This window comes from Lissotriton vulgaris, chromosome 11 (assembly GCF_964263255.1).
Source record: "Lissotriton vulgaris chromosome 11, aLisVul1.2, whole genome shotgun sequence".
NCBI classification, from domain to species: domain Eukaryota; kingdom Metazoa; phylum Chordata; class Amphibia; order Caudata; family Salamandridae; genus Lissotriton; species Lissotriton vulgaris.
Window position 1 is genome coordinate 239358010 of NC_141699.1, and position 144179 is coordinate 239502188.

A 144179-nucleotide genomic window follows, 5' to 3' on the forward strand; every position below is an offset into this window, starting at 1 on the left:
GCTCCCCCGGGTCACGGAACCTGCGCATCTCCCCTTTTGCGACCCTTTTGTTCACTTTGCGTCACGCATCCAGGTACTTTGTTGAGAACTTTATCGCATTTACCAACAACTTGAACTAAGAGACTTTTATCATCTTTTAAGTAACCTTAAGTGTAGTATTGTGGATTTTTTGTCGTTTGTGGTCTTGTGTTTACGTCTATATAAAGAATACTTATTTTTATAAAACATGTGTTGTATCTGTAGTGTTATCACTGTATTGCTGTCTATATTCACAAATGCTTAACACACTGCCTCTGAGATAAGCCTGTCTGCTCGTGCCAAGCTACCAAGGGGGTGAGCAGGGGTTAATAAGGAGTGTAATCCCCTTATCCTGACTTAGAAGTAAGGGTCCCTATTTGGACAAAGGTGAATATCATTGCCAACTAGAGACCCCCAGATCTAACACTGAGTCACGCAGTCGGTACCTCTGGGCGTTGCTGCATCGTTGTTGAACCTCGCAGTCATGTCCATGCATTGTTGTCAAGCAGCGTAGGGATGTGCTCAGATCAGCACTGCATCAGAGAGAACTGCTTCAGTTCCGATCAGCACACTGGTGACGATTTGTCGATTTTTGCAGAAACACCTGCAGAGCCCACTTTGGAGGCCCAGGAGGGGGCACCTCAGGGGAGGGTAGGACTCACAGATAGCAGAGTCCAGCAGCACCAGCAGAGTTGCAAGATGTCTTTTCTGACCCTGAGACTTCAGAGAACAGAAGGCAACCCAACAAGCCTTTGGAGATACATAGAGGTCCAGGCCTTCTCCCTCGAGGTAAGAAGCAGCCGGCAAAAGACCAATGCAGGACAGCAGGTAGCAAAGTAGCAGTCCCTTCTACAGCACCACAATCAGCAGGCCAACACAGAAATGCAGTTAGCAAAGTGGCAGTCCTTCCTGCAGAACAGCAGCTGCACCTCCAGGCAGAATGTCCATGTTTCCAGAAAAGCTCTGATTTGAATTAAAAGGATATCGTTTCAGCATATGATGTGAAGACACATGTTCTTGATCAGCCCCATAACCTCCACCCAAAGCAGCAGAAGTGCCCTCCCATTGTGAGTGAGAACACTGCTCTAGTGGTGTCAGTGTTGATCTGACCACAGGAGCCTGATGTCTTGGCACAGTTTACTGGAGTCCCCCTAGTTCAGTAGCCACTGGCTAGCTGTAGGAGGGTAGTGGCTGGACAGAGTAACAGTTCACCCTGATACCCCCAGAGATCACAAAAAGAAAGGTGGGGGCCTGCTTCACTGGCCTCTATTCCCATGTACTGCTTGTACAGCTCCCACCGTGCAGGGGAGGCTAGAGGAAATGTGTCCACCTTCAAAGACTAGAAACAAGCTTCCATCTCTTTGCCTCCCTTGATCTGCTGCAAGCTTCCTTCCACCAGCTTCTTTGATGTGCTGCTATCTTCCTTTCTACACCAACTCCTTTGATGTACTGTAAGCTTCCTTCACACACCTTGGGCAGCTGTCTTTTATATCCTTGTTCAAAAGCGCACGCTCCACAAGTTTCACAGAAACAGTTGGTCTTCCCCCATGCTGCTGATACCTTAGTTCCAGACGCAGTGAACAGTGTCTTATCTCCTGCCTTCACACTGTGGGTCGCACCTGGCTATCTTCAGACGAACCTGGTGTGGCTGCCTCTTAAGTCATAGACCAGTCTTGAACAACAGCTGACCACTCAGGTCAGACTTTTATCACCTCTGATTGATAGGCTCATCCAAACAGATGGCCTGCTACTTTTGCATCCTGTATACACCTCCAATTACAAACTATTCATGGCATGTTCAATGCATGGCTAAAGCATGCACAATTTCCCCCCATGTTTTCTTGGTATCAGGCTGTGCAAATCCCTAAAGAGGAATTTTAATTAACTGCAACCCAGGAGGCCCTGACCAGTGGGGGAAGGTCCTCTTTGCAGAGTTAGTGCAGCTAAAACCGAGATAAGAGCTGAGTCTCTACCCCAGCCCACCAGGCCTTTCCAAGGAAATGGGGAGGGGCACGGGGGAGCTGGGATGTCCAGCAGAACAGCTTGCACTCCTCACATTGGTTCAAATCACCATTCTTCACCAGTACACCCACGGGCTCTCAAACGCACGTCAGGTAGACAAAGGCAACTGGCAGACTGCACAGACTTGGTCAGGAGGGTGCCTAGGGACGCACCCCTCCTGACTATGGATGTATTGATGCCACTGCTGTCAGTATACCACAGCCTTAATAGAGAGGGCAGTAGCCACTCTCTGAAAAATAGGGGTGCACTAGGCATGCCCCCTCGACCTCAGAGCCAAGCTCTAGGGTCTCAATCCATGTAAATAGGGAGAACCTTAGTGGAGGTGTATGATTGTCATGCTCCCTGAGGTAGGGACCTAGAAACCATACAGTAGCTTTTGAGAGACTTGCCTGGAGATTAGCATAAGGCAGGGGAAGCACTCTCTCCAGAGACATGCAGGAGACTTCCTGTCTCAACATACGCCCTCCCCAGATCAGAATGGCCGGTGCTTACTTCCCAGTGGGAGAAGACAGATTATCTGATTGGATAAACTGGCGGGAAAGTCCATCTGCATGACTGTGCTGTAAGCCTGCTTTATATTCCACTGTAAAATCTAGTCCCTGCATAGATATGGATCACCTGAGCAACTTTGGGTTCTCCCCCTTCATTGCCATGAGCCACTTGAGGGTCTTGTGACCTGCCTAACCACAAACCTTACACCAAACAACTAAGGCCTGAATCTTTGAAGGTCCCACACTATGGCAAAGCATTCTTTTTCAACAACAGACCAGTCCTGCTCCCTGGGGAGTAGTCGGTGGCTGATAAAGGCCACCGGATGCTCCCTTCCCTTCTCACTGAGCTGGGCAAGAACTGCCCCAACTCCCTTGTCTGAAGCATCTGTCTGCACAATGAAGGTCTGACTGTAATCAGGGGCCTTCAACACAGCTGCATTGCATAGTACAGTCTTCTCTTCATCAAATGCCTTCTGACACTCTTCAGTCCAGATCACCTTCCTGGGCTGCTTCGTAGCAGGCAGGGTGTCCCATGTGTCTATGTCAAGCACACAGACAGGCGTCAGCCCAGGGGTAAGTGAAAAGAGATGGGATAATCTCCCCAACAGCTCTTTACACTCCGCCTGCTGTTCAGGTGTCAGTTCAGAGGCAAGCTAAACGCCCTCAAATGAACCATCCTTCTCATCACCTTGCAATAAGTCAGGGAGGGACTCACTCTCCTCTTCCGACTCTTCAGACATTGCAAGTAAAGAAACCGTGTCATTCCTGGGAAGACACACCACCCTCTATGAGGGTACCTCCATGACTGGTAGGGGAACCAAGGGTGCCTTCGTCGTGCAACCAGACATGCTGCTGGCCTGACAGATCAGACAGGTATGGAAAAATTACACCACATGCTGACCAACTCCTGCCCAGTAAAACAGAGGTGCTAACCTGTCTTTTGTCTTTTTGATGCCCAAGTGACCAGCTAGGGTTACTTCATGGGCTGGCTGCAGCAGGTATTTCCTTTGCACCTGAGGAACCACCAACCTTTTCCTGGCTCCTGGCTCTTGGTCAGCGGGCTCCCTGTAAAGGAGTCCAACTTCCCAAGCGACCTTGAGCTTTCCGACTACTCCATTAGAGACATGTTCCTGAGCAGTCGTTCGCAGGTCAACAAGTGTAGGCCACTCAGCCTGTGCCTTACAAAACTCCTCACGGGACGATCCTCCCGACATAAGCAGCTCCTGAAGCTCTGGCAGGGACACAGACTCCAACACCTTATCCGCCTCTGGATGCTCACCCTCATCTCCAACTGGAGCAGGCGGTGCAGACACCAGGACAGGTGTCTTCTCATAATCTGACCTTAGTTCTTGTTCTGGCCTGTTCCCCTCTAGTGTCTCTTTCACTAGAGTGGGCCACACTTCACTAGGAAGAAGTTTTTCAGTCTGTGCACTAGTGAGCACAGCTGATGAATTCCAGGCCATATAGGCCTCAGGGCCTGATACTAACCAAGGATCAGCAAAATCATTCAATAAAATAGGAGCAAAGGGGGGAGAAAAAGGAGGAAAGAGGCCACCCCCAACTCAAACTAATGTATACAAAAAGTGGCCTCACCCTCAAGACACTAAATCTTTATCTTCTGTGACAAAAGACATATATAAAGGGGTTTGCTCAACTTTCACAATACCCTGCGTGTATGTAATCCAACTATTTATCTAGGTTTCAGTGTCGCTTTTGAAAGAATAAAAAAGGTCAAGGAATGTCGACTACCATCCAGACAGCCCACCTTTCATTCAGTGAAAATATGTGGGAGAAGAGAGAGAGTCTCTCACTGTAGAACCGCCAACTGGGTTGCTGGCTGACAATTGCCAGTGTACCCACTTCTCATCATAGGGACTCTCTCTCTTGTAGTGGAAAAGAAAATGGGAGAAAAGAAACGAAAAAGACAACACACTAGATAAATAGTTGGATTACATACACGCAGGGTATTTTGAAAGTTTGAGCAAACCCCTTTATATATGTCTTTTGTCACAGAAGATAAAGATTTAGGGGCATATTACAAAGCATAAGCGATAATTATCGCTATGCTTGGTTAGCGGCAATAATTTTACCGCCGTGCTTCGCCTATTTTTATCGCTTAGGAGCCTTGCTATTATCAAGGTTTATCGCGATAAAAATGGGCCGAAATGAATGAATGTCGCTGAAAGGTCAGCGATATTCATGCATTACCGAGCTTATGCTCTTAGCCATGTTATCCACCTACCATTGGATAACATGGCTAAGAACTGCTCAGGGCAGGCGTTAGCTTTTGGAGATATTCGCGCTTAGCGCGAATATTTCCAAAGTTGGTAATCGGAGATGGCGATGTTAGCGGCTGTTTTCAGTCGCTAACATCTTGGCACGCCCACTTTGCATGTCATTAGCGATAATTATCGCTGACATGCAAAGTGGGCCCCTAAATGCCTGCTATCACCTACAAGCTGTCGCTAACTGGTGTTAGCGACAGCTTGGTAATAGGGCGATGAAATTATCGCCGCATTAGCGTGCACAATTTCCCCCCATGATTTTCTGGTATCAGGCTGTGCAAATCCCTAAAGAGGAATTTTAATTACCTGCAGCCCAGGAGGCACTGACCAATGGGGGAGGGTCCTCTTTGCAGAGTTAGTGTAGCTAAACCCATATAAGAGCTGAGTCTCTACCCCAGCCCACCAGGCCTATCCAAGTAAATGGGGAGGAGCACGGGGGAGCTGGGATGTCCAGCGGAACAGCTCACATTCCTCACACTGGCTCAAATCACCATTCTTCCCCAGTACGCCCACGGGCTCTCAAACACACATCAGGTATACAAAGGCAACAGAACCACAAGCATAGCAGACTGCACAAACTTGGTCAGGAGGGTGCCTAGGGACTCACCCCTCCTGACTACATATTTATTGCTGCCACCAGTGTCAGTCTACCACAGCCTTAATAGAGAGGGCAGTAGCCACTCTGAAAAATAGGGGTGCACTAGGCATTCCCCTTCGACATCAGAGCCATGCTCTAGGGTCTCAATCCATGTAAACAGGGAAAACCTCAGTGGACATGTATGATTGTCATGCTCACTGAGGTAGGGATCTAGAAACCATACAGTAGCTTTTGAGTGACTTACCTGGAGATTAGCATAAGGCAGGGGAAGCACTCTCTCCAGAGACATGCAGGAGATTTCCTGTCCCAACAGTCTTCATAGTACTTTCATGCTTTGTCCTGTTACAGCATATAATAGACCCTCCTCCTATCTGTATAGCTTATTGCTAAAGCCCCTCCTCCCCTGCTCCTCACACTGCACGTGCAATGGAATTTCATCACCCTAGTTTTAAAAAGGTAATACTGTCTGCTATGTTTATGACAGATTATTCACAGATAAATACCGAAGCTATCTCTTTAAGAAACAAAAAAGTGCTAGATTATGTGCACAGATAGCACAAGCCAAATTGCAGAAAGGGGCATACAAGGGAGGTTTAGCCATTCCAGACCTTCAAAAGTATTATTGGGCATCACAACTCATGGTTATTAACGACTGGGCCTTTGCAGATCGGAGATCGGAATGATCCGGCCTACAGAGTCGATCATTGGATAATGGGGACGGACGGCTTTCTACGGGCATTATATGGCCGGGAGAGACAGGAGGGAATACCCCTAAATACTCTACTAATGCGGAAGGCATGGACTAAGGTTAATCGATTCCTGGGTTGGGAGGGACAGCTAACAGAACAGACACCTTTGTGGACCAGTGACATGCTCTGGGAGGTGGGTAGATTACAGGGCTTTTTGAAATGGAAACTAGTTGATATTGTACGCTTATGGGAAGTGAGGCGCAGACAGGCAGTGTTGTCCTTTTCGAAGCTACAGACAAAATTTCAGTTGTCACCCGCGGAACACTATAAATATCTGCAATTGAAACACACTTTGGACTGTAATATTAAGGATGGGGTCCAGATCACCAAGTAAAGTCCACTAGAAGATAGATTGTTGTTGGACTCAATTTCGGAGAAGGCATTGTCCTGCACATATAAAAAATAATAAACAATTGGCCAGATTTGCTAATTAAGGTGAAGATGCTTGGGAAACCGATGTGGGTCTATTAGAAGATGATGATTGGGTAGAGGCTGTGCAGAGTCCCATAGAGGTGGCAATACGGGCTTGATTCAGATTAGTTCAATTACCGATTCTGCATAGGTCCTACTACACCAGTACACTTATGTTTAAATAAGGGTGCACATTGACCGAGGATTGTCAGAAGGGGAGCACTCAGAAAGGAACATTTTTCCATTTTCTGTGGGACTGCCCAATCATTCAGAAATATTGGAAGAAGGTGCTTTGGTTATGTCAGAAGTGTTGGAGCAGGAAGTCCCCCTGTGTGCTAAATAACATATATTGTGTGTGTCTGGAGAACTGACCGGGCCCAAATATCATACAATCTGGCTACAGGTGGCTGCAATGGTTGTTAAGAGAAACATTGCAGGGGCTTGGGGCGATTCAACCACCTAAAGTCTCCTAGAGGAAAAAAGATATGGATTGGTGCTGCGCCACGGAAAAGACAATTTACAAAACCTGGGGATGCCCCAACAAATGGGGGGAAATCTGGCAGAGATTGGAAGATTATAAGGAGTTTGAGGTGTATGGACTAACTAGGTGGGGAGGGCGCCGGGGATGGGTGGACTTGGCGTTTGTACTCCGAAGGTACTATTAATATAATATCAGGATACTTGAATAGCTGAATGTGTATGCCATTGAAAAGTATGTAACCCATTGAAAGAGTATGATTATGTTTATTAAGGCTGACTATTGTTTAACAAAAAGAAGTTTAAGAAAAAAAAAAGTGCTAGACATCATGAGGACAGTTAAAGATTTTTTATGTAGCGTGACACACAATCCCACTCCAAATAATTCCCTGCCTGTGTTGAGAGTAATTGAAACTGGCATTAAAGTATAATTTATTGCGATGGATTTTAGCATAAGAACTTCACCCATGCTCCTCTCCTTCCTTAGCCCTTCCTAGAGTCGTTTTCAAAGGTTCCACCACAGCATTAATACACAATAACAAGATTTGGGTATGCATCCTATAGTGATAGGTCTTAGTGATAGTTCGCTTATATTAGGCTATAACAAATCAGCAAGAAGACACCGCAGAATGGATTACATAGAAGGCAACCGTGCGGTGCAATTTTGAATCAGCATTTCCTGATTATTGGCATTACAATTGTGCTAAAGACAAGTAGGTTAAAAACAAAAAAAAGACACATTTGCACCAAAAGCCTAGTGTAAAAACAACATTTACCACCGTTCGGTAAGGTCAAACATGAGTTCAAGTGTTAATGTTGGTCAATTTGTTTCCAGAACCACTGTTACTGATTAACTGGTATTATAACATCTTTGATAATAATGAGACAACTGTAATGTCAAAGTTGGAGGAGGCCATAGCCAAGGCACGCCACGAGCAACCCCTACTTTTTGTCATCTGGGTGGGAGACTTCAACTGTTCGTTATGCACCCATGGGGACTCGAATGTGTGTGGTTTGAGAGACTCCCATGATCTTCCCCTGACACACTTCAAACATACACCCCAGGGGGACGCTTTAAATAACATCATTATTCTAAATGATTTATGTATAGTAGAACCCTGGGTTGGCCCAAATTCGGCTCCGATACCAACTTTTCAGGGAAGTAGAGGTATGATGAGTTTCATTGACTTTGCAATTGTTTCTAGTGGGTATTTTCATTATGTTGATAAGTTGGAAGTAACCGCTAATGCTGCCAGTGACCACAACCCTCTAATCTTGTCCCTGCTTTGTCCTGTTAAACCCAAACATCCTGTCTGGGAGCAACCTATAAAGTATAACAGGAACCAAGGAATCACTCTTAAATGGGGTAAAATAGACGCAGCAGGTCTTGAGGCAGAGATCCTAAATGGATATAGCTCCGAATACGAGGCATGTCTAACACCTACAGCTAACCCCGAAAAGGTCATAGGGAATTTTGAATCATTATGTGGGCATGTAGCTGAACGCCTCACAAAACCAATTGGGAAAAATAAAAGGTTAGGTCCCAGATGGTTTGATGCTGCATGCTCGGCAACACACAGATCCCTGAAAGCGGCATTAAAACAAAAACCTAGGGACTTACCCCTAGATGCATCAACGTTGTCATTTGCGATTCCTTATTTGCGAAAAATAAGGAATCGCAAATAAGGAATCGCAAATGGCAATGCATCATTAATTTCGCTATTTTATTGAGATTCGGTAAAAATCGCAATTTTTACCGGATCGCAATAAAATTGCGAGTTTCAAATAGCGAATTCGCAATTCCCATTCATTCCTATGGGCTGAAATGCCCATAGGAATGAATGGGAATTGCGAATTCGCAATTTGAAATCGGAATTCAACAAAGCCTTTCAAGGGTGGAGAGGGGGGTCCAAAGGACCCCCACCTGCATCTCTGAAATGCACTTTTACATGTAAGTTACATACACACATGTCCTAAGGACATGTGTGTTTGTAACTTAACAGTTTAAAAAATTGATTTTTGTGCGTTTTTAAACAGTTTTGCAAATTACCACGAAGTTCAACTTCGTGGTAATTTGCATTTGCAATTTGGAAAATCGCAAATGTTTTGAGAATGATGCATTGCATTTAAGGAATCGCAAATTTGCGATTCCTTAAAAGCAATCGCATTTTTGGAACTCGCAAAATAAAGCGATTTTCCAAAAATGCTTGATGCATCCCAAAAACCATTTTAGGAAGTGCAAAAGGCCGATTTTTGCGAATCGCACCGTTTGCACTTCCTAAAAAGGTTCATGCATCTAGGCAATAGAGCTGGTTAGAGCATCCAGACTGGCCTATAAAGAAGCCATAAGAATAAGGAAGCTGGACTTAAAAAACCGAGCCTGGGAAGATCTAGAAAAGGCCTCGGAATTGAAGGACAGCAGGCTTTTTTGGGAAGTTATTAATCGCCCCCTTTTTACAAATAATGGCAAGGACAATATTGTGATGCAGATTGCATGCGAAACATGGGAATCACATTTCGGGAATATTTTTAACCCACATGGACTTTTAATAAATGAACCATCACTAGGAGACGCTAGGGAACCGGAGGTCTCTCAATCCTCTTTGTCCTTGAGCTCATCGCTTACCCTGCAAGCAGTGGAAGATGCTCTGTCGAAAGGCATACCATTAAAAGCACCCGGCCCTGATTTAGTGCCTCTGGACTTTTTTAAGCACAATGTTAAGGTTTGGGCCCCCCTGTTGTTAAATGTATTTAGAGCAGTTGTTATTGGCCGTATTCCGGCTTCATGAAAGGAGGCAGTAGTGGTCCCAATTTTCAAGAAGGGCAATAGATCTGATCCCCGATGCTATCGCCCAATCTCATTAATTGATGCATCGTGTAAGATACTGGGCAGGGTCATTTTAGCCAGACTGGAAACATGGGCAGATTCGGTGGGCCTTATTGTGAACTCCCAATATGGGTTCAGAAAAGGCAAAGGTACCGTCGAACAGTGCCTGAACCTGGCTCTGATCATAGGGAAATACATGAAGGCAAGGAATTCTAACATCCATCTTGCCTTCATAGATCTCTCAAGTGCATTCGACACTGTGTGTCGGAGCAAGCTGTGGGAAATGATGGAGGTTATGGGTTTCGAGGAACCCTTGGTGACCTTACTCCGTAGACTCCATGAATCAACCACTGTAGCCATAAGGTTCGGGCCAGGGGGAGAGAAAACTAAGCCCATTCTCTCAACTGAGGGCGTCCGACAAGGATGCATATTAGCCCCTTTTTTGTTTCTTGTGTACACCAATGGCCTGGAAAAATACCTGTTGGACCACTGCCATGATTTTCCAAAGGTCAACGGCAGGAGCATACCAATGCTTTCTTACGCCGACGACACGGTATTAATGACACTCACAGGAAACAGTATGCAGCACTGTCTTGATGCCTTCCACAACTTCATGTCGGACCTAGACCTGAAGGTAAATTTCACCAAATCCTTTGTTATGGTCTGTGGCCCAAAGGGTACCAAAACCAGAAAGTTTGTAGTAAATAACTCCACCATTGAAAAGGTTGAAAATTTTAACTATCTGGGAAACCTTTTCAATAACAAATTAAGCTGGGCCCCGTTAATGAAGACTCGAGTCCAGAGTGCTAGTCGCTCTATTGAAGGTCTGTTTCGTTTCTGTGGCAAACTAGGTCAAAAACCTGTTACACATCTAAAAACCCTGTACAAAGCAAAATGTTTGTCGGTAGCTACCTATGGGGCAGGGGTCTGGGGGTCCGAAAGCCCTGACACGATACAAATCATGGAGAACAAATTTTTAAAGCGTGTATTGGGTATTCCATCAAGTTCTTCAAATAGATTTGCCCACGACGAGATAGGTCTGAGTTACGTGAGTGACACCATTCGCCTTTCCCCCTTACTATTATGGGGCAAAATATGGCTATCAGAGGACTTACAGCTTTCTAGAGATATCCTTCGGGACTGTTTAAAACTGGCAAACATGAAACAGATCCCCTGGCTATCTTATGTCAATGAAATGCTCCATAAAATAGGTTTGGGTGACATTTTTGACAACCCCGAAAACATACAGGGAGATATTAAAGCTGTTATTAAATCAAATTATTGGAAATCCCCATTTGTGCATTCCCCGGTCAGCCCTTACGTCCCTAAGGTTACTTTACAGCACCAGTTTTATTTAACCTTTACAAATCATGTGCAATGGCGTTTCTATTTGACAAGGTTTAGGTTACACATCTTGCACTTTCTTTTTGCATTTCCTAAACAGGGGGGATGGTGTGAGAGACTGCCCCCCTGTCCTTGTAATAATAGAGATAGCCAGAGCACGATGCATGTTGTTCTCTTTTGTTCCCTATATAAGGATCCGAGAATTAGGTTTATTAAGCCGATCCTTAAGGAAAAGCAACCATGTCATTATAAAGAGGGTTATGACCATCTGTTATCCTTGTCTTCATCTGGTGTCTGTAGTGCGATGTTAAACTTTATACGAGTGTCACTGTTGATTAGAAAACGGTATGGTTAATATTGGCCCCAAGAACTTGTCTCTTTGCCCATGCATATTGCTGTATCGTGACTTCCCTTTCCCTGCCCTTTAATGTATACCCTGGTATGAAGAATTTATGAATTACCCTAATTTGATTGAAAGCAAAAGTTATGGGTTTTTACTGTGACCATATTAACCAATGTATTTTATTAGTTTAGCGTTATAATTATAAGATTGTCTTTTAAATGAATTCCAAACTATGTTTGTAAATGTAATTGTTTGACTTTTATGATTCTTCTTTTCTGAATTGAATAAAGTTTTGAAACGTGAAACGAGTTCAAATATATTTACAAAACTACTTTGACACCAGAGCAATCTCTGATGCACCGACCCTGCTCGCCACAATTTCCGAGTAACCTACAAAAAGAGGGGACCGTGGATCCAAGAAAATTTGCTTTCACATGCAAATTATGGCAAAAGTGGCATTGAAAAACAAATAGGGAGGCAAATGAACAAATTATACAGATAATTGCTTCAAAAATACATCAGAAATGATATCCTATAATACTACTTGCTTCTAATGAATGGGTGTGTAATAAAAATCAGTCTGCTTGGTCCATGGTTGGACCTGTACTTCATATCCCCAGATTAAAAATGGAACAGCTGTGATGATTTAATTTACATGTTAATAACAAACAGGCCTCCAGAAAGCAACGAATAAATGCCTTTTATTGCCAGCGTATCTTTTCCAGTGCAGCTTGAATGAAAACTCTGGTAATTAATTGTTTTAAGCGATTCTATTAAAAATTGTCTGGCAGTGATGTGTGCTGAATGTTTATGCGGGCACGATGGCGAGGGGAATACAAAAGAGATGCGGACTAATTATTTGCCTTTTTAAAATTCTGTGCTTTCCCTGCACGAATTCCAGCTCTGTAAAATTCAACCACATCAGGTTCTAAATCTGGTATTTCTGCTGGGGAGTGGTGGAAAAGTGGGGTGAAGTAAATTAAACCGGAGAGAGGACCGAGCTTGCTGCTTAAAAATGTAAGAATTGCGCATCAGAACTCCCTCGACGAGAAAGGAGTCCGCATTTTCAATGCCATCATGCAAATCATTACAAGCACACATACATTGCACGTAGGCTGTGCATTCAAGAATTCCTGACACACTGCTTTCTCTTAAACACATGAGATGCAATTATGATATATTTCACATAACCTATAGCGGTTGTGTATCTGGACGCTATCCTTGAGTGTGTATGCTATGCAGCCCATTTCAATGAGTGTCCTGTTGACATTTCTCTCGCTTTCAGCTGATGTGGCGGGTATTTCTTTCTTAAGAATATGCAGAACCTTATCATGTTGCATTATAATTGAGTAAGTGAACACTTTAGATTATTTCCCCTTCCAGTTACATTTTAATGATGCTTGTTAAAGGATATCAGTGAAGAATTGTTTGTGAAAGTCATTTGTAGCAGCAAGATTGTAATTGTAATTGCATTTTTATAGTGCTTACTATCTCCGACGAGGCGTCGAAGCGCTTTTTCTGAGAGTTACACGCTACTCATGAACCTAAAAAGGATTAGTGGTGAATCAGCACAGTGAAATATGAAATTAATACACACTAAGGTGATATCTGGGAAAAGTCAGCAAGGTGCCTGAACATAATATCGAAATTTTCTTCTTGGACCAATTCCTTGATGTTGTCACAACATACTGGGCCCGAATCACTAAGCCATTTTCGCAGGTAAATTCAATGTGTATGTCAAACTACTTAAAATACCATCACGAGCAATTCAGAAAGAGTGAATTTATACTGTTACTTTGATTCTGTCTTGAGTAATCCAGTGCAGGAATGCCTTTGAAATTTGAGGAAACCCCACTGGTTTATAAGACTGTTTGTTTTCACAAACTTCTTCAAGACAAATTCCATCCAAAAAACAATGACATTTGTACTCATGTCAAGGTCAGGAGTAAGTTGGAAAATTATTGGTGGAGTGCTCCGTCCCTCATTGCATTTTGTTTTCTTTGTTCACCCTATGTTGGCAGGGTATGCCTAGACATGGGTCCATTGCTCACTTTCCCACTGGCTTCAAGCTAGCCTGGCCGATGATGGGTGTTACCCCGAAACCAGTCCCAGGATTCTTGTTTCCGGTCCAGGGAAGACCTGGCTTGGCAGTCCGGCTGGACTGTTCCCATGAGGAACTGGGTCAAGGCTGATGTGCATATGGCTGGGTTTGAACAGGGGTGGCGGAGTGAGTTATAGAACAATTATGGATTCAACACAGATCTGTGACTGGGGTGAGTGCCATCTCCTTTTGTTTGCTATGATAAAATAGCAAAGCCTACTGTCAAGGTCGGCGATCTGGAGTCCCTGGTGGTGTGCCACCTGACTTGTCTCTGGATGCTACGTGTACTCAGGTTGGCATAGCATGCCCCGGGGATAATTAGTCTTTGGCTGGATCGCTGGATCACAATTAAGGAGTTTCGATTATCACTCTTTCCAAGTCTGGTTAACAGTGCACCTCAGGAATTAAACCCTTACAAGTGTGAGGTTATTTTGCCATTTCCACTGGAGGCCGAGGTTGTGCCACTTCACTGCCTTGCCTTTCAGTCAGTCATGTGCAATATTCGTCAATCACGCTCAACTCTCAGTCCTATGACTTTAAGTTAGTCATGCACAGATGCAAACATGCATTGAATCATGCGCAAGTGCATCGTGCATTCAGTCAAGTGCAATGGGCCCGATGTAGGTAGGCCGTTACCGATCGGTAACGGCCGAAAATACCGATCGGTATACAGCCATCGAGATGTAGGGCAAAGAAAATCGTCCAAATCGGTATATATACCGATTCGGAATGGCTACCGAATCGGAAATAATCCGAATCGGAAATACCCTGAATCGGAAAGATAACGATTCGGTAACATATCGAATCGGAAAAAATACCGATTCGGTACATGTACCGAATCGGTAGTGACACCGAATCGGAAAAAAAACCGATTCGGTCCATGTACCGAATCGGTAGTGACACCGATTCGGAAAAGAACCGATTCGGTCCATGTATCGAATCGGTAGAGACAGCGAATCGGAAAAATGCCGAATCGGATAACCTACCGATTCTGTAGAGTTACCGAATCGGAAAATCTCCGATTCGGACAGATAGAGAGATGTAGGGAAGCACAGAAATACCGATTTTGGCTCAAAATCGGTATTTCAAAATCGGTATTTACCATGGATTACAATCAGGTGGTAACCAACTTCAACCTATAAAAATAGACCCAAAATGCATTGCAACTTGCAGGATGGCTGCTTTTTATGTCATTGCAAGGCGGCTACGGCTACAGCAGGAAGGAGAGAGGGAATGGCAAAGAGAGGAACAGGTCTACAGACAGAGGATCACCCTGTTCATGCTCACAGAGGCAGAGATCCTACAGAGGTACAGGCTGGACTCAGACACCATTCTGGAGCTCATCAGGGACCTTAAACCACTGTTGGACCACCCCACCCCAAGGGCACACGCCATCCCAGCGCACGTGCAGGTGCTATGCAGCCTACACCTGCTTGCGTCTGGCAGCTATCAAAGTGGAGTAGCAGCGGTAGGAGGGGTGACCCAGAGCAGCCTGTCAAGGTTTTTCCACAACTTCCTTGACGCCATGATACACAGGATGGACCAATACATCTCTTTCCCTGCAACCCACACGGAACTGGTACAAACAAAAGCTGACTTTTACCAGATGGCACAATTTCCCCAAATCATTGGCTGCATAGATGGCACGCACATTCCGATTTGCGCCCCTGCTGACACAGAATACATATACCGCAATAGGAAGTCTACGCACACCATCAATGTTCAGGTGATCTGCAATGCGAAGTGCACCATCACAGACCTAGTTGCAAAATTCCCAGGGAGTACCCACGACTCCTACATTTTTCTACAGAGCGGCATCTATGCACGGCTGATGGCTGGCGAATTTGGTGAAGGATACCTCCTAGGTGAGACGCATCATCAGACCCCCATAACACAAAGTAGCTAAGTGAAATACATGTATGCATGTGAGTAATGCTACCCCTTTTCCTTCTAGGCGACAGTGCATATGCCCTCCGCTCATTCATACTCACCCCCTACCTCAACACCCAGCCAAAGGAGGTATAACCGGGCCTACAAAAGCACAAGGAATGTAGTTGAACGGACCTTTGGCATCTGGAAAAGCAGATTCAGATGCCTGCACAAGAGTGGAGGTGCAAGGCAGTATACCCCATCACCTGCTGCAAGATCATAGCTGTCTGTGCAATGTTGCACAACCTTGCGGTGAAGAAGGGCACTGAGGTGGAGTTGTCAGACTACGAGGACCATGACAACGACCTTGCTGTGCCACAATCACAACCAGCTGGGGTGTCTACGCCAAGTGATGGCAGATACAGACGTGAGGAGATTACAGAAAACTATTTCTTAGTGAGTACAGATGCACAGACAGGTAAATGGTTGTAAGGAAATGAAATTTTTAATAAGGTTGCAACACCGTTACTGCACTGATGTGCAACAAAAGAAAATGTTAACGAAAAGTAGTTCAATGTCAATGGTCCGGGTTGCCTCACCCGCCCTGGCAAGCCTATTTTTTGCTGCGCTTAGCAGCCCCACTGGGGTGTGCCTCTCCCCCTTCTGCATGTCGGGCAGCTTCAGCAGAGCGCCTGGTGCTCCGGCGCGGCTCCAACACTGCGCTGGCCGGGCTGCTGCGGCTGCTGCTGTCCCCAGCCTCGCCCAGGTCCAGGGCTGGATTGCCCACAGTGTTTGAAATAATAAGTGCCTCCATGGCGGTCGTTATGCGGGCCATGCCCCTGGTGACCTCTGCGGTGTTCTGGGTCAGGCTGGCCTCCATATTTGCCCCACGTTGGCATAGCTGTGCGGTAGCAGCAGCAAGGCGGCTTATTGATCTATTGTGCATGCGGGCATCCCGGCGGCGAGAGTGCTCGTGCTCGTCCAGTTTGGTACATAGCTGCGTGATGGCTGTGGTCACACGGCCAAGACCTGTAGCAATTTCCTTATTGCTTTCTACGAAAGTCTTAAACCCCTGCGCCATCTCTCCCATTTGCAGGTTATGCTGCCGCAGCTGGCGCTGGCAGGCCATGATGGATTTCGCCTGCATGCGCTGTATCTTCACCATGCTGCCCTCCAGCCCTTGAAAGACGCTGCCCTCCCATGCTGGAAGTGCAGTGCTGGAAGTTGTACGCCTCTGGGGATTGCTGCTGCCCTGCTGTGTGGGCTGGGGTGCCACTGGTGTTACTGTGTTGGTAGCTGGGGCCTGACCCGCTGCTCCCTCGATGGGGTTCAATGGAGCCACAACAATACTCCTGGCAGGAGATGTGGCAGGTGCAGGGTGGCTCGTTGTTGGTGAGTTCTCTGGGGAGAACAGCAATGGGGGTGTGCCAGATATTCGGGGGGAGTGAAGAAATGTCAAGGAAAGTCCTAGGTCTTCCTCATTTCCCTGGGCACTGGTGTTCTCATCCTCCTCCTCCTCCAGGGCTGCTTGACTAGTGCTCGGCCCTGCCACCGCACTGGAAGATGTTGCTGGTGCTGGTGCCTCAGTTGCTCCTGCTCCTCCGCCTGATGGTGCCCCTAGGTATGAAGAAGCATTTGTGAATTGAGTGCTGATGTATTACAGTCACTACAATTAAAGCATTGCACATATCATTTCAAATACTTTGATTCAGTTCCACAGTTCTTTTAATTATGCTGCTGCACTGGCATTTTTGCCTATTTCTACTGACTACATTTACCATGATGCATTTCTCATGTCTGTTGGTAGCAGTACTGGGCTGGGGTTGGGCTGTGCATTTTGTCTAAAGGGGAGGTGTCTGGTAGGGTGTGTCATGATGCGCATGCTTCTTACCTTTAGCTGTAGCTCTGGCTGAGCTATCCAGGTTCCCAACTCCAACCACACTCTCCTTCTCGATGGTAGTCGCCACCAGTTCCTCCAGATCAGTGAGGGGTGGCGCCGGGTTCCTGCCTCCACCAGTAAGTCCAGCTTGCCTCTGCAGCTCTGCCAGCTTCTGCTTTGTTAGGCTGCGGATATCATAGAACCTCTTTTTGAGGTCGTCAAGGCTCCTGGGGGTAACACCAACAGAGTTTACTTTTTCCCCAATATCGCTCCACAGCCTCCTCTTTGTGCTCTCAGGTACAGTGAGGGACAGCCTCCCAAACAGCTGCCTGTGTACCCTCACCACCTCCTCCACCAACACTTGCAGCTCCATGGTGCTGAATTTGGGTTTCCTCTTCTGCCCAGCCTTCTGGCTCTCACTGCTGCTAGCCATCTTCCACAGTGCTCTGGATCCTGCTTCCACTGCTGCTCACTGTGAATGCTCAGCTCAGGCTGCCTCTCCAGAAAGTTCTTAATGAGCTGCACCTGCCTGGGTAGCCACTCCCTGCTAGGGTGGGGGAGGGTGGATCCACCTCATTGGCTGTTGTCTCTGGTTTCAGTTTGACTAGCTTGCCGATTTGGTAAAATCCGATTCGGTTTTTACCGAATCGGATTTTACTGAATCGGATTTTACCGAATCGGAAATTCCCGATTCGGTATTTACAATGCGTCTTATGGGACTTTTGGCCATGGGGGTGTATTGCGATCACCGATTCGGTATTTGCCGAATCGGTTGTAGCCGAATCGGTAAATTCCGATTCGGTGGATGCCGATTCGGTACGTATCGAATCACAATACCGATTACGACCGAATCAGTATTTTTCCGATTTTTTTTTCCTACATCTCATTTTCCGATTTCAAAATACCGATTCGGTGCGATTCGGTATTTTCAAATCGGAAAAAGCGTTTTACCTACATCGGGCCCATAATCTCTAAAGCGCACACTATGTAATGGCCCATAAGAGGCCCAAAGAGTAATGTCACTCAAATGCTTGACAGTGCTGCGAGTGCATATATGCTGAGAGGTATTACGCCCAAAGTGTAATGTCTCTTAAATGCTGGACATCGCGTAATGTCTCTTCAACTACTGGCTGCACAGTGGGTACTTTGGTAACAACTTCTCGAACACTAGAACAAGCGCTTACAGCAAGCTGGCCCTAGTGGCAATATGGAGCAGAGAAGGCAGTCTGAATGTGCACAGCACATCAAGCACGTGAGCACGCCGAATGTCTGTGATGCACTTAGCTGTATGATGCTCAATAACAAAGCTGCAGCAGGGACCCCAAATTGGTTGCTGTCATGACTTCAGGTCTCTTTCCTGTGCTTGTGATCTCTCATGAGGTTTCTAGGTGGGTGGCCTGATCGAGATCGGTTAATGGAGTCTTGTGGACTGTCCTCCCCCAAGGCTAGGTTGGCAAGCAGGGGCATGGTCGCTGGGGTATGCGACGTTTACAACGCAAGCGTTACAACGCCGTACCATTACGAGGCGGTCATAACAACAAACGTTGTTACAACGAATTGCGCTGGGGGGCGCTCAAGGATAGTAAATCATTTAATTTACTATCCCAACACCTTCCCTACTATCCACGGGGACTGGTGTTGGAATAGTAAAGTAAATTTTTTTAATTTGCGCCCCCCCCCAACGCAAGTCGTTGTAACGACTTGCGTGGAACGCGTTGTAAAAGTGTGCGTGGTAATAACGTACATCCGTTGGCTGGGTGTGGTTAATGAGCCTTCTGAATTCAAGATGGCTGTTGGTCAACTGCTCAACCCAGACTTACTGTGCTGGCTGGGGGCACATTGTGAGATGTATTCTTGGTGTTTAAGACAGCCTTACATTGACAATGCTTCAACAATACAGATCATGAACACACGAAGACGTGTTTGCTGCAAAGTCATCCTGTGTGCCCTGTGCACCCCCATTTTCTACTTGGCTGGTACTTGTGGTAACTGACTCTGACTGTCCCTGGGATCTGCCTAACCAGGCCCAGGGCCAGTGCTATTTAGAAAATACAATGAAAACACCCACATACATGAGGGTACACTATATATTAGGGTACACTTATAATTGGTATGCCCTATCCTATAAGTCCCTAGTAGATAATTGGGAAGGAGGATTAAACTACTCATAAGTCCCTAGTATATAATAGGACATTGCAGTTTAGAGGCCAGCAGCCCTTTCCACACTTACATGTGTGCATTGCTGGGAACCAAAGGTAATTTTAATAGCAGTCCTGTGTTGCAGCATTGTTTTCAAATGTAAATTGTGCCCAACCTCGACTTTGGTGGTTGCGGTACTTAAAAAGTGCCAAACTAAAACATTTTGGCAATTTAAGGTACCCTCCCATGGTCTCCCCTAGGTGTCCCAGGGGTGGGGGTCATGTCTTTATAAGGAAGGCCCTTCTAATAGATTATATGCCCTGGGGATAGAGAATTGCACATTTCACTTTTCCCATTGTAGTAAAGTGCCTCCCAAAATCGTCTTTGGTACTAGGAGCACTGTGGAGGGAGGATCTACACTATATTTGCATATTCAGGACCCCTAAAGTCTCCCCTGGATGTCCCAGAAGTGAGGGTCATGTAACTATAAGCAGGGCCTTTATGAAAGATGTTTTATACACACTGTTGATGAAGAAATTGCCCTTTGCAATTTCCCCATTGTAGATGCCCAGTCCCATAGGATAACATATCAATAGTGTATGAATGCATAACTATCGATAGGAATTAATGAAAAAATATCATTCAATGACTTAGGAAAATAGTATTGATAAATCCGGTAATATGTCATTGTTGTATTTATTGTAAAAGATACAGAAAATAAGTTACAAGACTTTCTTGTCTGTAAACCAAAATTCAGCCTTCCTGTAATCTTCCCTGATTAGTCAGAGTTAACAGGATTAGCCAGGCTGCTTTGATGAAGTGATAAGTGGTTCACCCACACAAATAAGATAGCCATTGTGTTACTAGTTTAACTTAAGTATTTTCTGGCCAACAAAGAGGTTTGATTTCCATAGAAATCTCTGCACAAAGTCACACTGTGTTTTTTCATACATCATATTAATAAACTGACTGTTTATTACATAATGGTCATACTCAGAGGCAACAGAAGTAGGTTTTCCTTTCATTAGGACCCAGATTTACTAACTTTTTAAACAATGTGGTGCAGTGCAGCAATGCAACTTGCTGTGTCACTTTGCGTGAAAGGGAGAGAGAGGAAATGCACCATTTATGCAAAGATATAGGGTATTTCTCCTCTCTCCTATTGGTAGCGCACTTCTAGTGCCAAATCTGGCACCATTTCACTAAGGGTGACTGCATTAGACTGACTGTGGGCAGATAGTAATGCCTCACAACACAAAACAATCCGTACAGGCATATTGCTGTTTCTATGTGTGGCATAATGTAAATAGGAAGTAACGAGGAGAAATTATTATGTTTCCAATGTTACTCCTTTCTTTTGGTTGTGCACCAATTTAATGAAGAAACAGATTTACTGACTCTAGTAAGTCTGGGTTTCTGTCAAAACAAAAGGGTGGATTCATGGGAATGCCCATGCTCCACCCGTATGTCTCCCTGACGCAGTGTAATGCAATGCAGGACAAGGAGCTGAGTTGATTTATTTTTCTTAACAAAGCCATGCAAGGCAATCCAAATTGGCCCTTTGGTGGCTTTCTAAATCTCGACTACCGTATTGTATCATGGTTGCACCCAAAAAAAGCGCATGCACAACAATGTTAATAAATATAGGCCTATATTAGCATGGCTAAGATTTCAAGGCTGTCTTTAATGCTTGGATAAAGTGACAGATGATTAATTAGTAAGGAACAAAGGGGTAGATGTGTTAAAATTTCATGCATTGTATCTCAGCAAAGCACGTGTGCACAAGTGGAAGAGAGCTAAACAGCAACATATTTACAAAGATGTGACGCTGCTCAGCTCTCTCCCTGTGCTGGTGCACTTGTGGCTTCCTCTCACAAATCCAGACACCTTTGAGCTATATGTCAAATGTGCCTGCATTGTTGTCAGGATTGTTAAACAATCCTCAGAGGCACACATGGAAAGAGGAAATAAAGGGGAGAAATAAAGATATTTCTCCTCATTACACTTCTCTAGGGTAAGCTTAAACTCCACCAATGCATCGCCTACCTGACACAATGTAACACAATGCAGAGCAAGGCACTGCATGTTATTACTTTTGTTTAATGAAAACATGCAGGATCATGCCTTGTTTCACTGTGTTGCATAACATTTTAATTTGGGCCTAAAGTTAATAAAATCAATCACTTGCTATGAGCGCAACTCAAAAGTGAAAATTTATAAAAATGTGGTCTAAAGCTTCCTTGAACATTGAAATTTCGGAAGCTAGTATTAGAGATTGAGGACCAGACTTATTTTAATTGTTGGTAGACAGAGCAATCTCCGTTGTCCTGGTGGAGGACCTAATTTCTACCAGGTAAAGGCTACTCTGCTCACCAAGTTTCAAAATGACCTGCAAGCCATTTCTAAAGCATTGGCAGGAACCGCCGGCACTTTGGTGCAGGACTCCTTCAACCTGACAGAGCCCTGCACCAAACTATTTTCTTTCTTTTTTTTAAAGAAAATCCGTTAGTGGGATTTTCTTTTTGAAGCTAGAAAAGAAATAATAGTGAAGCTCTAATTCCGCCCATCTATGTTGGTGGGTGGAATTAGAGACCTGAGGATCCACTCACACAACGCTTTTTCTTCTAATCATGTCCCTGTCCTCACCGTAATAAAGTTTTCTTAATACAGGATAGGAGATTGTAATCAATAGTTACAAGACTGCGAACCACACAGACAGTCTACCTACTGGTGGAGTTTGGTTAACCACATGGAGAACCGAACAATCAGGTGATTACGACCTGATGATGACACTGTCCACTTGACCACACTAGGAGAATAAACATATACAGCGCAGTGTGTTAATGTGGTTGAGGGTCTCTGTTACAACACATGTGAGACTCTGGTTCTTTGTCACTTGTGATCCATTCCCCCATGATTATTAACTCATCAATACTGGAAGCTCAATGAATGACTGCTTCTCTTTCCCTGGTATTGATTTTGCTTTTTTATGTAGTTGTGTGTCCGTCCTGAGTAGGCGATGTGGGCACAGCCATGCCTTGTGCATAGCATGCAACACTGGAAGTGTGGTGTCAGAGTGGCAGGTCCAGGCTCTGTATAGCATTGAGAGGCCTGAGTCAGCAGAGAGTTAGTTCTCCTCAATGTGGACCCAGTGCGGTGGGTAGAAGACCCCAGGCAGCATTTATGCCAGTTGGGTAAGCTGTAGAGCAAGGGCATAATATTCCACTGACGGGACACCCAGGCCTCCACTGGAACGGCATGCCATCAACTTGGTTGCGGCCAGTCTGGGTTTCGAATATCCCCACACAAAGGATGGAATCCAGTGGTGGCCACCATATACGAATGGTAGTAGGGTGGGTTGGGTCACGGGGGAGACTTCACACGGGGGGAATTGTATATAAAAAAAGAACACTTACCTTTTGCCACCAGCCACTCTTGCATCGTGTCTCCTCATGCTACCTCTCCTCTTCCTGCCCGCTCGTCCCAGCAGCCCCTTGGACAGACTCCCTGTCAAATCCCTGCACTGCAGAGCAGCGTAGGGATTGGTCTTAGCAGGCAGAAAAGACACCATGCTCACACCAGGGAGTGCGCATGAGTGTTTTGTTCAGCCTGAGACAGACGGCCAAAAGACATATGCACACTTAAGAAGTGGAGTGCACTAGCACTCCTCCTCCCCCTTCCATGCCTCAGCCCCATCCCTCCCAACAGCGTTGGCTAAGAGCAGGCAAATGTAAATTAAAATGATGCAAGAACATCGTTTTAATTTACATTTGATGGCTCTGAGTCAGGCAGTGGGTTGACACTCCTCCTCCATTGCCGAGAAGCCGCCACTGACCAAATCTGAAAATCAGTGAGGCATAGTGTAGAGAGAGGTACCTGTATGGATAGACTCCTAAGCATGTATGTGAAGTGTGGTAATTTTACCATCTGTACTGCCGGCACTGTGCCCCACATGGAGAACCCCAATACAGACCACTTCTCGAGGTATCATTTCATCTAAATTAGTAGTGGGTCTAAATTGTCCGGGACAATCCCCACCATGTTTCTGTTCACCAGTATCCCCAGGTATTTGAGACGAGAAGGTGGCCAGCGGAAAGGGTAGGTGTTTATGGGTGCTTTTGTAATGCTAGCCGATATGGGAAGGGCTTCACTCCTGTCCCTGTTTATTTTATAGCCAGAAAATGTTGAGAAGTCGCTCCATTCAAGGAGATCAAACTCATTTTCTAAATTGAGGAAGAGGGCCAACGCATCAGTATAGAGATCTTTGGCTGTCCAAAGAGTGTGTGCCAAGGTGTGACTGTGGTTACTGGAATAACGGCCTGGTATGAAGCCTACATGCGTGTGGTGCAACAGAGAGGGGAGAACTTTGCCAGGCAGGATGCTGAAAGACTGGCCAGCATTTCAATGTTGCAGTTTAGCAGGGACATGGACCTGTAGCTGTCACATAGTAGAGGGTCACTCCCAGGTTTGGTCAAGATAGCAATCACCGTCTTGTTAGATAGGGGTCCCAGGAAGAATGTCTGTTTCTCCTCCTGAAAGGCGGCCTGCATGGTATCGCCCATCTCCTCTCTAGACCGCCTTTAAAATAATGCTGGGAAGCCATATTCGGGCTTTATGGTTGGGTAGCTTGGATATTGCGAGTCCTATCTCCTCTTTGCTGAATTCCCCTTCTAGGAGCTCTCCACCCTTGTCTGGTCGGCCTCTCTCAGGAAAGTAATCAGTCGGTCCCTTGCAGCCTGTTCTCCAAAAGAGTAAAGGGATTTGAACAACAAGCAAACTCGTTTCCAATGTCTTGGGGGTGTGTAAGGGTCTCACCCCCTGACGACTTTATGGCATGGATGGCCACGGCGGCTTCCCATTGGTGGAGCTGTGCCGCCAGTAGACAGCCACCTTTTCCCCCTTGTTCATAGTGTCGCCATTTCATTCATTGTAAAGCGTACTCGGTTTTGGAGATGAAAAGGCTGTTTAGGGCCATCTGGGCCTTTATCTAGGGATCTGGGGTGCTGCAAGGTGGGGTGGGCAGAATGGGATGAAATGTCTATCTCTATATCCTTCTGGTGGGCAGCGCCTGTTTATTGCCCACTGCAGCATCTCTCATGAGTTGGCCCCTGATGGTGGCTTTCGTGGCAGCCAAGAGTATTCTGTGTGAAGTCACTGAGTTATGGTTGTCGGAGAGATACGCAGAGAGGTGGGCCTTCAGTTGGGGTTTACCCTGAGGGGCACTGTGCTGCTGTATGTTCATAGGCCATGGTGTACATCATGGGAAGGTCAGCCCTACCTCCAGGGATAGGAGAACCAGAGAGTGACCAAAGCGTGCCGCCTCAAGTATTAGAGATTACTGTGGATCCCGAATGCTCTGTGAGAGATGAGGAAATATTCCAGCTTGTACTCTGTCTCTGTTAAGTGACTAAGGCACGAGTGGTCTACCAATCCATTGTCCGACAGCACGTCACGCATCAGGGCCTTATCTGCAACATTGCATCTCGCAAAAGGTCCTGTTCTGTCCTGGACTGGGTCTCGTGTGATTTTCTAATCTCCACCACTAATGTATTTCGAGGCACCTATCTCTACTATTAGGTGGTTCAAGTGAAGAAGGAATGACCATTTCACCTCAGTCGGGGCATAGACTGACCCCACACATTAGGAATTGTCCCCCAGGTGCAACTTGGCAAAGGCTTATCTGCCATCTGGGTCAGACCATGTCTTTGTTACTGTGACAGGCAGGGATTTGAGGAGAAGGATTGCCACTCCACATTTGGTGGGGGGTTCCCCATTTATGGGTTGCCCATGTGTGTGCACTGCTGTTAATCACCTTGCCCACCCAGTCTTGACACAATTTGTCTGACTCCAGAGCATCTAGGTGCGTTTCACATCTACCCTTTTTGACTGGAGATAAGAGAGTATTTTTTTCCATTTAATGAAATGTGTGAGGCCATTAACATAAAAGGACATAGCGTGCAGAGGATGAGAGGCGCACATAGTACGGTGTGGTAAGTGAAGAGGTGGTGCCAGAGGGCACAGGCAGAGGCAAGATATGGGAGAAAGAAAGGGATGAGATTGAGTAGTAGCACCTGGGAGAAGCATAAGTAGGCTCGAGCGGCTAATACCAAAATAATAAGGGAGAGGGTAAGGTTAGAAGGGCGATGGGAAGGTACATAAGGGTGGAGGCTGAGGGGATATCCCCAGCCACACAGAGAGGGGGGACGCTTTAATGTATTGTAATGTAATGTAATGATGTCTTGTAAAGCGCATGAATCACCCCACATGGGGTATCTCCGCGCTGTAGACCGCTGGGGAACCCATCCTGGCTTTCCCTGTGAGATGGACCCCACTGGGTATCTCCAGGGTGAAACCAGGCATCCCCGGCGTATGTGGGGGGCCATTGTGAAGATGAGGCAAGCTAATGCCCAGAGTTGCCGAGTGTGATCCCTGGTTAGAGTAGGCACTGAGGCGAGAATTATCGAGTCCGCTGACCCTGGTCCACGACCCTGCCGCATCGGGAATTGAACCCTGGTCCCGGGCCGTCCTCTGTTCCCGGGTCTGCTGCCTCTAACCAGTGAACCACACCACTCCACTTTGAGGGGCCAACCGGTGTCAAAGGTAAGCGGGCATTAGTAGCTGGGGTGCAGATGTCAGGGGAGATGGGTGGACATATAGAGGGAAAACAGAGGAGCAGGTAGGAATAGGAAGGGAGGAGAACAGTGGTATCTGCTGCCTAGTCTGCAGCACTGGGGACACTGATCTGTGTAGCACAGGTCTAAACCTGTGGAGGTGCCACAGCGAGGGAGCCACATCTGGGAGACAGTGCACTGATATCGGTGGAGCTATAGGCTCATATGGGTGGACAGGGTGGGCCCTAGAAAATTGTGCCTTGGCCATTGGTGTGGATTCAAAGCTTATTAGGTCTCAACGATTATCTGGGGGGAGGGTGACAGTGCTCCCAAGAGTGTGTTAGCGCAAGGGCAGGTGGTCTCATTTCCCTCCTCTGTTGTATGCTGTCTGGAGGAAGGGTATAGCTTAGTGGCTCTAGATTAACAGCTAAAAAAGGGAGAGGCAACAGGGGATACTCAGCTGGCCGTCGACCGTCATGGTCCTCAGCCTTGTACTGGCGTATTTGATCATACCCATTGCGGGCAGTAGCGATCAATCTGTTGCGGAATTGGGCTTCAGAGGGGAGTGGAATTTGTATCTATCCTGGTCTTGGATGAAAACAGCTACTGATTGAAAGCCCTTTGCCTTGTCTTCTTGGGCACGGGCTGCCCTATCTAGGTCTTTAACTCAGTGCCGAGATCCACTGTTGGTTCGCCGCCTTCCACCATACCTACCTCACATACATGCACATGAAATGTCAGTATAAGGATCTGGGGGTTAAACAGAATTCCTTTTTGGGCAGTGTGTGATGATGTATCTGGAGCCTCAACCATACTCTCTTCTGCCCATCAGAACCTTCTTATGATTCTGAGCTTCCTTCTGCTGATTGCCATATCACTTTGATCCCTTTGTTACACATTTGCCATTTTTCCTGACTTCAGCCATCTGAGTTTCTCGAACCCTTTTTTCCATCCTTCACAGAATACACACATTTTCACCCATCCACATTTAAACTCCACTGCCAAGTTTCAGTCCCTATGCCCCAGATCCACCCACAAACAACTGTGCCAGCACCAGACCACATCTTCCACACTCAGAGATCAGAGTGTAATAGTCCCGACTTTTGTTCATTTTGAATACTCTTATTTTTCAGCAAATACTTACCAGTTCTATACATGGGCTGAAGAGGGGGGTTTCCTAGGGGTTGGCAGTATAGGAAGCATGAATAATAACTATTTACAAAAGTGATATCCTAAAACACATTGTCTAGACTCACATGGGTGTCCTCCTGTCTTCTTTAAAGCACTGTTCCAAATTTTTGTTTTCAGGGTTGATTTGGTTCTTCTGTTCCTCATCCTGTCCCCGGTCTTAATAGCTCTAGTCACCCTGGTTTGCTAAATTTGAGAGTCTTGGTTGTAGTCCTTCCTGACCCTGGTCTTCCTGATACTGTGCTTGGGTCATTTTTGCTTTAGCCCTTCATGGGCTTCCTGATCCAGGTATTAATGATACTCAGCCTGCTGATCTGCTGGATCTTATCTACCTGGCCCTAGTACTCCTAGGGCTGGCATTCCTAGTATTCCTGGTTTGGGTCAACCTCACACTTGCCTGATCCTTGTCCTTGTGGTCCACCAGGTACTGCTTCGCCTGGTCCCGGTTCTTTTTATTAGGTCTTCTTGGGCTGGATATTTTGGCCCTTGTCTGAACCCATTGGTCCTTGTGGTTTTCCTGGTTCCCTGATCCTTACCAGCCTGGTCCAAATATCTTTGGTTGTAGTCCTTTCTGACCCTGGTCTTCCTGATACTGTGATTGGGTCATTTTTGCTTTAGCCCTTCATGGGCTTCCTGATCCAGGTACTAATGATACTCAGCCTGCTGATCTGCTGGATCTTATCTACCTGGCCCTAGTACTCATAGGGCTGGCATTCCTAGTCTTCATGGTTTGGGTCAACCTCACACTTGCCTGATCCTTGTCCTTGTGGTCCACCAGGTACTGCTTCGCCTGGTCCCGGTTCTTTTTATTAGGTCTTCTTGGGCTGGTTATTTTGGCCCTTGTCTGAACCCATTGGTCCTTGTGGTTTTCCTGGTTCCCTGATCCTTACCAGCCTGGTCAAAATATCTTAGGTCCTAGTTCTCCTTCCACTTGGAAAACCAAGTGCTGGTCCCTTGGTTCTACCCTCCTTGGTCCCCCAAGCCCTGTTCCTGGTCCTTCTTATTCTGATCCCTCTAGTCCACCTAATACTCCTCCATCTGGTCCCTGGTATTATTGGCCTAACTCCACCTACTTCTGTTCTGACTACTTTTCCAGATCTTCTTCCAAACGTAAAAATCCCTGCCCCTTCCCCCTGCCTACGACCTCCTCTACACCGAAGACCAAATAAAATGCAAGCGTGACTAACCGGTGAAATACCCCCAAGCAGGTGTCCCGGGATCGCACTGTGGACGATACTCTGTCAAGAATCGAAAGCAAGCTGCCCCTGCATCAAAGAGGATCGGGCAGCCACGAAGGACTCCTCAGAAGATGATCCCAAACAGCCACGCTTGGATCCAAAGGAAGTCATAACTGCATTATTTTAAAAAACAAACTCCGGACAGCAATCATGCAGGACTCTGGATGGTCAAATGCCTACAGATTGTTATAAATTAACAGCAATTAAGTTAAGCATTAGCAGAAGACATGCTATATTTGACCATTATCGTAGCAAATGAACCGACTCCATTTTGTATTCGTAGCGGCCATTTTGTATGCCATACATCGCCATGTGCTCATCATGTGCTTTGTCCTACCTACTTGTTAACTGCGCCTGAAGTCTGCCCAGCAACAGGCTATATTTAGCATCCCCCACTTTCAGCATGTCCAGACATGCCCAGTAGGGTCTGCAGCAGTTACTAATTAGTTCCAGATAGGAATGTGTTTACTAGTTTTTGGAAACTGTTAACTCCGCCCACTCATCGATTGTGCCTTCCAATATGCCCTTATATGTACATAAAACTGCTCTTGTATTCTGCACCGCCTTCTTTTGAGCCCCCTCCTTGTGTATAAAAGGGGCCATGTGCTTTAGTTTGGTGTGCTACTCTATACAATACTGAAGGGAGTTGTGTGGACTGTAGTACCACCTTTAAAGGTTTAATAAACTATGCTTTTGTATTTTCCAGTTTCTGTGCCAACTTCTTCCTATGGTCTGAGGACTCTGTGCAGAGAAGGGCGATCCCCTTGCACTGGTAGGCCTAGCTGGGGCTTCCTTACTTCAAGCTGACAACGGAAGAATCGGATGCTCCCTGACGCCTTTGGGACAAATTAAAAAAAGACTGCAGCGAGAAAACAAAGAATCAAGTGCAGAAGGGTCCGCTCTACGGGACCGGTAAGGCGCAAAGAGGAACCCCATCTGGTTACAACAATGGGAGGCTCGGGACTCGCTCCCTTTTGCCTGACCCTAAGATGGTGTCAATGTAAAAGCTAATCAGATGCCCACTGATAGTGCAAGTACCCTTAGCTCCCCAACCTCTTTCACCAGCCGCATATTTCTGGACCGCTGTCCTGGTCTATGAATCGGCTGCCCAGTTACACAAACATTAGGGTCTGGAGGCACAGAATACACAGCCTCACAAGCACAACCGGCCTGTCCCCAAGATGGCAGCCATTCGCCCCTAACTCACAATGCCCTCATCTGGCCATCACTCACTGTGAGCAGAGGAGTAAGATTAGTCACTATTAATTATTTTTCTGCCTGCAGTAAAGGTGAAGGAGAGGTTAACATTCCTAAACCAACCTGGAAAATACCTGCTGAAAGCTAGTGCAGAGTAAGGGTTCTGTTGGAGAAGTCTTTTTTTTCCAATCAGCTGATCAATCGTTCTGGGCTAGTAAGGACTGCTCCTTGAACAGGGTCACTTCATGGGTCTTCCCCAAACCAGAAAGGAGCCTGTCTATTCCTGGCGACGCTTTGGCCACGGTTTCTGAAAAGCCCCTGGTCTACTCACAACACCGATCTCTCCTACACGCGGGCGAACACCCTAGCCAATCCACTGAGGTCAGACACAATATTCACTAAAATCATGTGGGCTAATAGCTAACACCCTAGCTAACCACTGAGGTTACACACAATATTCACAAAAATTATCTTACTGTCTGCAAGGCACCCAACCAGCGTTTTGCCACGGTAGTTTAGATCATTTCTCCCCAGACTTCTGTGCTGAATTGCACCTCAATCCCCTCACAAGCACATCCCCTCTGTCCACATAATTAGGGACAGTATGGCAACCACCACCCCATCCCGCCCCTCCCTTTCCAAAGGACTAAAACCACATGGCCTGAACTCCTTCTCCATCATTTTCCCCCCAACCTCACCCCTAAAGCAAAAAGAAACCTTAAACACCGGCTAATCAAATTACCCCAGAAATCCTAATTGCGGACACATACTATTTCTCTTCCAAAGGACAGATAAAAATTTACCTCATTTTCTACAGCATGAGACCTGCTAATTGGAACAACACCCTCAAGACACATCTGCACATATCTAAAATTACCAACACCAACCACAGCTGCAAGCGTACAATCACACTCCCTGATGGCCTCAAACTTAGCGGCAATACCTCCGTAACCATATGCAGCAACGGCACAGTCTTGATCATCTAAGTCAGTAACGACAACCCAGAAGCCTTCGACTCCCTCTTCCCCTCACTCTGTGATGCCACTCCACTTTCTCATAGCTCCTGACCATCCCTCCTCTTAATCCCTAATAGATGGCCCCCCATGCGACTGCACAAGAAATTTACAAGACCCCCACCATGCCAGTCCATCCCCCCTCCAGAGACCATCCGATACTCTGTTCACCCCTCCCAGAGAGGATTCAACTCTCTCACACCCCCCTATCAAATCAGAGCCCCAACATAGATGTGGCTTCCCAAGCCCATTCCAACCAACACCCACCTCCCCCTTCCATAACCCACCACCCCCACAATACCATCACAGATCAGGCTCTACAAACCCCAGAGCAACACCCACCCCGCCTTCCTTAATCACCCACTCCAAACAAGAAACCTGCGATCTCAGGGCACTACCCTTTAAGCTTATCCCTTTCCCTCCACTACCACACAAGGGATGGCAGCGGGATCCCGCTGAGAGCGCCCACTCTCAATATCTAGGACTTTCCATATAGGAAATTGGGGCAACTCCAACACCAAAAGTCAATGCTGAGAGTCCCGCCCACACCCATACCTGACACCCCCATTCACTGACACCACTCTCACAAATCTGCCCAATATCCAACTGCCTAGATCATTCACAACCCCCAACTCGACCCAGTCTCACAGACCCAGAAACAAAAGAGCCGCAACATCCGCCCGAGACGCCTCTTCCTTTCCCTACTTAAAGACGAACCAGCGACTGGCCCTGCTGGAGAGCCAGCTAGAAACTGTAATTCTGGGCCTCTCAAAAATAGCACAGAACCGCCCCACATACCGAAAACCCACCCAACACCCACTTTCGATTCCCCTATGCGCCACCACGAATCACTCACGGCCTCTTGAGAGTCAACGGCTCAGCTGGAACACATCCCCCCTCCCAAACCAGGCTCAAATACCCATAAGAACAAGAAACAGCTTGCCCACTAAAGAAGCGATAGATCTTGCCTCCACATTTGACACAACCACTACTGTCACGTCCAGATCCAAGATTCAGGTGATCACTGGTATGGGAAGAGATTGCACCCACACCAGAGCCCTCCTCATTAATATCCCCAGGGCTCCCTTAACAAAGAACCCCAATAAAGAGAGTTCCAACACCAACTGCATGCTCATTAACTGCAGGTTGGCATCCAAACATGCAACTGAATTGGCAGAGACCATCATCACACATGACATTGACATCAGGTTCATCACCGAAACTTGGATAAACGAGTTGTCTCCCCCAATTATGGACATGCTTGTGCCCCTGGGATTTGGTATCTTACACAAAGACAGAAAGAAACAGAGAGGCGGGGGCATAGCAATCATACATAAGAAAAGCATCTCTGTAATGGAAACTGACGCCCTCAAATATAACTCTTTTGAATGTCTTACTACAGCCATTAAGATGAATGACAACAACTCACTAATCTGTCATCTCCTCTACCATCTGCCAAGAAACATCTTCTCCTTCGTAGACCACCTCTCCTACCTATTAACTCATTCCTCACTCCATGGCCCAAACAATATACTTCTAGGCAACCTCTACTTAAACTGGAAAGATGGAAACATTGCGCTAATCAAAACCCTCAATGATCTTATAAGCAACCTCAATCTGACCCAACACTGCACAGAGCAAACCCACAACAAAGGTTCTATCCTCGACACCATTATCGCCCATGCAGACACAGTCTCCAATACACACACCTTGCCTGTGGACTGATCGTATCACCATATCATTTTGTTCCACCTAAACCAAAAGATCCAAGACAAACCCGGGACTCGGAACTAACTGCGCTGGGTTGACAAATATAAGCCAAATTCCTCTTGTTGACCTGGAGGAAAGGGTAAGCTCCCTCCTCCCTTTACACACGGATGAACCAATCAATCAATCAATCATTGACACTTATAAAGCGCGCTACATACCCGTAGGGTCTCAAGGCGCTGGGGGGGGGGGGGTGCCGCTACTGCTCGAACAGCCAGGTCTTCAGCTTCTTCCTGAAGGAGAGGTGGTCTTGGGTCAGGCGCAGGTCGGTCGGGAGGGAGTTCCAGGTCTTGGCGGCCAGGTAGGAGAAGGACCTTCCTCCTGTCGTCGCTCTTCGGATGCGGGGGACGGCGGCGAGGGCGTGGTTGGCTGATCGGAGGTGGCGTTTGGGAGCGTAGAAGTTGACTCGGCTGTTGAGGTAGCTCGGGCCTTGGTCGTGTAGGGCTTTGTGTGCGTGGGTGAGGAGGCGGAAGGTGATTCTTTTGTTGACTGGGAGCCAGTGAAGGTCTTTCAGATGTCCGGAGATGTGACTGGTTCGTGGGATGTCGAGGATGAGTCTGGCTGAGGCGTTCTGGATCCGCTGGAGTCTCTTCTGGAGCTTGGCGGTGGTACCGGCGTAGAGGGCGTTGCCGTAGTCCAGTCGGCTGGTGACGAGGGCCTGGGTGACGGTCTGGGTGAACTATCAGCGACTGAACTCACTTCTCAGTGCAACTCCACCATGACCTCCAATATGGACCAAATAGCCCCCCTGATACTAAAAAGAGTCAGGAACATTCCTTCCAGATCATGGCTCAATTCAGACTTAAACTCAGAAAGAAGAGAACTAAGAGCTGCAAAAAGACTGTGGCAAAACAACCCGTCCACAATCCTACGAGCTAGACTCAAAGCAGTAAGAGGGAGATACAACAAACACATAAAAAAATGAAAAAACATCCTTCTTTTGCAACGTCCTGGGCAAAGCTAAGAACAGACCCAAGGAACTATTCAACCTCATCAAGCAACAAACCTCCAAATCTCCTATGACACAAGTTATAGCCTCCAAAGACATGTGTGACAATTTTGCCAATTTCTTTAATGACAAAATCTCCAAGATAGAACTCTCCTTGGTCGTACAGAAAAGCCCACACGACAGTAAATCGCCCACTGAGTCAGAAGATTTCACACCTAAACACCCCCCCAACGTATGGAATTCCTTCAACCCTATCTCCGAAGCAGAGGTCATCAAAAGGATCTCTCACACCAAACCCTCAGCACACGCCATGGATCCCTTGGTACACAGTCTAAATATTGATTCCCGATTGTCGACCTACACAAATATCGAGTTGGAAATATCGAAGGTACAGAATTTCGATGTCAAGAATATCGTTGGACAGAATATCGACCCTTAGGTAAGTAATATCGAAATTATTTATATCAATGTAAGTAATATCGAAGTTAGTAATATAGATAGCATATATATCGATGTAACTAATTTCGATGTTACTAATATCGATATTTGTATTATTTTTATGTATTTAATTATGTATGTGTAATATGTTTTTGTTAAGTATTTACATTTTTTTCAAAAATATATGTGTATTATTTTTATATATTAATAAAGTTATTTTTAAGTAAATTTTATCTTTTAGTACGGGGGTTGTGGGTTTATAGGGGAATAGGGTGGGAAGTACTTAAAATATACTTAATTAATTATTAATTTTTAAGAATTATAAATTAATTTTATTTAATTTTTGTTTTTATTTCTGTAGCAGGTTGTGGGTTTATAGGGTAATAGGGTGGGAAGTAATTAAAATATACTTAATTTATTAATAATTTTTAAGAATTATAAATACATTTTAATTAATTGTTGTTTTTATTTCTGTAGCGGGTTGTGGGTTTATAGGGGAATTGGGTGGGAATTAATTTAATTGTAATTAATTAATGATTTATAATTTTTTGTTTATGGATAAATATTTTATTTATAATTGATTATTAATTGGCAATTAATTATTTAAATTGATAATTTGTTTTATTAATGTTTTTAATTGTTATTTATTTTTTTTAATTGGTAATTCATGTTTGTAATTGGGAAATAATTTCTGTAATTGGTAATTAATTATTTAATTTGTAAATAATTTTGTTAATTGGCAATTAATATTTTTAATTGGTAATTATTTCTTATTAATTGGAAAATATTTGTAATTAATTGGTAATCAATGATTTATAAAAAGTATTATTTGGTTTAAAAATGAATTTTATTGTTTAATAATTTTTAATTGTGAATTAATTTTAAATAATATTTTTTGTAATGAAAAATATTTTATTGTTCAATATTTATTATTTGGTGAGTAATATTTATTAATTAATATGTATTGGTATTTGTTGTTAATTTATTGTTACTTAATTATTCAAATGTAATTGCTTTTAATAATTAATAATTCTTTGTAAATAATGTAGATTTATTTAAAAAATGTAATTATACATTATTTTAAATATAAAAATTAATTATAAGTATGTTATATTTAAATTCTATGCTATCCAACGCTTTCCCTACTGTTGCACCCTCTGGAGTTGGAATAGTAATTTTTACCCCTACGCTATCCAACGCTTTCCCTACTGTTGCACCCTTTGGAGTTGGAATAGTAATTTTTACCCCTACCTTATCCAACGCTTTCCCTATTGTTGCACCCTTTGGAGTTGGAATTGTAAGTTTTTACCCCTACGCTATCCAATGTTTTCCTTACTGTTACACACTCTGGAGTTGGAATAGTAATTTTTATCCCTACGCTATCCAATGTTTTCCCTACTGTTACACCCTCTGGAGTTGGAATAGTAATTTTTACCCCTATGCTATCCAACGCTTTCCCTACTGTTGCACCCTCTGGAGCTGGATTAGTAATTTTTACCCCTACGCTATCCAACGCTTTCCTTACTGTTACACCCTCTGGAGTTGGAATAGTATTTTTTTTCCCTACGCTATCCAATGTTTTCCCTACTGTTACACCCTCTGGAGTTGGAATAGTAATTTTTACCCCTACGCTATCCAATGTTTTCCCTACTGTTACACTCTCTGGAGACAGTAACAAATACATCAAAAACACTGCAAAAAGCACATTCCTCAACCTTAAACCACTCAAGAAAAAAAAAAACGTCATTCCTCTTAGTGACCTCAAAGAAGCTGCACAATCCATGGGACTGTCCAGACTGGACTACGGAATTGCCGCCCTCACAGGAGCCGAAAAATCCCATCTAGCTCCACTCATATCAACTCTGAATGCAGCAGCTAGAATGGTCACCGGAGTAAAGAAATATGATTACACCTCGCCTGCACTCAAAGAGCTAAAATGTCTCCCTGTCGAAATCTGTGCCAGCTTCAGGACCGCTTGCTTCACGCACAAAGTGTCGCACACAGGGGAACCCCCTACCTGGCTGCCAAACTCCAGAAGGCCGGGCAGTCAAGAACCCTGAGGAGCACAAACACTCTGCGCCTTATCCCCCCGAAATCTCGCAGACAAAAAACGCATCTCTATCTTTTGCAGGAAATGAGCCGAAAATATGGAACTCCCTTCCAGACCAAATGAGGACTAATCCCTCCTACATAAAATTCAAAGGGCAACTCAAGGACTTCCTCCTCAAGCGATCTCCCCCAAATAGATAGCTACAAGCCAGTGGCTAAAGACAAACCATAGTCGCACATGGACACTTTGGCTACAATGACCTCTACCTCACTCTCTGCATTGACTACCTCCCACCCCCCACTCACCGGTCGAACCCATCCGTGAGTCATGGGGTTCCGTACGACTACCTCAGCGGGGCGTCATATGTTCCCTTTACATTCTACTACGATAACATTCATATGGTCCCTGTACAGTCTACTACGATATCTTACTTACAAGTGACATTTTCTTTTATATATTAAATTGCTTAATGTATCCTATGAGTGATTCTTGTTGTAAAGCGCTCCAACACATTCGGGTCTGGTTAGCGCTATATACAACTCATAGTAAATAAATAAATAAAAGATATCTTGGACTAATTTGCCCACTTTATCAAGATACACCTTGTTTAGGTCATCCTGTTCTTGCCTGTTCTCAGCCACCAAGTGTAGTCATCATGGCTCCTGTCGTCATGGCTTCCTTTGTCATGGAATGAAATGAAATGAAATGAAATTTGATTTGTAGAGCGCATGGCTGCCCGAAAGCGTCCCAGCGCTTGCTTAGGGAACCCGCCTTGGTATTCCCCTGCGAGATAACCCATTACTGGGCATCCCCAAGGTGAAAGCCAGGCATCCCGCTGCGAGGGGCCGTTGTGGAGATTAAGCAAGCTATTGCCCAGAGTTACAGAGTGGGACTCCATGATTGGAATAGGCACGGAGGCGATAATTGTCAGGTCCGGGGAAATTTGAGCCCAAGACCCGCCAAGGACCCCTAACACTGGTTCTGCTTATCTTGGTATACAAGGTACTGATACTCTTGGCCTCTGTCAATTAAGCTACCTTCCCCCCTTGGTAGTGCTTCCACTGGTGCTCATTGCTCTAGTCTTCCTAGCTCTTGTCCTGCTGGCTCTGGTTGCTTGATCATCTCTTCTTTATTCTTCACTCCTGTTCCCCTACCCTTCCCTATTCTCAGTCGAATTTGCCTAGCAATTACTTTTTTTTAATATCTGGTCCTACAGTATGTGTTCACTTCCTGGGTTTGACTTAGTTTCCTTGCATCTGTCTTTGTATGGTAAATCCTCTTGTTTTGCTCCATCGAGATATCCTGCCCTTTCAGGCCAACTTCTCCTAGCTCTTTTTTTCCTGATCCTCTTAACCCATGTCCATTTAACCTGGTCCTTCTGATGTCCTTTTAGGCCATGCCCGCCTATATTTTGTCTTCCTGCTATAGATCAGCCTTCTCATCCTGGTCCTCGGCCTTGCCCTCATGGGCCTTCTAGGATTGCACTGAATGGTCTGGGCCCTCTTAGTCCTGGTTCACTTTGTTTGGATCCTTCTGAGCCTCGGCATTTTGGTCCTGTCTTCTTGAATATCCAGGTCCACCACCCCTTAGTCTTATTTGCTCCACTGCTCTGGGCTTTCTGATTTTCCTCTTCCTCACCCTAGTCCTGCTATCCCTAGGTCCTGTTTCTGCTTCTCTTGATACTCTAGGCTCTGGTCTTTTGGTTATGGTCTCCCTAGGGATCCTAATCCTTCTCCTGGTCCTATAGGTGCTGTTCTTTTAATCTTCCATGCTCTTGTTATGATCCTTCTGCTTCTGGTTCGCCTGGTATTCTTGGTACTGACCCCCTTTGCTTACTTGTTCATTCTGACCTAGTTCTTCTTGTCCTGGTCCTTGTGTCTCTGGTCATCCTAGCCCTCGTAGTGGTTCACCTCTTGACCCTTATTCTCCTACTTTTTCTCCTCCTCCACCTAATGATACTTTATCCCGCACCAGTTCACAATGACTTTGGTCAGATACACCTTCCAAGTCTGTGACACTGATTCTTTATTTTTTGGCTACCAGATTTCTTAATGTGAGACCGCACTTTAAGTGAAATGATATGAGGGCCTTACACTGCTTAACATGTTATAAATCCTTACACTGCTTAACATGTTAAAAAAAAAACTACCATTCGCAAGATGCATTGTGCAGGTGACTAAAATGTCAATGTGGCTGAAGGGCATCTCGTGACATGGGATCAATAAGAATCAATGCAATAAACCTACTCTGCTGGGGGATCAGTGTGAAAAGGTGTGTTTATTCACAGGCAGCAGAATTAACTCCTACCCAGAAGCAATACTTACCAATATCCTGCTTTCACTTCCCCTTTCCACAGAAGCCCTATTACAATGTCTCCATCCATTTACCTCCTGCAAGCACTGTGTAGCATACCTCAATTACCTATTGTCCATGTCCCTATGCATGGGGCCCTGCATTTCCTGTTTGCTGCAGTTGGTGACTGCTGCTGTGTTGCCAAATTTGAAATGCCAAGTAAGCACAATCCCCCTTAAACAGAAACCTAAATCTAGCACTATGTCTTCCATAAGAACCCCAAAACAGCTTAGCCCTAAAATATCATCAAGACAAGCATCATAAACACTAAAAAAGCAATGTATTATCATGATTTAATAAAACATTTATGTAACATGGTTTAAAACAATACTGATCATTCTTTGCTAACAGTCAAATACTCTCTGACTGAAGTGCAAAATATTGCATGCCATCTGTTTAATTTCTCCATATCTTATTTGAATATTAAAAGTGTGTAACTGTTTTCATTCAAAATTAATTTTACATCTTAGATTTATTCATGCACATACCTTATTACAAACTATTGTGAATTTGTTTATGCACTTACTTTTAAATGCTTCACACATGCTGCATCCCCATTACAAGATGGATGCCACACTACCATTGCCTGGATTCCCTTTTTTAGGTCGAGCCTAGGCAGCATGCATACGTTGTCTGCAAGACCTGTTGTATTCACCAAAACCACTTTATTCCCGCCTGCTACTTACCATTGGTACAATGCTATGTTGCTCTTTTTTGCTGCCATCATAGGGGCCAGTTCCGAATCGGGTCAGAAGGGCGACTGAATCAGTATGTTTCGGATGGATTCCTTTCCGACCGAGCCATTCCGATGGGCTCGGTTGGAAAGGAATCCGACTCGGATTTCCGGATGGCCTACGACGGGCTTGGAGAGTACTCCCCCAGTTGCCTCTTTACAACCGAGGGAGTACGATGGGAGTTTTTCACTGCCTTTTCGTGCCAGAGTGTCCAGCACGAAAAGGCAGTCAGAAACTGTCTCTGGGGGCCCCCAGCAGGGCCCCCATGGGTGTGAGGATGCCGTATGGTGGCCTGGGGCGCCTATGGTGCCCCTCCGTTGATCCCTGCACCCAGTGGCAGGCCCCTTGGGGTGCCGGCCACAGGGTGCAGGGATGAACTGCATCCCTGCATTTCACAATGCAAACATGCTTTCCGGTTGGAATGCTTGCTTGCATTGTGAACCATACCAATGCGACTGCACAGTGTTCGGTCGCATCGTACTAGCAGGGCCGTAACCGATCACAGCAGGTCGGTCGGTTACAGCTACTGACTGATGATAGGCCCCTAATTTGTTCACTGAGCCGAAACTTCACTTCTGGTCAAAACGAAGGAGGACCGGCCAAACAATGTCATCTTTTTCAAAGTTGCTCAATAACCATCGCTGTTTCTATCCTCCCACCACCCTCCAACACAAACGTGGCATTTTCCTTAACCAGATGGTGAATGGGCATGTACTTTGCACATAGTCTCTCGTCTTTGGATGTGGCAGTTTAGACCTTTATGTAAACGCAAACTCAACCAGAAGGTATGAGAGAGCTTTACATGAGCACCCATTGCATTATAGATACAAATTCATATTCCCTGCACAGGGAGGGGAGATTAAGAGATTTGCCCTGTATCACAGCATGCTTGAGCCTCCCGCTGTTAAGTTACATCCGAATGATGGTCAGGGACGAAGAAGGATCCATGAACTTCAACGGGCGTAAGTAAAGCAGTCTCCAAAATAATGACTCTAGATGGGGAGCATGCCCTGAGGAGCTCATCCGTGCTTATTGCGGCCCACTTCAGCTCTACACCACATCCATATTACCGCCTCACGAACAGAAGGCTATGCTGTGCAGCGAGGTCACTGCGTAGTGAGCAGAGGCAGCATCATGTTATTGTTATGTTTTTTCATGAACTCTGTTTACGTATTCCTCATACCTGCCTGGTAAATTCTCTTCCATTTCAAGTGGCTTCTCTTCAAGTGGTGCCATACTGTGTTTCTACAAGTGTCTATTAGCGTCTCAAATCCAAGCTATCCTACCAAAGGAGGTGACAAAGCCTGGGGATATTGACGGCGTCTCATTTCTAAGAATTGCATTCACGTAGCTATGGAGGCGGGATCTAGTAAATGCCTGTATCCAATGGCAAGCGGGTGGAGGCAAATTCATGCATGCTGCATCATATTAGTTGCTGTCTTCAGTTTTTGCAGTTACTGCATGTGGCAAAATAGGACCCATTGCTATCCAGTAAAAATTGTAGAGGTGCAATAAAAGGTGAGGAAGGGGTTGTCTAGGGTCGCTACCCGTTCTTTACCTTTCCGCAGCACTTTTTCTTAACGGGGCATGGCTCACTTCAGTTTTACACATTATTTTTAGAGCCAGAAGTGTGGTTGCTTTCCTTAGTCCTGATGCACACAGAAAAAGCGTCCCTCAAAAAGACAATCTTCTATTTACAAAGCCCTAAAGTGTTATAACAGTTTATCAGGCTCAGTATTTCTCTTCCAGGGCATACTCTTATGCCCCTCTAAATCCCTTGTCCCTGCCAGGAGCTAAGGGTGTGCATACATGTGTCTTTGGAACTTTGTGCCCAGCTGGATGTCAGTGTTTCTATTAATGGTGTTTATCCTCCTGGCATCCCTCTATGGTTCATTAGTATGAGATATGGTTCTAGCATCTCAGGAGGTATTATCACCATTTTCCTTTGATTTATTTATATCTAAACTGCCTAGGTTTCTACTGCAAATGGGCAATTACATACTATAATTAAATCCTGTAGCCAATTCCAACTGTAGTTAGTTAAATATGATCATGTGCCTGTTCAGCCCTCATCTTAATTCCATCAGTTTCCTACAACAGCTTTTTCATTATTCTCACTGGTAAAGTTGTGGAAAAGAACACAAAGCATGGAAGTGCCTCAATCAATGCTAGGGCTACCCTCGCAGCTTCTGTAAGTGGCTGTGTCTTCTAAATGTTTGTTCCTTTAATAAATGAAGCTATATCTCGCTTAATACTTCCTTCTAGCAGACTTGTCTCTCACCTGCAGAACTGAACTCTAAGATATCGTATTGTCATTTCTTATTCTAGTCGTGTGGTCACCACCAATTGGCCATCCATTTTAGTAAGTTAGCAGACAAAGTATGCACCAGTTCTGAGTCAGTTTAACTTCAATTCCGACATCTCCCCAAAATGATCCGATGATTCTGCACCCCAGAGGACTCAATGCTGCTGTCATCTAAGTACAGATGCATATCATCTGCATAGAGAGATATGTAAATGCATTGTTCCTATAGTCCTCCTCAACACCCGCTCCGTCCACAAAAACGCCATTGAACCCTGGGACCTCCTCGACACAACAGCACCAGACGCTGACTTCCTCACGGAAACCTGGATGAACGCCTCCTCGGCCCCCGACATCGCCACAGCCATCCCGGACAGCTACAAGATCACCCAGAAGGACCGCATCAACCAAACCGGAGGAGGAATCGCCATCATCTACAGGAATACCATCAAAATCACGACCAACGCCGAAGACACACTCTCCACCGCTGAACACCGACACTTCCAGATCCGCACCGACCCCAAAACCACACTCAGAGGAACCCTTGTCTACAGACCCCCAGGCCCACGCACACAATTCAGCGAAACCATTGCCGACTTCGTCAGCCAGCATGCACTAACCTCACCAGAATACATACACCTAGGGGACCTGAACTTCCACCTAGAGAACAACACTACCACCCTACTCGACAACCTCGACAACCTCGGACTCAAGCAACTGGTGAACATCCCCACCCACTATGCCTGCCACACGCTGGACCCCATCTTCTCCACCAGCAAACACGTCTCCTTCAGCCACTCCACCGGACTACACTGGACCAAACACAGCTGCATCCATTTCACCTACAAGAAGACCACAACACACCACTGCACGCCACAGATCCCCCACAGATGCTGGAGCAAAGTCCCTACAGACCAGCTCACCACAGCTCTGAGCCAGAACCCACCAGCCAACTCCCCCGACACCAACGACGCAGCTCACAACCTCGCGCCACTGAAGAACCCCCCAGGCAAGAACATCAACAGAAAAACCACATGGTTCACCGATGTCCTGAAACACTCAAAGAAAGCATTCCGCACGCTCGAAAAAACCTGGTGCCACGAGCAAGGAACTCTTCAGCATTGTAAAAGAGCTCTCCAACCCCAACGCCAGCAACAACAACTTCACACAATCATAAGACCTCTGCAACTCCCTCGCCACGGTCTTCTACCACCAGATCGCAGACATACACAACAACTTTAACACCCAGACTTCGCCTCCAGTCTCCACACCAACGACCCCCACCACCACCCTCAGCGACTGGACCCCCATCAGCACAGAAGACACCACCCACGTCATGAACACCATCCACTCCGGTTCTCCCTCCGACCCATGCCCCCACCACATCTACAACAAAGCAGACGCCATCATCGCACCCCACCTCTGGAACGTCATAAATAGCTCCTTCGCATCGGCCACCTTCCCAGAGAGCTGGAAGCATGCCGAGATCAACGCCCTTCTGAAAAAACCCACAGCGGACCCTAAGGACCTCAAGAACTTCCGCGGCATCTCTCTCCTTCCCTTCCCGGCTAAAGTCATCGAGAAGACCGTCAACAAACAGCTGACTTCATAACTCGAAGCAAACAACTCATTCGACCCATCCCAGTCCGGATTCCGAGCCAACCACAGCACAGAGACAGCCCTCATCGCAGCCACCGACGACATCAGGACCCTGATGGACCACGAGGAGAATACCGCCCTCATCCTCCTGGACCTCTCAGCCGCCTTTGATACCGTCTGCCACCGCACCCTAACAACCCGCCTCTACAACACTGGGATCCAAGGAAAAGCACTGGACTGGATCACCTCGTTCCTCTCCAACAGAACCCAGAGAGTCCGCCTCCCACTGTTCCACTCCGAGGCTACCAAGATCATCTGCGGCGTACCCCAAGGCTCCTCACTCAGCCCAACCCTCTTCAATATCTACGCCAACGCACGCAAACACAACCTCAAATTCATCTCCTACGCCAACGACACCCAGCTGATACTCTTCCTCACCAAAGACCCAAACCACCGCCAAAACCAACCAAAAACCAATGAAAGAAGTTGCAGAATGGATGAAGCTCAGCCGATTGAAACTGAACTCAGACAAAATGGAGGTCCTCATCCTCGGACAATCCCCTTCCGCCTGGGACGACTCCTGGTGTCCCACTGCACTGGGCACTGCACCATCACCCTCAGACAATGCACGCATCCTGGGATTCATCCTTTACTCCTCACTCACGATGACTAAACAAGTCAACGCCATCTCATCCTCCTGCTTCAACACCCTGCGCATGCTCTGAAAGATCTTCTGGTGGATCCCCCCCACAGAAACCAGAAAGACGGTCACGCAGGCCCTCGTCACCAGAAGACTGGACTACGGGAACACCCTATACGGAGGAACCACAGCCAAACTTTAGAAAAGACTGCAGCGAATACAGAACGCCTCCGCACGACTCATCCTCGATATCCCTCGCCGCTGCCACATATCGGCCCACCTGCGAGACCTGCACTGGCTCCCCGTTAGCAAGAGGATCACGTTCAGGCTCCTCACCCACGCACACAAAGCACTCCACGACATGGGCCCGAATACATCAACAACAGCCTCTCGTTCTATTCTCCCACTCGCCAACTCCACTCCGTCAGCCTCGCCCTCGCAGCCGTCCCACGGATCCGCAGAGCCACCGCCGGAGGACAATCATTCTCCTACCTAGCCGCCAAGACATGGAACTCCCTCCCCGCACACCTAAGACTGACCCAGGACCATCTTACCTCAAGACCTGGCTATTCGAGCAGTAGCACCCCCCCTCCTCTCCCTCAGCGCCTTGAGTCCCTCGCGGGTGAGTAGCGCGCTCTATAAATTTACTGATTGATTGATTGATTGATTGATTGATAGTCCTGGTTCCTTAAATGAAATGAGAAGTGAAATGAAGAAAGGTTCTAGTAGAGCACATGGCTACCCGGGAGTGTCCCAGCGCTGATCAACCAGAGTGAGAGGAACTGGGGATTAAGGGAAGAGCCAAGTCTTCAGATGCCTACGGAAAGTGAGATGGTTGGGTTCTCAACGGAGGTGAAGTGGGAGCGTGCTCCAAAGTTTGGAGGCACCTTACGAAAAGAGCCTGCCCCCACTTCTGGCTCTCATGATTCCAGGGACTTCGACTTGTTTCCAACAAACATCCGATCGCTTATCATCTGCAAGTCTTTACTCCATCAGACGATGAAGTCTGATGAAGATTGGCACCCAGCATCAACCAGTAGACACAATGTCTTGAAAGAGGCGTCTGAACCTACTGAAGAAACCTCATGGTGAAAATTGAAGATTGACGGGCTGATAAGACAAAGACGCATTGGATCCAGAGACTCTGTGGAACACTGAGGCAAAACCACATGCTCAGAGATTTAAGTACTCGGTTTCGTGTTGCAGCTAGACTAAGACTCACCCAAATGATTCTTCTAGATTTGGAGTAAAGACTTGCAGATGATAAGCGATCCGAACATTCATACGCTCCAATTTCTCGATGAGATAACATCTTCAAACTATTTATACTTTGAAAAATCGGATGTTTGTTGGAAACCAGCATAATAATGAGGATGAATTGCAATGAGCAGACTTATATGTAAATAGCTTGAAAAAGCCCTGGGGCGAATCGCCAAAGGGGGCGAAACACGTGTCGGCTGTTCATGTTTTTACTTGAATCAATAAAGATTTCCTTTCTATATAAAAAAAATGGACTTTTGACTCAATCCATATGAGTAAGGATTCAGCCTGATGATACGAAGAACTGTTGTAAGCACACTCACTACCCCCTTAAAGTCAGGTACCTTGAGAGTAGCTGTGAGGCCAGCCATGCCTGTTGACTGTTTGGTAGGCAATGATTTGGAGAGCTCACCTTGGGCGAAGGTGGAGCGGAAGTCTCTTTTGGAAAAGTTGGGTCTGCCTGAGTGGGCATGTGTGACCATTCGGTCAATGGCAGCCGGTAAGGGCATTCAAGAGGACTTGGAGCCTGAAAGAGTGGCCCAGGTGCCTGCTGAAAGAGAAGAGGCAGGAGCATGGGAAACTGGCCCCTGAAGTTTCCACAGTCCAGGAAGAGGCAGACCTTGAGGGGGATGCCCTGGAGCCTTCAGGGAAACAAGTATCTGAACTGGGGGACCTGCCTGAGCTGACCCATTCTCAGCAGGAAGGAGGCCCCAGCAGGGAAGAATTCTGCAAGGAGCAGCAGAAGAGCCCCCCTCTTGTTGGTTTGCAGCAGCAAGCTGCAAAAACTAGGCAGCAGGTGATCAGTCTGGATCACATTGGATATACTGGGAGAATTTTCCCTTGTATAGCGAGTCTAAGGTTGCTGATACTGGGTCAGCCCGTATGCTGGTGGTACCACAGTGCTTCAGAGCCTTCCTACTGGGTCTGGCTCATGATGAGCCTTTTACAGGACATATGAGGCAGGACAAGACCTTTGAAAGGCTTGTCACCCACTTTTACTGGTCCCAGATGCGCAAGCACTCTGATACTCACTGTAGGTCTTGCCAGGCAAGTGGAAAGAGTGGGAGGAAGTGTAAGGCTCCTCTTCTACCTTTCCTTGTGGTCAGCACCCCCTTTGAGAGGGGGGGTATTGACATTGTGGGGCCTCTGGATCCCAAGACAGCCATGGCCAACAGGTTCATTGTGATCTTGGTGGACCATGCCACCAGGTACCCGGAAGCCATCCCTCTCCAGACTGTAAATACCCCAGTGGTGGGTCGTGAGTTGATAGGGATTTTCTCCCTTGTGGGGTTCCCCAGAGAGGAGGTGTCTGACCGCAGTACCATCTTCTAATCTAAGTATATGAAGTCCCTGTGGCAGGAGTGCGGTATTACTTATAAGATCACCACTCCTTACCCCCCCCCCAAGGTAATGGGCTGGTTGAGAGATTCAACCGGAACCTAAAGGGCATGATTATGGGTCTTGGTGAAACCATGAGGCATAAGTGGGACGTCCACTTACCATGCCCTAACAGTTTGCTTACAGAGAGGTGCCCCAGAAGTCCTTAGGGTTCAGTCCCTTTGAACTGCTGTACAGCCATCCTGTAAGAGGACCTCTGAGTCTGGTGACAGAATGCTAGGAGAAAGCTCCAGGATGTATATAGCTGTATGCTGGCCTTCAGAAACCAGACTAAGCGCTTCATACAACTCCCTCAGGCAAATATGGAAGCCAGCCAGGAGGAGATGAAACCATGGTATGATCAGACTACCACTCTGATCTAGTTTCAGTCTGGACAGAAAGTTTGTGTCATGGCCCCAGTGGTCTTGGTCGCGAAGACTGCCGCACCCGGTGCCACACCAGAACTCTGGCTCTGTGTGGACTACCGAGGGCTCAATTCAGTCACCAAGACTGATGTGCACCCATCCCCAGAGCTGCAGAGCTAATTGATTGGTTGGGGACTGCCTTGTACTTCAGTATGTCTGACTAAAAGTCTGGGTACTGGTAGATCACCTTTACTGATGGGGCAAGAGAGAGGTCAGCATTCTCCTCACAAGATGGACACTACCAATTCCAGGTGATGCTCTTAGGGATGAAGAATGCCCCTGCCACTGTTTGACTTAAAATTCCCTTTCCTATGATTCCTCTGCTGTGCTCTTTTAGGTTAGCAGTGTGTGGCTAAAATACATGTATTTATCCACTTAGTTATCCTTGCAGCATGTAAGCTTTAGTTAGCAAGTGTGCATCCATCTTGTATTTTGTAATTCATGTTAGACTGTGCCTGGGTTAGGCCTCAGTGCTCATATTGCTTGTCTCAGCAGAACACTGTGTGTTGTTATTATTTCTCCTACTGGCCAAGGCTGTTTCATTGGCTTGCTAATGAATAAGGTTCTTTGTCATCACATGACTAGCTGAATGTGTAGCTTCTGCCCCCACCTTAGGGGTTGTGGAGTACCCAGCACTGTGACCTTGTATTCCTGATAACAAGTTCCCATCTGGCAGATGTTAGCTCATCTCTCTGTGCTCCATTGTTCATGTCCGGCTCAAGCCAGTACTTTTCAACGGTCAGTGGGGTTGGAGATGGCTGGGATGCCCTTTTTACCAACTGTAACCTGTTGGGAAGTAAGTCCCCTGAGCATCCATCTTAGGCTGCAGGTCTGACCAGGGATCTGCCTGCAGAGAAATACTAATAAAGCATGTTTATATTCTCTACTGTCTTACCGACTCGCCACTTGGGAAGGCATAGAAGGAGGTTGTATATATAACCCACAGGGCCCATAGAGGGCCACGTCCTTTATCACCTTTCAGAGGTTGGTCAACCCGGTGTTGGTTGGGCAGCAGGATTTCAGTGCCACCTACCTGGCTGGATGACATTGCAGTGTTCAGTACCACTTGGCAAGAACATCTGCACCACCTATGGGAAGTGTTGAAGGCGCTGCGGAGGACAGGCCTCACCATCAAGGCAAATTAGTGCCAGATCGGGCAGGGGTCTGTGACACCAGGTAGGGAGCGGCCAGGAGGTGCCCCTACAGCCCAAGATTGAAAGCATTCCGGCTTGGGAATCCCTAAGACCTAGCCAGAGGTGAGAGCCCTTTTAGGAACCTACCAGGTATTACAGAACAATTGTCAAGAGATCGGGCTCCATGGTTGCCCCCTTGACAGAGCTGACTTCCGGGAATCAGCCCAGGAAGGTGAACTGGATTGAGACCTATAAGAAGGCTTTTGATGCCCTGAAATCTGCCATGTGCAGGGCACCCGTGCTTTAGGAGCCCAACTTGTCAAGGTAATTCATTGGGCAGGCAGATGCTTCAGAGCATAGTGTGGGAGCTGTGCTCTCACAGCTGAATGAGGAGAGCCTAGACCAACCTGTAGCCTTCATTAGTAGGAGTTTAGGTCCACAGGAACAGAGGTGGAGTGCGATTGAGCGTGAGGCATTTGCTGTGGTTTGGGCACTGAAGAAGCTGAGACCATAACTGTTTGGGTCTCACTTCCAGGTTCAGCCAGACCACAGGCCCCTCAGATGGTTGAATGAGATGAGGGGTGAAAATCCAAAGCTGTTGAGGTGGTCCATTTCCCTAGAGGGGATAGACTTCACGATGGAACACCGCCCTGGTACAGGTCACGCCGATGCTGATGGTCTGACCCGATTTTTACGCCTTAGTGAACAGAACTCCCAAGAGGGTGCGTAGTTCTCCCAACATTTCAGCTGGAGGAAACACATGTTACACCGGGCAATATTGGCTTGGGTCTACCTTCCATTTTTTGATGTTGCATCCTGTGTTTTTGCTGTGTGTTGGACTCCTTTTAGCTGGTCTAGATGCTTTGGGCACTTTGCCACTGCTGTTCAGTGCCAAAGTGCAAGTGATTCCTTTGTAATATGTTGTTATGGATTACTGATTCCATGATTGGCATATTTGATTTACTTCTCAGACTCTAGTACAGGCACTGTGTGCCCAGGGCCTGTAATCAAATGCTGTTAGTAGGAAGCAACACTGATTTCGCCACCCACAGAAGCAGCTTGTAAAATGTAACTCTGGCCTGCCATGTCAACCTGGTAAGTGCACACAGTTTTCAGTCCCAGAACCTTCCCTTTTCTACATATTAGTCACCCCTAAGGTCGGCCCAAGGTACCACTGTGGGCAGAGTGTGCTGTATGTGAAAGGTATGACATGCCCTGATGGGTGTGGTATGTCCTGATAGTGAATTACTTCCAATTTCATTTTTCACTATTGCAAGGCTACCTGTTCCCGCAGGACAGAATGGGGAGTTCATTTATAACTTCTTATAAACATAACTGGCCCAAGGAACAAGGTTGAAAAATGTAATTTAGTATGCCTGAACTTGAAATGTTAAAGTGCATCTTTTAGTGAGGGTGACTTTTTCAATCTGTGTTTGAAAATACCACTTTTAGAAAGTAGACATTTTCTTGCCAAACCATCCAGCGTGCCTCTGCTAGGATTCTGTATTACATGTCTGGCTTTTGGATGACAGGGGCTGGAGGGGGGTGCGGCTTCAGAAGTCTGATGAGTCCGGGCTGTGCTGAATGAACCCGGGTTGCATTTAGAGTAGGGGGAGGAGATTTCATTTTCACCTGAATGGGCCTGGTCTACCTTCAACAATGCTTTCTCGGGGGGCGTGGCCAAGCTGTGGAACTATATGGCCGCACGGCATTGGAACTCTGCCGGCTCTACCAGCACTATAACGAATATCTCCCGTTAACCATGCTCGATCCACAGTGGGGACAACACCTTCGGACTGGTGAGCACATACCGATCCCAACGATCCCACTGTTCTGAAGATCACAGCCCGAGAGGATGCAATTTCTGAACTGGGAGGCCTTGGATGAGAATTTTGAAGATGGCGGCGACCCCGGCCGGGGATGTCCGGAGTCCAAGGGCGGAAGGCGAGACATGCAGCTACGATGAGCCCCAGCGGTGGAGCTGATTCGCTGCGGGTACACCAGGCACGAGGCTCAATCCTGCCCCGCCAACCTATAATGATCTGCGTCTGGCATGAGCGGTCTTCAGTTTTATCACTCGCTCACCATCGGAGTGGGCGTCCCTGAGCGGTGCTGAATTGCACAGAGACAATACCCATGCAAGCCCTGCTGAAGCCTTTTATTACTGGGTTGGGCTCACCGAACTCTGTGGGGGTTACCCATTGCCCGCACCCGGGTGCCTCCCCACTACCTGCTGCTGGTGTCGTCGGCAGCTTCGGTGCTCCCTTGCTCTAGTATCATTGTGTCCTCGCCTACCTCTATTGTGACCCTGGAGTCTACGTCAGATGGCCTACACTGCTCCTATCCACCGTTGATAGTTGGAACCTGGGTGGTGTGGCATTGCACCACATTGTACAGTACAACTCCTGCCTCCGACCTCATCTCTGCGAGGGCACCATCAGGGATTGCACCGGTATCTGGATAGACGATCTACGGCAGCACACGAGGTGACTGTGTGCGCTTCCTGTTTCCCACAGTCGCTGACCTCTTTTCCGGGTCTGGTCCACACTGCTTTCCCTTTGCAACAGTGCAGCAATTGCCGTTGACCACCCCTTTGGTAACTACACCTGATATGGACCTAATCTCTGCCCTCCGTCTTGGAACCTTTCTTGTTGCACACCCTGGCCCTCTGTTTCCCTAATCTCCAAGCGGCACAGGCAGCAACGACCGAAACAAAGGGTCCTTCCATTCAAGAAACTAGCAGAAACGGTTCAGGAGACGAGTACTATAATGACGGAGGGTGGACTAAATGCGCCGCCCACTGGGGACCCCAAGGGACAGGATGGCTTGTTGCTTCAAGAGATGAGAGCGGGGTTCAAGGCCTTGGGTGGTAGGTTTGATGTATTAGACAAGAACCTTGCTGACCTAGGTGTTCTAATCCAGGTGCACGATCGTCAGCTTGATGTCGCAGAAGCCCGCATATCTGACATTGAAAATGGCACAGCCAAACCCTCAAGAGGTCGGAGAGAGTAGAACCTATCCTTAAAGACGTGGCAATGCAAAATGAGGACTTGGAAGCGTGCAGCAGGTGGAACAACCTACGCAATCTACTGCCACAAGTAAGATGGACACCTTTGTTGAGTCTTCTAGCTGATATGTTTGGGAGAGACTCCTTCACCCCTGGCTTTGTGGTGGAGTGCGCTCATCGCACGTTGGGCACCAACCTAAGCCTGGCTGCCTCCCTAGGCCCATCATCGTCTGGATCATGAACTTTAGGGACCCTAACACTGTGCTACGCCTAGCCCGTGAACAAGGAGATACCACCTGGCAGGGCTCCAAACTGTCCCTATATTCAGACTTCATCATTATGGTCCAGGAATCACATCGCAAGTTTATTGGTGCAAAAGCTACACCGAAAAATCTTGGCCTACGATACGGCATGCTGTACCTGGTGAGGCTACTTGTGGAGATCAACGGTAAAGCCTGCATTTTTGACAGCCCCACAGAGGTCTTGGACTTCTGTTGCAAGTATAAAAACAACACTAAGGCGGTCATGGACGGTGCTGGGCCCTCCTTATCGCTGAACGGCTCAGAAGCCAGCATGGAACTTCTCACTGGGTCTGGCCATGGCTGATTGTCAGTGGTATTTGCAATAATTGCCGTGCTGTTCCTAAGGGAGAGAGGGGATAGGTACAGTCTGTGTCGCGAATGATTATGGCAGGGTGACTAAAAGGTAACCCAGGGAATCCATTTTGTTGGATTTAATGCCCTCACAAACCCTTTCAGGTGTCATGCTTCATCATTTGGGCCTGCTCCTCGTTGGGTCGGCGGTGCAATACCCAACGGGCAACACCTCTTAGAGGGGCTCTTTGGCGGAAATCTTTTTCCAACAGCCGTATGGATGAAGTGCGGGTATGGGGCCAGGATAGAGGGTAGAAGTGGGGGAGTGAAATAAAATAAAGCTAGTGGTACCGGGAATGATTTATTCAGAAGGTCCACTGCTTTAATTAAAAACGGTTTTCTAGAGGAGAGTGCTGGAAAATTATGTTTCCAGAAATCCTCCAGAATTTGTTATAGTCCGGTCAACATGTTTCTCGCTGGCGTGAATTTAACAAGCGATTCTTCAGGACCCAGATAACTGTTTAGCAAGTATCTAAATGTGGAAACTGTCTACTCTAATTCCCTAATGTGTAATGTATGTATGCTAATGTGGATACAACAACACTTAAGGGTGAAGGGAGAACAATACTATATTACCCTTCTTCTATTGTAACTGCCAATACCTGTGAAGGAAAGGGGAAGAGCATATCACAAACAGCTTAAAACCAATTGCATCGGTGACTGTATTCCTTGTGTGGTTTGCATGCCAATATATATAAGGTGTGTCACTACACCATTGCACAAGTGTAACATGCACTCTCAAATGTGAAAACTCAGTGAGTGTGGTACGCGATGAACAATTAAAACATATTCAGAGAGAATAAAAATACCAAATTGGTATGGTAGGCAGAGAGCTAACCAAAACTCACCTAAAGTTATTAACAGTCAGATAACGACAATATCCAGCGGGTAAAGCTTCAGGTAGATCTTCCACCGCAAGGCTATGTATAGGGAAAGATCTTAGTGCCTCATGAACAGTGTACAGTGACTTTAATAGTTGTATTGTATGTATCAAACAGAGTTTATGCCAATCTTCAGAATTGCCTATAACGGCACTGTATTATAGACTAAATTGTCTGAATTATGTATTTCATGTAACTTAGTACTCAAGACAATGGCCCACGTAGTAAAATAGGTAAATAGGCGTGTACAAAACGTGTGGCCCTGAGGTCAGAGTATGTAAACAGGTTAGGTAGTCATGGTTCATACACACGGTATCCATGGAGCGATTACGTGAGGATCCATGACTCGCTGGTTGCTAGCGTAAGTAAGACCTTCTCCTGCGAACACAACAGGGCTAGTCTAATGCCAATGGGGAAGAAAGGGAAAGCTCTGTGCGGTGGTGTGACCGCTATCGTAAACGCAGAGATAGTGATTAACGAGATACAATCCCCTTTTCCCTCGCCGTTTGAGATACTGTGCGGGTTAGTCTCAATATTAAGTCTGGCTGGGAGGCAACCTGAATATGAACGCCACCGCTGCTGTATTCGCTACTATTCGTGTTAGTGACAGGGCCAGAGTAGGAAGAAAGAATCTCCTTTCTTAAATGGCGGTACCAGTTGTCATGTCAGATAATATGAGTTAGTGTCAAAATAACGAACGGCGAGGAGAGAAAACAGACTAAATATGTCTCCGCTGCCGTGACAGTTACTATTAGAGTTTGTGTCAGTGCCATATCGGATTGGTGCGGGTTAGTGTAAAACTCGCAAACGGCGAGGAGGTAAATGTATCTCCGCTGCTGTGACAGTGCCAAGTAGATAAGGAAAAGGGAAAAGGAAAACATCCCCGGTAATTGACCTGATCTAACGGGACCCACTAGTAACATAAAGGGTTGATATAGCGGGAGTACACGGTCTCTCCTAGGAATAAGGACCAACGCTTCTGAGTCTTTCATTGCGCTGCTGCTCACTTACTTTGTAGTCCCTGAGCTGCACTTCACGCACCTACCCCTCGCCGCTGGATCCGGGTGGAGGAAGAAGGCGGGGTCAGAGCCGGATATAAAGGAGTGAAACCCTCCACGTGATTAGTACAAGAACGCGGGGGCCATCTTGTAGAGTCTAGCCTTTGGTAAACAGAGAGGCTGACTCGAAGTGATATCAAAAATAAACTCAAGGGGATGATACCCAGATTCACTAAACTCCATTCATGTATAATGTAAAGGTGTGGAGTCAGGTGATATTACGTATTCAAATGGGCAATTACGTATTTAAATGGGCAATTACGTATTTAAACTGAATTTGGGCATGGTAGAGATATGTGTCGGCCATCTTGTAGTGGTAGGTTCAGATCATCAAAGTCATAGTTGTTTGGGGACCAGAAAAGATAATGTGGTGGAAGCCTCTGTATTCCTAGTGGAATCCCTTCTAAGAAATGTTATATCCCGGTAACAAAGGAATAATTCCTGAGAGCGGGGATAGGGGGATTACCTAGGTCATAGTATGTATTAAGAAAATGATTCAGAGGCTAATCCAGGGGATATCTTCATTAAGGCCACGACTGTCAGAAGATAATCTGTGGATCCAACGTTGTTCTTTGTAGAACAGGCCCTGTTTAGATATCTTGTGGTTTCCTTCAAAGATCAGCCATTGAAGAGAGTCTGGGGTGTGGTTCATTTCGAGGAAGTGCCTGCACATTTTTGTATTGTTTTTCTTGCACCTAAAATTGCTTCGGTGCTCCGAAATTCTTTTTTTCATATTTCGGGTCGTCATGCCAATGTAATAAAGATTACAAGGGCATATGATCAGGTAAATACAGTTTGTGCTATTGCAGTTGGTGTGGCCTCTCATTTCCCACTTGAAAGAGTCTGTCAGGTCAATACTTTTGTATTTTTTAGTGAAAGGGCATGCTGCGCACCCACCACAAGGATAGTGGCCTGTAACTGCTGGTAGATTACACAGTGTGGTTTGGCGATTGGTTTCGCTTGTCTTAGGTCTAGTGTGTATCAAGATGTTTTTGATATTTTTAGACCTCTTGAAAGTGAATCTAGGTTGGTCTAATGTGAGCCACCCTGTGTTGAGTATAGACCAATGGCGTCTCACGATTCTTCTCAGATGGGTAGACGCCGGTGTGAATATTGTCACAAAGGTCATGGGTTGGATAGCCAGGGGGTCTCTTTCTTTAGGTTCTAACAATCCCTCCCTGTTATTGTTCTGTGCTCTTTTTCTACATTTTTTATTTCTCTGGTAGGGTAGCCTCTCTCTCTTAAGTTCCTTGACAGGATAGCTGACTCAGTCTTGTAATTGGCCATTGTGCTGCAATTACGTCGTATTCTGAGGAATTGCCCAAACGGCAAATTGGATCGTAGGGCCTTAGGATGGTGGCTGGTATAATGCAAGACTATTGCAATCTGTGCTCTTTTTATATAGAGTGGTACCAAGGGATCCCCCTTCGATACTTATTTTTAGGTCTAGAAATGCTATGTCGCTTTTGGAAGCCGTGATTGTGAACTTCAGGTAGGGATTGATGTTATTGATCCACACGGAAAACTCTGTGTAAGAGTCTTCGTCACCTGCCCAAAAAATCAAGATGTCATCTATGTAACGTTTCCATAGTTTTATATTCTCATGATAGGGGTTTGTCACTGGTGATATATGATTCTCTTCAAAATCGGCCATGTAGAGACACGCTACACTAGGAGCTACCGTACTCCCCATTCAAGTTCCTTGTGTCTGATGGTGGTAGGTGCCTTTGAACTCAAAATAGTTCTCAGTAAGGACCTTTTCCGCGCATTCCATTACGAAAGCGATAGGTGTTTCAGATGCCCATTGGGTCTTATTGAGTACTGCCTCATTTACTCCTAGGGAGGCCTTCTGGGGGATGTCTGTGTAGAGGGCCTCAACGTCTAGGGTTATGAGGAAATCAATTGACTGGGCCTCATCGTAGTCCTGCAGTAGGCGTAACAAATCTGTGGTATCCTGGATATAGGAAGGAATTTGCTTTACCAGGGGCTGCAGAAAATGATCACAGAACTGTGATAGAGGTTCTAACACTGAGTCAATACCAAAGACGATAGGTCGTCCTGGGTCTGGTGTAACACCTTTGTGTATTTTAGGCAACGTATAAAAATACGGAACCCTAGTGTTCTTTTTCACTAGAAAGTCCGCCTCTTTTTTACTCAACCAGCCGTGACATTCAGCTGATTCCACCATACTGGCGACGGACATTATGAGGCGTTCTGTGGGATTCTGTGCGATAGCCTTATAGTATTGGGTGTCATCTAGTTGTCTTTGACACTCTATGTCATAATCTTCAGTGTCCATTAGTACTGCCGCGCCCCCTTTATCAGCCTGTTTGATGGTTATGGAGGGGTCATTGACCAATGTATCCAGAATGTCCCTTTCATCCTTGGACATGTTGCTGTAAGAGGAAATACCGGATAAGTTGTTAACATCTTTTAACACAGCTTGCTCAAAGGTAAGGACCTCACTCGGTACCATGCCGCTGTGAGGGGTAAAGGTAGAGGGGTATGTAACCCGGAGTCCTCACAGGTTTCTTGTGGTTTGCCATCGAAGAAGGCGTGCAATCTGATTTTTCTAAAGAATTTCTGCAATTAAACAGTTTGAATAAAGTTGTCGGTTTTGGGAGTAGGCACAAACCCGAGCCCCTTTTGTAAAACCCTCTCTTGTTCATGGGTTAACTGGTGTGAGGAGAGGTTAACAACAAGACTCATTTCTTGCTCGTTTTGCTCCGAGTGTCCATTCCTTGGGGGGGTCGTGTCCTCCCACTGGACCCGTTTGTCCGTTGCGTTTCCTCTCTTTCGTCCTCGCCCCCTGCCCCAAACTCTGTCTAAAAAAGGACGGTTTCCCTGGGGGGCAAATTGGCGAGGATATTGTGGCCCAAATTGTGGCAAGGCGTGAGGAAACTGGGGATATTGCCAAAGTGGGTGTTCAGGGAATGGTGTCAGTGGTGACATTGGGATATTTCTTTCGACATACACCGTTCCATTTTGCTGGTGAGCTGATGGGGCGTTGCCTCCCCCAGTTGGTGTATACCAGGATTTCTCCTTTTCACTCCTTCAAGTACCTTTGTTGGGTTATTCGCACCCTGTTGTTATCACGATTGGTATTCTTTGCCTATTTGATAATGTTGGTTTTGCCTTAAAGGTCGGGTTGTAAGGTTGGGTGGTGAGAGGGGGTGGGGCAATTGCAATTGGATAGTTATGTTTGGTTGCTCACATGTTTGATCACAGTCACAATTCTCATTGAAATGTTGCACACTGCTTTTTATGTCCTTGCTCTTACATCTCCATGGTCACCCTTGGAATTGTCAGTGGGCCCTCAGACCTCTCACTGTTGTTGGAATGTTCGTGGCCTCAGGGATAATCGCAAGAAATGCCATGGCCTGCACTATCTCCTGCGTCATAAAATTGACATTGACTTCCTGCAAGAAACTCATTTGCCCGCCTTTGACCCCTCCCATTTCACAGCCAATTGGGGAGCCCATAGATATTTTACCAACTATAGAAACTACGGCAGGGGCACTGCAGTCCTTATACATAGCAGGGTCCCCTTTAGCCTGCGCACAATCTTGCGGGACAGAGAGGGCAGATATACCATTGCTGTCGGGCAATGATGGGACAGACAGTGGGCTGAGTGATGGTCTATGGCCCGAACACTGACTCCCCTGACTTTTTCCATTCCCTACTAGCGCAATTGTTGAAGTTAGGCCAGGTGGCCAATATAATAGGAGGAGACTTTAACATTGTTCCCGACCTATCCCTGGACGGCACCTCCACTGCTTCGGACTCCAAACCGCACGTGCGATGATCGCTGCAGGCCCTATGTGACCAATTATCCCTACTGGATGTTTGGCACTCGCGAAACCCAACTCTCCTGGCATATACACATTATAGGGGATATCACACCACCTCCACCAGAATTGACTATTGGCTAATATCCCCTAGCATTTCCAACTGGTGCCACGAGATTCAGACCTCCCTGCGTACATATTCAGACCATTCCCCGATAGTGCTGACACTGAAGATTTCCCGTCCAGAGGGTTTTGAGAGGCAATGGCGCTTCCCGGGCCATGCGCTATCAGAAGACCTGTTGCAGCATGACATCCATGAAGCGATCGAAGACTACTTCACCATAAACACTGATACTGTAGACACCATGGCAGTTCTATGGAAGGGGTTCAAGGCGTACATACGGGGGTATATGTCTCTAAGCAGGCTGGGGTACTTCGCGATTTGCGCACCACGCTGTCCAGGTTGGAATGCGAGAACGCTGATGTAGATGCCAATTTGGCCCAGACACACAACCCCAAAACTGAGTAGGCCTGTCTGGGCCTTCTTGTGGAATACAGAGAGACTGCCGACTGTGAGATTCTTTACATGGGCAAATATCACACTGCCAAGCGATACGGGGAGGGGGAGAGACCAGGAAGAGTTCTGGCACAAATGCTCAGACGCCCATATAGTAAAGCCTACATTACCGAACTATAGACACCAACGGGCCAATCGCTATCTGGCTCTGCTGAGATCAGGGATGAATTTCTGAAATACTTCAAAACATTATACACGTCCAGATTAGGGACTGACCATACCACTTTGGAATCCTACTTGTCAGAGATAGCGTTGGTGTATCTTGAGAAGGATATGCAGGATTTTTTGGATCAACCTATATCCGAAAACGATGTACTGTGGGCCATTGATTCTCTTCGGTCCTCATCTGCCCCGGGACTAGATGGGTTCTCTGGCGACTTCTACGAGGGCTTCAAAGACTTGTTAGCCCCGCAACTCATTGAAATGTACACAGAGGCCCTAGAGAGACAGATTTTACCAACCACTCTCCGAGAAGCAGTCATCTTCTATAGACCATTATCTCTATTAAACTTGGATTACAAAGCTCTTGCCAAAATTATTGCTGGACGTCTATCTTAATTACTGGAATTAGTTGTCTCCCTGTGCAATCTGGCTTTATTCCTTATTTCTCCACTTCATTGAATCTCAGGAAACTTTTCTCAGTGCTCCATAAAATCAACCGAGATACACCTGCGGCCGCAATTCTGCTTGACTCGGAAAAGGCTTTAGATTCGCTAGAGTGGGCCTTTTTCATGTCAATAATGTGCGGCATGGGTATGCCGATGGGCTTCATGGCCACCACAGCGCTACTTTACTGCCTCCCGACTGCTCGCCTTCGGTTGAACGGTACACTCTCACACCCCTTCTCACTGTCATGGGGCACTAGGCAAGGCTTACCACTATCCTTGCTATGGATCCACTGATCAGGCATTTTCAGGAAAAACACCTGATCAGGCATTTTCAGGAAAAACACCAGCAGAGAGGTTTACAACTTAATACCGGCCCCCTCCTGGTTTCCTTGTACGCAGACAATACTATCCTATATGTCCGCAAGCCACGTATAAACTTAGATCCCCTCATACGAGAGAAACTTCACTTTGGCCAACACTTTAGCCTGGGCATCAATTGGCACAAGTCCGTCATTTTTCCCCTTACACACAGCACTGCCCCTTGGGAGCTCGAGATCCCGCTAGAATGGTGTACAGACTCCGCTAAATACTTGGGCATACATATTCACTTAGACGTGGAAACGATAGTGCCACTCAACTACGGACAGGCGGTTTCTGTGCTGGAATCACAAATAGAAAAATGGCTAAAGTTCCCGCTCTTGATAGCAGGTAGGGTAGCCATAATCAAGATGGTTGTTCTACCTAAGTCCCTATACCTCTTTAACAACATCCCCATCCCTCTCTCCAACTGTCTTTTCACAGCACTCAGGTCGCACCTGATACGGGGTGGCTATGAGGTACCTGACCTCCATTTATGTTATTAAGTAGCACAATGCAGCTATGCATTCGCTTGGTACCACCTGAGCACCGGTCCGCTGTCCTCCCCACAGGCTTCCCCAGAGATCCTCATGACATCCAAACAGTCTCCACAACAAGCTGGGCTTGGGGAAAACTGCAACGAGTCACAAACACTGCCTTCCTATATTCTGCAGCCCTTCCACACTCACAGGTGGCACAAAATGGTACAGCGCACCTTAACCAAATTTGCATTAACGAAAACCGGGGACCTGTTCTCTGATGGCCATCCCTTTCTGGGGAACGACGATGCCAACGTCCCTGATGCCACATTCATGGACCGGTTTGTGCTTAGGCGTATTGTCAGGACCCTCAGACCGGCTCAGGTGCTTTGCAGTGTGAGAATGGCCAAAACATGCCCAGAGATGCATGGGGCCTTTACTTGGTCTGATTTGGTAAAGTTAAGGAGAACCAAGATGGCCGCCAAAGTGCCCATGTCCTGGAATGGGGTGGCGGTCTAGACACAGCTGAAGTGAAGGTTCGGTGATGCGCGAGCTCCCCCCTAACTGCGCACTTCACCACAGCCCTAAGCCAGTGAAGACGTCCGTTGTAGAAGCTCTAATAATATTGAGCTAATCCTAGAAATTCTTAGTTGTTCGTATCCCGTTTTCGTTTAAAAATGAAGTGAGGTGTTTTAGTGAAGACTCGGCGCGTAATTCAAGCGCGAGTCAAAAGCTGCAGAATTGGTAAGCCTCGACTTAAGGAACAGAAGTTGTGTACCTCGTCAGCTGAGGAGAAGGAATCACAACGTTGTCAGCTGAGGAGAAGGAGTCATAAAATTTGTCGTCTTAGAGAGAGAGAGGGAGAGTCGTCTGGAAATATTATGCTTGTGTCGAAGAGCTAAACCTTCTCAATACAAACAACGCCAGAGGAGAGAAGCAGTAATCTACTAGACAGAGCTAAGTTGAAGAGAACGTGTTTATAAAACTGTGACTAGATAATTTAAAAGAAACTTACCTGACATAGAGAAATTGTTGGAGACTTCCTAGAAGAAAGATAAGCAAGCATATGAGAGAAGTGTTAATATGCTGATTGATTAAATACAGAAGGACAATAATCACAAGCATTATATATATATATATATATATATATATATATATATATATATATATATATATATATATATATATATATATATATATATATATATATATATATCTACTCACCTGAAAAGTCTTTGAATGGCCCTTTCCTCAAAAAACCTGTAATGAGATAAAAGAAGAAATCAGGCGAAGCGGTCGTAGATATACAGGCAGTATAAAAAGATGAAGAGAGTGAGACAACAGAACTCATTTAAGGAACAACTCTTCTAATTAGTGAAGTAAGTGCACTTACAATATTAGGTCATAACATGAGGTGTAGGTAACAGAAAAACAAGGTACTAAATTGTCATTTATTCTAAATAGTTACAACTAACCAGAGGAGGAAGACAGTAAAAGCCACTAGAGCAGAAGAGAAGCAAACGTCCAGCATAGCCAAGGTGGGTGAGATATTAATACCTATCAGTAGTACAAGAATAAAAAGGGAATAGAGTTGTTAGTTTTAATGATGTGTTAATTTACAGGTTCCAGAGGATAAACAGAGAACGTTTGGCAAGTAGCTGACGGAAGGAACCTATTCGTCTAAACTTTCTCCTTGTGAATTCTGGGTGCTCCACTAAATAGACAATATGAAGGTAGCCCCCTGTCTCCCCCTTTCCATTTATGTCTTTAACGGTCCATGAATAAGCATGCGCCTATAGATTAAAGCGACAACCGTCAGCATCTCAGATCAAAGGGACATTTTTCTATGTGTTAACAATGACGTTTGTGTCCCTCTTTACCCTCTTTAATCAATAAGCAGACTATTGTGCAACTAGGATTATGTCAACCCTATTAAGAGACTGTATTCTGCATACTACTGCAATTGCCACATCTCAATTCCAAAGGAAAATGTAATGTAACAGAATTAATAGTCAAGTATCTGAGTTAAAGGGAAAGTATTATGATCATATGTATGAAAGGGACCATAGGATAACTATAGGAATCTCATTGTTTCACTAGGAGGGAAATATGGTGATAAAAAAACTGTATAAATGTTTACTTAACCTTTAAAATCATACGATCTGTGTACTATGACCAGCCAAAGTTCATGTTTTTTGGTGTGAAATTGTAAAATTCAGCCATTATGCAAAATGTTCACTGCATTAGTTTGACGTATATTATTTGTACGATATCTATTTCAGGGCGAGTGTAAATATTCCCTGGTGAGGATAGAATAAATATTGTCTTGATAAAGGTGGTAACCAATAAGAGAACCCACCGAAACGCGTCGACGCTACTTACCGTACAATTCAAGTCTCCAACACCAGATTTGATATGCCGATGTCGTAGCAGTACAACACTGGTTGCTTAACCACGGAGCAGGAATGTACAAATTGTAACCAACAATTTTTATGTTGTACCCATTCTGTCTGTTCTCAATAGTGCGGGTCATTATTGAGTGAATTTTTTATTGTGTTTTATTCTTAGGGATCTAGATTAGTTTGCCCTATTGTATGTTTTAATTTATTCAAAATAAATGAATTTTTAACTTTCATATGTTTTTGTTGTATGTACCTTTGACACTGTAAGGTTTAGTATTCTAAACCTCCATTTAGCTTTGTCTCAAGGGAATCCTCTTCTTTCCTTGGAACCTATTCTGGACCAGTCTCTTCTTTGTTTGTTATTTTATCCAATTCCCCCGTCCCTTGAGGTTATGACGAGAAGGTTCTGTTAAAAGACCTCCGGGCATTGCTAAAAGGGATTAGGGACCTAGCATCTCTGTTCCCGAACAAGAACCGGTAAGCCAACTTAATTTTAGGTTCGAGTTCTGACAGAGTGAAGTGCCCAAGTTGTCTTCGCACCTGAACAGAGATGGCAGAAAGAATTGACGTACAATCCTTAGGAACCATTCTAGATGCCATACAAAAAGAATTAGGAGCAGTCAGAGAAGAAAACCATAACTTTAGACAAAAGGTAGTCAGTGCTATGAAAGAAACTGCTGAATTAGCGCTATGACTAAGGCAGTCCAGTAGCCTAGAGAGAGAGGCGATGAATCCTGTATTAGAAGCCACTAATAGATCAACCACGCAAGTCATTCATTCACTATCCCCAGTTATACCATTAGCAGCCCCAGAAAGATTTAACGGGGATCCGCAGAAGGCGCAAATATTTCTCTCTCAATGCTCCTTACACTTTATGTGCCGCCCTTCGATATTCCCTGATGCGCAGTCTAAAGTGGCTTTCATTCTCCCCTATCTGAGTGGGGATGCAGCTTCATGGTCCATGCCTCTAGTTACCCGGAATGATCCTTTACTGAGAAACTTTGAGGAATTTATACAAGAATTCCTTCGGATATTTGACAGGCGAAGAATATCTCAAGTAGTGGATAATGAACTACTCGACCTGCGACAAGGGAATCAGGCTCTTATTGCGTACCTGGCCCAGTTCAATAAGCTGGTCGTGGAAACTAACTGGCCAGAAAGCAAGAGAACGGCCGTGTTCTATCGCGGTTTAAGAGATGAATTAAAGGACACATTGGCTCAGATTCCGAATCGACCAACAGAGATCTCAGCATTAATTGACTTGGTCTTGGAGATAGATTTCCGCCAGGGAGAGAGAAGAGAAAAGAAAAAAGACTTTAGAACGATAACCCCTAGGTTTGATAGAGCTCGACCCGAAGGCACAAGAAGTTCGGACACCCACCCAGAGCAGAACCAATGCAGATTGGAACAATAAGAGGGCCTCTATCTAAGGAAGAGAAGGACAAGAGAAGAGCTAGTAACTTGTGTATGTATTGCGGATCCAATGGGCATTTTGTTATAAATTGCCCAAAGAAACCCAAAAGTACCTTCAAGCTGAAGGAAAACTAATGAGACCACCTGTGGATGGAGTTGAACAGGTGGGTGCGATCTCAGAAAAGATTCCACAGGAACATCAGGTAGCGAATACGCTACAATTGGCGGCTGCACATTTAAATCTATCTATGGAAGCGAGATTCAGGCAAACAACTCTGATGGATGTATCGGTCATGATAGATTCAGGAGCCACAGGTAATTTATGCGACTTAGGTTTGCGGCCAAGGTGGGCATTCAAGCCATCCAGAAGACAAAGAGTGAGCCCGTCCGAGCAGTGGACAGAACAAACCTTTCGTCTGGACCAATCATAAGCCACACAGAAGTAATCCAATTGATTTCAAGTGATGGACATAAAGAAAAGATCCAGTTCAACTTAATTGATGCTCCCCAGTTTCAGTTAATTCTTGGTCTCCCATGACTTACTGAACACAATCCTACGATCGACTGGAGCTCTAGAACTATAGTAATGGACTCGAGTTATTGTCATGAAAATTGTTTTGGTATAACAGAGAAACGTTTGGAGAGCAATCCAGCTATAGCTCTGTGTTCGACTGGGCATTCCAAGTGTGTGATAAGCGTTCAAGAAATTCCTGAAGAGTACAAGGAGTTTAAAGAAGTATTTAATGAGGTGGAAGCTGAACAACTACCTCCACAGCGGCCCTATGATTGCAAGATAGAATTGGAGCCAGGTTCGAACCTACCATGTAGTCGAGTTTATGCATTGACGGAGAAGGAACATCACCACTTGAAAGAGTACTTGGATAAATATCTAGCCAACGGGTTTATCCGGCCTTCGCAGTCCCCGGTCTCATCTCCGCTATTTTTCGTGCCCAAGAAGGAGGGAGACTTGCAGATGTGCATCGACTACAGGGCTATCAACAAGATCACCAAGAAGAACCGGTATCCTCTACCATTGATCTCAGTCCTTCTAGACCAAGTGAAAGGAGCCCAAGTCTACACAAAATTGGATTTGAGAGGCGCTTACCATCTAGTTCGAATGCGCGAAGGTGATGAATGGAAGACGGCATTTCGGACTAGGTTTGGGCTTTTTGAATACCAGGTAATGCCTTATGGATTATGCAATGCGCCAGCTGCCTTCCAGCACTTCATCAATGACGTCTTGAAGGAATTTATAGACCAGTGCGCAATCGTTTACATTGATGACATCTTGATATATTCGTCTGATGTCACAAAACACCACGAACAAGTGAAGGGTGTTTTGAGGAAGCTGCAAGAAAATAAGTTGTTTGTCAAACTGGAAAAATGCGCTTTCGACGTTTCGCAAGTGGAGTTCTTAGGTTTTGTCATTTCACCTACTGGAATACTGATGGACCAACGAAAAGTGGAAGCTGTTACAAATTGGGAATCTCCAACAAGTGTAAAAGAAGTCCAAGGCTTCATTGGATTTGCTAATTTTTATCGGAGATTTATTAAATTCTCACGGAAGATCCTTCCTCTTACTAAGCTGCTGAAAAAAGGAACCAAGTTTGAATGGTCAAAAGATTCGGAGGAAGCCTTTCAGTCCTTGAAAAAAGATTTCACCACAGCGCCTGTCCTGTTACATGCGGACCCTACTGAACCCTTCTATGGGGAGACGGATGCGTCAGACCAAGCCGTGGGTGGAGTATTATCCCAGCGACATAAGACCACAGGTCAGCTACATCTGGTTGCTTACCGATCCAGAAAACTAACCCAGGCAGAGATCAACTACACCATCACCGAGAAGGAGTTATTGGCTATTAAAGATGCCTTTAAGGAATGGCGACATTATTTGATGGGAGCCCAACATCAGGTGACAGTGTTTACAGATCATTGCAATTTGAAATTCTTGAAGACAGCCAGAACCCTCACACCCAGACAATTGAGATGGTCCTTGTATTTTGCAGACTACGATTTTGTGATTACGTATCGTCCTGGAGCTCAGAATGGGAAGGCAGATGCATTATCCCGAATAGGCACAGAAGCTCAGAAAACTTTCACAGAGAATCAACCAGTCATTCCTAGTGAAAAGATTATTGGAGTCACAACTTCAATTAGTCTGGAAAAAGATATCGCTGAAGTCATGAGTCCAGAAGTTATGCAGGAGTGGGCAAAGGAAGATTCAAATAGAAAGATTATTCGGCAACTGCCCTATTGCCATGATGCCTTGTATATCCCCGCTACGGAATTACAACAACAAGTAATGCGTGAGAACCATGATGATAAAATGGCCGGGCATAAAGGAGAAGCCAAAACTGAAGAACTGATTAAGAGACACTATTGGTGGCCCAGGATGATTTCAGATATCGAGAGGTATGTTAAGTCATGTGAAATCTGCGCTCAGGGAAAATCAGAACGGCAGACCCCAAAGGGTTTGTTGCAACCCTTACCCACACCTCCTTATCCATGGCACACAGTAACCCTCGATCTTATCACAGATTTGCCCAATAGTCAAGGTTTTGATACCATTCTAGTAGTGGTGGATGCTTTCTCCAAAATGGCCCATTTTACATCCTTAAAAGGGGTTCCTACTGCCAAACAGTTAGCTACTCACTTCAGTTCCCAGATAGTCAAGATACATGGAATACCTAAGATTGTGATATCAGACAGAGGTACTCAATTTGTGTCGCATTTCTGGAGAGCCTTTATGGAGGGATTAGGTACAGAAGTTAGATTCTCCACTAGCTATCACCCCGAGACCGATGGGCAGACAGAGAGGGTAAACCAAGAATTAGAATAATGTCTGCGACTGATTCTTTTGAAAGAGGAGGGTGATTGGTCGGATTATCTGTGGACTGCGGAATTTGTCCACAACAATGCGAAGAATAGTTCAACTGGTTACTCCCCCTTTTTCTTAAATCATGGCAGACACCCTAACGCTACCATTCGACAAACAGATATATCTGTCCCCGCAGTTAAAGAGGTAGTTTCACATCTACGCCAAATACAGCAAAGGGCAGGAGATAATCTCAAGGTAGCTAAGGACAAGTACAAGAGTTAAGCTGATCGAAAAAGAAGGCAAGGGCCTTCCTTGACTACAGGAGATCGAGTTTTGCTAAGCACAAAAAATGTAAGATTAAAATGAAACCGAAAATTTCAACCTTGTTTTATTGGGCCATACCCAGTAGAAGAAAAGGTCAATCAGGTCACCTATCGACTGAAGTTACCCACTAGATTGAGGATCCATCCGGTTTTTCATGTTTCTTTATTAAAGAAAGCTTCCACAGATTTGAGAACCCAATCACCCCCAAAACCTATCCAGTTAGAGACAGGAGCTGAGTTTGAGGTAAAAGAAATGTTGGATTCAAAGAGGTCCAAGGGAAAGTTGTACTATTTAATTGACTGGAAGGGTTATGGTCCAGAGGAGCGATCTTGGGAACTGAGTGAGGATGTTCATGCTCCTAGATTAATCAAGTCATTTCATCAGCGGTTTCCCATGAAACCCAGGGAGAGAAAATCTGCCTTGTTGGGGGGTACTGTCAGGACCCTCAGACCGGCTCATGTGCTTTGCAGTGTGAGAATGGCCAAAAACATGCCCAGAGATGCATGGTGCCTTTACTTGGTCCGATTTGGTAAAGTTAAGGAGAACCAAGATGGCTGCCAAAGTGCCCACGTCCTGCAATGGGGTGGCGGTCTAGACACAGCTGAAGTGAAGGTTCGGTGATGCGCGAGCTCCCCGCTAACTGCACACTTCACCACAGCCCTAAGCCAGTGAAGACGTCCGTTGTAGAAGCTCTAATAATATTGAGCTAATCCTAGTAATTCTTAGTAATTTGTATCCCGTTTTCGTTTAAAAACTAAGTGAGGTGTTTTAGTGAAGTCTCGGCGCATAATTCAAGCACGAGTCAAAAGTGGCAGAATTGGTAAGCCTCGACTTAAGGAACAGAAGTTGTGTACCTCGTCAGCTGAGGAGAAAGAATCACAACGTTGTCAGCTGAGGAGAAGGAGTCATAAAATTCGTCGTCTTAGAGAGAGAGAGGGAGAGTCGTCTGGAAATATTATGCTCGTGTCGAAGAGCTGAACCTTCTCAATACAAACAACGCCAGAGGAGAGAAGCAGTAATCTACTAGACAGAGCTAAGTTGAAGAGAACGTGTTTATAAAACTGTGACTAGATAATTTAAAAGAAGCTTACCTGACATAGAGAAATTGTTGGAGACTTCCTAGTAGAAAGATAAGCAAGCATATGAGAGAAGTGTTAATATGCTGATTGATTAAATACAGAAGGACAATAATCACAAGCATTGTATATAATATATATATATGTATCCACTCACCTGAAAAGTCTTTGAATGACCCATTCCTCAAAAAACCTGTAATGAGATAAAAGAACAAATCAGGGGAAGCGGTCGCAGATATACAGGCAGTATAAAAAGATGAAGAGAGTGAGATAACAGAACCCATTTAAGGAACAACTCTTCTAATTAGTGAAGTAAGTGCACTTACAATATTAGGTCATAACATGAGCTGTAGGTAACAGAAAAACAAGGTACTAAATTGTCATTTATTCTGAATAGTTACAACTAACCAGAGGAGGAAGACAGTAAAAGCCACTAGAGCAGAAGAGAAGCAAACGTCCAGCATAGCCAGGGTGGGTGAGATATTAATACCTATCAGTAGTACAAGAATAAAAAGGGAAAAGAGTTGGTAGTTTTAATGATGTGTTAATTTACAGGTTCCAGAGGATAAACAGAGAACGTTTGGCAAGTAGCTGACAGAAGGAACCTATTCTGGACCAGTCTCTTCTTTGTTTGTTATTTTATCCAATTCCCCCGTCCCTTGAGGTTATGACTTGAAAATTCTGTTAAAAGACCTCCGGGCATTGCTAAAAGGGATTAGGGACCTAGCATCTCTGTTCCCGTGCAAGAACCGGTAAGCCAACTTAATTTTTGCTTCGAGTTCTGACACGTATCCAATCAGTGCTGCATGCCACAATACCCAGTTTTCCCATAGAACCTGACTCTTTCGCCCCCTTCTCTCTGGTCATCATAAGCGAACTCGGCTCCGACCTCATTTGCAAGCTATGAAAAGCCTGCGCAAAACAAATTCCTGTCAATGACAAAAGGATCCAAAGGGATTGGGAGGGGGGCCTGGGAGGCCCGATCAAGGATGACCAATGGAATCCATGCTGCACTCTCACTCAAGACATTTCCCTAAACAATAGGCATAAGTTGCTCCACTTTAAATTTATACGTATGGCCTACAGCACCTCAGCCAAGGTACACAAATTGGATCCATCACAACCACACAATTGCCGCAAGTGTGGATCGTGCATGCTGAATTTGCGCACCTGACTTGGACTTGCCCGCGCTTACAGTCGTACTGGAAGGAGGTTCATAAGGAGCTAGGCAACATTATACACATACCACTTGATCCAGTTCCTAAGATTGCACTCATGGGTTACATGGTTAATTTTCCCAAGCAAATTCAAAAGTTTTCGGCTCTTAGTTTACTGTTAGCCAAGAGGGAAGTAGCATTTCATTGGGGCCATAAGACAGACCCTTGGGTGCAAAGCTGGCTGAAGAGCTTGGTTACCTGTAACACACATAGTGATTTGTACTCCGTGACTGTTCCCCCATCTTCCAGGCCAAAAGACATTTGGGGGCCACTAAAAACGTTTCTCACAGCGAGAAAAGACAGCACATCCACACAACTGGAACAAGGCATAGTGCCAACTGGGGTGGGTTGAAGATATGCACTCCGTCAATACAGTGCAGACATTGCTACCTGTTTGATGTATGAAATAATTTACATCTTTGAATGTACATACACTGTACCACACCCAAGCTGCAGTCCACGTATTACATACCGATCTGATGTATTTCTATACTACTATGCACTGTTAATTAATATTAATTGCAGATACCATATGTTTGTCATGCTTAATGATTATTTTACTTTAAACTTACAGATTATTGAAAACAAGCAGGCAATGCAATTGTATTCTTTACACGACACACAAGACAGTGTAACATGTTCACTGTGATGTAACTTATGCAACAAAATGATAAATAACAGTGTTTTTTTTTAAACAATGCTGTCTCCACCTACTGCCAGGGAGCTTCACCAGTGAGGAAAGAACTGGCTTTGGCCAGGTACAGACACTCTCTGCCTTCAGCGAACAAAGAATTTGTGTCTATAAAAAGGGGGTCCAGACCCCAGACTTTTAGATCACTTCTGGGAAATCAAGAGGAATCTTTGCCAAGGAGAAAAGTCAGATAAGCTGAGGAGGAATACTGCCCCTATGCTGTTTTCTGTCTGGGGTTGCACTGCAGTGGCTGCTTGCTGCCAAGGAAAGGAGAAAAGGACTTTGCTGTTTGCTTTGTCATCTTGAGGAAGATCTCCAAGAGCTTGCCTCCTGTTCTGATGTCTCAGGGACATAAAGACTTCCTCCCTCTGTCTCTCTGCATCTCAACTGCTGTTTTAGCTGCAACAGAAGGAAATTGTAACACCGAGTTCGGCGAGTGATGCCGTAATTTGCACTGAAGCCATGGGCACAGCTCGTGAAGAGCAAGACGCACCGCCCGACTTGCACCGTAAGCCCGACATCTGCTGCCATGCCACATCGACTCCGAAGCAATCATCGAGGCCGCTGCCTGCACCTGAGCTGAGGACACCGCTCATGACGTCCACGACACACCATCCCGACTCGCACTGCAGTCCTGACTTCAGTGACGCTGGTGCATTATCAACACAGAGCCGATCCCCGACGTGGGTGACTTCCAAATCCATTGACATCGTACCATCATAAGGAACCAACACCTCACTGCCATTCATGACATCACCTCCCCGACACAGTAAGGAACCAATGTCTCACCTCCCCTGCGCTGCAGCCAGGAACAGAGGCATGATCTTCCCTGGGGTCATAAGGAACCCGCCCGCAGGCACCAACAGAGCATCACCTCCCTGACACCGTGCACCGTCTTTGCTTTCATCAATTCCAAGGTCCTGTTCTTTGTGGGTCTGCTTGACGTCGGATCCGACACTGTGCATCTCGTGGTCAGTGCCGTTCTTTGGGATTTTCATCTGTCACGACGTTGTATTAACTCCAAGTGGAGATATTTGTTACTAGAAGCTTTATTTGAGTGAATAACCCATTTTCGACGATATCTGGATACTTGTATTGTGGATTTTTGTCATTTTGTGTTGTTTTGGTTTAGATAAACATTACTTATTTTTTTTAACTTGTGTGGTGTCCATTTTTAGTTTTTTCACTGTATTACTGTATGTTTTCACGCTGCCTCTGAGATAAGCTTGTCTGCTCGTGCCAAGCTACCAAGGAGGTGAACATGGGTTATTTTAAGAGTGTATCCTCCTTACCCTGAATATAAGCAAGGGCTCTTATTTGGACTAAGGTAGATACTTCTGCCAACTAGAGACCCCCATTTCTAACAACCATGCATGACTCAGCAATGGCAGCCTTTAAGAGCCGCAATCCACTGTACCGTTTCTTTTTTATCCAATAGATGTGCACAACAATTCCTGCACCTGCCGCTGTTAGGTGCAACTGCAAACGCAGAGCATAGCCAAACTAGAGATATTTGGAGTGGTGCACCATAAACCTTCTCATCCAGAGTCAATTAGAAAATGAGTTCGGCAATATGTTCCTTTTAATCATCTATTTTATTAAATCAAGCCTACGCATTTTGTTCAGTTATTATTTGAACTTCGTCAGGGCTCTTGAAATATTGGTAGGTTTAGGTATCTAATTTGATCCCAGGCCTCTTCCAATGAAGCGTATAGGACCAGTATTGTTGCTGTATGTGAAAATCTTATATTAGAATGGCAAGACCTCATATCAAGGCCAGGTGATTGATAGCCTATAAGTTATGCCTGATATCAGTGGTCACACGACATAACACCAACCGGGTCAGATTCAAGCTGCCAATCCCATATACAAGAATGATGTCCAGTTTCCAAACCCATTGCCCAACCGATCTTATCCACTACTGCATATAGGAATTTGCATTACATTTCAATAAAGTTATATTTCTAACATCTGTGGACAATATTAGAGCATTACTGTGGGTGCCAAATGGTGGCTTCAGAACTTTTAATATCTCCTAATAACAATGGCAGTGTTATGACCATATATGAATCAACTCTGACCCAGGAGTATCAGTACTTGCATTAACAGAAGCAGTCTGCTGAAACATTTAGTAAGGATCTCCCATCAGCAATCTCATCAGCAGCCACACTTCTCCAGTCTTGGTGTCTGTGGGTATCGCTGTGAGTCACTGTGTCTATGAGTGTCTGTGTATTTGTCTCTCCGCCTATTCTTTTATCATTGCCTATCAGTATGCCTTAGATTATACTTGCATTGTCTCCTGTGTGCATAGTGTGTGTCTCTGGGTCCATATGCCGTGATATTTTTCTGTCACTCACCCTTACACATAACTGTTGCCCATGTGTCATGCATGTGTCTCTTTGTTTCCTTTTCACATCTAGAGACCTGTGTATTGTGCTCTGGTTTCCATGCATCGCACCTTACCTCTAATTTTTAACTCTGGGGCAGAGTTAAAATATGGGGGCAGAGACCGGATGCTGAAACTGCAGTACTATTTGGTCACCACCCCACAATAACAAGGTTACAACTAGGCGCTTTATAAACTTGCTGGTCTTCTCAAAAGGGCTAAGGAGGCCTTTACCACAACAACCTCACTGTAGTTTTGCCACAGGAGCTCTGAATATCGCCCTTTGTCAAACTTCTATGTATGCCACACCACATTGCTACATTAAATACATTCATTCCAAAAGGCATTTTACAAATGTCATTTTACATAGAAGTTGGCAGGGGCATTTGGCTAGGGCTGGAAAGTGCTACATTGTGCTGCATGCCTGGTTCTCTTATCTTGTTTGGCCTCGGTTCTGTGCTCTTAAGTGCTTTCAGCATTGATCAGTTTCCCTTTGAGATACTGCCTTTAAGTTTATGTTATGTTATGTTATATATTTTATCAAGCGCGACTGTTACCCGTGGGTGTCCTGGCGCTAACTGCTGTCCTGATGCAGAAAAAGCCTGAGGAAGAAACTAAAACAGCCAGGTCTTCAGCATTTTTCTGAATAACAGCAAATCAGTGCTGTTCCTCAGATGCAAAGGAAGCTGGTTCCACACCTTTGCAGCACCTACCACAAAACGTTTCCCACCGCAGCGTGCTCTTTTTACGAGTGGAACTTTGACCAGTTTTTGAGACGATGAACGTAGCAGTGTAGTAGGGGTGTACCATTGAAATTGTTCCCTCAAGTAGCATGGTCCTTGATTGTGAAGCGATTTAAAAACTAGACAAAGAGATTTAAATTGCACTCGTTGCCTTACTGACAACCAATGAAGTCTACGAATTTCATTAGATATCGGGTCAAATTTTGGTATACCAGATAACAGCCTAGCAGCAGTGTTCTGCAACATCTGGAGTCTAGCAACAGGCTCTCTTACATGTTTAAATAGAGGCTGTTGCAGTAGTCCAGACGTGACATAATCAATGCAGTAACCACTGTCTGCCGACTCTCCTTAGGCAGAAAAGGAAGGATTTTCTTGATGGTCCTGAGAGTGAACATAGTAGATGATACAATGGTGTTAAAATGCCTTTTCTCATCCTTAATTGGCTGATTGTCTGAGTGGACCACCCCTCAACCACACACCCCAACCTTAACCCCTCCCCCACCCCAGTCCACCATCGGTAAGCATTATTTAACATATGTCGTTTGAGGTAGTGTATACACCACACTCAATCCCTGCTTAGTAATTACCAAGTCAACAGGGCAATGCCATATGCTGCTGGCAGGGCCAATGGAATAATGCAATTTGGTGGCCCTGTAGTTTTCCACATAGTTATGCGGTTGTCATACAATCCTTCATCTTCTGCATACATTGCAGATTTTTACAAAAAATTTTAAAAGCAAATTGATCAAAACTTACTAAAAATGCAACTAATTGTATTGCCACTTAGGGCCAAGTCCTTTGTACTGCTGAAGCAGGTAAACTTTCAATTGCTCATTTAACCCCTTCGATGCTCATGACGGAACGGTTCCGTCATGAGCATAGGGTTGAGCTGTGCTGATGACGGAACCGTTCCGTCATGACCACACCCAATTCTGAGAATGCAGCACCGGGGGGAAATCTCTGTAGCAGCGATGAGGTTAAGGTGTTAAACTGATATTAATGAGGTGAACTCTTTCTCCAGTATTAACATACATAAAAATGAAAACTTTGTGAAGAAAAACTGCTTCAAAATTTGCTGCCTTTCTAAACCATAATCATCCTTTTCTTTCTCTATCTGTCATCTGCCTGGCCCTTCTCTTACACATAATTCCAATGGGCCAGGCTGCTGGACAGATTGTGGGCTTCAAATGTTCTGCATATGCCATTCTACCTTTGCAGAGGCATGCCATATTAACAAAGCATTTTTAAGTCTCACCTAGGCAAAGCTTGCGCTGTCTCTGCGAGACATACTGTATTCAGTAAATGGACATTAAAAGATCTACCCATTTTCAAGTACTGCCCCTGTCACATCTGTTGTTACTCAGAACTTGAGAGCACTATTTCTTTCATTAAACTGTAGCACCAGAGACCAGTGCTCGTGGTTTACAGAGCTCTGTTGTAAACAGGGCTGCAAATCCTGCTCTTATCTTGCCATGTTTGCTGTACATTCAAACACAAGTTCTGTTTTGGCTGCAACTCCCTCCTCCTCCTTTCTGCTTTTAAAATGCATGATCTGGCTTCACCATCCCTGCTTTCCTATAGCTGCTGCTGCCTCCATCGCAGAGCTCAAGAAGCATTTCAATACAATAGGTCTTGGATTTGCAAGAGTATGATCTATTGGCATTGTGCTTTAAAATTCCTTTTATTTATGTGTTTTGAAAACTGGCAAGCGGGACGTAAACGCTCACTTTATACTTTTAGTCGTTAACTGTGCCTCTTTTACTGCCATTATTGCTTCTCATAAGCAAGGACTATAAGTACAAAGTGCATGTTTACCCACTGCTTGCAGGTTTTCAAAACAAATAAATTAAAGGCAGTGTCATTTATAATGCCAATACCCCAAATTCTCGCATATGCAAGACCCATTGCATTGCAGATGCTTGTTCATTATTGCCGGCCACTAGAAAAAGCCCTGTTGAGAGGAACTTAGAGGTAAGTCCAGTGGGTCTCCTTTGAGGAAGGCAGCCGCAAGGGCCTAGGGACCACAGGAGCAGGGCTGGTTGGTCGTGCAGGGGCCAGTGGACCCAGGGGCATAGTGAAAAGGTCAGCCAGGCATTGTGAATCTTGAGGTCCTCACAGTCAAAAGCAGGCAACTTGGAGAGGCGATCTCGGGACAGCTGGGCCACTCTGGAAGTGGGCTTCAGGTGTTCTGGTGTCCCTCGACAGGTGCTGGCTTTTGGTGCTTTGGGAGTCCGGAGTGGACTCTTCTTCTCAATGTTTGCAATTGGGGGTCCGTTACCCCAGGTATCAGTATGCCATGGGTCCGGTAGGTCCTGGTGGGGAGGCAGATCTGACCCTCAAGAGCTGCTGTACCTTTTCTCACTTTGGTGCTGCATCAAAGTAGTTGGAGAGCAGCACATCGACAATCCGAACTTCACAGGATAGGTGCCTGTGGTGTGCAGGGGAGTGATACCTTCCCTCCATGGGAGCCTCACTGAAATTTCTCAAAGGCTGGTGATGCACCAAGTTTCCTGGATTTCTTTTAGGTACCAGGAAGACACAGCAACAGTAATTGTCGATTCTTGGGAGCAACAGGCAGGGTTTGGCCCCTTTTTCATCTGCCAGCAGCGCTTCAGTTCACGAGCAGCGGGTCTTGGGGTGCCACCTAAATACTGAAATTAAGAGCATTAGAAGGGGAGACAGGTAGTAGCCAATAGGCTACTTAGCTTTAGGGTGTCTACACCATCTAGTTATTAGTGACTGGGAGAAGAGGTAATACCCTAGCATGGATAGGATGTTTTCTCACCATCCCAATTTTTTTAACAGAGGGGTACACCTCACCTTCCTTACTCAACAGGTGGTGTAAGCTAAGTGGGGACCCTCCCCCTAATCTAAATAATTTTTGCCTTCCCAAAGTGGAGCAGGAAATAGCCCCAGTCTCCTCCACTAGCTAGAGGTAACTGGTTTGGATTTCAAAGGCGGCATTGCCTTTGAAGCTTCCCACCCAGGAAGGCCTTACTGTCCAAGGAGGAGTTGTGAAGGACTTCCACCCAGAGCAGGCTTGTCTCTGCCTCTGAGAGCACTGGCCATCACCCAATGAGATCTGAAACATATCTGATAGTGGCAGCCTTAAGAAAACAAGCCAGAAACCACACCTGTGCTTCGTAGGTTTACAGGGGACCCTCTAAGAGGGTCTCCTCTGTGAATTTATTAATAAATCCAATACTGGCATAAGTGAGGATTTATTCAAATAAGAGGTTTGGTACCCAACACCTTAGAAATCAGTGAAGCCATTATGGAGCCAGGAAACTCATGGTGACAAGTATCCAGCCCATGTAATTTTCATGGCTTCCCTGTGCACTAACAACATCTCAGAATGGATTGGATATTGTAGATGCATATCTGCTCATGCTAATATGCTCACCTATAGGATATTGTGCATCCTTCTTTAGGGTTAAGGCCTGCTGTAGGGGTGGCTTGCCTATGTCCCATGCAGTGTATGGGAGGGATAGCACACAGGGCTGTGTGCCATGTTGACTCTTCGGATTGCAAAGGCAGAGCCCATAGCCTTGGTGAGGGGTTCCTGAGGAGGCACAATTAGTGTTGCAGCTCCAGAGGACCCTCTTCAGCACCCATGCACTAGGTACCAGGAATACTATTTATTAGAGACTTATAGGGGTGACTGATGTTGTGCCAATCGTGGTACAATATTTGGGAAAGAAATCTGGCACTGGGCACCTGGTTAGCAGGGACCCAGTGCACTTACAGTTCAAAATTACATCAGACATCAGGCAAAAAGTGGGGGCTTACCATGTCAAACGAGGCACTTTCCTACAAACGCATCCCGTGATATTTGCATAGATGGCCACTGATGTTCATTTTATTATGGCTACCACAATGTAGCTCTGGAAAAGAAGAGCAAAGAAACATTTCTATCACATCTGCACTGGTGATTGGCCTTCTCTGTAACACTTGAATTTGCTTTAATTTCCCAAACATATTTGTCGACGCTGTCAGGTTTCTCATTATCACGATTGGGAAAAAGCAACCCAAAGGCACAATGCTTTACTTTATACCAGAATTCATATATGAAGTATTTAAAATTTCAACATGTTGTTCGCTTTCTTTTAAATAATGAAATTGGTCCACTCTCAGTATGCACTACATACACATACTTTAAGGGCTCATTTTACCAAGGTAAAGTCACACCAAAAGTCTATTCAGAAACGTCATGTTTTACCTAAATGTAACTGAGACAAAAAGTCCAAATTTACTGCTTCTCAACTAATCACAAAGGTAAAGTCACACCAAAAGTCTTAGGGGCATATTATCAAGGGCGTTTATCTCCGCTTTTTTGGCTTTAAAAGCCAAGAAAGCGGAGATAAAATTATCTCCCTATTACCTAGCTGTCGCTAACACCAGTTAGTGACAGCTAGTAGGAGATAGCGACCATCTTGGGCCCCGCTTTACATGTCAGTGAAATTTATCACTAATGACATGCAAAGTGGGCGTGCCAAGATGTTAGCGACTGGAAACAGTCGCTAACATCGCTATCTCCTATTACCAACTTTTGGAGACATTCGCGCTAAGCGCGAATATCTCCAAAAGCTAACACCTGCCCCTGAGCAGTTCTTAGCCATGTTATCCAATGGTAGGTGGATAACATGGCTAAGAGCATTAGCTCGGTAATGCATGAATATCGCTGACTTTTCAGCGATATTCATGCATTTCGTCCGATTTTTATCGCTTAGGAGATAAACCTTGATAATAGCAAGGTTCCTAAGCAATAAAAATCGCCGCAGCTCGGCGATAAAAATGTTGCCGCTAAGCCAACATAGCGATAATTATCGCTAGTTGTTGGTTAACTTGACTACTTTTCACGTATTCACAAAGGTAAAGTTAAACCAAAAGAATAACTAAGACCAAAAGTCTAACTTTACTCCTAGTAACTTACCTTTGTGAATACCGAAAAGTTGTAAAGTTAGACTTTTGGTCTCAGTTACACTTTAAGTCTAACTTTACCTTTCCGAAACAGGTCCTAAAAGTTAAACATATCGGGGATTATTATCAAGCACAGCGTTAAAATTATCGCAGCTTTAGCAGTAGAAAACTGCCGCTAAAGCGGCGATAATGGGCTTGATAATATGCACTTGAGAATTCCAATAGAAGCCCATGTTGACACCAGAACATGGGCTTCTATTGGAATTCTCAAGGGCCTATTATCAAGTCCATTATCGCCGCTTTAGCGTCAGTTTTCGGTGGCTAAAGCGGCGATAATTTTAACACTGTTTCTTGATAATATGTCCCTAACTCACCTGACTATTCACGTAAATTATATTGTTTTCTAACTATCCCAGGCCCATCCTTTAGCACAGAGTCACACGTCCCGCTGTCCTTCCCATGTGTGTACTTAAAGTACTATAGTCGACTGACAGCTAGTAAATTGAAAAGGCTACCATCGGCTATGTTGTTAAACATTCAGCAAGAAGTACTTTTTCTTTTTTGCTGTAAAAAAAATGATATTACCGTCTACAGTCTACATAAATACATCAAAAGGTATAAACATTGTAAAAGGCCTACCTTTTATGTTTAAAAAGCAAGGAAGAACTTGAATTCATAGTTAGGTATCAAACTAGGCAGAAATAATGCCTGATCTCTTGTCTAGGTAGATGGCAGAAGGTAGTACTCTTTATTATGCTTCAAACTACAAACTACCAAGATCTGGAACAGATACATAAAAAACGTATCCCTCCACTATTCAGCCAGGGGTTGCCCTTCACAGGATTTGGAATTATTCAAAAAAGGCATTCTGCTTGGGGAGCTCACCCACACCAGCCCCTAAATTCTCAAAATAAAATGCAGCTGTGTCCTCGTGTCAAATCCAAAATGAAATACTTATGCTACCTTACACAGGTCTACTCTAGACCTGGGCGAAATGTATGTTATTTCCTGTGAGGAAATTATATCAAACGCTAACATTTTGCATGTGTAATTATGTGCCATTACTCAGAATGCCTGCCTCGGCATTCTGCAGTATTTGTTAGCACGAAATACATCCTGGCATTCATTTACGGTGCGAGGATGCATTTCGCACAGTAAAGATAGAGGAAAATTCAGCGTGGTACCAACAGTCCCTCGCGCTCAGGACAGCTGCTCGCGTTAAGAGTGTTTGCATTCTTCCCGTGCTCCTGAGATGGGATTTTTGCCCAAACAAAAGTATCAATTACGCGATGTGGCATAATGGCGCATTCTCAGGCATTTTGGGTAACAATCATAATGTGATATGCCAGAATTATTTCAGATTGCCAGAATAAACGAAATTTTGCCTATGCCAAGTCTGCTCTTATATGCCCGACTTAAACATAAAATATAGTGATCATTGTATCGTCCACATATACCACAGGTCCAAATGTTCACAACGTTTGCTGGGTACCCCCACTATCTCTGAATGGTCTGATTATTCCCAAAATCTATAGTTCATCCTAAAAATGTAGGGGAGATCAAAGGCTACCACAGATAACAACATTCTACCCCTCCACGGACGGGAGTACATAGGCCATTTTCGTTCCTTATTATCTTGATTACTTTGAGTCTGACTTACTAATTATTTGAACTTTTTATGTAGCTCTTTTAATAATTATGCCCTCTACTGAAGAAAAATAAACAATAACTCCGGCGTAAAACATTGGCTTTGCGCTGACAATAGTATAAAAAAGACACTTCATGGTCTTCTGCTTGAATTAAAGATTTTGTTCAATAGGCTTCCATTTGGGCAAATTAATCACCATAAGAATTTACAGAATAATTATTATGCACCACCATATTCGCACTCATTTTGGTACATGTCTGTACACTAATTGTTTTTAAATGCCCTTCAAATCACTACATCCAAAAATCACTTTAACCCCTCGAGGTTCCAAAAACTGACAACATGGCAAAATGAAAATACTATTCCAAGAACCTGTTGCTCAGAAATATTTTCTCAAAGCCATCCCCATGTGCTCTTTTTTCAGTGATGACAGGGACAATTCAGTTATTTTTCTAGGATTACTTCTACGTGTAAATATGTACAAAACATACATTTGCATACAGACCTAAAGAAAAAAAATCGAGCAATTTCATATACATTTATTTTAAATGGAGAACGGAATCTTAGTCTCAAAGGGAAGTCCTCCATAAATCAAAGTTGTTTTAAAGTATGCTGAAGCTATGTACACATTGGTGGCTTCGCCCAGCAGGTCCCAATAAAACATATCCCTCCCCTTTGGCAATACAAGCAGAAAAAAGCAATTTAGGATCCTGAAAGATAAAAGATAATGCAAGTAATTAAGATAATTAACCACCCTGAAGAGATAAAGACTTAGTGCTGTAAATTTTCTGCTCAGATTTAGACTGCAATAGCCCAGCTGCCGCACCACTTAATATACATCAGGAGCCCATGCTATGTCTGTGTAATTTTCTCTGGAGGATGAGACTATTTGATTATATTCAATAACAATCATGCAGTAATGAAGTAGAGTAGTTTAAACATGATTGTTAATTACTTGATGGGCTTCTAAGATTTTTTATGGGCGAAAACTGCCATATGATGAGTTTTGTAAGTTCTGCAGTGCTACTTCCATGGACTCCAGCAAATGGAAAGCTTTAGCCAATATCCAAAAATGATGTGTACCTTGGATACTTTGTGATTATAAGTTTCAGAAATGAGTAACTTTATTAATTAAAACTATGCAAACAGGAACTTGAGAGCAGGGGTTTGCAGTTATTAGTCTCAAGTTATGCTAGTAAAAACGAACACTTCTGCTCATTCTCATCATAGGTTGTTTACATTATTTTTTGAAAATATTATAATTACAAGAAAGGTTTCCACCCCATATAAGTGAATGAATCACCACTCTTAAAACGTACTTTGATTTCTGCAATTGGAAGTATTTCAGTATTCAAATTATAATTATTACTGAAGAAAGTAAGCACCAGACTTTCCCTCAAAGAATCAGTGGATCCATTTGCAGAATTTAGAGAACTTGTTATAGAACTTTTTCTCTGCAATCACACATAACTATTGATATATAGTATAGTGATTCCATACAAGTATAAAGCCATCATCAATGAAGTTACCAACAGAAGTAGAATGCTGTTCAAACAATCAAGCACTGCATCGACCCCCTGCCAGACCCTCCAATTCCTCACTTCACGGAAAAGTGCGCTGCCATCAACCTATTCTGGTGAGAAAAAATACTGATGATCTGACAGCATATCGATATTACCAAACCTTTTTCATCTCTCTCACTCACCCCTTCCTGTAGAATCCCAATTGTCAATCTTGAAAGCCATAACTCTCCAGATGTTGCTGACATACTCAACTCTCCCAAATCCACTTCATATTATGATCATGTCCTTCATCCAAGAACCCTCTTGTGATGGTCTCTTACCCATGCTTTCCATTGTCAATGCCTTCCTCACATAAGGAATCTTCCCAGAGGCTCTCAAGGGACGCTAGATCCAGCCACTCCTAAACAAACACCTAAACTAGACACTTGTGACCTTCCCAACTACTCGTGAATGACTCACCTTCCATTCTTTGGCAAGATAATTGAGAAATCAGTCTGCAAACAATTTAAAGGTCTTGTTAATGCTAATCATCTCCTCTATGATCCAGTCTGATCATGATGCAGCTCTGAGACCCCTACCTTACATCTCATAGACAACGCCCTCATGATCACAGATAAAGATGACTCCTGCCTCCTGATATTGGTGGATCAGCTACCTTAGATATGGTCGACCATACCAACCTCATACCAACCCTTAACTCTCATAGGATTCATCAACAATGTCTTTCCCACCAGTTTGCTCACATGAGTACCTCTAGGTCTCAAAAAGATAGATGTCAACTGTGGGGGTTCCATACTGTCTCCTGTTCTTTTCAACCTTTTACTGGAACCACTTGGTCTTCTACTATGAGATAACAGCAGAAAGATTCATCAGTCTGCCAATGATACACATCTTTACTTGAAAGTCTCCTCTGCTTCAAGACTTTCTGGTCAAGGAGTGGGGCAGGAAAGGGTTCCTTTACCAATTTGGGGCAAAATATTTTTTTCAAAAAAGTTAGACTTAAGGCAGCACTTATCCCTTGGGTAGGAATAAGGAACATTCTGGGAATGGGGTACTTTACGATGGTGCACCAATATGGGATTCACCAGGTATGCCAGAATGTTTGCAAGATCAGCTAAGCATTTCACTAAGGAGGGCAGGAATTGAACAATGGGGGGATCTCATGGTGAGGAAGAGATGGTGCCATGGGAAATCTTGACGGCAAAGACAAGGGGGTCCCTCTCAAGGTTTAAATATTTGCAGTTGTTATCCTGGGGGGAGGCAAATAGGAGAGAGATCAGAGGAACTTGGGAATTCGAAAATAAATTAAGAATGAGGCCCCGAAAAGGAAGGAAGTTATTGACTGTTACAGGACCCTGGTTTCCCCGAAGGAAACAAGTTGAGAGCACCACATGAGATCTGGGATGGCACTATTCAGATGACGGAGCCACAGAGAATGTGGCAGCTTTCTTCTAAACTGCTGTATAAGATGGTCAAGCAGGCAACTTTGAAAAGGAACCATTTTTCTTACAGTCAATAGGCTATATTGGACACCAAATAAATTGTCAACATTTGTAACAGCTGTAGCCCCAAGATGTCACAGATGTGGTATGTTAAGTGTGGATGATCGGCTTATGTTTTCTGAATACTCCCCTGTTCAGGACTATTGGTCTTTGGTTGAGAAAGTAATAATTGAAATTCTCTGCACCAATATAAAAATTTGCTTAATGCTGATCATGATAGGGTAGAAGGATCAGCCGGCTTCGTCCCTATCGATGAACAGGCGGGCCCTACTCTTTTATTTGATTCTTCTTGAGAGGAGAGACATTTGTAAAAAATGGACAGACGCTGTACCGCTTAAAGGGTCAGACTGGCTCCAGGCGGTGAAAACTACTTGCAAAATAGACATAGGACTTGAGACCGGTACACATTCTAAGATCTGGGATAAATTTATGAATTGGAGTGGTACAATAAAAACGTAATCCCTCGTGTCCTATGATCACACCGGCGTGGAACTTACAACCAGGAAACTGGGCGTGCTTGTATGCAGGACTATTGTGTTACTGCAAATAGCCTGGAGTGGTACAAGCCAGATGTCAGGCTAGACTTTGCAAACAATGGTGGTATAAGGACAAAAAAAGTCTCCTCTGCTTCATTCATCCAAGGCCTCAAACATTGCTTGCACATCTTACAGACCTGAATGTCCAGCATTTACTTGATGCTTAACTCAACCAGAACAGAATTCATTTTATTTGACAAGAATAACAAACAAGAAACAGAACAAACCTAGCTCAATTACCTGAACCTTGATAGCTTCAAACCCCAAGTCACTTGGCTTTACCTTGAACAACCACCCCACCGTTAGGGAGCACATTGCCAAAAAATAAATGACCTGGCACCAGGTCTCTCTTCTGAGGAAAGTCAAACAGTTTATTCCAGAAAAAAATGTCATAACTGCTATTCAAGCCATTTTACTCACACATCTGGATGGTGGTAATGCCCTACTCTATGGACTCCAGGACTCCACACTAGTACCCATTAAGGCATTTCATCCAGGGCCTTAAGTAATATGATCACATCACTCCATCTATTTTAATTTTACTATTAAATTGCATTGCATTGTCATGTAAAATAGACAATAAAATGTACCAGTCAAAGGTTTTTGAATGAAAGAAAAAGATTGTACCTACATTTACAGCAATTTCAGCCCGCAACTGGACCCAGACCCAACAGACTTTGCCAACCTTTACTACTCCTAAACTGAGAAAAATCCTAGCTTTAAGACTTTCGGTATTCACTGAAGCATTTAGGAGTCCTAAAGTTAGGAGTCCTAACTTTTATGAACACCGAAATGAGTAAATGCCTTCTGTGAATATCAAAATGAGTAAATGCCTTCTGTGAATACCAAATGGTAGCTAATTTAGGATTTTGTCTTAAGTTAGTCCCGTGAATCAGGCCCCAAGTCATGTTAATGCACTGCATTACTGAAAAATGGCAGGAATGCATCATATTTAAAGCAATATCGCACATTCCTGTCCTTTCCCCTGAACTGGTGTAAAATAGACTGCCTAGCGTCAACTCAGGCACCCTTGCACCTTGGTGCAAGGGTCTCTGCATTGCATGCAAGATTGCTTTGGGGCAGGGAAGGGCACCTCCATTCACATAAACAATCCTGAGAGGTTGTTCCCTCTTTCTAAGTGTGCTGCACAATGCAGCACACTAAGAAATAGGAAGGAACAAGGAGAAATAAAGATAGTTCTCCTTGTTACGCCTCTCATTGAGAGGAGTATCTGTTTGGTGCATTCCCAGGTTTACCTTTTCTTGTAAATCGGAGAATTCATCAAAAGCTCATAAATATGCCTCCAACTGTCTAAAGCTGAATACTGACATGACCAAAATTGTGATCTTCAAGAAGAGCACATCACCGTGGGACACCACCTGATGGTCAACAGAACTAGGACAGTCAAACGCCAAGAACCTCTGGATCATCATCAACTGCAAACTCAGAATTCATCAATGCCACATACTTCCATACACTGAAAATGCAGAGGAATACTTTCAAATGGATCTTAATCAGCATATTGAAAACTGTCATGATTCACCCCTTCACCAGGATGCTACACTACGGGAACACCTTATAGGCCGGGATCAGCAAAAAACTCACCAGAAGGTTGCAGACCTTCTGGTGAAGACCTTTCAGAACTCGGTGGGCAGAATCAATCTCAACCTCCTAAACTGCACTCCCAACACACAACATCAGAAGGAGCTCTACTGGCTTCCCATTTACAAATGAGCGCATTTCAAACTCCTCATCCAGAACTTTCAAGGCTCTTCATAACATTTGCCCAGTATACCTCAGCAATGTCATTTGCTTTCACAAACCTTTCAGATACCTCTGCTCATCCAGACTCCTACTTGCACAAGTGCATTCAGAAAACTAGATCCGATGGGCGACCCTTCTCCTACATTGCTCCTAAAGCATGGAACAACCTGCTGCTACATATACGAGCCTCCTCCTCACCTCTTAAATTTCACAAGAAGCTGAAGATCTGGCTTTTTGAGTAATCTCCTTGGCTGCTTAAACTTACCGGACCTGCCGTAAGGGGAACGGCCAGCTAGCTCTCACTCCCCATCTCCCTGCATCACCGGGGGAAAGGGGGAGAACACCACACCGTTGCTCTGCCGCCATTTCCGCCGTGAGGGAAACGGCACTGGCGAACTACAGATCCCAGGGGCCACACTCGGCGCAGGCTGCTGACGACATCAGAGGGCACCACAGGCCCTCAAAGGCGGCACTTCTCCACCGCAGCCCGGGGAACTCCTTGGCTGCTTAAACTTACCGGACCTGCCGTGAGGGAAACGGCCAGCTTGCTCTCACTCCCCATCTCCCTGCATCTCCGGGGGAAAGGGGGAGAACACCACACCGCTGCTCTGCCGACATTTCCGCGGTGAGGGAAACAGCACAGGCGAACTACATATCCCAGGGGGCCACACGCAGCCCAGGCTGCTGACAACATCAAAGGGCGCCACAGGCCCTCAAAGAAGTCGCTGCTCCTCCACAGTGCGGGACGCACGCGGGCGTGTCCGTCGCACCCGTCAGAGGCAGGAAAAGGCCGGGATAGGCATCCCCCCTAACTTCTACAAAAAGAGCCCGGACTATGAGGTACTGCTGACATTCTACTAAATTTGATATTTCCCCAGACTTTTCTATCTTCATAAACTGGCTTTGACCTGGCGCCCGGTGTAGTATACAAGCATATGGTTTAAACCTACTGAGAAATTATTGTGTCTGCAGATTGTATTAGTGCAGTATAGCGGTGTCTACTTATTTCTCCAACACTGGACGAGAGAATTACTAAAATGGGTAAGCGGGCTTGTGTGGCGAAGCAATAGAGCCTACCAATGATCAATCTGTAATTATGGCGGCATTGAGTTTAGAGCTACCTAAGGCCATCACCCCAAACCATCCAGGAAGAAAAAGTAAAGCTAAACCAAAACCTAATGTAAAATTGCTTGTAAGAAGGAAAAACTGCAGGGTTCCAACCCCGAAAAAGGCAATCTAGGGGGGGGAACAATTAGAGGTTAGCACAGGACACATTAATGATCAGCCTGCGTGGGTTACATTGCTGGTGACGAACCTCCAGTTGCAAATGAGAGCAATTGTCAAGGAAGAGCTAATACCCCTATTATTAGCAAGGTTAGATGTGTTGACAGTAAAACTTAATGAATGGTCAAAATATAGGGAGACAACTAAGGATACTACCAGCTCAGATAGCATGACATGTGCCCAAGCTACCACAAGTAATTCATTGGCTAAGCCCCTCCTGATCTTAAATGAAAGACGCCCCTCAGTAAATGCAGATAACGATCAACAAGCTAGGAAGAAAAATGGAATTAGTGTAGTAAGGCAACCTTCTTCAACTATAAATGTAGCAAATCAGGCCCCTTCACTGCCAGAAAAAAAAGGGGAAGTACAAAAAAGTTATAGACAGTGGGTGGAAGGTACCTCTTTAATTCAGGAATGCAACGCATCAGAATGCTATAATCAGACTTATTGCCCCAATCATAAATTTACCACCCACGTCAACTCCATATGTACTGGTACTTGCAGGGGTACCCGAATTAAGGAAGGGGCAAGCAGAATCTCATCAAGATCTAAAGAACAAATCAGTTCATTGGTTAGTGAACCATAGTAATTTTGGCTATGAGAATACTGAAGAGATCCTAACCACAAGAAGGGTGGGTTGGATAGGCGAACGACACAAGGACATTCAAGGAGAATGCATAGTAATTAGTTTTAAGAAATCCAAGTATGACAGAAAATGTTTTAGTTACTGAGCATGGGAGGAATAGGGGTACTATTTTATTACTCCCCCTAGGTTATTTTTGTCCCCCTAACAGATCCTTTCAGCAAGGTCAGTTTTATGAGTTGTGATGGAGATCTGCACCTTGAAATCCGGTACTACCACAACTAGGTCAGCTTTGGCACAACCAACCTATTTTTAATATTTTGACTGGAAACAGGTTTAGTCCCATAGAGGGAGTGGATTGACAGAAGGAAGTCACCCCAATCAATAAGGAGGAAATATCCTCTGCACCACTAGACTTTGAGACCCAGGGTAGTTCTACAGGCCCAAATCCCGAGAGTGAGGATGGTTCAGTCGGAGGGAGCATGAGCGGCTCCCGATGCAGTAACCATCACAAGGGTGGGCTAGCCCACTCTGAAAATTTTGAACAACTATTTGCTGTATGCTAAATGACCTGGATGTCACTGGATCAATAAAAGTGTCTATGAAGCAGCCCCCCTTAGTGTCCTCCAATAAGAATCTATTGAATTGCCAGGTAACAAGGGTTTTATCCTGGAATATTGCGGGTATAAATAATAAATTAGATGACCCTGACTGGGAATCCTTTATTAAACATTTTGAGATCTGCCTGATCCAGGAAACTTGGGCAAGAGGGGAGGCCCCTAAATCAGGTTATGCCTCTTTTAGTATCCCCGCAACATTGGGGGGAATAGGGAGACCATCTGGGGGCCTCACCACATGGATAGGCTCACATTTGGGGTGTAAAGCTTAGCAAATTGACACAGTTTCCATTGACATTTTATATGTCTTATTGCGGTTTCCTTCTAAGTCTCCTGTTGTCCTAATAAATGTATGTTCGAGACCTACCCCTAAGGACAAAGAGTCCACCACGGTGGAAGAATTAACCACATTTGTATGTTCTATTGCTGCAAATCAAATGATCATAGTAGGAGGGGATTTTATATGTCAGTTCGAGCAACTCGAGGGATTGTTTTGTGACAGTTTATACGATGAGGATCATTTCCTGAAAATTCCAGAGTCCAGATGTCCAAAAGTTAAAAAATGTTTTCCCCTGGTGATCCAGATGAATTGTCTCAGACTGAGACATTCACTAAGAGTGTGTAATGGGAGATCCCCATCTGATACATCTAATGGTTACACATTCTACAGTAAAAACCGTGGGTTTCTATTAGAATATATTTTAATTAACTCTAACTCCTGGGTCAGGATGACGGATTTTAAAATCATCCCACGCCTAGCGAGTGATCATCATGCGCTAGTAGTAGAACTTAAAGCTTTAAACTCTGGAAGTACGTACCCCTCAGATAACTCCATTGTTCCCAGGGTGGTGGTCTCGAATTGTAGGCGGAGAGTGAGATGGACTGATTTTAGTAAATCAAATGATAATTTGGGCAGCCTATATGACGCCTTGCTACCCGTACTTGTAGAGGCTTCTACTTCATACAGCCAAAGCAGGGATGGCATAGACCTAGAGTTGGTTGAGATGAATCATGCCAAACTAGGAGAAGTTACACTGAACTTCTTCTATCCAAATAAAACTAGCAGGCAGGGTAGGCCACCTTCCCACCCTTGGTATAATGCCCTTTGCCGCAAGGCTAAAAGGGCATTAGTAACATCCATTAAAGCCAATGATCACCCACTAATAAGAACTGCAAGAAAGGATCATAAAGCGATCACCTTAGAAGCTAAGCAAAGGTGGGAAAAGGAAAATTGGGCCACTTTGAAAATTGCAGTAGGGGACAGATATATGAGGACTTTTTGGGGTGTTGTAAATTCAAGATCGTCTACCCCCCAAAGAGCGGTCAAACCGAACTTGGACGAAGAGGTTTGGCGGGAGCATTTTGAATCCCTCTATGCTAAGGAGACGCTGCCCAGAGATGATTTAACCAATAGATGTCATTTGGCAGTGGTTTGCCCCCCAAAGAATCGGGATACAAACCCCCAGTCCGATGGCATTTTGGGCTCAAGTATAAGTTTAAATGAAATAAAAGGCGCATTGGCAAAAATAGCCCCGGGCAAAGCACCAGGCCTGGACAAGATTCCTGGGGACCTCTTTAGGAGTGAACCATCTATCTGGGCCCCGTATTTTTGGATGCAGGGCATGAAGATCCCCCCTAGCTGGCTTGGTGCAGAGATAATTCCGATGTTTAAAAAAAGTTCCCCACTTATCCCAACCAATTACAGACCAATCAGTTTAATAGACATTTCACAAAAAATATTTGCACGTGTCTTGCTCCTCAGGCTACAATCCTGGATGGAAGAGATGGGGGTACAGTCCTCCCTACAGGCGGGGTTCAGGGAAAAGTTGTCAACCCTAGACCAAGTACTAAGATTGCAATTGTTGCACAGGAAGACCGTCTGCCTGCAGGGGGACAGTCTCTATTTAATTTGTGTAGACCTGAGGTCTGCATTTGATTTGTTCCCTAGGGAAACATTGTGGTTAGTTCTTGGTTAGATGGGGGTTCCTATATATTTATTCCAACTCATTAAACGACTCCACAAGTGCAACTATGCGCAAATTAGGCATGGTAAGGATGGTAACCTTATTGCAACCAGGAATGCGTGCTTGCGCCAACCTTATTCAGCCTTTACATCAATGGCTTGATTGATGCTCTGCTAGCAGAAAAAGACCTAGATGCCCCTAAGTTAGCCTCCCGTGAAATTTCGGCAAAGATGCTTGCCGATGACACTCTGTTGGTAGCTAAATCTCCTATGGGGTTACAAAGGGTTTTGAATACATTTGAAATATTTTGTAGGGAAAGAGGTTTAGAAATAAATCTAAAGAAAACCAAATTTATGGCATTTAATTGTCCAAAAAGCACACACCCAAATCCTTCATTAAACAGTAAACCCCTTGAAAGAGTGTCATCCTTTGTTTATCGAGGCATTACAATCACTGAGACTATGGATTGGGGGGCTCACATCACAAAATCAACACTAAAATTAGCGCAATCTACAGGTGGCATCATAAAGGTTTTTAACAAGTCTAGCAAGAGAGCAGTTAGTCCGGCATTAGAAATTTATAGGGTCCAGGCTCGAGGTGGGGCATTATATGGCGCAGAGCTATGGGGCCACCTTAAGCTTGAGACCCTATCACAGGTGGAGAACAAATACCTAAGACAGTTGTTTAAGTTGCCACGTGGCACTCCGCTAATACCGCTACGATTAGATACAGGAATGATGGCAATTGCAGAAGTGTCGAGCCTTAAACCCGTAATGTATTGGCGTCACCTGTGGACTACTCCTGAACTTTTACCTTATAGGGAGGAATTGTCCGAGGTAATGATGGTACGGGGTGCTGCCAAGCTTCCGTGGTTTGTCCATATTAAACACTTGTTAACTAGCATGGGCCTAGGGGACTGTTGGGCTGCACCTGAGTTAGCCTGTTCTTTAATATCAAGGAAACAAATGAAGGTACACTATGAAGAGTATAGACTGGCTCAACATCACTATTGTTCCAAAACAGGGAAATTAACCAGAGCTTTCCTAGAAATAAAAGATACTCCTTGCTTTGAGATGGTACTAGACCTTATAAAACCAGCTGCGGCAAGGAAGCTCTACTTACAGTTCAGGTTTGGGGTGCTTCCTCTACGCTGCTTTAAATCTAAGTGGAGAGATCAGCAAGAAACACATTGCCCGGCATGTGAACACCCCGAAGAATCAGTGCTCCACGTTTTCTTTAGTTGCCCACGCTATTATAAAGCAAGGAAGCGCTGGCTGGTACAGACTTGCAGGAACCTTGGTAATAGGCATTGTCTTGAAATATTCAGGATACTGAAGTATGACCTCAGTATTCCAATTGTCTATCCAGTTGCAGGATTCCTGTTCTCCATGTGGTGTACCAGAAGGGTCTTTTTGAAATCACCTAATGATGTATTGGTCTCTCCATAGGGAACGAAAAGTGTTAGCATATCAACTTGGCACAATTTTCCTCCTTTGCTTTGTACAGTTTCGTATTTAAGGGCTTCCCTTTTTAGGAACTTTTTTCAGCTAATTTATGTATTTATTTATTTGCACTATGCACTTTCCGAAAGTAAATATGTGACCTTCACCTAGTAACAACCCCCAAAAATTGGATGTATTTTAATATGATAATTATGTGTATAATCAATTCTATTGCTTTTTAATTTCGATTGTTTGCAAGTTTTGATGTAATTTTAGAAATGACTGGCTACAGGTGTCTGTTCTTTTTAGGTCATACTGACCGAAATAAAGTATTTTTGAACTGAACTAAGTAGTCCCACTAGGTCCTAAATGGGCTACCTGCTCAGCCCCAGGATAACCCTCCCAGGTGACAGTGCACTCTACAAATCTGCATACCACAACACAACACAACATAACATAACACAACACAACACAACAGAACACAACACAACATAACTTCAAATATATATTGCTGCTCAGTAATATTCTATTACAATTATCAAATCTGGCCTATTTGCAGCCCTTATTCAGCCAGTCATCCAGTTGCTAATGTCAGCTTTCCCCAAATTCAAAGTGGCAGTAAACTGCACACACAGGTACTACAGTGGCAGGCCTGAAACAGGTTTGAAAGGTTACTTGTATGCGTGGCACAATGAGTGCTGCAGGTCCACTAGGAGCATTTGAAGTATAGGCCCTGGGTATATGGTATGCCACTTTACAAGGGACCTACCAGTACAACACATATGCCAGTCAGGTATATACCAATGTCATTATGTTTAGGGGAAAATGTACATGCACTTTAGCACTGATTAGCAGTGGTAAAAGACTCAGAGCCAAAAGGGTACCAAAAAGAATCAACAAAAATGAGAGGCAAAAGGCAAAAAGTTGGGGGAAGACTACCGAAAGGATGACAGGTCTAACAGTGTGTGATTATACGAATGTTCAGGACCACGCTGAGGTTGTGTTTGAAGATACTTATGTCAAAGTCCCCACAGAGAGACAGTCTGTAAAGATAATGTCCAATCTTCCACACTAATAGTGGGTGAAGATAATATTGTTCAAGTCCCCACTAAGATTTTGTGTGATTTTAGGAATGTTCAAGACCTCATATAGATTGTGTGTGAAGGTACTCATGTTCAAGGCCCTACAGAGATAGTCTGTGAAGATAATGTTCAATTCTCCATACAGCTTGCATGTAAAGACAATGATATTCAAGTACATATATGGATAGTATGTGATTAGAGGGATTTGTAAGACCACACACTGGTTGTGTGAGAGGCTAATCATTTCAAAGTCTCTATAAAGATGGTCTGTGACGATAATGTTCAATACGCCACACAGAATCTGTGTGAAGGTAGTGATATTAGCACAAAATGCACCCATGGATCCAAAATGGACATGAGGATGCATTTTGTGGTAAGAAATATCTCAAAATGAAGCAAAGGATAAATAGTGCAGCCAAGTAGCTGCTCACTAAATATGCTCTTGCTGTTCAATCCCCCCCCCCCAGAATACTCATAATTGTGTGAGCAAGAGTAATCACATAATTGTCTGTAATTCTGTGTCAACTAGTAACTTGGAATTAACAAAACTACTCTGAGTACTCCGGTGTTGAAACTTTGTCCAGGCCTAGCCTCCACACAAATAGTTTTTGATAATAGCAATGTTCAAGCCCCCACATTGAAGATGTATAATTATAGTAATGTTCAAGTCTCCATACCAATTGTATGTGAAAATAATGAAGCTCAAGTCCCCACAGAGATAGTGTTTGATTATATGACCTCACGATTAGACTAGAGATTGCGGTTCAAGTAGTGAGAGTCATGTTCAAGAAGTAGTGTGTGAAGATAATCAAGTCTGCACACATATTCTGTTTGAAGATAATGATGTCCAAGAGCCAACAGAGATAGTGTGTGATGATAGGAATGTTCAAGGCCACACAAAGAATGTGTGTGAAAGTACTCATGTTTAATTGCAGAAATACAACAGAGGGACCCTGAAAATCTAAAACTCATGTTTAAGTGCCCACAAAGATAGTGTATGAAGTTAATGTTCAAGTCTCCACACAGATAGTTGTGTGAAGATAAGAATGATCAGTTCCCCATAGGGATAGTGTGTGATTAAAGGAATGTTCAGGACCACACACAGGTTGTGTTAAGGTAATCATGTTCAAGTTTCCACGAAGACAGTGTGTGAGGATTATGGTAAAGTCTGCACACCAAACATGAGTGACAATAACATAGCTATTTTGCACAAATGAAAGAAACTAAGATAACAGGAAAATTGTATGTTATTATAAATGCCGAAAAACTCGCACAAATTGAACTGGGAAGTACTTGCTATTTTTAATATATGCTTTTTTTTAAACAAATGCATACTTAACGGTTTTTAACTTTTTTGATAAATCTGTAACTGCCTATTCTGAACTTTTATGGTGTTTTTGTAAAACTACCGAATAAAGTTATTATTGAATTGAATTGAATTGAGTGACAATAACAGTGTTTTAGTCCAAACAGAGATATTGTGTGACTATAGAAATGTTCAAGACCTCACAAAGAGTGTGAAGGTACTCATGTTCAAGCCCACACAAAGGTAGTGTGTGAAGATAATGTTTAAGTCCCCTCACAAATAGTGTGAAAAGATAATGTACAAGTCTTCACATGTATAGTGTGTAAAGATAATGATGTTCAAGTGCCCACCTAGCTATTGTGTGATTATAGGAATATTTAAGACCACACAGAGATTGTGTGTGAAGCTACTCATGTTCAAGTCTCAACAAAGATAGTCTGTGAAGATAATGTTTGAGTCTTCATACAGATTCCATGTGAAGATAATGATGTTCATGCCTCAATGGAGACAGTTTGCAATTATAGGTTTGTTCAAGACCACACAGAGATTGTGAGTGCAAAGTATTCATGTTCAATTCCTCCACAAAGATAGTCTTTGAAGATAATGTTCAAGTCTCCACATAGATTCTGTGTGAAGATACTGATGTTCAAGTGCTCACCGAAATAGTGTGTGATTATAGGAATGAACAAAACCACACAGTAATTGTGTGTGGAGGTACTCATGTTCAAGTCTCCACAAAGATAGTGTGTGAATATAATGTTCAAGTCTACAAACAGAGAGCCTATGAAGATAATAATGTTCAAGTCCCCACAGTGATAGTGTGTGATTATAGGAATGTTTATGACCACACAGAGGTTGTGAGTGCAGGTACTCATGTTAACCTATGGGTGGGCATAACTCACCCCCTACTCTTTGTAGATAATGTTCAAGTCCCCACACAGCTACTAAGTGAAGTCAATGATGTTCAAGTTCCCACAGATATAAGGCATGATTCACAAAGTGCATCCACATTTATGACAGAAGCCCCACAGTCATGGGGGAGTACCCACACTCAGGCAGACTTTCCGCAGTGACAATTCAATAACAAAATGTATGAGAATTCTAATTGTGGAGATTCCACCCGAGTCCGTAGACTCCCCAATGACTGCAGGATCTCTGCTATCAGTACAGAGGCCCTTTGTGAATCAGGACAATAGTCTGTGATTATAGGAATGTTTAAGTTCGCACAGAGGTTATGTGTGAAGTTACTCATGTTCAAATCCTCACAAAGATAGTGTGTGAATGTAATGTTCAAGTCTCTATACAGATAGTGTCTGAGCATAATGATGGTGGAGTCCCCACAGAGCTATTGTGTGATTATATCCTGGTTTTAGACTCCACAAAGTGTTTGATTATCGTAGTGTTCAAGTCTATGCGGTCACAGTGTGTAACGAAAATGACATTAAAGTCTCCACACAGATAGTGTGTGATGAGAGATATGTTCAAGCCTCCAGATAATGTGTGATTATAGTGGTGTGTGAAGATGATGTTTTAGTCCCCACACAATGTGTAGATAACCATGTTCCATAACAGATTGTCAGTGTATAAATGTGACCTTTCAGTTCCCACAAAGATAGTGGGCAAAGATAATGTTCATGTCAAAATAAAGTTTGTGAGTGACTAGTTCAAGTACCAGTAGATATAATGTGTGATCATAGGGATGTTCAAGGCAACAAAGATAGCGTGTGAAGATAATGATGTTCAAGTCTAGAGATAGAATGTGATTGTTTTGATGCCATTCAAGTTTCTACAGTGACATTGTGTTATGGCAATCATGTTCAAAGTTCCCACAGATATGGTGGCTCGATTCCCAAACTATATTTTGTAGCACATAAAGTAGCACTACAATAGTGATACTTATTTACCACTAAATAAAATTCATAAGCTTATGTAGAGAGATCTTCACCTCTCCTGTATTTTCCCTGTGCATAGAGCACCACACATGTATATGTACTACTTAGTACTCATCTATGCTTATTATTTAGCATTTAATTTAGGTGGAACCAATGGAGTGACCGGAACATTTAGGATGGTACAAGTAGGACATTAGGTTGGAACATTCTAATACAAACACCCATTTAAAAACCAGTAACACCATTGCTATTCACAAATTACACTTCAAAATGTACTACAGCCATAACAGTCTTAACAAAGTAGTAAGTGTACTCAAGCCCAGCATATAGTAAGTCTAGAACCACATACTGCTATTCACATGTTTTGAAATACACATCCTTAAAAACGGAGGCATTATCCTAAAAAGATCAAAGCAAGTGTCAGACATTTAAGTAGGTTGCAGAACCATGGAAACCTCTTAATCAATCAAAAATCAAAGATTTATAGGTGAGGAAAATGGCATAGGGTCTCATCCCAAATTGGAGGGAAACCAGAAGGGATACCCGGATTATGTGAACGTAAGGATTCATGTTTTATCAGAATTCAACTTCAGAAAGTTGGCTGTAATCTAGGTAGACACTTATGACATATGAGTGAAGATTTTAGTTTGGGTATCCAAGAAATTATTTGATATAGAAAGCATGGTTTATTAATCATCTGATTAGGTGACAATCTCAGTGAACTAAGCCAGCAAGAAGGGCAATATTAAGATTAAATAGAGTAGATGTAACGAATACTGGTTGAAAGAGGTAAAAGCCCTACTCAAGCAGCAACCTTAACCCTTCTCAGGGTGATGTCACAAGCAAACTTTAAATTAATCTGTGCTCAACCTTCTGGTAGCTTGACTTAGAGGCTTGTGTAAAGTATTTATGCAGCATGTTAAACAATAATAAAGTGAAACACAATAGAAGAAAAATCCCACACTACTTTAGAAAAATAGACTAAATGGTAATGAATAATTTAAAAACAAGCCAACATAATTCTAATATGTAGAACTGGAGATATGAAGTTTTAAAGATTTCGGTAAAAATTGGCCAATAAGCACAAAGGGCCAACTGTGGATATCTGGTCGCGCTAAAGTGGAACAAAGTCATATGTTTGGCATTCCACGATGGAGTGCAGACTGGCTTCAGGAACCTAGTTAGGTCCGCTAAAAAGAGTTAATTTAATCCTGGTTGTGAAGAGTTGCAGAGTCCCACGTTCAGGATGTGTTTCACAGCAAAATGATGAGTCGGCTCCGAGGAGTGGCAAGGTTATGGTGTGATATCCTGCATCGTCATTGAGAATCCTGTCACCGAGAGCTTGCAATGCAAAGCCTGGCATAGAGGATATGTTGTGCACCTTAGGCAATGCTTTGGTCCACTGGACGTGTGGGTGTGCAATGCGACGTCCTGCATCATTGTCAAGAATCCCGTTGAAGAGAGGCTTGTGATAAGAGGGAATGCATTGGAGCTGCCTCATGCAGTGGCAGTTTTCTTATGTGATATTTCCCAGCACAATGACTTCAAACCATGGCACAAACTCCCCTCTGAACCACCCTGCCAGGCAGTGTGGGCTGGACTGTTCTAATTGGTACAGGGTCAAGACTGATTTGCATATAGCTGGGTCCACAAACAGAGGTGAAATGGTGTGCAAAATAACAATGGATTGTGATGCTGCTCTGAGTAATTACCAGTGCCTGAAATTAATTCAAGCATTCCATTTATCACTTTTTTGTATACTTTAGTGTGTCACCCTAAGTGAGAGTGGAATGCTCAGACATGGAAACTAAGCTGTACCAGGCTGATGATCGCATAACTAGGGTAACACAGGTCCTGGGTTGCTTGTGTTTTGGTTTAGGGAGGACCTTGGTTGGCAGTTTGGGCTGGACTGTTCCAAATGGAGCAGGTTCAACACTAATTTGTATATAGCTGAGATTGGGACGCAGCCAGAGTAATTCAAGCATCATTGTTTTGTAAACTTTATAAAAGTGAAATTTTTAAAATTGCAATTTAAATTGTGATGTCACCATAAAAGAAGATTTTTCATTACAAATCCAAAAATCCTAAACTTGATCTGGTTACCTGTTCTTATTTGGAAGTTAAAGCCAATTAAATGTAATAAGTAATTCCAATGTTATCAAAATGGAGAGGCAGGTGTTGCAGTAATGAAAAGTGGATTTAATAGTATTTCACTACCAGAACATGTATAACTTAAAATGACATATCCTACTTTTTAAATATATTGCACCATGCCCTGTGCGCTGTTTTGGGCCTACAACTGGGGCGATATATATGTATTAAAAATTAAGGTTTCCGCCTGGGAGTAAGTTTTTTTTGACAGGTGAATTGGCAGTTTAAAAGTACACACACAGGCTGCAATGGCAGGCCTGAGACATGTTTAAAAAAGTTACTTAATAGGCTGGCACAATAAGGGCTGCCGTCCCACTAGTGGCACTTAATTTACAGGCCCTGTGTACATCCAGTACCACTTTACGAGAAACTTATAAGCAAAATAAATATGCTAATTGGGGATAAGCTAATGTTACAATGTTTTAAGGAGTGAGTGAGGGCAGGTAATTTAGCACGGGTTAGCAGCAGTAAAGTGCACAATCCTTAGGCCACCAAAAACAAGAACAGCAAAATAAAATTGAGCGGAAAACACAAACATTTTGGTGACAGACCGCTCTAAGGCTGACAGGTCGAACACATATCTACCCCAGCTGAAAGTGGAGAACTAGCCAGACTCCTTGTCACTAAAGCTGAAAAATTTGGACAAACCATTAGAATTAGTGTAGTTTGACCCCGGACAGTGTTCCTCAGTAAAGTCCATTCCCTCTAGGGGCTTGGACCGCCTCAATAATTTGGAATTGTCACCCCTTAGCTGCATCAACCATCTCTAGAGCCTGTGGTCTGTCTGAACCTGGAGGTGAGTCCCAAACCGATATGGTCTCAGCGTTTTCAGCATTCAGACCACAGTTCAGGCTTCTCTCTCTATAGCACTCCACCTCTTCCCAGGGAAGTAACCTCCTTAATTAATTAAGGCTACTGGTTTGTCTAGGCCCTCCTCATTTAATAGTGACAATACTGCCCCTGTGTCATCCCCTGAGACATCAGTTTGTGTAACAGCTTCCTTAGAAACATCAGAGGCCTTGATTACAGGTTCTGTACAAGTGGCCGTTTTTTGAGGGAGTCCATAGCTTTATGGTATGCCTCAGTCTAGATCACCTTTGTTGGCTGCTTCTTTAAAGTCAGGTCACTTAAGGGACAACAATGGTGCAATACCCCTTGACAAACCTCCTTTAGTAACCAGTGAGGCCCTGGAAGACCCTCACTTCTGTCTGCATTTTGGGAGCTCCCAAGCCATGGTGGTTCTTATCATGGCCTGGAGTGTATGCACCTTACCCCCACCCAGCAGGTATCCCAAGAACAACACAGACCACTGCCCTATTTGGCACTTACTGGCTTGATAGTCAGGCTATTCAGTTGCATAGCATGAAGCACTTCCTAAGGCCGAAACAAGTGGTCCTCCCTGCTGCTCTACTAACAACATCTATTCTACCTGGATAAGCAGCACTGAAGGCCTCAATTCCAGTCTCTGAAATGTGGCAGGGGCATTTTTCAGGCCAAAGGGCATTACCTTGAATTGAAAGTGTTCCTATGGTGTGCACAAAGCTGACCTCTCTTTAGCCATCACAGTTAGGGCAAAAGTATACACAGGAACTTGGAAGCCCCCAACAGACCAATGAGCTCATAAGCTTGGGGGCTGGGGTGAGCATCAGTCTTTGTGAATGATTTGAGCACCAGAAGTCCACACAGAAATTGAAATTGAAATTAAAATATTTATAAAGTGCGCATTCACCGAGCGGTTTCTTGGCACTAGGGGCACAGACCATAGAGTTCTCTTGTAGGGCCTGGATGAGCAGACTTTGGAACCAGCACCACTGGTCTGGACAAGGGACTACTAGAGTGCTCAACCCCTCCCAACTGAGACCTTCTCCTTCTCCTTGATGCTAGCTCTCACCTTGTCTAATAGTCTGTAGATGTTGTTTCTGACAGGGGGACTGTCACCATTGTCAATATCGTGGGTACACAAGTGTGTAAGCCCAGGAGTGCGGGAGAACAGTGAGGCAAACTGTCCCAATAAATGGCAACAGTGCTTCTGCTGCTCTGGGGTCAGAACAGGGGAGAGGTTGACATCCTCCATTGTCCCATCCTACTCCTTGGATGACAGGAGATCAGAGAGAGGTTTACTCTCCCCCTCTACTCCATCACCCGTCACCAACAGCATGGTTCTCTTGGACTTCTCATAGTTGGTCTTCAAGCTATTAAGATGGAGAACCAGTTTGGGGATTGTGAGGGTCTTAAGGTCAACCAGGTAGGTGTCCTCTACTACCTCTCCATCACCTCATAGGGCCATGTCCAAAGATTTGGGCTCAACTGGAACCATCACTCACATCTTTTGGCCAGGCTGAAACTTAACCAGTGTTGCTTTCTGGTCATTATCTACTGGCTAGCCTCTAGGAATCTTTCTCCCAGAACTTCTGCATTTGGTTGCGGAGGGAAGGCATGTAGCTAACCACATCCTGAGAGGGTATATTTGAAATTTTGCTTCTTACCCAACACTCCTTTACCAAATAGAGGTCCCTCCACATGACGACCTTAGAGAATTTCAATGGGGCTGTACCCTATTCCTCTCTGTGGTACTTCCCTGTATGCAAAGAGCATACAGGGCAAGAAGATGTCACACGTCCACCTCCTGGGCTCCAGGAGTCCGACAATCATGACCTTGAGGGTCTTGTTGAACCTCTCAACAAGCTCATTGGTCTGCGGGTGATGAGTTGTTGAGAACTTTAAAGTTAACAGTGTCTTTCTTCCACGTGGACTACGTGTATGTGGACATGAAGTTGGTGCCTCTGTCTGTCAGTACTTTATTGAGAAAACTCACTCAGATAAATGCGCCATCAATGCCCTAGCCACTGCAAGTGCACTTATGGTACTGAGAGAGATGGCCTCTGGGTACCTTGAGGCATGGTCCATCAAAACCAGGATGAATCTGTTGCCCAAGGAAGTTTTTGGGGTCCAAGGCCCCAACAATGTTATCGCCAGTGTCTCAAATGGGCTGCTAATGACAGGCATGGAAGTCAGGTGAGGCTTGAGCTTCTTCCCTAGCTCGCCTGGCAGGTGCGAAAAGACATAGAGAAAAGCATCTGAGTCTATCCTTATCTGGGGCAAATAAAAGAGGATGTCAAAGGTCTTGTCCTGCCCAAATCTCCTGCCAGAGGTATCTTGTGAGCCAAAACCAGTACGAACGCTTTATATAATTGAGGGACCATCAGCACATCTGCTGCCCCATGCACAGGCATCTTAGGCTCACTGTTGAGGAGGGTGTTCTCCCAGTAGATCAGGTGATCTCGAGAGGTGTCACCAACTGCCTAGGCTTCAGCCTGCATTCTTTACCCCTCTAGGGTAGAGCACGCTCTGCGCCTCATAGAACTTCTCTGTGGTAGACCCACCCTCAGCTTTCCACCCAGCAAGCTCAGGCAATTCCTCTAGGGAGAAAATCCCCTTTCCGACTGACTCTGGGGTTGCCTCCTCGAGCACCCCATCCGTCCACATCACAGGAACTTCAGAGGCTGGTTTCCGTTGCCTTCTGCTCCTCCATTTCTTTGCTGCTGGGTGAGGCATCTTTCCACATGCGACCTGAGCTCCACTTACTTCCAGGTAGTGCGCCACAAGTTATTCCATAGCAAGCAATCCATAGGCAAGGCAGGGAGACCACTCCCCCCACTTGAAGGGAACAAGAACCCCCAGGGGCTCTCATGGTCATCTTCTACCATAACCTCGTGAAATCTATTGGTGATCACCTGCTCTAAGGACACCAGATGACCCTTGAAAATGGTCATACTGACTCCTGTGTCTCTCAGAGACTCCAGCCTCTGCCCACTGATGGTGCTCCAGTGCCTATACTTGGAAGCATTGGCAGGTATGTGGGTCTTAGATACGATTGCTCTGTCCAGGGACCCTAAGGTAACCTCAACTGCCCGCTCCCACACTGACAGGGACCATCTCCTCCCCAAGCATTACGCTGGCCAACCCCTGAGACTGCCCACCACAGGGGGGCTGTTCCCTCTCGAAGCACTTAGAAGTGTCCATACTGGTAGCACTCATATCGCATAGCTACAAACCTACTACTACTTTTGTCCACCAAAACTTTCTTTTGGTTGCCAGATTGGGAATGGGAACCTTTCCCCTGAAGGCGTTGTGAGAACTCTGTTTTGTTTTTATCTTCCACCTCCTTCTCCTGGTGGGAACCCTGACCACCCTTTGGGACCCCCACAGATGTCTTCTTAGAGACAGTTCCCACCTCCTCATCATGCTTCCTGGGATCAGTGACCTTCCTATCCACCAGGTGCTGCCACAGCTCTGTGCAAATATTGAGCAAATATTGAGCTTGTGCTCCCTCAGATACAGTTTGTATAGCACATCATAATCATTAACTTTTCTGGCCTTCACTCTGCCACCCAGTGCCTTACTGGAGTAATCCAAGAAATCTACCCTAGATTTATTTTGAAGTTTGTGGCTGTCCCTGAATCTCTGGCTGTATTTCTTAGGGGTCAACACAAATTTGGCGACAACGATGGCTTAAATGGGGGTATACTTGATCTGGTCATATATTTTCTAGTGTGAGTAGTGAATCATTCGATGTTGTAGGCATAGACTTCGAAAAGTCCTCCCGACTTGCTGCTCTCGGATGTTGTGCACCCTTAGTGCTACCTCTTATGCAGCAAGGCATTTGTTAATATCCTCTCCCACCACATAATTGGGCACCAGATTGTTGAGTATGTGGACCATCTTGTGACCTTAAGGCACTACAAGTAAGCTGCCACCATTGCTGCTAGATTCTAAGTTTTGTCTAGCTTTAATCTCCAGTTCATTTAGGCTTCTCTCATGTTACAACAGCATTTTCTTTTCTGTCAAGGCTCTCTCAGCCTTCCTTTCCTCTGCCTCTAGTTTCTTTTTGGCCAAGTGACGCTTGAGCTGCCAGTCTGACTTTCTGTACTCCAGCTTTTTAGGGGACAGGCCCTGTGAAGACTCACTGCTTCCTGTCCTCAAATCAGTTCTCCCTCAGTGGGCAGAGGACCTCCTGCTCTGGGCATTCAGCCAGGTCATCCTCCATTCCCAAATCACGTTCCCCTTCATAAGGATCCTTCACATCAGGATCCTCATCCTGAGATTCCTCACTATGGGATTGCATTCTAGTGAGTTCCTCATAGATGTAAATCCTTACTAGGAACTTATACATGAATTAAACATGCAAACTAGGGATAAGCCAATGTTACAATGTTTTTCAGAAGAGAGCACGTGCACTTTAGCGTAGGTTATCAGTGGTAAACTGCACAAAGTCCAAAGGCCAGTAAAAATGAGATAATCAAAAATCATAGGCGAGGTGATGGCTAAAAGTTTGGAGGAATGTCATGTAGTACCTACAAATCTATATAGGATCTACATGTTTAGAGAACATAAACTAAGGGATTGGTGTTCAGAATGATTTCAGACAACCCCACAGGATATGTTAGTTTGCAGACCAGCTAGCTCAGAGTGCCACGAGAAACCCCACAACCTTACCAAAGAGCAAATAGTTTCAGGCGACTTTCGAATATGACAACTCTGACCCCTAAGGGATCGTGGAAACAGTACAGTACTATTCTCTCAGTCACTCGTGCTCACTCAGTCTCGGAGAGATAGACAGAATAAACAGTGAAGATCATTTATTGAACCAGTGTCATTCTAGTATAAAATATGTGTGCTGCAACAACCATTGGACAGAAACAGATATATAGACGTATAGGCACCAACAGAGTAATTAAAAGGTAGAATTCTACCATGATGCTAAAACAATGAATATATGCAGGCATGGCAGTAATCATGAGTACTCCTAAGATACAAACCCTAACTAAATCTGCCTAAGTATACCTAGCCCGCATGTAGGTGTATAGGAAAGAGCCAACCCCAGTACCTGATGGGAGAAAACAAAGGACCCAGTCTTGGTCTCGAGTTGGACACCCCATGAGGGTATTAGACCACTGCGTGCTGGAGTGTCTGTGTGCAAGGACTTCAGTGTCTCATGTCAAGATGGAAGCTTCTCCTGTAGCTTTCCCCGTGAAGATGTGGTACTTATATACCCGAAAGTTACCCTCAGGGGTTCTACCGAGATGTGTCTCGGTACTGTGGGCCTGTTTGCCAAGGATGACGATAGTGGTGACATTTGAAGAGAGTTATTATGTAGAAGATGGTAATCCTGCTGTAATACTAAGAATCCTCATTCGTAATAAATAAGGCTAGTTTTCAAAGAAAATAGCACAACATTCATTCAGCATCTAACTAGGTAAAAGATCAGCACCAGAGCCGTTATGTAGAGCAAGATAGGACAAATGTAGGTAAAAGGTTGTGCAACTACCTAGGCCTAAATTGGGGGAACACTGGGGCTCACAACAGGAAGACCACCCTAAGGATGATAGACTTAGCAGTAGGGCTCAAAAGATCACTGAGGTGCTCCACGCATATTTGGATGATGGGTTGAACATAAAGGAGGAAGGAAGGCTAATAAAGATGTGGCTGTCAGAAATTTGCTAAGTCAGTTAATTCATTACCTGCTTGTGACTAGGCTGAAAACACACAGTAACAGAATAGCTTGGGGGACAGGGCAGCAGCAACATCCCCATGCCCGTTCATCCTCAAATCATCCGTTGCAGAAATTGAGAAGGTTTTGCTATTGCGCCTTGCAAAAATGCCTGAATGTGAAGCATCCAGAGGTGCGTTAGCATCAAGAGATTCTAAAATGTGTTGGATGACTGTGTCCTTTACAGGTTTAGCAGGCAATGGTACAATAGAGAAAGGACAATAGCTGATGAAATCGGTAGGGGTGGGCAGAAGTCTTTTTCAAGAGCAGTAACAACTGAGCAAGTTTCCAGATGTTGAAAATAAGCCTTTTAGGAAGGAAGCCTTGCATAGGGTAGTCAAGATTCTGGGGGAGGGGGTGGATGGTGGATGATTACTTCCCCATAGGATTTATCCTGTTGAAGTTCGAGGAAGAAGATTCTCCCTTTTTTCCTTTTCCATATGAAATTTGAAGTGACAGTGTTAAGGGCTTTTCTAAATTAATATGGAGATGCTAGCCGTAAACTTATTGAGGAAGAAATTAATTTGTGGAGCAAGTAACAATTTAACAGCTTCAATCCACCCTCACCATGTAATCATGTCATGAATTTTGGGGACCATGAATCCATCAGTTTCTTTGCTTTATCAAGCAGTATGTATTCAATGAGGCTTCTTGTGTCCTCAAACGATCAGGCGAATTTGAACCCCAAGTGTTTTAATTTATGTTGCTCTATTTTAAGTTATAAACAGTAGCTTTGAGTGGGAGGAAGAGAATATTTAAGGGGAAAGTTCTGTTTTTTCTTTGTTTAACCTGTACCCTGAGACTTTTGCAAAAGATGCTCTGACATTAAGTATTTCAGGGACTGCTTGTTCTGCATCTGTGGAGAAGATTAAAACATCATCAAATAAGAGGGGAGATAGTAGCCTTGTCTGATGCCTTGATACAAAGGCAATTTATCAGACAATTGGCTGTTAATTTTGATGTGTGCACAATGTTTTTGATAGATTGCCATGGCCAAATGTATAAAGTGGGGGGCCTACTTGAAATTACTCGAGGGTCACTCTTAAAAAGGCCCATGAGACTTTATCAAAAAGCCTTCTCCACATCCAAGGCCATGGTCATAGGCAGAGAAGGTATATGTTTTTTCTTTTCAATTATATGGAAAAAAGCCCTGATGTTCTCCATGGCTACCCGTCCCTTAACAAAGCGGGTCTGTAATGGATGCATAACAGACCAATCCACCCACTTGAAGGCCCTTCTCTAGTTTTTGAGGTAAGATCTTGGTAAAGATTTTATTGTCCGTATTTAAGAGTGATATATAGTGAACACTTTTCATCGCTAGTATTTAATTTAATTTTAACCCCAACACTACCCAACACTTACCCTACTATTACACCCCCTGGAGTTAGAATAGTAATTTTAACCCCTATACTATCCAACACTTACCCTACTATTACACCCCCCTGGAGTTAGAATAGTAATTTTAACCCCTACACTATCCAACATTTACACTACTATTACATTCCCATTAATTAAAATTAAAAAAAATACTTACCCAAACTTACGTTGTAATGGCATGCGTTGTAATAGCATCTGCATTGTAATTGCATGCGTTGTAATGGCATGCGTTGTAATGGATCCTGCGTTGTAAAAGTTTTGTTGTAATGGTATGCGTTTTGAAAGTATGCGTTGTAACGTCATACATTCCTAAATCTTAATAGAGCTCCACCATCTCCTAGGGTGGTTGGCCAAGAACCATTACGGACGTTTGTGGGTGCATTGGGGCTTCCGTACACACACACATATCAGCTGCACATGGTAGTGTGTGAAGGCTGAACTACATTTTCACGCAGTGTGTGTGCATGTGCTGCAGTTCTGAGATGTGCAACATAAAGCAAGGGGTATATCAGAACACTCCCCAGTTGAGGTGTCCCTTTGGGGTCCAGCCAAGGACCAAGGTCTTCCATCCCACATGAATCCCTAGCTCTTTAGGGCCCGCAAATTTCAAGATAAGTTTAGAGAACATATAGAACAGTACTTTGTAGCGAACACTGGCTCAGTTATCTCGCAGTGGCTGTTGTGGCAGGCGTACAAAGTGAATGCTAGGGGCGATGTCCAGACAGAGATGGGGGGTAGGAAAAAGGAACGCTGCTCTCAGTGCGGTAGACTAGAGTAAGAATAGAAGCAATTGAGAAGTGATTGAGGCAACGGGTGTGATTGACCTGACCCTGGGACATAAGCTACGCCTCAAACAGAGGGAGCTTAGGGACGTGGAAGAAGATGCAGCCAGTTTGTATGCAGTGGTAAGGCAGAGGTAAATATATGACGTGGGTGACAAAGCAAATAAACTATCAGCATGGTTGGAGAAGAAAGACAGAGACTGGACCTGGATGTTGGAAATCCAGGACCTAGAGGACTCGTGGTGCAAGGCTGGAGCAGAAATAGCTGAGGTTTTTGCAAAGTATAACGAAATACTATACCAGTCAGTCTCGGACAAAACGAAGGAGGACAGTACTAAATTGCTTGGAGATATCTCCCTGCCGATCCTCACGACAGAGGATAGGGAGGCAATCGACCAGGATTTGACAAGGGATGAAGTTTCCGGGTCCATAGAAGAGCTGAATCTTGGAAAGCGGCGGGCCTGAACGGGCTGCCAGCAGAAATGTATAAATGTGTTGCTGACGCAGTGGCTCAGCCCATGTTTAACAGCACAAAAATAAGGACGATGCAGCTCCTACAGACCCGTCTACCTTCTTAACTTTGAAGCAAAGGTGCTGCCAAAGATTTCTACTAATCAGCTTTGTCCCATTATTTCCTTGATAATACACCCAGACCAATCAGGGTTTATGCTGCAGAGGATTACTAGGCTGAACCTCAGTCTTCTATGCGGGGTAATGCATGTGGAAACAGCACACACGACAGAGGCTGCAGCGGTGCTGTGTCTAGATGCCCGTATGGCATTCTGTAGCACTGGGTGGCCATATTTGTTTGCGGTCCTATCCTGGTTGGGCTTTGGACCAAAGTTTTGTGCTTGGGTTCATCCCCTATACTCTGACCCATACAGAGTCCCAGGGAAATTGCTATATGAGCAAGATTTAGACTGATCCAGCTTAAGATTTTACACAGGTCATTCACTACTCAAACAATTAACCCCTTCCATGCTTATGACAAGCTCAGCTCGTCATGAGGCACAGTGGAGCTTTGCTCATGATGAGCTGAGCTCATCATAACTGCTGTGGACCTTCCACGCGTGGCGAATTTCCAACCTGTGCAGGCGTTCTAAAGGAGTGGGCGGAGCAGAGCTCCACTGTGCAGCATGACAAGCTGGACTCATCATGAGTACCGTGGCATCATGTGCGGCCCCTCACCCCGCACAGCAGGGGAATTAGCCCCGCGTGGAAGGGGTTAAACCGAGGCTGGGCCAGTGTGATACCAGTCAATGCGTTAGGAGCTGTGGGGAGGTGGAAACCTTTTTTTACATCCTCTGGGCCTGTCCTAAAATTCAACAATACCGGGAGGAAGTATCCCAGGTGATGGCTACGGTAGTGGGTATGCAGGTCCAAGTCAAGGCACGGTGGCACCTACTGGGAGTAACAGAGGAGTTAACCTAATATACAAAAGCATAGATCTGGTATATTTGGGCAAGGAACATTGCAAGATCATGGGGGGTGGCTAATCCACCAGGTGGGTGGGGTGGCCTGGTAACAAGACCAAGACTGGTGTCAGCAGGCAGGAAGAGTGGTTTATCTAAGTAGAGGATGCCCCAAAAAATGAGAAAAAATCTGGACCCATTGGGAAAAATACAGAACCTAATTGAAATGTCACAATAGAAGAGGTTAGAGTCCAAGATGATAGGTTCTGGAGACCTACTTGCTTGACATTGTACTGCCCCTTCAACCAATGTTACCCCATTATCGCTGTACTGTTGATTAATATGAAGCTGTATTGAGCTACTGTTTAAAGAAAAGAATTAATAAAATAAATAAAAAACTATTTGGTAATCACAAACCCTAATGTTGGTACATATGGCCCAAAATCTGTGTTCTTTGATTGTTCTTTGTAAGCCAGGATAGTATGCCAAAAGTACCGCACTCACACAAATGTGTCTTGTATGATACAATCTATTGGATATATTGCCTAATAATAAATTATATATAGCAATGGATTTTTCTAGATGGCCTATTACCTGCTTCAAAGGAATTTCAATGCTCAGTTATCTGTATTATTAATAATAAAAGTGAATACCATTCTAAATGTTCAATTTGTTGGATTTTCAGCAAGTAGTGTTTTGTTATTAAGATTGGAATCTGAAAAGAGAAAAACTGAGGATAATCTTTCCCCATTGGACTACATTTCCCAAATATCAAAACATAAATATATAAGTTATAATCCTGATTTAGGAAGGTGAATGAAATTCAGTATGTGCTGAAACGTTCCAGAAAATCCTTACAACTCCTTTACAAAACATTGTGAATTCCTTTCAATACTTATTAGAAACACTGCACCTTTCTGGAAAGTTTAAGATGTGTATGTATATTTTTTTAAGCCAATCTCGAATTGTATGAATAATATTCTGAACTTCCTTTGTAATTTGATAACCTAAACCTAGGGGCTTGTTTACAAGCCATGTGGACCTCCAGAGCATCACTATTTTTGATGCTCCTGCGGCTCAGAGTCCAGATCCATATGTACAAGGCCACTCAAAGCCACCCTGCATCGCTTTTCATAGCCTCATAAATATGCTGTAAGGCAATGCAGTGCAAGTCACTAGGGGGCATATTACCAAGCAATAGCAATAATTATCGCTATTGCTTGGTTAGCGAGAAAAAAAATCGCGAGCTGCGGCGATTTTTATTGCAGATAAACCTTGGTATTACCAAGGTTTATCGCAATTATCGCAAATGCGATAAAAATCGGCAATAATGCATGAATATCGCGGAAAAATCAGCAATATTCAGGCATTACCGAGCTAATGCTTTTAGCCATGTTATCCAACTCCCCTTGGATAACATGGCTAAGAACTGCTCCTGGGCAGGTGTTAGATTTTGGAGATATTCGTGCTTAGCGCGAATATCTCCAAAAGTTGGTAATAGGTGATAGCGATGTTAGCTACTGTTTCCAGTCGCTGACATCTTGGCACGCCCACTTTGCATGTCATTAGTGATAAATTTTTCTGACATGCAAAGCGGGGCCCATGATGGTCGCTATCTCCTACTAGCTGTCGCTAACTGGTGTTAGCGACAGCTAGCTAATAGGGAGATAATTTTTTCTCCGCTTTCTTGGATTTAAAGCCAAAAAGCGGAGATAAATCCCTTGATAATATGCCCCTAGGTTGCCTCACACTGTGTCAGTGAAGCATGCCATGGGCATTGCAGTGGGTGTACCCATGCAACGCTCATGGATTCACATTCCCAGATTTAAAACAGCATAAATCTGTGAATGCATCAGAACCGTGGGCCTCATTTACAAGGCGATTGCACCATGGTGCATCACTTTTTTTGAGGCACCGGCTATGCAGTGTGCCTACCAAAATTTACAAGGCCATGTAACCACACCCTGTGTGACTTTTCATGGCTTTCTAGATATGGGCACCTTTCACACATTATAGTGGCTTTCCATGGCTGTTGCTCTAGGTGTTCCCATGCAACTTCTATGGAACCTGACATGCTCCCAGACTTACAGATGTATAGCTGGCAATGCGTCAGAATACTATGCCTCCCCAGGGGAGGTGTAGGAGTGGGGCACCGAGAATACATTATTTCTCCTCATTTTTTTTCTTTCTCTGTGTGCTGAATTCTGGAGCATGCATAGAAAGAGGAAAATGTCTTCTTGCACAAAACAATCATCTCCGCAATGAAGGCAACCTTCAATGGTGGTGTATGGCAGCCAATTTTGCACCAGCGCATGCGAAAGCACACAAATGCATTGTATAATGGTCAATATGACACATCCCTGTGCCTATGAAATGACTCAGCTTGGAGCTGCAAAATGGTTTGCGGCTCAGCGCTGCTTAATTTGTTTGTATGTGAGGCCCACAGAAGGGGAAAAATGCCTCCATTGATTCTTTTTGTGCAGGAAGGTGTCCCTCCCCACACAAAAACAATAATTCCTAAATAGCAAACACCCATGCACCATGATACAAGGGTGCCTGCATTGGAGTAAGGCAGCTATTTGGGCACCAATGCAGTGTAAAAGGAAAGGGATGCACAATGTCTCATAGAAACGGCGCATTCCTGCCCTTTTCTTTTGATTCATAGCAGCTCAGCAAAGTGACTTGCAAAGGCAGCCCTGCGTAGAAAACTTGCAAATGATGCCCCTATTCTTTTAAGGGTTATAAATTATATGTATGATTTTGTCAAATCTTGAAAAAAAAAGAAAAGCTTTTCATTTTACTACAAATAAATATTCGAGGTACTGTTTTCCATTAGCAATGGTATTTTCTTATCTGGATGGACAATCCAAATTTTTTAATTCCAGCTTTTGGGAAAGATATTTTGAAAACATGTAACCCTTAATAGTAATATAATGCCTGTGATTCTTGTCTAGTCCAGTAAATAATGTAGTTTTAGCACTAATATCATAATCATATCCTAACAATTGAAGCCAATCACAATGTAAATATGGTAGACTTTACAGAAAGGTGTAAACCTTGTAACATATACTTTTCATAACTTTCATCACTTTGAAAAAGAAAACCACAAAGGGTATATTTTCATGCCTGAAGTTATAAAATAATACTAACTGTTTTGGCAGTTCTCCACATTCTAATCTCTGTGTGAGATACTGTCAGAAGCTGGAAAAATAATCAGGTACATAAATATATCCGCTGTGAATAAAACAAAGCCTGAATTTCCTGCCAGAGTGTTGTAATAACAAATCTGTTTGTGTTTGGAACCCTACGGTTCTACACCAATGGTCTTTAAACAGGGAAGGCATTCAGAAACAGCATAAAATATCAGCATTCAAATAGTTGAACTAGAAAAAAAAGTTTAAAATAAAATATCACTGTTTGATCTTAGCGAAAATCCATGCTGTTGAACACTGTTTCGTTATTTCGTAACACATTTCTTTCAGGGAAATGGTTACCTCAATGTGCAAGACCAAATGTGCTAACTGAATGACAATATGACTGGTAAAATTTGCTGTTATCCAAGAATCTTTAATTTTACTAAACTCTCAGCAAGTCCTCTTCATCTGTTGCAACCTTCTTTCACCCAGTACAGCAAACAGCATAGGCAGGTGGGTCACTACACTTAATCTATTTGAATGATGCCATTATGCGCCTTCACAAGAAACACATTTGCACACAAGGTAGTAAATTACGTGCCAGGGACTTCTATGGCACTGTGTTTTTTTTAGAACAAAAAGTATTTTTTTCCTTTTAGTCAATGTTTTTTTCCTAATTTTAATTGACCAGGCTCCTGCAGCTCACCCACAAATAAAGTTATGTAAAAGTCATGGCAAAACAAAGCAAGATTTTACACAGACAGATTTATTGTCTTTGTCAATGTTTTTACAGCTCACGTTAAATATATAGCTACTATCTGAAAAGGTCTGTGTAGAAGTTATTGCAGCATTTCCTTTTAAAACTACTATTTAAGACATCATAGAAAACACCAAGGAGAATACATACGGAACAAGCATTGGCATTGGCAATAGGTCTCGCCTTTAGGACCTAATAAGTGTTTTCCTTGGTGCAACATCAACTTTTGCATGGCTAAACACTTATAAGTTTCCAAAGGCGAGACCTATTGGCTATGCCAATGCTTGTTTTTATAGGTACTCTACTGTATAGCTCTACCATGTCACCTTCGCCACTTCAAAGGCTAGTCTTGCTAAATACTGAAAGATGGCTGCTTCAGTGCTTGATAAATTAAAGTCCAATGTATCTGATCACATAAAGTTGACATAGAGCCGGACGTGAGTATCCTGAAGGATTATTCATAGTAGGGTATGTAGATACCTAAACGTTTATTCCATGTTGCAGATATGATTCACAAGCTAGTAAACAAGTGTAGCGTGCTCGAGTTAAGTAAGGAACATGCCTGACGCCTGACTGAAGTATGTCAAAAGCGGTGTTGCAGTTGCTGGGGATAATTAGATGGCACATTCCTCAGTCACTGTCAGGAAGACGTGCCCGGACAGGATACACAAACAGTCTCCTTTCAAACTAGAGCCTAGAACTTGTTTACATAAAACAAAGACACAACCCAGAACTGCCGCAGTGAAGGCAGCCCTCAAGGATGCTTTTTACTGGATGGATTCTAGTGATTTTATTACCAGCTGCCACAGTTCTTTTCTAGCTAACACTAACTACTGCATACTCAGACTTGGCAAAAGGTATTTCCAGTGGGTGACACAGAGGGTTCCAGGTCAAGAAACTCAGCTGAGAAGGAGGCACACACACTTTCATTCAACTGGTCGTGGGTATCTGGATACCACCTGATATTGCCCGACACTGCAGGAGCGAAGATAAGCTCAATCCGCTACCCCTGCCCTAGGAGCTTCCACCCTGAAATGCAACAAGTGACATCCGCCAGAAACACAGGGGGAAGGTAGGGGTAAAAAAGAAGGACTATACAAAGATCGTCACTGGAGCACCAAACTCTCCTCTAGCTGCAGTTGGTAGTATAAGGGCCCACATGCTCTAAAAGGAAACAAGAACAGAAACATATATAAACCCCAATGATCATCACTCACTTAATATACATGGGCAGGCACTGCTTGGCGCAAGAAAAAAATAACTCCTACCCATGCTATGAGCAGGCGTTGATCCTCTAGCTAAAAGGTCATGTTCTTAGAAGATCAACTCCAGGGTGAAGAGAGGCAAGATAAAGTCCCATATCATTAAGCATAAACGTTCTGTCTTCCAGTTTCACAAAGTCTTCGGCGTCAGGGGTCCAGGAATAGAGGAAAACAAAAACCACCGAAACGTAAGATAAAGAGTTGCAGGGAAAAAACAGTCCAAGGGTTGTAGCTCAAACGAGTTTAAAACTGGCCCAAAAAACGCTACCAGCATGTCTAATTACCTAAACCAGTCACAAAAACATCCAAAAAGAAGGCTTGTGGAAAATGCAGCCACGCAGGCACACAGCCGCGTACCCACAGCTCAAGCACTCTAATTACCAACTCTGACCGCAATCCCAAAAACCGCGGTGTCGGTATCCAAAATAGTACGGAAAAATAAAAACAAAGAAAATAGTCTCCAGGTGGCAAACACCCCTCACAGCCTGCGAGAGGCCATAATCCCAAGAGAAAGAGCGAAGACAGAACGAGAATCCATGGATCCGACTAACTGGAATTTGAATCCCAGTAGCAAAGTCCTTCCGGGTACCAGGACCGGGGAAAGAAGCCAAGCGCAGTCTAGCAGTTGCTGTTCCACTTTATCCTCCCCTGCCTGCGCCCCAAACCTGCGCACGCACCAACTGCCCTGTCCATGAAGACCAGGAGAGGACATCGAGACAGAAAACAGTAGGTAAGTGAAGCAGTCTCCCAATAATCCCTAACAAAGGGCGCTTCTGTGGGAACTGGAGTGAGTTACCACCTTGTGTCAGTGTATCATGATCGCTGTTGGGTGATATTGTAATATAAATAATTAGAAATGGGCAAGTCAGCAAATTAATAGGCATTGCCATTGAAAGCAATGCAAAGCGTGCACGTTTTTGGCAGGAAAAGGGAATCGATTACTAAAGGTCTCCTCCTAAGCAGTGCATGCTCGCTGCCTAAGCGAGACCTAAAAATTAACTGTTCAGGTTTTTGTTGGCAATGAACACATTGCGCAAACATGCTGAATGGAGACAATTGCCCAAAATAAAAAAAGAATAGTGGGCGATTAAGAGCCAGGATTGGACTTTGGTAAGCTTGCCCGATTACGGTTGGGGCAGCAGATGCGTCACCTCTTCTACCCCAGCTTTGGCTATGTAGATAAAAGCGAGAATAAATGTTTTTCTCTGTATCATTTATATAGTAATGTCATTATCAGCATGTTCCTGATGTATTCTCACTGTTTATTGTGTTTACGTTGACTACAGTCATGTATAAAAAAACTAGGTTATTTCACTGTATTAGCATCATGTGACATATATAACCCACATGCACTGTTAACTATACATTTATTTTTCATTTGCTTATACCTCACAATTCACTTTATGGTGAATACCATTACATTATCAGAATATTTCTCTCCTATTGTTTTCCTCTGCCACTTGGGTGATATAGTATATTGACTTAACATTTTTAGTTTAGGGGCACCTCTTTGAGACACCCCTAAAATCTAATAATTGTGAAATATGATCTCTCCTAATGGTGCACTTTATTCTGTATTTACTGACTTGCTTAGCTCTTCCAGGGCTAAAGGGTATGCTTATTTAATGATGCATTGAAAAAAAATTCCAGAACATAGTTCAAGGAGACCTTACACCAACTTCCCTGTGACCTGGTCTAACTAACTCTAGGGCTGCTGGAGAGGAAGCCCAGACTCAGTGCAGGCCAATCCTAGCCATCAGAGCTGAGTGAAAGTGGTCAGATGAATCCTCTAGAGTGCTTTTGTACTTCTAGATATATGGGCTAGGGTGTCTATGGCAGTTACTACGCTCCCTTTTTGACATATGTTGTTACATAGTATAACTCTGGAACCACAAAGATGTTCATATTGCTGCTTAAAAGAAGATGTCCAATGGCTTATATGTTGACCACAAATTGAATTATTTGAGAAAACATCAGAAGAAAGGAAAGGCATGGTCAGTGGCATAACAAAACATGAGTCCCCCTGCAAAGTACACCACCACCTACCACTTTGGACCCAGATCCAGTGTACTGTGCTGAGGGGCCCCCCTGGAGCATGCCCCCCTCACACTTCGGGGTCTCTGAGGGCTAATGTTGCACCACTGGACATAGTGTGCTAAAGGGACTAAGCCAGGAGTCAGGTGAAATGTGTGTATTGTTTACAGTAAACCGAACAATACCATTATTTGAACATTCTTTGTTTATGTTTGTATGTTATCTCTATAAATTGTGCCTATGTTATTTCAGAAAGAGATTTGGAATACAAAGAAAAAACTGATGATGTGAGAAAGCTGTTGAGTACACCAAAAGCACTATATGAACATTAAGTCAGTTTAGTTAGCAAGACTCCTTTCTAGCGAGTAGTCTACAAATTAACCATGGGCGAATTTTGCGAATCTCGCGTTCGCGAATTTTGCGGATTTGCGAACTCGCAATCCGCAAAATCCGCGAATTCTCGCGAATTTGCGGATTTTTTTTTTTTGTGTTTGCGCGGGTTTCTGCCAGTTCGCGAGGGTTTTGTACACTTTCGCAAATTGCGAACTTACCTGTCGGGTCGCAAGTTTCGCGAACTTGTTGTTTCTACGTGTCCAGCCTGTTTGGGACACTCTTCTTCATCACTGCCACTCTCTGTCACCACTGCCACTCTCTGACTACTCATGCCACCCTCTGGCCCACCCATGCCACCCTCTGTTTCATCACAGCACCCTCTGGTTGTCCAGTCAGTGTACATTATTGTGGCAACGCAAGCACACCTTCCCTGCCTCAAGTGACCTGAATTAATTTGGGGCTGATTAATGTGTCACAGAATATTTTTTTAGCTGGCACCTGCTTCCTTAGTGCTTCCTGATTAGTGATCTTTTGTACTTGCTAAGTGCTTTCATTGTTGCAAAATTAGTTACAACACCTGCCCTGCCCCAACTGACAATAATGAATTAGGGGCTGATTAATGGATTTGAACTTTCAGCCTGGCTCCTGCTTGTCTCCCTTAGCTGTAATTCAGGACCTTTGTGGCATATGTGTAACTATTCTGAGGTTCAGAGCAGGGTCACATAATAGTTGCAACTGGCAACTGAACTCTGGAGGGGCCCCTCAGGAAGCACTACAGGAAATGGCTACTAATGATGAGCCTGAACTTTTGAACCTGGTAAGTAGTTTCAGTTTTGCTAAAATCGTATTTCTGCAATTTTGCACTTATTCGCGGGGAGCGAAGTTGTACTGGGAAGCCGCGAACTCACGCGAACAGTGCGAGCAGTGCGAGCAAAATCCGCTGCTCGCGGATTTGCGGATTTTGCGGGAGATTCGCGAATCTCGCGGATTGCGAATTTACCGAAAATCCGCAAAATCCGCAAGCGAAACGGATTTTCCGCCCATGCTTACTACAAATGTGTGTTCTAAGTTGAGGAAGACAGAACATTCCTAGCATCAGGCAAAAGACATTGTAGGATTGACAGCAAGACAAAAAATAAGGGATTTGTAAATAAAATTATATATTTGTAAATTATCAAACTTTTTATAATTTGACTGCTTGATAATTACATCTGTAAAATATTGAGTGGTGGACATACATTGGGTTTAGGAGTGTTTGAATTATTTCAATTGAGATTTATTTGCAAGATCTGACATCCACATTAGATTTGATGTGGAACTTAGGTTATAATAAAATCATTCTAGTTCATTGTAGAACTTGTTGACAGAGGACGTGCTTCATCTAGTAACTCCCAAGAATGAAAGTAAAATGGCTATGGCAAAGGCAAATTGTTGTGGACTAGTGCCAGAAATCTGGGTTATCATGCAGACACCATTCATATCAGCCCAGGCTGAGAATGTTTCCTTCACGCTTTCACATACCAAATATAATTTACAAGACATGGATACCATTTTATATCTTACTGTACCTTGTGCCCCTTATCTAGTAGCTTTAACAACTGAACCACTGAAGAACCATGGAAAGAAGGATGAGGATATAGAACCATGACTCATTAAAAGGTATTTGCTATGGTTTTGTTAAAAAAAAGGATAATGGAAATGAATCTCATGTGAATTAGTTATTTTGGCAATGCCTTTCAACATATTGAAGCACATTGAAGAAATACTAACAAAGTATTCATCAATTTTTACATAGCAAATGTAATTAAGCATGTGTTTTGTGCAGCATTGACCCTTCATGGATAGCGAAGTTCACAATAACAATCAACCACAGTTATATGGGAAATCCTCATTGCACACACTGCATAATATGTATACAACTGTATAGTGAAAACCAAGTTCCTCAACATACTCACTGTCTGTTCCAAAATCAATTCCCTACTACAGATAGCTTTTATCTGTATCAAACTAGGCCTGGATGGTAAATTCCGTTCCGCTTGCGGAATCTGGATAATTTCGCCGTTCCGTTAAGAACGTGGAATTGCCAAAAATTCCGCGATCTGTGGCTTTGCCCAATTGTTTGCTTGCTCGCTCTTCAAAATGCGTATATGCAAGATATTTCTCCCCGAGCACGCAAACAGTGTTCGCGAACAGGAAAAAAAGAATCGCTAACGGGTGGAACAAGAAATTCCGCATGTTTGCAAAACATTTGCGTGCTCGCTGAAATTTTTTACCGTTTCGCAGAGCTTTGCATAGTGCGATTATGCAAATTCTGCCCATCAAACCCCTCACTGTCACTGGACATACATTGAGAAATGAAGTTGATATGGGTAGAAAAGTGTACTGTAAAACTGTTTGCTCTATGGAGAGCCTTTACCCTTTACCACTCTGTTTGTAGAAAGTGACAGCACTCTATACAACAGCTTTTTATTCGTACACCATAAACATTGTCTTACCTTTTCAGCACATAGCATCCTGCCCTATGGCCTATGTATACCCTAACTTAGGGGTGACTTATATGTAGTACATGGGACGTTTGAATGAATGAATGAATGAATGAATGAATGAATGAATGAATGAATGAATGAATGAAACATCTTATAAAGCACACATATACCTGGAAGCATCTTGGTGCTGAGAGTTTTAAGCTTGGCAAGATGTTTTAAATGTCATCTCAAACTAGCAATAAAACTGCGAACACAGGTTCTGCAGTAGCAGGCCCGCCCAATACTTGTCTGGATGTGTGATTAGGAGTAATAGTACTTCAGTACATAGCTAAATAAGTATATCAGTCCTTCTCTGGGTGTGTTACTGGATGGGAAGTGACTAAGGGCCTTATTATGACTTGAGCAGTCCTCTTGAGGGCCACCACGCCAGCGCCCCATGGAAGGATGGCCAAAGATGTGCCAACACCACCTGCTGAATTGCGATTGTAATCCATGGTGGATGTGGTAAGGCGGCGATGCAATGGTGGTGGTCTGTAAGGTTCATTGGAGAGCTTTATATAAAGATTGTCACACTGACAGGGCAGTCTGCAAGATCCTGCACGGTGCGGCATGCACCATGTGGTGCATACCACACCATGCAGGAACTGGGTGTACAAATACAGAGGGGCACAACATGCGCACCTTTGATTGCACCCCCAGGCCCTAGAGTGCCTTTGTTGCCTCTTCACCACCTTTTTCATGGCGGTTGCATCGCCATGAAAAGGGTGGCTGTGAGACAACTCAAAATATGCTTGGTGGTGCCAGCCGTGGCACCACCAGCATGTTTTTCCCAGGGAAAGACCACCAGCCCATTGGGATCCTTGATCCCAGCCATGCCAGTGGTCTAGTGGTGGTCCATCATGCCACAGTTGCTATATTGCAGGCGGTCCTGTAGTGCAGCAGCCATTGGACCACCTCAGCGATTGGACTGCTGTAGTTGTAATAAGGGCATATATCGCTATATGGGTAGCAGTCTCTATGGGTCTTTCTAGATGTATTTTACTGGCTGTATGGATTGTTTACTGGCTGTGTTAGTGATAATAATAAATAAAACACATTTAAAAAACATACCAAATTAATTACAAATAAAAAAATAATATGACAAATTTGAATTTACTAAAAATATATTACATATTAAATACATTTCGACTTTAAAATATTATAATTTTAAGTACACAAAAACATATTAATATACATTTAAACTATACAAACTAAACTATAAAATTCTACAAATAGTACATACACTTTTCCCACAAAAATAATATGAACAATTTTAATTTACTAAAAATATATTACATATTAAAAACATTACTAATTAAACAATATAATTTCTAAGTACACAAAAGCACAATAATATACATTTAAACTATACAAACTAGACTATAAAATTCTATAAGTAGTACATATACTATTCCCGCTCCAACTTATTCAACATGCAAGCATAGCAAGAGTAGGAAAAGTGTTGGACCCAGGAGGGGTACAATTTACTTTTCCCACTCCAGTCTATGCAACAGTAGTGAAAATGTTGGACTAAGACGGGAGAAAAATTGCTATTCTCATTCTAGTCAGTGCAATTGTAGGGAATGAGTTGGATTTCAGAGGGGTAAAATGTAACATTCCCACTCCAGTCAGTGAAACAGTAGGGAAAGTGTTGAATTGCGGAAGGATAAAATTAACTATGCCCACTCCAGTCAGTGTAATACTAAAGAAAGAAGGAGAGTGTGGATTGCGGAGTCGTAAAATGTACTGTTCCTATCTACTAAGAAAAGTGTACACTCTAGGCAGCACTTGGCAAAAAATACCCTGTTCATTAACAATAACCAAGGTCTGAAGGTGCTAAAGATAATACTACCTGCAACCTTCATACTGTGGTGAAAGATTTACAGATAGTCCATCTTCTGAAGAAAAAGAAACATGTACATAGGTTACAAACTAGTGCACACAGCCTTTTATGTTATGTAGAAAATACCTAAAGATTGGGTATCATACTTAGTATCTACTATGTAGAGTCTTTGCCCTTTAGTAAACTCTTTCTGCCTACTTATAAAATGTGTGTGGAACATACTGGACATGAGCCGTCAACTGTCATCTGCACACCAAGTTACTCTTCAATTCAAAGATTTTAATGAGTTCAGTACCGCTACAAACCTATGATGCATTAGGAGCACATGTGTTTTGTAGACACTAACATCCTTTAGCTGGACACAGTTTGTCCAAAATTAGGTAGAAATCAATATGGCAGTTACCTGCCATTATGTAACCAATAAAACTAACCAGCACACTCATTGGATGTTCTCATCAGTAATGCCATTAGTGATGCCATAGAACGTGTCATGAGCAATATAATATGTTAGGCCATAAGAAGAGCATGGTAAGGGCACAAGTTATAATTAGCTCTGCAAACTATAACTGCCAAATTACTGGGTTTATTTTGGTTCAAAACATTAATGTTGTGACTGACAGTGTAAAAAAACAAAAGTTAGAGGGACGTTATAATTAGTCTCAGATTTCGCATATACAAAACCAATGTAATTCAGCAGTTGTAGTTACCTAAGCTTACTATAACTTATACACTGCTTATGACCTTTCATATTACATCACTCATTATATGGTCAATTACATCACTTATTACATCTCAAATTACATTGCTTATGATATCACTGTTGACATCATCCAGTGAGTACAAGAGTGTTGTAAAAGGTTCTGAGACATAAAGATACATACTAAGCTGCTGTGTAACTTAAATTACTATTCTTTTGGTACTACTAATGAGTGATATTGTTTCTAAATTATGTCATCTGAGTAGATGTGTGACTGTATCAGTGTGAGAGTGTGGGAGTGTGGGAGTGGCTGTGTGAGTGACTTAGTAACTGTGTGAGTGGCTCTATTGGTGAGTGAGTGGGCAAATGAGTGGCAGAATGGTTGAGTGAGTGGCTGTATAAGAGTGTTAGTCTCTATTGGTGACTGAGTAGCTATGTGCGTGGCTCTATGGGTGGGCAAGTGTGCATATGGGTGGCTGTATGGGTGACTGTGTGCCTGTATGAATGGATGACTGGGTGAGTAGCTGGTGGTGTAACTGGGTGTATGGGTAAGTTAGTGGCTTTTTGAGTGGATGTATGCGTCCCTTACTGAGTAGCACAGCTCTCCTGAGATAGCCTCTCCAAGTTGTTTGCTCCTGACCATGAGGATGAGTGAGTGTGTGGGTGTGGGAGTGGCTCTATGGAAAAGTGAGTGGTGTGCGAGTGCCTATATGAGTGGGTGTGTGGGTATGTGAGTAGCTCTATAGATGAGTGAGTGGTTGTGTGACTGCTTGTAAGGGCCTGTGAATGTTTATGTGATTGATTGTGTGGGTGTGGGTGGGTGAGTGGGTATATGAGATGTTGTATAGGGGTGTGAGTGGGACTGTGGAAGATGCCATCAGTGATGTCATTTGAAATGTCATCAGTGATGTTATCTGTGATGTCAATGACCATGTCATGAGGGATCTAATATGCATTGAGGGGACGTAAGTTACAATTAGCTCAGGTAACTATAACTGCTAAATTTAACGAGTAAGATCTGTTCCTAACTATACCGTCCCAGTAACCTTTGCTTTTTTCAGTGAATTTCGAAGGTTTTTTAAATTATTTTTCTAAACTGTAATGTCCTGTAACCTTTGAAAATATATACATAGTGTCCCGCAATATACTGCTTATGGCCTCACATATTACATCACTCACAATATGGTCACTGGCATTACTGATGACATCACCAATGACATCACGGATGACATTTAAAATGTTGAAGGTTAAATTATATACTAAAGTGTATTGGTGACTCAGTGGTGTATGAGTGCTTGCATGGATGATTCATTGAGTGCGTGACTGACTGTACAAGTGAGTGATTAGGTGTCTCAGTGAATGTATTGGTGAGTGACTAGGTTGTGTAAATGTCTGTATCAGTCTGTCAGTTGTGTCTAAGTGGCTGTATGCGCTGGTGAGTGGTTACGTGAGCAGCTATATGGATGATTGATTTGTTGTCTCTATGGGTGTCTGTGTGAGGGGGTATGTGATTTTCTGTTTAGATGAGTGAGTGGGTGAGTTAGTGGTTGTGTGGGTTACTGAGTCTGTGTGTGGGAATTTTTATGGCTGTGTCTGTGAGTGAGCACATGCATCAGTGGTATATTGGTAACACGTATGTGAAAGGCAGTGTGGGTGAGTGATGGGGCATGTGAGTGACTGTATGGGTAAGTGAGTGAATATGAGAGTGGTTGTATGGATAAGTGTGTTGTTGTGTCAGTGACATTATAGGTGAGTGAGTATTTGGTAGTATATGTATGAGTAAGTGTGTGTGTGTGTAACTGTATGGGTGAGTAAGTGGCTGTGTGATTGTATGGGTGAGTGAATCGGAGTGTGAGTAGTTCTTTGGGTGACTGACTCAGTGTGAGTGAGTGTATGAGTGTATATGTCACTAGCTGTATTAGTAAGTGAGTGTGTGTGTGAGTGGCCATATGGGTGAGTGACTAGATATGTGTATTATTCTATGAATCAATGAGTGGCTGTGTATGTTCTGGTATGTGTATGAATGGGTTTGAGAAAGGTGGAGCGGGTGTATGAATGATTATATCGGGGTGTGAGAGTATTCATCAGAGATTCTGTGGATGATGTCATCAGTGATGACATGTGAAATGTAATCACCAATGTCATCAGTGATATCACTGGCCATGTCACGAGTGATTTAATATGTGAGGTCATAAGCAGTATATTGCTGGGGCTCGAGTTATAGTTATCTCACTAACTACAACAGCTGAATTTCTCTGGTTTTGTACAAGTCAAATGTTTCTGTAACCTTTGTTTTTTTCAGTGACTTTCTAGGGGTTGTTTAATTCAATTTCCTAACTATAACATCTTTGTAACCTTTGTTTTTATCAGTGAATTTCTGAGGTTATTTTATATGCTAGGTCATAACTATACTGTCCCTGTAAACTTTGTTTTTTTATTGAATTTCTAACATTTTTTGACTAGCAATTGCGTTTGCAGAGTTGTGGATAAAGGGGGATGGGCCTCCAACCAGCTCACAGGAATCCAGCTGTGTAGGACTTACAGGAGGTACCAAGTAAGCTTCTTGGCCCCAAGGTCCCTCAGGAGTAAAGTGGACATCTCCCAACCAGTAGAGCACTTTAGGCAGCGTATGCAGAGTGGTAGAGAAAGGGGGCATGGCCACTGAAGACCTCCTTGGGGCCAACTACCCATCCTGTTATCTCCAGTAAGTCCCTCACAGCAGAATTGCTGAAAGGTTATCAAAGGCCATGTTCCCTTTCTCCACCACTGTGCAAACACGCTTCCTTGTGCACAGCTGGTTGGGGGAAGAAGTCCAATTTAGTCCTGAGACCTTCAGGAGTGAAGTGGAATTTATTCCCCAATGAGCAGTGTGCCAGGAGGATCATTTGCAGAGTGGTGGAGAAAGGTGGCATGGCCTCCAAGTCCTCTCAGCAATCCCACTGTAACAGAAGATGTTCCTGGACACCGTGGACCCTCAACATAATAGGGGACTTCATCCCACAACCACCACTGCATCAAGAGGTGCGTTTGCAGAGTGGTGGAAAAGGGGACTTGGCCTTCAGAGACTTGCCTGAGGTTTTCTATTCTTTTCGTTTTTAAAGGAGGGGTCTGCTTGGTCCCCCTTCTCTGGACCATTTTCTACCCCAGGGATCCCCCAGGGCCTTCCCCCTTTCATATGTATATATATATATATATATATATATATATATGTATACACGTGCTTGCACATGGGCTATTGGGAGGAGCTGGTCCTCATGGTGGAGCACGCAGAGACAATGCAAAACAGGGTGGTAACTTGGTTACGCTTTATTGATGACCTGTTTGTTGTTTGCAGAGGTGATGTAATATCAGCAGAATCTTTTATAACAAACATCAATAACAATATTCTGAACCTCCAATTCACTGCCACTATAAGTAGTACATCTATTACATTCTTAGACACAGAAGTCTTTGTTGAACAGGATAAACTAGAGACCAGACTGCACCGTAAATACACCGCTGGGAACTCTACCCTGCATGCTAGAAGTTCACACATTAAACATCTAATGAATAGCATCCCATATGGGGAGATGCTAAGGCTCAAGAGGATCCACAGCAGGGAGAGTGACCAGAAAGACGCCCAAAGAGAGAGTAAGAACAGATTTTTACAGAGGGGCTACTCTAACAAAATCATAGATGCAGCTATACAAAAAACCACACAAAAAGATAGATCCGAACTATTGTCAGGACATACCAAGTTGCCACTGGAAGGGGAAGCCATAGTTACTAGGCCACCAGAGTTCAGGATAATTATGCAGTACAGCGCACAATTTAAACAAATCCAGTGTATCATCAGTAAGAATTGGCCACTAGTCCTCAGTGACCCAGTGATAGGGAGTGATCTTCCAAAAAGACCATCTATCACTTATAGCAGGGGGCAGTCTATGAGGGACGAGCTAGTAAAAACTAGCCCAGAGGTCTTAGAGTTGACAGTCTGGTACCAAACACACACAGGCTTTTTTAATTGTAAGGTATGCAAATGCAAGGCCTGCCAACAAGCAGTCAACAAATCCTGCTACCTCTCGCCATTTGACAGGAGGGAACACAAAATAGACAAGTTGTTAACATGCAAAACAGAATACGCCGTCTATGTCCTGATTTGTCCTTGTGAACTGCTCTATGTCGGGAGTACTAAACATCCTGTACATAAAAGAATTCTTCAACATCTAAGAGCAATTGATAATCAAGACAATACCTAACCTGTTGCTGGACATTTTAAAGCCAAGCATGACTCTAAGAGCAACAAACTCAGGTACTATGCAATAGACTGCGTACCAACAAGCAAAGGCGGCAACAGAGAAGGCAAAACTTCGCCGCCTTGAGACCCATTATATACTTGCATTGAATACTAAGCATCCTTCAGGTCTTAATATTACCGAAGATCTTTACACATGTTTATAGTGGGTCCAACAGAGGTACATATGGCACATGATCTATCTTATTTGCACAATCAATTAGCATGTTTTATGGATTTTAGAAACATATTTATTCTGATGAACTTTTAGTCTGTTATGCTATGCCATCTTTTAGCAATGAAATTTATTGTGATGGTCATTTTTAGATATACTTAATTTATAAATCAATTTTAGCCTTTTCATACCATTTTAAGGTTTTTAGAGGTGTAATAATTTATTGATTTGGTAATGTATATTTATTTATTGCTGATGATGGTTGTTAGTTTACAGATGGAAATCCATTTATTGATATGAATTTCTAGATCCATATATAATATGCGTTGCTTTGCACATTAATTGTGGCCAGTCGTCACCACTATGGTACTTTAATGATATCAATTTTTTCCCCATACAACTGGCTTCACATGTGACTATATTATATGGCCGTTTGCACTTTATCTCCGTCCCTTTGGGATCTGAATTTATTGGACATTTCAAACGTATGGGGCTCCATACCGTTCCATCCAGAATTATACCCAGGGATGTAAAGAAAATATGCTGTTACATTTTAATATCATATATTTAGCACATACATCAGGATTTATGCTGCACTGAGACTTAACAATAATGAATTTATTTATTTAATCACGATTATTTTCTTTTTCTCACCTTCACAGTAATCAGGCATTGTATGTTTTTTTGCTGATGCGCAGGAGTGAATTCGATTTTAATTGGCCAATCGTATACGTATGGTACTATTTGTATTTAGAAATAACGAACTGAAAAACTAAATGTTGTTGTAGTTCACAAACTAGGATTTTTACTATGCCTATGCAACATGTAGGCCAAAACCTGTAACGTCATCAACATATATAAACCAATGCCATAAACCCATCTGTAATTAAACAACAGGGGGTGGTGATGGACTGGGTGAGAGTATTCTGCTGAATTCAGAAACTCTGTCCATCACCACCCCCTGTTGTTTAATTATTTTGTCCACCATAAGCGTGGAAGGGTATACTCAGACGTGAGTCCCTAGCTCATTGCACCATCAGGATTCAAGCAAGCCGGGCCGAAGACGGCTGAAATGCCAGAAACCGGTCCCCGGAAGCTTGTCTCTTTTCTGGTGAAGAATTGGCTTGGTAGTTTGGTCTGCCCTGTTCCCATGATGCACTGGGCCAGGGACAGACTAATTTGCATATAGCCAGGTTCGGAGCTGGGATGGTGCAGTGAGCTAAAAAACGGTGTTGGATTAAGCCCTGATCTCTTGACTGGGTGAGAGTATTCTGCTTAATTCAGAAACTCTGTCCATCACCACCCCCTGTTGTTTAATTATTTTGTCCACCATAAGCGTGGAAGGGTATACTCAGACGTGAGTCCCTAGCTCATTGCACCATCAGGATTCAAGCAAGCCCGGCCGAAGACGGCTGAAATGCCAGAAACCGGTCCCCGGTAGCTTGTTTCCTTCCCAGTGAAAGAATTGGCTTGGTAGTTTGGTTTGCCCTGTTCCCATGATACACTGGGCCAGGGACAGACTAATTTGCATATAGCCAGGTTCGGAGCTGGGATGGTGCAGTGAGCTAAAAAACGGTGTTGGATTAAGCCCTGATCTCTTGACTGGGTGAGAGTATTCTGCTTAATTCAGAAACTCTGTCCATCACCACCCCCTGTTGTTTAATTATTTTGTCCACCATAAGCGTGGAAGGGTATACTCAGACGTGAGTCCCTAGCTCATTGCACCATCAGGATTCAAGCAAGCCGGGCCGAAGACGGCTGAAATGCCAGAAACCGGTCCCCGGTAGCTTGTTTCCTTCCCAGTGAAAGAATTGGCTTGGTAGTTTGGTTTGCCCTGTTCCCATGATACACTGGGCCAGGGACAGACTAATTTGCATATAGCCAGGTTCGGAGCTGGGATGGTGCAGTGAGCTAAAAAACGGTGTTGGATTATGCCCTGATCTCTTGACTGTGTGAGAGTATTCTGCTTAATTCAGAAACTCTGTCCATCACCACCCCCTGTTGTTTAATTATTTTGTCCACCATAAGCGTGGAAGGGTATACTCAGACGTGAGTCCCTAGCTCATTGCACCATCAGGATTCAAGCAAGCCGGGCCGAAGACGGCTGAACTGCCAGAAACCGGTCCCCGGTAGCTTGTTTCCTTCCCAGTGAAAGAATTGGCTTGGTAGTTTGGTTTGCCCTGTTCCCATGATACACTGGGCCAGGGACAGACTAATTTGCATATAACCAGGTTCGGAGCTGGGATGGTGCAGTGAGCTAAAAAACGGTGTTGGATTAAGCCCTGATCTCTTGACTGGGTGAGAGTATTCTGCTTAATTCAGAAACTCTGTCCATCACCACCCCCTGTTGTTTAATTATTTTGTCCACCATAAGCGTGGAAGGGTATACTCAGACGTGAGTCCCTAGCTCATTGCACCATCAGGATTCAAGCAAGCCGGGCCGAAGACGGCTGAAATGCCAGAAACCGGTCCCCGGTAGCTTGTTTCCTTCCCAGTGAAAGAATTGGCTTGGTAGTTTGGTTTGCCCTGTTCCCATGATACACTGGGCCAGGGACAGACTAATTTGCATATAGCCAGGTTCGGAGCTGGGATGGTGCAGTGAGCTAAAAAACGGTGTTGGATTAAGCCCTGATCTCTTGACTGGGTGAGAGTATTCTGCTTAATTCAGAAACTCTGTCCATCACCACCCCCTGTTGTTTAATTATTTTGTCCACCATAAGCGTGGAAGGGTATACTCAGACGTGAGTCCCTAGCTCATTGCACCATCAGGATTCAAGCAAGCCAGGCCGAAGACGGCTGAAATGCCAGAAACCGGTCCCCGGTAGCTTGTTTCCTTCCCAGTGAAAGAATTGGCTTGGTAGTTTGGTTTGCCCTGTTCCCATGATACACTGGGCCAGGGACAGACTAATTTGCATATAGCCAGGTTCGGAGCTGGGATGGTGCAGTGAGCTAAAAAACGGTGTTGGATTAAGCCCTGATCTCTTGACTGGGTGAGAGTATTCTGCTTAATTCAGAAACTCTGTCCATCACCACCCCCTGTTGTTTAATTATTTTGTCCACCATAAGCATGGAAGGGTATACTCAGACGTGAGTCCCTAGCTCATTGCACCATCAGGATTCAAGCAAGCCGGGCCGAAGACGGCTGAAATGCCAGAAACCGGTCCCCGGTAGCTTGTTTCCTTCCCAGTGAAAGAATTGGCTTGGTAGTTTGGTTTGCCCTGTTCCCATGATACACTGGGCCAGGGACAGACTAATTTGCATATAGCCAGGTTCGGAGCTGGGATGGTGCAGTGAGCTAAAAAACGGTGTTGGATTAAGCCCTGATCTCTTGACTGGGTGAGAGTATTCTGCTTAATTCAGAAACTCTGTCCATCACCACCCCCTGTTGTTTAATCATAAACCCATCTGTGTCATGTGATCAAGCGCTCTGTGTAGCGCGAAACGCGTCATGATGGCTGGGAGCACAAACACCGAATAAACCACCTTGCACAAAATCTTGGTCTGTGTCCGTGTTTTCAAGAGGAGCGAAGAGGAGTAAAGCCTGCCTTGCTGCCGGATTACCTTCGGAATATATATATATATATATATATATTCACTGAAAAAACCATAGGTTTCACACCAGTTATAGTTAGCTGGAAATTTTACTGACATAAAACCAATGAAATTCCACGTTATAGTTAGTTGGACTCACTATAACTTGCGGGCCTGCAATGCACTGCTGATGACGTCACATATTACATCACTCATGACATGGTCAGTGACATCACTCATGACATCACTGATGACACCATCCAGTGAATGTGTGTCTTTCTGAAAAATAAATATGTTTAATATATGTATATGTAAAGGTCGATGGAAGAATAAATGTTTAAATAAGTGTCATAATGGATGTTTTTTTAAAATAAAAATTGTTTGGTTAACTGGCATATTAAGTGTATCTTAGTGAATACATATATTAGCGAGTATTTTTTAAATATTTAAATGTTTGTATCAGTGTTTCACTTTGTGTATAAGTGGCTGCATGGGTTGGTGAGTAGCTACATGTGTGTGTATATGGGTAATTAGTTTTTTTTTAGTATCAGTAAGAGTGTTTATGGTTTGGTGTGGGTGTTACTTATCACATACATACATCAAGGACTGACTCACTGTTTGTATGTGTTTTGAAGACAGCATATGTGCAGGACTGTATGGGTGGATGAGTGTGTATATGTGTGTGTTAGTGAGTGAATGACTGTCTCATTACTGTTTTTATGAGTAACTACATATGTTTTAATCTAGTATATGTGAGTATTGATGTATATAAGTGAGTATATGTGAGAGTGAGAGATTGAAAGAGTCGCTGTTTAAATAAGTATGTGTTTCTATAAGTGATTGTTTAAGAGAGTAAGTATGTGTAATTTTCCTTAGAAGTAAGGTGGTAGTCTGTGTATATCTGTATATGTAAATAAATGAATATTTATTAGTTTATTTGCATGTGTGAGTATGTGTGTGAGTAACTTTTTGATGACTGTCGGTGTGTAACAGGATGTATAGGTGTATCACTACATATGATGAGTGAGTATATGTATGAGTGACTATATAGAACTGTTGGTGTATGAGTGGATGTGTATATAGATGGTGGCATTACTGAATTGGTTGTTGTAACTGGTATGGGTATGTCCATTTTTTTGAAAATTTAAGTTTCTATTTTTGAATATGTGTTTCAAGGGTTACATTACACTAAAAGGAGGTCTGTCATTCTGTCACAAGGATGATGTCATCAGTGATGTCATGAGTGATGTCACTGACCATGTCATGAGTGATGTAATATGTGACGTCATCAGCAGTGCATTGCAGGCGCGCACGTTATAGTGAGTCCAACTAACTATAACGTGGAATTTCATTGGTTTTATGTCAGTAAAATTTCCAGCTAACTATAACTGGTGTGAAACCTATTGTTTTTTCAGTGAATTTAATAGGTTTTTTAAATGCTAATTCCTAACTATAACTGGTGTGAAACCTATGGTTTTTCAGTGAATTTCTTAGGTTTTTTTAAATGCTAATTCCTAACTATAACTGGTGTGAAACCTATGGTTTTTTCAGTGAATTTCAAAGGTTTTTTAAATGCTAATTCCTAATTATAAGTCTCACTTTATAAGTAAGACTGTTAGCGCTCTAGTTGTTCTTTAGAACACTCTGGTTCATTCTGTCTTTGGGCTATAGTTGGGCTACATCTGGCGGATATTTGGGCTACATTTGGGCTACATTTGTTTTTTTTTTGTCTCTGGTGGCCATCTTTGGGCTACATTAGGCTACATTGGGCTACATTGGGCTATATTTGGGCTACATTTGGGCTCTAACATATATATAGCCCAATGTAGCCCAATATATATATTTTTTAAAGTTAATGTGCGTAAAAACCATTTGAGCATATATCTTGAGACATAGCAACGGCACATCGGGCTACCAGCCCCTACAATTTTGCCAATTTTTTTTTTTATAATATTGTTTTTTTTTTTTTTTTTTTTTTGCCTTGGAGCGCTCCCGGTGCGCGCCCCGGTGAGCGCCCCGGAAAGCGTAGTTTTATGAAGCGCCCCAGCGGCGCGCACCGGGGAGCGTCCCATAAGCGCCAATATCGCAAACGAAAACATAATCATGACGTATCGCGTAGCCGCGTCCGCGTGATATGCACGGCGTAAGCGCACCCGGAAGCACTCGCGCGAATAATATCGCGCAAAGTAGGCGTCTGACGTGCTTACGTGACGCGCCCCTGGGCACACGCCTCGGGGCGCGTAGCGTAAGCGCGTCGGGTCATGTGACCTGAAAATAACACTTTTCATTGGTTGAATACATTTTTTTTTCAAAAGGATGAAAGACCCCACCTTTTTTCCTTATTCTGACTTTGTCCTTAGACTTAGGAAGACCTATCTGTACCTTTTTGATCAATATAATGGCTTCAGTAGTAGCAGCAGCTGGTGCATCTGCACCACCACCACCACCACAACCACCAAGAGGACCACCTCAAGATATCATTGGTGGTCAACAAGAGGAGGAAGAGGAGTAAGAGGAGGAGGAGGGGAGTACAAGATGGCTTGAAGAACAAAATACCCCATACCAGCCAAGACCACACATTATGTGGGAGTTTTTTTCTATCCCAGAGGGGAAGAAAAAAGTAAATGCAGCCAAGGTGACTTGCCGAATCTGTGGCGTGGAACTTTCCAGGGGAAACCCGAATAAGAAATATTCATTTGGGAACAACACAATGATACGCCACATGCAGCGCAAGCATCCAATAAATTATTCTGCTGCAGAGATGAGGGAACCGGCCAGTAACCCTCCCCTATCCACAAGCACCACCTCAAAAAGGAAGCAACCTACTCCGTGGGCACCAGAGGAAAGTGAGACGATTTGCAGATTTCAGAATTATCTGTAAATATTGTGGGAAAACCATCTCCTACGGAGAACAGACCGTAAAGCTCATCGTCCTTGCTGGGGGCAACCACAAATGCCCCAATCAACCTTAATTATTTCTTTTCTTTTTTTTTTTTTGCTCCAGTTGAGCCATTTTCAATTCCCTGTTTTTTTGTTTCTCCCCATGAAAAATACAAAAAAATATAAAACTATTCAGAAAACCCCCAAAAAGTACAAAATGTTCAAAAAAACAATAAAAAAATATAAAACAACAAAAAGAAGAAAAAAAACTGTTCTTTTTAGAACTACCTCCAATTTATAAAAAAAGGCTTCATTTTTGGAAAAGTCTGTCATTCTTTCTTCCCCATGGTACGCTCCCCGGTCCGCTCCCCGGTGCGCGTACCGGGCGCTCCCCCTGTGCAAATCGAAAAAAAACATTTTTTTTTTGCCCCGCTGGGCCCTTTTATGGCCCCCACATCAAACCTAGGGGGTCTTTGATTCTTCCACCTCTTATGTCTCGATTTTACCGAGACAAAAGATGGCGGTCGCTCCGGACTGTTTTGAATGTTTACAGACACCCGAGAGCCAATCAGCTTTCTGTGCACATGTCGCCCGGAGCGCTCCCCGGTGCGCGTACCAGGGCGCTGCCATAGATATATATATTTTTTGAACCTAAATTACTCAAAATCCACTGGAGCACATATCTTGAGACATAGCAAAGGCACATCGGGCTACCAGCCCCTACAATTTTGCCAAGTTTGGTGGAAATCCATTCAGCCGTTCGGGCTAAAAGTGAAACCGACCGCCCTATGGAAATTAACATGAGGAAAACACGTTTTGGGACCCCCCTTTTATCTCGCCCCCGCTTGACGAATCCCCCCCAAACTTTCAGGGAAGGAGCGGAGCGGGCCATTTTCTTGGAGAAATTCGCGAAGATTCGTCCACCGGCGCCAAAGTTATTCCCAATAGAATATTGTGTGTTTTCCTATGGAAAGTAGATCCTATATATATATATATATATATATATATATATATATATATATATATATATATATATATATATATATATATATATATATATATATATATATATATATATTTTTTTTTTAATGGAAGAGAGGCCATGTGGCCCCCTCCTGGGCCCATGTTGGCCTCAGGGATCACATCCCCGGGGCCTGGCCGTTTCGTTTTTTTATTTTTTATTTAAGGGAGGGGACAATTTTTGACCCAGGGGACCCCATTCCCTTAGGCCTGCCCCTTTTAATTTGTTTTTAAATACATGGAAGGGGGCCATGCAGCCCCCTTCCAGGGCAAATGTTGGCCCAGGAACCTCATTCCCCGGGGCCCAGCCAGTAGTTTGGGTGCCTAGGGCACCTACTTTTGTACAAGTTAGGGACCGCAGAGGGAGCCTGCAGGCCCCGATGTTCCCAGCTGGCTATATTCCTCCTGCGGGAGCCAGCATTGCTTTTTACACACAAGGAACTGCTGATATTCAGTTCCTTGTGTTTAAAAAGTAAAGTATGCTCCACTTTGAGCAAGCAAGTGCAAAATTATCTTGCTTGATCAAAGCAGGCTGTTGCTATGGCATGGTGGGAGCATACTGCAATGTCCCGGGGGTGTACACCCATGGGACGAATCACTGGATCCTGCCCTGGGGGTGGCGTTTTGATTGCTGCAGTTTAATGTTATGAACATTTCAATACTCACCATGCAACTGGAACATTTTATATATATTACATTTATCACGAAGGGCCAGTCTGCTGACAGACCAATCAGGTGTATTTTTTTCATGACTAAGAAAGGTAAATCTGCACTAACAGAGCAATCGACACGTGAGCACAGATTGATGAAGGCAGCAGAGTGCCAAAACACGTTTCTGTGAGTAGGAAGCGGCTGTAAAATAAAAGTATTATGACTCACTCTCACTAGAGTGCAAGGACTCTTTTTTATCTGGAGGAGAAGTGTTGCTAAAAAGGTGCAAAGCGGTGGTGTCCCACCTTGCACCACCTGTGTTTAGGTGCAGACTAAAGGTGGGTGGAGCAGGCATAGTTCTTCTACGTGGAGTTCCACAGATTTGGAAAAAACTCCTCTCCTCTCCGCTCCCTCCCCCCTCCCAAAGTCATAAAAATATTTTTAAAAAGGCACATGCCTCCCGTGGCTGCCTCCTCCTTGCCATGGCTGCTCTCCTTTCTCCCATTGTCCTTCTTCTTTTAAAACCCCTACGTTTTACAAAGGAATAATGGTTAAGGTAACAATATAATTAGGTGTGATAGAAAGATCGTTTTTTGTTTGAAAACAAACTTCAGGAATTCACTGAAGACTGCAAACAGGAACTGCAGAAATACCCGCACTGGCAGCCACCCTATTGCTGTGAATGACATTTGGCCATATGCCAACTTACCCAGAGGCAACCACCCCCACTTTGCAGGCAGGCAACTCCATGCTGCACAGGGCCAGTTGTCACATGCTGCATGGGGGTTGACCACAGGTCCTAACTTGCACCCAGGCCCTTCTTCCAACTACCCACAGGCAGTCAACCACATGCTGAATGCAGCCTTTGGCTTTGCACAGCAAGGGTTAGCCATGGCTTGCCCTGCTGTACAGCCCTGTGGCTTATCCCTCAGCAGGTTGCCAACCCCACTCCACGTACAGTCTGTGGCATGCTCAGCTTAGGTTTGGTATTCAGTTACAGAAGACCCCACCCCCTTGAGCCAAAACCTATACATTATGGTGTTGGGGCATAAAGCCGCACCTCCTCCGCCCTTAATATGCCCCAAGGACCCCATCTCCAGGTACCATCGAGGATGGGGGTTTCCTGGGGCTGAAGGCAGCCTGGGGTAGAGGCCTCAAATCCCCCTTCCCTTAAAAATTCTGCTGGCCTCAGGGGATGAGGTCCCCGGGATTGAGAATGGCCTGCGGATCCTCTACATCCCTAGATATAGAAAGTTTTTGAGCATTAATTGCTCAAAAACTGCTGAACAAATTTACATCAAATTTCAAAAAGCACACTTTCTGGACCAAGATCTAGCTTTCTGCCGAATTTTATCGTAATCTGTTCAACGGTTTAGGCTGTAGCTGTGTCTAAACTCCTATGGAAAGATGAATGGGAAAAACTCATTTTGGAACCCTCATTTTTCCTGGTCCCCCTTTGACAGATGACCCCTAAACTTTCCATGCACAAACTAGTAAAAAAAAATCCAAATGCAGTTTAACATGTGATAAGTTTTGTTATACGTATTCTTTCTCACTTTTTTAGAGTGAGTTCTGAGACATGAGTGCTGTGTTTACAGGCCTTGTAGTGGCCACACTTTCGAAAACCCTTGCTTGAAGAAGCCAAACTGGACCCTTGGATGCTAGGTGACTATTAAATAGCATGTCTCTAATGGAGAGATTGCGTTGAAAAGTAATGTTTTGTGTGTTACCAATTCTAGTTGCTAGGATAGTATCTCGTGTGAGGATAGCCCATCTATTTTTCAGAACTTTCCTCAGAGCAGTGGCTCGGTTGGAGAACTTGGTGATAAATCTGATGGGTTCATTTTGGCGATCCTGTTATGTTCTAGGTTTCCGAATCAGTGTCTCCTCCCTGGTTTTTTTGATCTGCCTTTTCAATAGCTTTCATTAGGGCCTTTCTAGGATACGTCCTTGCTTTAAGTTGGCTAATCATATCGCCTTTGGTTTCGGTATTTTGACTGACTGTTCTGCTATTTCTCTTTACCCTCAATAGTTTGTTCTGGGGTATGCACCTGTCAAAGTTTGGAGGATGACAACTGCTGACATGGAGGATTGAGTTACCGGCTGTACCTTTTCTAAACAGTTTGGTATGTAGTATGCCTTCCTTCAATGTAAGTTTTATCTCTAGGAAATCAATCTGTTCCCTACTGTGATGTTTAGTTTATCTCAAGTTGACTCTGTTATCATTTAGTTTGTCAAGAAGGATAAGTAGGCCCCTCTCATTTCCCTCCCAGACAATAAAAACCAGCATCGATGTATCATAGCCATACACTTATCTGATTTGTTCATTCATTTAGACCTGCTCCTCCCACCAGCCCCCCAAAAGATTGGCGCAGCTAGGGGCAAAGCAGGTCCCCATGGCAGTCCCTTGAATTTGTCTGTAAAGTGCCTTCTCGAACATAACAATATTTTCCTTAAGACAATTTTCCTTCATCTCTTTTTTTTTTAGTTTGAGTTTATTGAATATTAAAGAAAAGCATGAACAGAAGCAGGAATGAAAAAACAGACAATATGATAACTCATCAAACTATACAATAATGGTAAAGATGATGGAATTGCATACGATAAATATAAGGAAATCAAATAATGAATATATGTAAGATCATGCATATAGAACATCAAAGCAAGCATAATAAATTACAAAATAAAATATAATTACAGAGTATAATAAAATAATATGTAGGAAAAATAACAATAAAGGGAACATTAGTAATTAATAGTAAAAAAAAGGCAATGGGAAAATTAAGGTGGTTTGCGTACTTCAACAGAATTAACATCATGGGTGTTGACTGATGGGGTAGATGAGGAGAGATAAGTTACTAAAGGGAGCCAAAGGAGATCTCTTTTAATTGTTAGGGAAACGGGAGAGACATAATTAGTGTCTAGCCGGTGATGGAAACATACCGCATTCCACCATCAGTAGTAGCAGCAGCTGGTGCATCTGCACCACCACCACCACCACAACCACCAAGAGGACCACCTCAAGATATCATTGGTGGTCAACAAGAGGAGGAAGAGGAGTAAGAGGAGGAGGAGGGGAGTACAAGATGGCTTGAAGAACAAAATACCCCATACCAGCCAAGACCACACATTATGTGGGAGTTTTTTTCTATCCCAGAGGGGAAGAAAAAAGTAAATGCAGCCAAGGTGACTTGCCGAATCTGTGGCGTGGAACTTTCCAGGGGAAACCCGAATAAGAAATATTCATTTGGGAACAACACAATGATACGCCACATGCAGCGCAAGCATCCAATAAATTATTCTGCTGCAGAGATGAGGGAACCGGCCAGTAACCCTCCCCTATCCACAAGCACCACCTCAAAAAGGAAGCAACCTACTCCGTGGGCACCAGAGGAAAGTGAGACGATTTGCAGATTTCAGAATTATCTGTAAATATTGTGGGAAAACCATCTCCTACGGAGAACAGACCGTAAAGCTCATCGTCCTTGCTGGGGGCAACCACAAATGCCCCAATCAACCTTAATTATTTCTTTTCTTTTTTTTTTTTTGCTCCAGTTGAGCCATTTTCAATTCCCTGTTTTTTTGTTTCTCCCCATGAAAAATACAAAAAAATATAAAACTATTCAGAAAACCCCCAAAAAGTACAAAATGTTCAAAAAAACAATAAAAAAATATAAAACAACAAAAAGAAGAAAAAAAACTGTTCTTTTTAGAACTACCTCCAATTTATAAAAAAAGGCTTCATTTTTGGAAAAGTCTGTCATTCTTTCTTCCCCATGGTACGCTCCCCGGTCCGCTCCCCGGTGCGCGTACCGGGCGCTCCCCCTGTGCAAATCGAAAAAAAACATTTTTTTTTTGCCCCGCTGGGCCCTTTTATGGCCCCCACATCAAACCTAGGGGGTCTTTGATTCTTCCACCTCTTATGTCTCGATTTTACCGAGACAAAAGATGGCGGTCGCTCCGGACTGTTTTGAATGTTTACAGACACCCGAGAGCCAATCAGCTTTCTGTGCACATGTCGCCCGGAGCGCTCCCCGGTGCGCGTACCAGGGCGCTGCCATAGATATATATATTTTTTGAACCTAAATTACTCAAAATCCACTGGAGCACATATCTTGAGACATAGCAAAGGCACATCGGGCTACCAGCCCCTACAATTTTGCCAAGTTTGGTGGAAATCCATTCAGCCGTTCGGGCTAAAAGTGAAACCGACCGCCTTTTGGAAATTAACATGAGGAAAACACGTTTTGGGACCCCCCTTTTATCTCGCCCCCGCTTGACGAATCCCCCCCAAACTTTCAGGGAAGGAGCGGAGCGGGCCATTTTCTTGGAGAAATTCGCGAAGATTCGTCCACCGGCGCCAAAGTTATTCCCAATAGAATATTGTGTGTTTTCCTATGGAAAGTAGATCCTATATATATATATATATATATATATATATATATATATATATATATATATATTTTTTTTTTTTATGGAAGAGAGGCCATGTGGCCCCCTCCTGGGCCCATGTTGGCCTCAGGGATCACATCCCCGGGGCCTGGCCGTTTCGTTTTTTTATTTTTTATTTAAGGGAGGGGACAATTTTTGACCCAGGGGACCCCATTCCCTTAGGCCTGCCCCTTTTAATTTGTTTTTAAATACATGGAAGGGGGCCATGCAGCCCCCTTCCAGGGCAAATGTTGGCCCAGGAACCTCATTCCCCGGGGCCCAGCCAGTAGTTTGGGTGCCTAGGGCACCTACTTTTGTACAAGTTAGGGACCGCAGAGGGAGCCTGCAGGCCCCGATGTTCCCAACTGGCTATATTCCTCCTGCGGGAGCCAGCATTGCTTTTTACACACAAGGAACTGCTGATATTCAGTTCCTTGTGTTTAAAAAGTAAAGTATGCTCCACTTTGAGCAAGCAAGTGCAAAATGATCTTGCTTGATCAAAGCAGGCTGTTGCTATGGCATGGTGGGAGCATACTGCAATGTCCACCCAGGTGTACACCCATGGGACGAATCACTGGATCCTGCCCTGGGGGTGGCGTTTTGATTGCTGCAGTTTAATGTTATGAACATTTCAATACTCACCATGCAACTGGAACATTTTATATATATTACATTTATCACGAAGGGCCAGTCTGCTGACAGACCAATCAGGTGTATTTTTTTCATGACTAAGAAAGGTAAATCTGCACTAACAGAGCAATCGACACGTGAGCACAGATTGATGAAGGCAGCAGAGTGCCAAAACACGTTTCTGTGAGTAGGAAGCGGCTGTAAAATAAAAGTATTATGACTCACTCTCACTAGAGTGCAAGGACTCTTTTTTATCTGGAGGAGAAGTGTTGCTAAAAAGGTGCAAAGCGGTGGTGTCCCACCTTGCACCACCTGTGTTTAGGTGCAGACTAAAGGTGGGTGGAGCAGGCATAGTTCTTCTACGTGGAGTTCCACAGATTTGGAAAAAACTCCTCTCCTCTCCGCTCCCTCCCCCCTCCCAAAGTCATAAAAATATTTTTAAAAAGGCACATGCCTCCCGTGGCTGCCTCCTCCTTGCCATGGCTGCTCTCCTTTCTCCCATTGTCCTTCTTCTTTTAAAACCCCTACGTTTTACAAAGGAATAATGGTTAAGGTAACATTATAATTAGGTGTGATAGAAAGATCGTTTTTTGTTTGAAAACAAACTTCAGGAATTCACTGAAGACTGCAAACAGGAACTGCAGAAATACCCGCACTGGCAGCCACCCTATTGCTGTGAATGACATTTGGCCATATGCCAACTTACCCAGGGGCAACCACCCCCACTTTGCAGGCAGGCAACTCCATGCTGCACAGGGCCAGTTGTCACATGCTGCATGGGGGTTGACCACAGGTCCTAACTTGCACCCAGGCCCTTCTTCCAACTACCCACAGGCAGTCAACCACATGCTGAATGCAGCCTTTGGCTTTGCACAGCAAGGGTTAGCCATGGCTTGCCCTGCTGTACAGCCCTGTGGCTTATCCCTCAGCAGGTTGCCAACCCCACTCCACGTACAGTCTGTGGCATGCTCAGCTTAGGTTTGGTATTCAGTTACAGAAGACCCCACCCCCTTGAGCCAAAACCTATACATTATGGTGTTGGGGCATAAAGCCGCACCTCCTCCGCCCTTAATATGCCCCGAGGACCCCATCTCCAGGTACCATCGAGGATGGGGGTTTCCTGGGGCTGAAGGCAGCCTGGGGTAGAGGCCTCAAATCCCCCTTCCCTTAAAAATTCTGCTGGCCTCAGGGGATGAGGTCCCCGGGATTGAGAATGGCCTGCGGATCCTCTACATCCCTAGATATAGAAAGTTTTTGAGCATTAATTGCTCAAAAACTGCTGAACAAATTTACATCAAATTTCAAAAAGCACACTTTCTGGACCAAGATCTAGCTTTCTGCCGAATTTTATCGTAATCTGTTCAACGGTTTAGGCTGTAGCTGTGTCTAAACTCCTATGGAAAGATGAATGGGAAAAACTCATTTTGGAACCCTCATTTTTCCTGGTCCCCCTTTGACAGATGACCCCTAAACTTTCCATGCACAAACTAGTAAAAAAAAATCCAAATGCAGTTTAACATGTGATAAGTTTTGTTATACGTATTCTTTCTCACTTTTTTAGAGTGAATTCTGAGACATGAGTGCTGTGTTTACAGGCCTTGTAGTGGCCACACTTTCGAAAACCCTTGCTTGAAGAAGCCAAACTGGACCCTTGGATGCTAGGTGACTATTAAATAGCATGTCTCTAATGGAGAGATTGCGTTGAAAAGTAATGTTTTGTGTGTTACCAATTCTAGTTGCTAGGATAGTATCTCGTGTGAGGATAGCCCATCTATTTTTCAGAACTTTCCTCAGAGCAGTGGCTCGGTTGGAGAACTTGGTGATAAATCTGATGGGTTCATTTTGGCGATCCTGTTATGTTCTAGGTTTCCGAATCAGTGTCTCCTCCCTGGTTTTTTTGATCTGCCTTTTCAATAGCTTTCATTAGGGCCTTTCTAGGATACGTCCTTGCTTTAAGTTGGCTAATCATATCGTCTTTGGTTTCGGTATTTTGACTGACTGTTCTGCTATTTCTCTTTACCCTCAATAGTTTGTTCTGGGGTATGCACCTGTCAAAGTTTGGAGGATGACAACTGCTGACATGGAGGATTGAGTTACCGGCTGTACCTTTTCTAAACAGTTTGGTATGTAGTATGCCTTCCTTCAATGTAAGTTTTATCTCTAGGAAATCAATCTGTTCCCTACTGTGATGTTTAGTTTATCTCAAGTTGACTCTGTTATCATTTAGTTTGTCAAGAAGGATAAGTAGGCCCCTCTCATTTCCCTCCCAGACAATAAAAACCAGCATCGATGTATCATAGCCATACACTTATCTGATTTGTTCATTCATTTAGACCTGCTCCTCCCACCAGCCCCCCAAAAGATTGGCGCAGCTAGGGGCAAAGCAGGTCCCCATGGCAGTCCCTTGAATTTGTCTGTAAAGTGCCTTCTCGAACATAACAATATTTTCCTTAAGACAATTTTCCTTCATCTCTTTTTTTTTTAGTTTGAGTTTATTGAATATTAAAGAAAAGCATGAACAGAAGCAGGAATGAAAAAACAGACAATATGATAACTCATCAAACTATACAATAATGGTAAAGATGATGGAATTGCATAAGATAAATATAAGGAAATCAAATAATGAATATATGTAAGATCATGCATATAGAACATCAAAGCAAGCATAATAAATTACAAAATAAAATATAATTACAGAGTATAATAAAATAATATGTAGGAAAAATAACAATAAAGGGAACATTAGTAATTAATAGTAAAAAAAAGGCAATGGGAAAATTAAGGTGGTTTGCGTACTTCAACAGAATTAACATCATGGGTGTTGACTGATGGGGTAGATGAGGAGAGATAAGTTACTAAAGGGAGCCAAAGGAGATCTCTTTTAATTGCTAGGGAAACGGGAGAGACATAATTAGTGTCTAGCCGGTGATGGAAACATACCGCATTCCACCATGAACGGAAAGAAACATTAGTGGCTTGTTTCCAATTAGAGGTAATGTGATGAAAAGCAATAGCTATCAAAAGGACAATGAGAGGGTAATGCTGGTGAGATTCAGGAGATAAAGAACCTAAAAAGATGTGAGTGAAGGAAAAAGGAATCTGACATTGAATTTTTTTTAGGATTTGAAGCCAAACCAGTTTCTAAAATTGGAGAATAGGAGGACATTCAAATAGCATATGTTTCAAATCTGCAGATGGACAGGGACATAACCAGCAAGTAGAAGGGGTGTCAGAAGAGAAGGACGTAAAACAGAAGGAGTAAAGAGAGTACGGTTATAAATAAAATATAAAGTTTAGGTTGTATTGGCAGCTCTAGAGGTTTTATGGATTTTAGACCAAATTTTTTCCCATAAGACAGTTGACCATTCTAGTGAGAAGTAGCTTTCCCAGGCTGATTCAATTTTAGATTTGGATCTATCAACAGATAACTGAGCAGAATTATAAAGAAATGATGCGGAGGGAGAAGAATCTAATGCCAACGATATGGGACGACAAGCGACGGGAATAGGGTTAGAGGCCTGTAATGATTTAAGATGGGACATAAGAATGGGAAGTAACGTGTTGTATTGTGAGCGGGAGCTAGATGGTAAGGAGAATAGAGATTGAATATCTGGAAAAGAAAGGGGAAGATTATGAGAGAGAAGTTGAGAGATCCAACGCAGACCATGGGAGTGCCAAGTTTTCCAAAAGAAAGAGCGGTTTCGGATCTTGAGTTGTTTATTATGCCAAATGGGTTGTTCATGAGTGGAAGAGATAGAGGGATATGAAGAAGATAAATAAGGAAGAAGTAGTTTGCGAGAATGAGAAATTATAGGATTGCGAAGTCGGGTCAAGGGAGATGTGAAAGATAAGATTTCACGGAAGTCAAAGGGAGAGATAAAAGAAGACTCTATCTTTATCCAAAGAGGAGGATAGAAAGGAAGATCAGTGGAAAGCCAACGAGCCGTTTGCTTGAGTGAAAAAGCACGATGATATGCATTGAAATCAGGGAATCGAACTCCAGATTGAGATTTATCCTTCCTTAAAGAAGCAAGAGCGATGCGAGAACGCTTACCGTTCCACAGGAACTTTAACAAAATAGGGTCAATCTTCTTGAAATAATAATTGGGGATATGGATAGGGATCATAGAAATAGTGTATAATAGAAGAGGTGAGAGCATCATTTTGATAAATGTAAAAGGTCCCCACCAGGACAGATAAAGTGGATTCCAACGAGTGATGGCAGTATCCAATTTCTTGGAAATATAATCGAAATTTATTTTCAGACTGTCAGATAAAAGAGGAGCAAACCAAACTCCTAAATATTTAATTTTACTTGGCTGCCACAAGAAACCAAAAAGGACAAAAAGATGTTTTTGACATAAAGAATTTAAAGGGAGAATTTCACACTTATCTACATTAAGACGATAGGCAGAAACAGCGGAGAATGAGGAGACCTGTTGAAGAAAAGAAGGAAGAGAAGAGATTGGATCTAAACAATTAAAAAGAATGTTGTCGGCATAAACCGAAAGTTTAACTTGTTGAGAATCAAAGTGGAAACCAGAAATAGCATAATCCTGACGGATTTTGGTGAGAAAAGGTTCCAGAGCCAGAACAAAAATAAAGGGGAAAGAGGCCAACCTTGTCGAACACCTCTTTGAAGGTTGAAATAATCTGAAACTGCACCATTAACACAAATTGATGCTTGAGGACCAGAATAAAGTAAAGAAATAAAAGAAAGAAATTTGGGCGGAAAACCTGCCCAAGAGAGCTTGAAACAGAAAATCCCAACTAATTCTGTCAAAAGCTTTCTCAGCGTCTAGGGAAATAGCAGCTAGGGGAAGATCTAGAGAAGAGGCCTTACTGAGAATGACAAAGAAGACTCGGGAATTGTCAGAGGATGAACAGCCTTTAACAAAACTAGATTGTTCAGGACCAATTAAGTCGGGCAATAAAGGATCCATTTGGAGGGCCAGAATATTTGCCAAAATGTTGTAGTCAGTATTGACTAAAGAAATGGGTCGATAGTTCATACAGAGAGAGTGATCTTTGTCATCCTTGGGAATTAAACAAATTAAGGCTTGTTGAAAGGAGCCACTCGAAGGCCAGAATCAAGAAAAGATTGAAATAAAAGTAAAGGTTTTGGTAAAAGGAGAGAGGCGAATTGACTGTAAAATTCAATTGTAAACCCGTCTGGGCCGGGGGCTTAGTTTCCTTCATCTCTAAAAACCTTAGTGCATGTTGTAAGACATTTGCATTTCTGTTCCTCAAGAAATAATTACAGGCATTGATCCCATTATTGTGCCATATACTGGTGCAGAGGCTTTCCACTTCTAAACACACTAGACAGCATTCATTTTTCCAACGCAAGCTATATAGGTTTTCTGTATGAAATCTTTTGTGTCTTTGATGTAAGAATTGAGATTTTGTTCATGCGGTGCTAGGAAATGAACGGTGTAAACAGATGTATTTTCAAACATGTTGTTTTTAGATGAAACTATAGTACGTCCAGGTGTTTTTTTGCGGTCCTTATGTACTGTGGGCAGTAAGTAGAGTTTTGGAATAGTGTGAGTGTAATTTTTTAAAAACTGTAATTCGTCACAAGTCAACAACTGGTTCTCATGCCACATTTGGAGTTTCTCACTATAGGTGGTATGTACATTATTAAAGAACTCTCTGTCTGTCTTGGTGTAACTTGCACTGTTTCTGAGCTGTCTGAGTCCATGTTTAATGTAATTTTCCCTGTCCATGAGAACTATGTTCCCTCCCTTACCTGAGGGTTTTTACAATAATAGTTTGATCATTCTGGAGGGTTTTTAGAAAGTCCCATTGTATCTTGCTCAGATTGTGTTGTGTCTCTTTCCTATTGCTTAGTTTCAGAATGTCATTCACCACAACCTCCGCAAATACATCAATACTGTCTCTTGGGAGTCTTCGTGAATAACTTGATGGGACTCTGAATTCAGTTTGTTCATTATCTCCCGTTTCGATCCCAAATCTCAAATTGATCACTGCCACATGGTTAGGATCAAAGGATTTTTTGTTTCACCCCCAGTAATATGTCTCTCTCCTTCTGTCATATCCAAATTATCTAGTACTTGGAGTGTCTCAATGTCTCCTATGGTCAAGTGGCTTACTGATGGACAGAGACCAAGTGTTGAACCTCATTCATGATAGCCAGGTCTAAGACAGTCTGTTTTGTACAATTTGAGCTTTCTAGCACATTTATACAAGTCTATTCGTACTTGTACATAATCAAGATTAACATCAGGGCAGAAAGAGAGACCCAATTTTAGAGTTTCACATTCTTCTATGGTGAAAGAGTTTTTTAGATAAGTTCATTACCATTAGTTGGTTAGGGTTTGCTGTGATTATTTCTTCTGTTGTACCCGACCTCTGGTTCCCATGCCAGTATTTGCTTCTTTGTTGGCGTTATCATCACTTCTTACTGTTGTTTTTGTGTCCCTGCCTTTTCCTTTTAGTTTTCCATTCAGGGAATGTTCATGTTCCTTCTGAATCATTCGTAATCCTTGGAAAAAGAAAACTTTGTGTTTGTGTTTCTGCTCACATCTTCAAATGATCCCATGTCAGAACTCACGTCAGTGCTAGATTCAGACCTTCTCCTATCAAGTGTTCCCATAGTTCTGTCTCTGGCTACTTCCTGTCTTGCTTTGACAAATTTATTGGCAAAGGTTAAGATTATTCCAGCCACGTAATCTTGTTTTTTTCTTTGTTTTCTTTGGATTACTTCCTTTTTGTGCAACGTCAGCCGTTTTTAATAACTTCTTCGCTGTATCTAATCTGATTCTTTTTCCAATTCTTCCTCTATAAATCTGATTTGTACCGTTAAATCGGCATGCTCTTCCCAGGCATGTTTGATAAGTATCCTCAACATAGTTTTGGAACTAGAGCTGGTGTTATCCATCCAGTCTTTTCGTAAATACGGTTTAGGTTGTATTACGAGTGATGAGGGCCTCAGGCCTCTGGGGATTCGCTCAACCTCTGAATAGTTCGGTAGAGACATGGCTTCCCACCATTGGCTGACCTCTTTTTTCTTCAATCTTTCAAGTGCATTCACTTTTTGTCTTAGATTGGTCGTTGTTCCACTTTCCCTGGCCTTGTCACCATTGGGCTGACTAAGTGCTGTGTTCTTTGTTTTGAAAATGAGTAGGGCTAATGCCTCTAGTTCTTTCAAGATTTCTTTTGCCATTTTCCCATTGTTAGTTTGATGCCTCGTTGCATAGAAAGTAGTGTTCACCTGCCCTGATTACTTTGAATAAGTCAATTACCCTCTTTGGGTTGAGTCTCCTTCTCTGTGCCAGACAATCCCAATTACTCATCACGGACACTGTGTACCCGTCTGATGTCACTATTGTCACTTTGTA